General features: G+C 38.0%; 1 protein-coding gene, 1 long non-coding RNA gene and 1 pseudogene across 3 annotated transcripts; all 3 read left to right on the top strand.

Moving 5' to 3' along the window:
* Window positions 1-21,950: 21,950 nt before the first annotated feature.
* On the top strand, window positions 21,951-114,024 carry LRRC69 (leucine rich repeat containing 69). Its single transcript, XM_014788045.2, is given in 10 exon segments — window positions 21,951-22,264; window positions 43,229-43,355; window positions 46,857-46,929; window positions 52,437-52,632; window positions 60,467-60,541; window positions 64,341-64,352; window positions 91,711-91,812; window positions 96,509-96,688; window positions 113,556-113,577; window positions 113,580-114,024. Coding segments are annotated over 10 exon segments (1,095 nt in total). The 5' UTR covers window positions 21,951-22,042; the 3' UTR covers window positions 113,666-114,024.
* Window positions 43,291-46,896, top strand: LOC106801933 (MOB kinase activator 2 pseudogene; annotated as a pseudogene). Its single transcript, XR_015555986.1, has 2 exons — window positions 43,291-43,355; window positions 45,361-46,896. The product of XR_015555986.1 is annotated as an MOB kinase activator 2 pseudogene (transcript).
* LOC147914024 (uncharacterized) lies at window positions 76,086-78,513 on the top strand. Its single transcript, XR_015555987.1, has 3 exons — window positions 76,086-76,112; window positions 77,064-77,211; window positions 77,807-78,513. It is a non-coding gene; the product is annotated as an uncharacterized LOC147914024 (long non-coding RNA).
* Window positions 114,025-121,731: the final 7,707 nt, after the last annotated feature.

The following is a 121,731-nucleotide window of genomic DNA, read 5'->3' as shown; positions in this document are numbered from 1 at the left end:
TTGGCCAGTGTCCCAGGCTCCTCCCACTTGGCTGGTTAGACACCCTAGTTCATGCTGTTTCTTTCTAGTAACTACACACTTAGAGTTAGTTATTTGTATTTAGTTGTTTATTATTATTATTATTATTTTTCCCCAGTCTTTAAGTGCTTAGAAACAAAACCTTATTGACAACTATTATAATATCTAGCATATTGCCTGGCCTATATGTTAGGTGCTTAATAAATATTTGTTGGCAGTCTTAAGATCAATTGAGAGGATAGGATATGACTGAGGAGTTGTCGTTAGGGTAATGGACCATTAGCAGTAGTGGGAAGTATTGATTTAGAATTGTGTTTGCTCACAAAATGGCTGCTTTCTTTTTTTTAAAAATTTTTTGTTTATTGCAGTAACTGGTTTATAGCATTGTATAAATTTCAGGTGTACATCATTATACTTCTATTTCTGCATGGATTACATCATGTTCACCACCCAAATATTAATTACAACCCATCACCACACACATGTGCCGAATTATCCCTTTCGCCCTCCTCCCTCCCCCTTTCCCCTCTGGTAACCACCAATTCAATCTCTGTCTCTATGTGTTTGTTTATTGTTGTTGTTATCTACTACTTAATGAAGGAAATCATACTGTATTTGACCTTCTCCCTCTGACTTATTTCACTTTGCATAATACCCTCAATGTCCACCCATGTTGTCACAAATGGCTGGATTTCATCGTTTCTTATGGCTGAGTAGTATTCCATTGTGTATATATACCACATCTTCTTTATCCATTCATCCCTTGATGGGCATTTATGTTGCTTCCAAGTCTTGGCTATTGTGAATGACGCTGCAATGAACACAGGGGTGCATGTATATTTATGCATTGGTGTTTTCAAGTTCTTTGGATAAATACCCAGCAGTGGAATAGCTGGATCATGTGGTAGTTCTATCCTTGATTTTTTGAGGAATCTCCATACTGTTTTCCATAGTGGCTGCACCAGTTTGCACTCCCACCAGCAGTGTATGAGAGTTCCCTTCTCTCCACATCCTCTCCAACACATGTTGTTTCCTGTCTTGTTAATTATAGCCATTCTGACGGGCATGAGGTGATATCTCATTGTAGTTTTGATTTGCATTTCCCTGATAGTAAATGATTTTGAACATCTTTTCATGTGCCTGTTGGCCATCTGTATATCTTCTTTGGAGAAATGTCTGTTCAGGTCTTTTGCCCATTTTTTAATTGGGTTGTTAGTTTTTTTGTTGTTGAGATGCATCAGTTCTTTGTATATTTTGGAGATTAAGCCCTTATCAGATGTATGGTTTGCAAATATCTTCTCCCAATTGTTAGGTTGTCCTTTTGTTTTGTTGATGGTTTCCTTTGCTGTGCAGAAGCTTTTTAGTTTGATGTAGTCCCATTTGTTTATTTTTTCTATTGTTTCTCTTGCCTGGTCAGACATGGTGCTTGAAAATATGTTGCTAAGACTGATGTCGAAGAGCATACTGCCTGTGTTTTCTTCTAGAAGTTTCATAGTTTCCGGTCTTACATTCAAGTCTTTAATCCATTTTGAGTTAATTTTTGTGCATGGTGTAAGGTAAGGGTCTACTTTCATTTTTTTGCATGTGGCTATCCAGTTTTCCCAACACCATTTGTTGAAGAGACATTCTTTTCTCCATTGTATGTTCTTGGCTCCTTTGTCAAAGATTAGCTGTCCATAGATGTGTGGGTTTATTTCTGGGCTTTCGATTCTATTCCATTGATCTGTGTGTCTGTTTTTGTGCCAGTACCATGCTGTTTTGGTTACTATAGCTTTGTAGTATATTTTGAAATCAGGGAGTGTGATACCTCCAGCTTTGTTCTTTTTTCTCAGGATGCCTTTACTTATTTGGGGTCTTTTGTTGTTCCAAATAAATTTTAGGATTCTTTGTTCTATTTCTGTGAAAAATGTTGTAGGAACTTTGATAGGGATTGCATTGAATCTATAGATGGCTTTGGCAAGTATGGACATCTTAACTATGTTAATTCTTCCAATCTAAGAGCACGGAATATCTTTCCATTTCTTTGTGTCTTCTTCAATTTCTTTCAGCAGTGTTTTATGGTTTTCTGTGTACAGCTCTTTCACCTCTTTGGTTAAGTTTATTCCTAGGTATTTTATTCTTTTTGTTGCAATTGTAAATGGGATGGTATTCTTAATTTCTCTTTCTGCTACTTCGTTGTTAGTGTATAGAAATGCACCTGATTTTTGTATGTTGGTTTTGTATCCTGCAACTTTACCATATTCGTTTATTACTTCTAAAAGTTTTCTGGTATATTCTTTAGGGTTTTCTATATATAAAATCATGTCATCTGCAAATAGTGACAGTTTCACTTCTTCCTTTCCAATTTGGATCCCTTTTATTTCTTTCTCTTGCCTGATTGCTCTGGCTAGGACTTCCAGTACTATGTTAAATAGGAGTGGTGACAGTGGGCATCCTTGTCTGGTTCCTGTTCTTAGAGGGATAGCTTTCAGTTTTTCACCATTGAGGATGATATTAGCTGTGGGTTTGTCATATATGGTCTTTATTATGTTGAGGTACTTTCCTTCTATATCCATTTTATTCAGAGTTTTTTATTATAAATGGATGCTGTATCTTGTCACATGCTTTCTTTGCATCTGTTGAGATGATCATGTGATTTTTATTCTTCATTTTATTAGTGTGGTGTATCACGTTGATTGATTTGTGAATGTTAAACCATCCCTGCATACCTGGAATAAATCCCACTTGATCATGGTGTATAATCTTTTTAACATATTGTTGTATGTGATTTGCTAGTATTTTGTTGAGGATTTTTGCATCGATGTTCATCAGTGATATTGGCCTGTAATTTTCTTTTTTTGTGTTGTCCTTGTCTGGTTTTGGTATCACGGCAATGTCGGCTTCATAGAATGAGTTAGGGAGCTTCCCCCCCTCCTGAATTTTTTGGAAGAGTTTGAGAAGGATAGGTATTAAGTCTTCTTTGAATGTTTGGTAGAATTCACCAGGGAAGCCGTCTGGTCCTGGACTTTTATTTTTGGGGAGGTTTGTGATTACTGTTTCGATCTCCTTACTGGTGATTGGTCTATTCAAATTCTCTACTTCTTCTTGATCCAGTTTTGGAAGGTTGTATGAATCTAAGAATTTATCAATTTCTTCCAGATTGTCGAATTGGTTGGCATATAGCTTTTCATAGTATTCTCTTATAATCTTTTGTACTTCTGAGGTGTCTGTTGTAATTTCTCCTCTTTCATTTCTGATTTTACTTATTTGTGCCTTCTCTCTTTTTTTCTTGGTGAGTCTAGCTAAAGGTTTGTCAATTTTGTTTATCTTTTCAAAGAACCAGCTCTTGGTTTTATTAATTTTTTCTATTGTTTTTTTGGTCTCTATTTCATTTATTTCTGCTCTGATTTTTATTATTTCCCTTTTTCTACTGATTTTGGGCTTGGTTTGTTCTTCTTTTTCCAGTTCCTTTAGGTGCATTGTTAAATTGTTTATTTGAGATTTTTCTTGTTTGTTGAGATAGGCCTATATTGCTATAAACTTCCCTCTTAGAACTGCTTTTGCTGTATCCCATAAATTCTGGCATGTCGTATTTTCATTTTCATTTGTCTCCAGGTATTTTTTGATTTCTTCTTTGATTTCTTCATTGACCCAGTCGTTGTTCAGTAGCATTTTGTTTAATCTCCACGTATTTGTGGCTTTTCTGATTTTCTTCCTATAGTTGATTTCTAGTTTCATACCGTTGTGGTCAGAAAAGATGCTTGGTATTATTTCAATCTTCTTAAATTTATGGAGACTTGTTTTGTGGCCTAGTATGTGATCAATCCTGGAGAATGTTCCATGTGCGTTTGAAAAGAACATGTATTCTTCGGTTTTTGGATGGAATGCTCTGTATATATCTACTAGGTCCATCTGTTCTTAAGGCCAATGTTTCCTTATTGATCTTCTGTTTGGATGATCTATCCATTGGTGTAAGTGGAGTGTTAAAGTCCCCTACTATTATTGTGTTACTGTCTCTTTCTGTTTTTATGTCTGTTAATAATTGCTTTATATATTTAGGTGCACCTACATTGGGTGCGTAGATATTTACAAGCATTATATCCTCTTGTTGAGTTGTTTCCTTGATCATTATGTAATGACCTTCTTTGTCTCTTTTTACAGTTTTTGTTTTAAAGTCTATTTTGTCTGACATGAGTACTGCTACCCCAGCTTTCTTTTCATTGCCATTTGCATGGAGTATCTTTTTCCATTCCTTCCCTTTCAGTTTGTGAGTGTCTTTAGGTCTGAAGTGTATCTCTTGTATGCAGCATATATATGGGTCTTGTTTTTTTATCCGGTCAGCCACCCTATGCCTTTTAATTGGAGGATTTAGTCCATTGACATTCAAAGTAGCTATTGATAAGTATGTACTTACTGCCATTTTTAAACTTTTTTTTTCTCAGTGTTTTAGTAGTCCTTCTCTGTTCCTTCCTTCTTCTATACAGAATTGATGGTCTCTTTAGTTTGACCTCTGTCTGAAAGCTCTACTCTTTAACTCCCCTCCTCCCTCCTTTTATGTTTTTGATATCATATCTAACCTCTTTTTTGTGCATTTGTATCCATTTCCCTCTTATCATGGAAATAGATAATTTTTCCTATTTGTGGTCTTCTCTTTTCCCCTTAAATCAGTCCCTTTAACATTTCTTGTAATACTGGTTTCTTGGTGACAAACTCCTTTAATTTTTGCTTGTCTGGGAAATTTTTGATTCTCCATTTTGAATGATAACCTTGCTGGGTAGAGTATTCTTGGCTGTAAGTTTTTTCCTTTTAGCACTTTAAATATATCGTGCCACTCTCTTCTAGCCTGTAAGGTTTCTGCTGAGAAGTCAGCTGATAGCCTTATGGGGTTTCCTTTGTATGTAACTTGACTTTCTCTTGCGGCTTTTAGGATTCTCTCTTTATCTTTAATTCTGGACATTTTGCTTATGATGTGTCTTGGTGTGGGCCTCTTTGGGTTTATCTTGTTTGGGGCTCTCTGTGCTTCCTGTACCTGGATGTTCCTTAGGTTAGGGAAGTTTTCATCTATTATTTCTTGAAATAGATTCTCTGCCCCTTTCTCTCGCTCTTCTCCTTCTGGGACACCTATAACACGGATGTTAGTGCGCTTGATGTTGTCCCAGAGGTCCCTTAGACTCTGTCCTCACTCTTTTTAATTCTTTTCTCTTTTACCTGTTCAGCTTGGGTAATTTCTTCTAGTCTTTCATCCAGCTCACAGATCCGTTCATCTGTATCCTCTACTCTGCTTTTGAGTCCCTCTAGTGAGTTTTTCATTTCCAGTATTCTATTCTTTATTTCTGATTGGTTCTTTTTTATATCTTCCATTTCTTTGTTGACATTCTCACTGAGTTCATCTATTCTTCTCCCCAGATCAGTGAGCATCCTTAACACTCTTTGTTTGAACTCTCTGTCAGGTAGGTTGCTCATTTCTGTTTCACTTAGTTCCTTTTCTGGGGTTTTGTCCTGTTCCCTTACCTGGAATGTATTCCTTTGCCTCCTCATTTTGGCTCTTTCCGTGTGCTTGTGACTACGTATTAGGTAGGTCAGCTAAGTCTCCTGCTCTTGGATAGGTGACCTTATGTAAGTGATGGCTTGGGAGGCCTGCTGTGTGCTTCCCTCAGTTCTCAATGTTCCAGGGGTGACCCTTATGTGGGCTACGTGTGTCCTTCTGTTGTGGCCTGTTTGCTCTCCCAGTAGGCGCCCGGGGAGGCTGAGTTATGCTCCTGGCCAGCTGTTGTAATGCTCAGCTGCTTGTAGTTGTTGTGGGCCCTTCAGTCTCTTTATGAGGTGTGGGGAGCCCCAGCACAGTTGGCTGCAAGTTCTAATACCACATTTGTGTTGCAGTATTTGTTTTAAGTGAGTAGGCCCCCAGCGTGGCAGGTTGTTAGGCTCAGGGCCTTACAATTGCTGTAAGATCTCTTGTCAGCTCTCTGAGGATTGCAGCTGGGTGGGGCTGGCCTCAGGCACAGGAGCACCCAATTGTTTCAGGCTTTGGAAGGTGGGGCAAACGCCCTATGTGGGTCTTTGAGAAGCACAAGTCTTCTGCAGCTGACAAGCCCTGCTGCCCACAGGTCCACACACACAGTCAACACAGTCCTGCCCCGTGTGCACGCCCCGACCTCCCCAAGCAGACCCAGTCTCTGCACGGCGGGTGCCCCACACACTCCGCCACCACCCCACACTCTCCACCCGCTCCTTGTGCATACCCTGCCTCGCTACAGTTGGCTCAGTTGCCAGGCTGCGAGAATCCAGTCACAATCTATGCAGGCCCACAAGTTGCCTGAGGGCTTGTTGCTGGGTGGGGCCAGTCTCTAGGGTGGGCTGCCTGCCCTGGCTGAGCTGGATTAAATCGGTGCTCTAGGGCCGGCCCTGTGGCTTAGCGGTTAAGTGCGTGTGCTTTGCTGCTGGCGGCCTGGGTTCGGATCCCGGGTACGCACCAACACACCACTTCTCTGGCCATGCTGAGGCTGCGTCCCACATACAGCAACTAGAAGAATGTGCAGCTATGACATACAACTATCTACTGGGGCTTTGGGGGGAAAAAGTAAATAAATAAAATCTTTAAAAAAAAAAAAAAAATCGGTGCTCTAGCGGGTGGGGCAGACCCTGGGCTAACAGGCCCCAGGGAAAACTCCAATGGCGTCTGTGTCAGCACGCCCACACCAGGCCACAACAATGGCCGCCGCCAATCTCCCAGTCCCTGGAGAGGTCTCACCTCTCACCGAGATGCTCTCAGGGCCTATCAGGTGAGTCTCTTTTCACCAAAGCACTGTGCACCTTTCTTTCTGGTGATTTTAGGATGCTTTCTGGAATGGGTGAGTTTGCACGAGGGCCCTTTAAGAGCCGGTTTTAATATCTTTGTGAGCCAGCTTTTCTGGGGGTGCTCCCCAATGTTTTAGTAGCAGGCAAAGGCTCGATTGTGCTGGGTCCACAAAACGCCCACAGCGGGGGCGCTCCCGGCTCAGGACCCCGCGCCTCCAGGGAGGCTGCTTACCTGTGAGCTGCTCCCGGGGGCTGTGAAGCTGGCGGCTTGTGAAGGCGGCGTTTTTCCTCTCCAGAAGGGAGTCTCTGCCTCTTCCACCTCACTTAGGATTGTCCGTTGTTGCAGGAGTTCCTCTCATCCAGTTTTCAGTTCTGTCTCAGGGGTAATTTTCCACAAGTAGTTGTAAATTGGCTGTGTCCACGGGAGGAGGTGAGTTCAGAGTCTGCCTACGCCGCCATCTTGACTTCTCTCCTCTGCTTTCTAATTTACCTTGCCCTTGGATGAATTCTTGTCTTTTGGTCAATTGAAGGGAGGAATGGAACCCAAGAGAACTTTCTTTTTTCTTCTAATAGTGTGTTATAGTTAATTTACTTCATCTGTCAATTAGGACAGTCTGATTTTAATGACTCTACGAAATGTAAGGGTCCTCTAAAATAAATGTGCAGACCAAAGAAAATAAAATACTGGAAAAACTTTGTTAATATACTGACAAGGAAGAAGTTTATAATTGTCTAATTTCAGTATAATCAGGATTACCAGTATGCCTTACTGAAACAAATTACTGCCTTTCTACAAGGCTGCTGAATTTATCAATTCTCTGAACAAGGATGACTTACAATCTTTCTCCTGAGTTTTCCTACCTATGTCACCCTTGTCTTGATAAAAGGAAAAGTCCTATTTATTGTTTATAATCTTAACCAATAAAATATCAACATGGGGTTTAATAAGAACTACAATACATGAGTTTGATGAGCAAAGATAAATACCTCATGGGGCTGGCCCAGTGGCATACCCGTTAAGTGCATGTGCTCTGCTGCGGTGGCCCGGGGTTCACAGGTTCAGATCCCAGGCGCAGACTGAAGCACTGCTTGTCAAGCCATGCTGTGGCGGTGTCCCCATATAAAGTAGACGAAGATGGGCACAGATGTTAGCCTAGGGCCGATCTTCCTCAGCAAAAAAGAGGGAGATTGGCAATGGATGTTAGCTCAGGGCTGGTCTTGCTCACCAAAAAAAAAAAAAAAAAAAATAGTAATAATAATGACCTCATTTTAAAAAGTAAATTGCTGTTTTTGAATCCGGCATTTTTTCGCCCCCTGAAATCAGAAAGGCTTTATATACCTACATCAGAGTTTCTCAGCAATTACACAATTGACATTTTGAGCAGGAATTCTTTGTAGTGCTGTCCTGTGCATTATAAGATGTTTGGTAGCATTCAGCTAAGTGCCAGTAACATGCCCCTCTAGAGATGTGAGGAAAAAAATGTCTCTGAACATTGCCAAATGTCTCCTTGGGGATAAAATTCCCTCTAGTTGAGAATCACTTACTAAATCATAAGTTTTATTGCTAATGAGGTTGGAAAGTTCTAAGGAAAACATTGGGCACAGAGTTATTCATCTGTTTTTCGTAACAACTGCCTAATGCCAGACTGTACATGAACCCCCTTTGAAAAGCTCTGTGGACCTTAACTTCTTTTTTCCCTTCTCTCTTCATATTGTATCCTGACCTGCTGAGATGTGTTAGTTTGGCTTTTAGACCACTGGTGGTAGCAATCAGGATAGACCAGGTTATGCTGTGGTAATAACTCAAAAATCTTGGTGGCTTGTACCAACAAAGGAACATTTCTTGTATGTGCCACATTTTGCAAGTTGTCTGGGAGCTCTTTTCTGTACACTCTGGTACCCAAGCAATTGGAGTTGTCACCATCTTAAAACTTTTCTAGGAGTATTCTGGAGAGTCTCACTCTAGCAAATAAATTCTGTGGTTCAGAAGAAACACATCTCATTTCCATTCACTGACTGGAATTAGTTCTATGGCCTTACCCAAACAGTAAAGTGCCCAGAGGTGCAGCCCACCATGAGTCCTGAAGGGAGGGAGCTGAGTATTTGGTGAACATCATTAAGGATTTTCACATATACTGGAAATACTGGCATTTGAGATCAGACCTGCATTCAAATCTTGACCTTGGCACTCAATAACTATTTAAGCTGTACGATATGTTTAACTTTTCAGAGCTCCAAATTGCTTGTTATAAAATAGAAATAATAATATTTACCTGGTAGTAGAACTCTAAAAATAAATAGGAAAGTTTAGATAATGCATCTAGTATTTTAGCATATGCTATGTAATTTATGGTAAATATGAAAATAATTATTATTTTGCTGGTTTTGGGGACCAATATGTTGCCTGGAAGAGAGGCAGACTCATGATGGAAAGGGTATTGATTTCTTTTGGAAAAGTAGGATTGTCAGGGTGGTTCACAAAGCAGAGCCTTGAGATGCTGGAATGAGGGAAAATTTCACTGTTGCCTTTGGTATTCAGCATGGATTTTTAGAGGAATTTTTAGTAGCGTTTAGGCCATTATGAGACCGAGGAAGTATCTGAGTTAATAAAGTAAAAATTCTAATAGTATTTCTGTTTTCTTCCTATCTGCTATCTCAAAGTTTGACATTTACATTCTATTTGGAATTGAGCTGTCAAGATTCTTGATCAACATACAATTTGTCAGGTTCAGTTATGATATTCCTAAATGAATTGTTAAACTTTTTTGATATTATGGGTGAAATAACGTGAATTAAAAAAGCCCCTCTACGGGGCCGGCCCAGTGGCGTAGCAGTTAAGTGCTCGTGCTCTGCTGTGGCAGCCCAGGGTTCACAGGTTTGGATCACGGGTGCGCACCGACACACTGCTTGTCAAGCCATGCTGTGGCAGCGTCCCATATAAAGTGGAGGAAGATGGGTATGGGTGTTAGCCCAGGGCCAGTCTTCCTCAGCAAAAAAAAAAAAAAAAAAGGATTGGCGACAGATGTTAGGGGCTAATCTTCCACACACACACACACACACAAAAGAAAGAAAACACCTTTACAAAGCTCCACGAAGAACATTCAAGTGCTTTTTGGAAATACAGTCATGCATTGCTTAATAACAGGGATACGTTCTGAGAAATGCATTGTTAGGCAGTTTCGTCATTGGGCAAACAGAGCGTACTGAAGGGGAACAAAATTTGCCACCCCAAAATGTGTCTCTTTAACATGAGAATTATTTTAGGCTAATTATTTTTAAGAAACAAAAAACTCAGAAAGTTTACACAATGTTATAAGCTGATTATGACCTCAACAAAATAATTCAAATGCAAAAAAAAAAAAAACCCAAAAACAAAAAACTCAGAAAATTTTTCTTGTTACCTGCCCCTTAACTGCCTTAAAGGAATTCAGATAAAAAGACTTATCTCAGGGAGCAAGCTATCGCCTTAGCATAACTTGAACCAGGTGGTCGACAGGGAGGAAGGAAGCCTGTTTGTTGGGCTCCCCTCTGTGGTCTTCTGTTTCTGTGTGGCCGCTTGTTTTCCAAACATCTGCTCCTTTTCACCTACCTGTGAATTGCCTTCCTTCCCTTTGAAGTCCCACTCCTGACATCTTTTGTTTTTAGCTGAGGATGGCTTTTAAGGTGGTGGCTTCAGCCATTTTGATGAGTTACTCAGTGTTCCTGGGTTTCTCAGATGTATACATGTTATTAAACTTTTGTTTGTTTTTCTCCTGTTAATCTTTCTCATGTCAATTTAATTATTAGACCAGCCAGAAGAACCTAGAAAGTTAAAGGAAAATTTCTTCCTCCTCCACAGTCCTTACACAAACCTACATAGTACAGCCTGCTACACACCTAGGCTCTGCAGTACTAACCTATGGGACCACTGGAGCACATGCCGTCCGTTGTTGACAGAACGTCATTATGCAACACATGACTGAGTTTTGGGTATGTTGTGATATATTTACAAAGCTTTTTAAATTGTTGCTGAAGATTGACACCATTTGCACATGGAGCTATTTATTTAACCTTGTGTTTTTAAGATACATCTATGTGTTCTTCAACCCACAACAGTCTGGGTTTAGCCTCCACCACTCCACTGAAAGTGCTTCTAAAAGCAGTCCCAGTAACCACTCAGCTGTCTTTATCTTACTGGGAATCTCTGCTGCATTTTACACTGTAGACTGCTCGCTCCTTGAAATTCTCTCTTACTTTTCGCAACGCTACTCTTTGCCAGTTCTTCCTCCCCAGGCCTTGTTCTGGGCTGTGCCTCTTCCTCGGACTGTCTTTCAGGATGTTATCCTTGACCCTCTTTTTCTCACACTACACCAGAGCTTCCAAACTGGTGGGCTGAAAGTGGCCCAGAAATGTATTTTGTTTGGCTTGTGTAGTGATTTAAAGAAAAAAAAAAAAAAGTAAATTATTTGGTAGCATTTAAGAACTGGGAGATTTCACTTAAAATCCATATTTCCAGCTTCTGAAAAAAATTAGAAGAACTGTCAACACTGGGCCAGGATTTCCTCAGGGCAGCACTCAGCTAGGGCTGCTAGTGGCTGCAGCCTTCAGACAGGGCATGCGATCGTTTGCATCCCCACCTGGTCTGCTAACTTCTATTTCCTGTCTCAGGCAAGAATGCCCAGTTCCCAAGCCAGAATCCTGCTTGGCATTATCTTACATCCCTCCCCTTTATGTTGTCCTTTTTGCTTCTTTTCTCCCATCCTTAATTAGACATGCTAGTTGTTTGGTATCTTATTGTGCTCGGTTTATCTCACTGTTCTAATCTATTCATTTCTACTTTTTATCTTAATTGGTTATTTCTGTTTTCTGTGTTTAATTTTTGGTAGAAGCGTCCTAAAAATATGTATATGTATTTGTGTGTGTTTTTAAGTTGAGTTTGAGAGGTTCATCCAACCTAGTGATAATCAAATGCTGGTCTGTAAACATACCATTGGCAAAATAAGAAAATTTAGTATAAGATAGTGAGTTTTTCATACAGCACATTTATTCAGTTTAAGGAAATTTATTTATAGGTTATATTCTTTTAGCAAAGGGGTTTAAAATGTCCTTTCTTTTATAAAATTATGATGGTAGTAGATAAAAATTTTTTAAGTGACATTACTTGGCAAAATTTAGAGTTTCTAACTCTGTTTCTCACAAATTGCTTCATGTTTTAAAGTCTGAATCACTTTAAATATCTCTGACCTCGTAACGAACATCAGAATTCTTTGTAGAACATCTCCGACAGACCCTCCCCCAACCCCTCATTTGACCCCCTTTAATGAGAGTGCACTCAGGTCTCTAAGGAATAAGTTGAAGTGGTGATGGAAGAAGAGGGTAGTGGAGCACAGGCGGCAGCAGGGAGACAGGGCCTGGGCACAGTAGGCACATGTCAGCACCTTATGTCAGGCTCAAGAGTAGTGCTTGCACACTTGAGATTTGTTAACAAAAAGGTGGAGGGCTTGATTTAAATGCTTATGTGAGGTTGTACAAAAGCAAGCAGCTACCTTTTACTGAGCGTTTACTGTGTGCCAAGCATCTGCTAACTGCTTTACATGTGTGGGCTCCTTAGTCCTCACAGAAGGGAGCGGTTGGCATTTTCATCCCTGTTTTATAGATAATGGGAACGAGATCTGATGAGGTTGAGAAGGAATAACTTGCTAAGCCACACAGCTGGTAAGTGGCAAGGCTGACCCTAGAAGACAGACCTTTGAGAATCCAAAACCCCAAACATTCCATTTCCATATTTAAAAAGAAAATGAACTAAGAGAAACCCAATATCCTTCTTTATCACAGGAGAGAGAATTTCTACAGTAGATTTTTGGGACAATGAAGCGTCTGCTTATTTTTGATAATGTTTACCCCAAGTCTCACATCACGTTTTAATCACAAAATAAGCTTGTCAAAACAAATCAAATAAGTGCATTGGTGTCTGCCATCACCTGTATTTATGAACTCCTGTTTTTCATGCATTTTTGCAGCTTTCAAAATCCTTTAATTTGTCATAGGGGCCCCTGTCATAGTAGGAATTAGCAAGGTTCTTTTGTATTATAGAGTTAAGAAATGGAATAAGCCCTCTCTGTGTTTAAGGTCTTTGAGACTCTAGGATGCTATATATTTTAGCATTCTTACAGCACTTCATACTTCTAAAGTAGTTTGTAATCATTAGTTAGATATTTCCCACACAATCTCAGTGGAATAGATTGGTATTCTTTTTTGTTTTTCTACTGATGAGAAGAGAGATATAGCCAGTTTGACGATTTGCTTAAGTTTCCATGTAAGTCAATAGCTCCGCCTGGATTAACATTCAATTTAAGGTTCTTAGTCTTGTGCTGAGTTCACAGGATGATTTTGTCTCAAAAAATTCATGATCCTTCAATCTTCCTGACAAATGGATTGATTTCTGGTTGCTGGGAAAGTTCTGGATGCAGGCATTCCACGAGGCTCACCCGTACAGCAGAGAGCTCAGCAACCCTTTCAGCTGGGCACCTGTAGGGAGTGTGTTTAAGATGCAGGTCAGAACTCAGAAGTTTGAGATAGCAAACCCCATCTCCTTTTCTACATTTCTCTTCCTAGGTTTCTAATGTCTTCCTAAGCCTAGGCCTGTGCCACAGCCTTACCCTGCCAAATACTACCCAACTCTCATTTCTCCACTTTACATCCTAAATTGTGGTTCACCCTATCTAATGTACCCATGAGATCAGGTTCTAGTTACAATCTTACCCACATCATACCCTATCATTTCCTCTCTATCCCTTCTTCATGCTTACCTGGGATAGTACAGAAGCCTCATAATGCTGTCCCTGCCTTCAGTCTCACTCCCTTAAACTCTCCCTTCCTTCATGGTGCTAAAATGAACTGCCAGAAATGCAAATCTGACTACTCTTCCTAACCTAAACTTTCCAGTGGTCCCCATTCCTATAGGATGAAGTCCACTCTCATTATGGCATTTATGGGGGGTCCTTCATGACTGGTCCTATGTACCTCTCCATCATCATCTCCCATCACTACTTTCTTTAGACTCACGTGCTAGAATTATTTATATTCCCCGTGGCCCCATGTATTTCATGCCTGTGAACCATTTTTTCACCCTCCTTTTATTTAAATAATTACCCCCCTCACATTTATTTCATCAACTGATTAATTCTTTTTAAACCATTATGACTGGCCTCAGCAGTCAACAGCAGGAAATCTTCCTTGAACCATCAAATCAGGTTCTTTGCCACTTTGTGTACTTATTTAAATTAACGTTTATGTATTGAAATGTTGGCTTCATGAAAGAAGTGACCTAATCTAGCCTGTTCATTGCTGTGTCCCCAGTGCCTCAATGCTGTAATGGTGCCCAACATGTAATGAGCACTTAAAAAATATCTGATTGTTGTGGGGTCTCTTTTCACCATCAAATGAATTAAAAGTTTGATTCTGAACCATTTTTATAACCACATTTTCTCTTGTAGCATCATATCACAGCACAGCAGTGTACAACAACTTTGGGATAAAAGGCAACTGGTAAACTGTCCAAAACAAGGTTTCAACTAACACCTCCTACTGATTTACTCCACCCATACATATCCCAAATAAAAATTTTTATCAAAAACATGAAATAGATCCACTGCTTATTTTAAGCATATTAAAAAGGAAACATTGGAACATTTCTATTTGTCTATTTTATACAAAAAGGCCACACAATGTTACACCTTATTCAGATTGCAATTAGTGTGATTATGAATCAGTGTTCTCTACCATTACTCAATTATTAAAAATTAGAAATTCCTATAGCAGTATTCACTATAACTTTATACTATGAGAGACAAAAACTATCAGTTACTGCTGTGGGAGATCAAGATTTGGCCACCCTGAAACATACCTCTTTACCTTGATTGTTTTCTCTGACGGACATTTGACCTCCCCCACTAACTGCCTAAAGAATTTGACATAGAAGATCTGTTCCAGGAAGGAGTTACTATCTGATGGCTGTAATATAATGTAAAATAGATGTTACAATAGAAAAGGCACCAACAAGCCCATCTTATCAGAAGTTCTGTCTCTCTGGCCACATTCTCTACATGGCCCTGCAAGGAGTTGCCAGACAAACATTTTCATTTATAAGGGAAATCTCCATTTGTAAAGGTATCTCCCTCTCTGTATTGGGAAGAGGGGGGATGACCTCATTTCTAGAAACTTATCAATGTGGAAGGTGAGGCCTTAAATCTGCATAATAACCTTACTCTTGTTTACTGTGCTTTAGTGGTAATCTCCTGTAACTGACTCCCTCACCCCCAACATCCTCCTTTGTCTTTAGCTGAAGATGGTATTTAAGACAAGAATCTCTGCTATTGTGTTGAGAAACTCAGTGTTCCTGGTTTCTCCCATGCATGCATGTTATTAAGCTTGGTATTATTTTCTCCTGGTAACCTGTCTTGTTAATTATTTGGCCAGCCATAAGAAGCTTAAGGGACAGGGCAGAGGGGGATTCTCCCTCTTTCCTTACACTGCAAAAAAAATTAAAGTGGTATTTCAAAGCAAGCAAAGTCAGTACCATCACAGATATTTAAAAAAAACATTTTAACAAGAGTTTGATAAATTCCATCTTCTGATCCAAAATATACATGTATCAAATCATTATGTTGTACATCTTAAACTAATACAGTGTTATATGTCAATTATATCTCAATAAAACTGGAAAAAAATATTTGGTGAATGAATGACCTGTTTACATTTCTAACTTCCCTCTGGACTCTAAGCTCCTTGAGGGCAATGACTATGACTTATTCATATTTGTATACTAAGCATCTTGGACAGTGCCTGACAAATAGTCACTCAATGTTTTTAACTTCTGTGATCTCCACATTTCTTTTTTCCTGTATTTCATGAACATCAATTTATGCTACTGATGGACTTTATATAAGGTGCTCATTTAAGACAACACCTAGGCTTAAATTGTCAATTTAATTTAATGAACATTTACTTAATGCCTGCTCTATGCCAAGCATGCTGTTAGAGATTACAGTTCAAACGTGTAGCAAGGGAGAAGTATGAGAAGAACAGTAATACGAAGTATTAAATGCTAAACTGGAGTTTGTATAAAGTCCTCTTGAAACATAGATATGGAAGCAATTAATTCTGCTTGGAGGGAAGGTCACAGTTCAAGGAAAGTGATAGAGGAAATATTTGAGCAGGTTCTTCAAAAGATTAGGAACAGAATTAGGCAGGGAGACAGGTGGAAAGGCATATAGGCAAAATGAACAGCATAAGCAAAGGAGTAAAGGTACTCGATGCTGCTGAGGCACAGCAAGTCGTCGCCTAAAGGTAGAATACAGAGTTTGAGAAAGGAAATGACGTGTGATGAAGCTGGGGCTAGACTGATGAGTTTTGAGTCCCAACTCAAGTATAGAAATTTTAACTTATACGCAATGAGAGGCCATTAAAAGATTTTATTTGGAGTTGCAGATTTATTGTAGGAAGATGACTGATGACAGTGATAATGAACATAATGGTAGAGTGGCAGAGTATATAGTGGAAGCAGGCCGAGGTACAGGTGGAGATGATGAGACTTTGGACTACGATAGTAGCAGTGGAAAGAAGTAGACAGGTGTGAAGGGTGGTGGTGTGGTAGATTTGTACTGAATCAATTTAGCTAAGCTCAGACCACATCTCAATCCTCTTCCCTGCATAGTTTCAGGTCGGTCCTGGCCTTAAAAGACATTTTTCTTAAAATTTAGAAGGCACAAGTGAAGTGGCAGCTTGGAAAGTCGGTGTGGAGGCATCAAGTGTTAATACCACGCATACTGTTGCTGATCTGCTGGCTCCCTTCATCAGCGTGAGTCAGCAGTTGAGCCTGCAGCTTCTCCCACTGCTGCCAGATCTTCTCCTTCAGCATCTCTGAATCCTGAGGCAGGCACAACAGCAGACACAAAAGCAACAGCTCTACTTAGATGGCTTAACGAGCTCCCACAATTACTTATGGTCAAAGTCTATAGGACTCCTAGTTGGTCTTCTCGGATTGAACCCTGATAATTTGCTACTATAACAAAATAGCTAACCCATATAACAGGTTTAGGAATTGGGCCTCAGGCCCTGTAAGTTACAAGGGCCATGAAAAGACTGTTAGCAGGAGCCTGATGTTACTCCAGGAGGCTGTTGGTGAGGGTATAAAGGAATATGAGGAAAATGTTATTGGAAACTGGAAGAAAGGTGACTCCTGTTACATAGTAGTCGAAAGTTTAGTAATGCTGCCAACAGCATTAACATGGAAGATAAGAAGTATATCTCATCAACTGGATGATCTACCTAAAGAGATTTCTAGACAGAGTGTTGAAGGTGCTATGGGGATTATTCTAGCTGCCTATAGTGAGAGACAGAGGAGAAAGGCAAACAAGAGGAAGGATTATTAAATATAAATGAGCCATAAATTTTGGGTTTGAAAAATATAAGTTTCTCATTCCGAGCCTCTTCTGACAGTAAATAATGCTAAAATTAAGAAATGAGTTCCAGACAGAGAGCACATCCGGGGAACTGTCAGGAAAATGAAGTCTAAAGATGAAGCCGAAGGCATGATTGTAAAAACCCTTTGTTAAGACCTCAGGAAGATTAAAGATGCTTTCTTAATGATGGATGAGAGAGCTTCTAGAGTTCTTAAGGCTATTGTCCCGCAGTAGTTTCACATGGGAACCCAGAATAGAGAAAGGCTATCCTAAAGAGATTTTGCGTGTGGCTTTTGTCTGATGGAGTGAATTATAAACTGTTTCAAGAGGAACCCACAAAGTTTTTAAAAGGATTTTATCAGTTTGGATTGAAAGGGACAGTATAAAATGAAAAGATGAACCCTCATACACTGCTGGTAGAAATGTAAACTGATGCAGCCATTTTGGAAAACAGTCTGGCAGTTTCTCAAAGGTTAAAGATAGAGGTACCATGTGACCCAGCAATTCCTCTCCTCGATATATATGCAAGAGGAAATGAAAACATTTCCACACACAAAATTGTATGCAAATATTCAGAGCATTATTCGTAATGGCCAAAAAGGAGAAACCACCTAAATGTCCATCAACTGATAAATGGATAAATAAAATGTATACCCATACAACGGAATTTTTAGGCACTTATAAAAAGGAATCAAGTACTGGTACATGCTATAACATGGATGAACTTTGAAAACATTATGCTAAGTGAAAGAATACAGTCAAAAAGACCACTTATTGTATGATCTCATCTATATTAAATGTCCAGAAAAAGCAAATCTATTGAGATAGAAAGGGGATTAGTGGTGGCTTTTGGCTAGAATGAATGAGAGGAATGAGAGGGTGATTGCTAAAGGATGCAGAGTTTCTTTTTGGAGTGATGAGTGTTTTGAAATTGATTGTGGTGATGGTTGTACAAGTTGGTGAATATACTTACACCATTGAATTGTACACATTATTTTTATTTATTTATTTTTTAAAATTATTTATTTATTTATTTTTTTCCTCCAAAGCCCCAATAGATAGTTGTATGTCATAGCTGCACAGCCCTCCAGCTGCTGCATGTGGGACACGGCCCCAGCATGGCCAGAGAAGTGGTGCGTCGGTCTGCGCCTGGGAGCCGAACCCGGGCCGCCAGCAGCAGAGTGCACGCACTTAACCGCCAAGCCACAGGGCCGTCCCGAATTGTACACTTTAAATGAGTGAACTTTATGGTACGTGAATTATAACTCAATAAAGTTGTTAGCAAAAAAGAAAAAATGAAAAGTGGCCTTTGGATTCTTGAACTTCTATGGATAGGAAGCAGTCTGAGAAAACTGCTTAGCACACATGGGTTATGTTTTATGAAAAAGGAAAGATAATTCTAGAGCCCAGAGAGGGGAACCAAGAGCCAGTCCCAGGCAGTAGGACTAAACTCTAGTCAAGGAACTGCAACATGTACCCAATTAGGTTCCAGAATTACTATGAGCCAGTGGCTGCTTTGTGCCTCTAATTTTTCCTTTTTTTTTTTTTTGAGTGGACTGTCTATTGCCTGTCCTATGTTTCACCCATTCTTATATTCTGGATATGTGGGGACAGATAACTTGTCTCTTTAGCTTATAGGTCTCAGATCAAGATGAACTGTACTTGAGCTGGATTCAAGGAATTGCCCCTGAGGAGATACATCTACCTTTGCACCTCATTTAGATGACAAGATCTTGGGATCTGATGCTCCAAATAGATGAAACTTTTGGGGAGTGGGGCTCTTGGGAGAGAGTGTCTCTATTTTGTGTGTTGGAGGAGTGTAAATAACTCATGGTCAAAGGGTGGACTGTGGTGGGTTTTAAGACATGTCCACTTACTATTAAGAGGTGGAGTTTAATTCCTTTTCCTGTAAATGTGGGCTGGCCTCAGTGACTTGCTTCTAATGAATAGAATGTGGCAGAAGTGATGCTGCATGACTTGTGAAGCTAGGTCATGAAAGTGATATAGCTTCCACTCTGCTTTCTGTCTTGAGATGCTCAGGGTTAGAACAAAGCCACCATATTGGGAGGAAGCCCAAGCCACATTGGAGAGGCTACATGTAGGTGTTCTGCTTGATTGCCCTAAGGTTCCAGCCAACAACCAGCACCTATCACTAGACAGGGGTGAATGAGACTTTAGATGATTTAGATGAGCCCCAGCCTTTGAGCCACCCGAGCTGGTGCCAAGAGGAGCATTGACAAGCTGTCCCCACTAAGCCCCACCCAAACTGTAGATTTGCGAATAAAATAAACATTGTTTTAAGCCATTAGTTTTTGTAGCAGTTTGTTACCCAGCAATAGATAACTGGAACAGGCAATATTAATAGGACTGATTGCATGCTGGAAGTAAGAGAGGAAGAATCAGGAATGTTTACCAGATTATCTAGGTTAAGCAAATTAATAGAAAACAGTATGAGATTGTAGTGTCCTGTTTACCATTTAAAGCAGTAACAAATTGCCAGTGTTTGGATAGTGTCAGCTAGGGTGCTGGCCACACAGAGTTACTTTAGAGGAGATGAGTGTTCATGAGATTGTTTTTAAAAAACAAAGCCTTATAAACGTTCGTTTAGAAGGTAACAGCATGATTGTTCCTAGCAAACTATCAGAGTAAAAACGGAAAATAGCTTTGGATAAGATAAGGCAAAGAGCAGTGATTAAGAAGCTGAAAATGATTTTATCTATCATTCCAGCAACTGGAAGTCACTATTAATCAGCACTTCTTGTTTTACTGTTCTGATGATATTGATGTTCATTATAATACCCTCTATAAATTTAGTGATTCTTCTTGAGGGCTTTGGTGCCTGCTTTACCCTCTTACTGGAAAGGCTCTAGTCTCTAACAACACCCTCTCAGCAAGGCCATCTCTGGTCGTCTATTTAAAATTGCAAACTGCTCACTCCCACACTCCCTATTTTCCTCACCTGCTTAATTTTTTGCCTTAGCACCTAACACCATCTAACATACTAGATTTACTTATTTATCTTGATTAATTTTTTCCCGCTACTAGTTCATTGAGAAAGGGATTTTTGTCTTTCTAATTCACTTCTCTATCCCTGCTGCCTGGAACAGTGTGGAGCATGTAGTAGGTGCTCCTAAATATTTGTTAAATAAATGAATAAAGTGATTTCTGGATTATAAGGGAAGGATTGAATCATGTTCTGAATACTTTCAATGCAGAATGTACTTTGTAGTATTTAACTTTTTGGAAATAAGCAATCTAAATGTGGCATATATATATGTAACCCAGATGTCTCCAAGCCTCATAACTGGGCACAATGGGGTTCTAATAGTAATCAAATGTTACTGGCTTCAGCTCATGCCCCTTCCTCTTCTTTTTATCTTTGTCTTAATCTTTTATTTGGAAATTTTCAAATATACACAAAAAATAATGAGAATAGTATAGTGAACCTCTATGTACCCATTACTGAGCATACATAATTATCAATGTTTTGTTAATCTTGTTTGATCTGTTTCTTTCACCCATTTTCCCCCCCTGATTATTTTAAAGATTCAACATATTATGTAATTTCAACTGAAAATTTCAGATACATTTCTAAATGTTAAGTACATTTTTAAAAAACACTACCACCATGCCATTATCACACATAACAGAATTAGTCATTCCTGTCATCTAATATCCAGTCCATGATCAAATTTCCCCAATTGACTCCATGATATTTTTATTCAAATCAGGATCCAAACAAGGTCCACACATTGCATTTGCCTGTTATTTCTCTTAGGTCTCATCTATTTCATTACAGTTTCCCCTTCTTTTTATTAATGCTCTTGATTCGTTGGTTAAACCTTGTATCATTTGCCCTGTAGAATTTGTCGTGTTCTAGATTTGGCTGACTGCTTCTCTGACATGAATTTAGCTTGTTCTCTTGCTCTCATATTTTCTGTAAATGGTAGTTAGATCTAGAAGCATGATTAGATTCAGATTCAATATTTAGGCAAGAATATTTCATAGGCGGTCTGTGTACTTTTTATTGCATCACTTCATGAGACTTATAACATGTGATTGCTTCCATTTTAATGATGTTAAAATTGATTAGTTGCTTAAGTTATTAGCCTGATTTCTTAAGGTTCCTCACCAACCTCTCACTTAATGCTTTTAGCATCCAATTATGATCTTTGCAGGTCAATTATTTATTTCATTAGGCTTTGCAAAAAAGGGGATCTTTCTAAATCTAGTTTTCCTTCTTCATTTCTTAGCTTCAATTTTTCTATGAATAAGAACTTTATTAACTATTAGGTTACACTAAAATGCAGTTTGTACTGGAAAAGCAGAATAAATGCCTGATTTTTTTCCTTTATCAATTTTCAGACCAATGAGTTTGTTCTCTAACAAGTCCCAATGTAATCAATGATTTTCTTTTGTTTTTAAAATACCATTATGAATTCTTAGATTTTAAAGTATTTTAATGTGTTTCAGTTCACTCTAGGTTATTCATTCTTTCTGATCCTCAAATTTTCCCATTTTAGGACCAGTGGGAGCCCCTAGAAGGGGGCTTCTGTGTCCTTTTGACGTGATATCATTGGTTTTTGATAACTTCCATGTCTCTAGCTAAGATATCCTACGCTCATCTTGTACATTTACTGCCCCAAACCTGGAATCACCTATTACCCCTTTCCACTTTTTACACAGGAAACTGTCTTGTGCCTCCCACCTTCACCATGGTAGATCTCAGAATGTTTTTGTTTCCATGACACACTAATTCTGCAATTAGAAGTTCTAAAGATGCATCATAAGGAACTTAATCCCAAATGGTTACCTTCTCCCTTTTCTATTTCTCTTCCAAGCCCATGGCTGAAAGGTTGTTGGTAAGAGCATTGAAGGGTGGGAAAAGCACTAAGATTGTTACCCTGAATGGCAAGAAGATGACAAAGATGCCCTCCACATTAGAAAAACTGCCTGGCCTGAAGACTCTAGACCTTCAGAATAACCTAATCCCCAAAGTGTGCCCAGAGATAACCACCTTGACCCAGGTGAGGCACAGTATGTCTTTTTGGATTGAGGATGGAAAATAGGAAGAGAGAAAAGATGTGAGAGAACAATAAGGCTTCAATCTTTGGAGACGTAGCTCCTTGGAGATTTACTGTGGAGTGTTGTTGGAGAGGCATCAGAAGGCTTTCTCTCTTAGGGAATTACATATGGTAGGGAGAAGATGTTTCAACTTACTCGTGCTCTTTGGCCCACATCTGAAATCAGAGGATTGGGTCTCTGCCACACTCATCTTTCTGGAGGCTGTCATCTGGAAAGGGATTGGGAGCCTGGATCTGCTTATCTACCTTGGGGGCTCCATCTGGAAGTGGGTTTAAGGATCCCAGAGATGCTGTTCACCCTGGGAACTATCTTGAAGCTTTGGCATATGGAATGAAGGGACGATTTGGATGTAGAAAGGGGATTCTTTTTCAATTTCCTATAGCAGGCTGAACTTTGAAATGGAGTGTTGGCAGGGAATAAGAAGGAGGGGACGTTTATTTCTTCTGAAGTAGTCTTAAAAAGAAGGTTAGTGTTTTAAATAAAGAATACCCTTCTTAAAGAGCAACAATTGACAGGAATGAATCCCAGATGCTTGTGTTAAACATTTCTGCCGCACAATGTGCAACTCCAGCTGCTAAAAATCTTGAGGTTAGGAGAAAACAAGGGATATTAACTTTGCTGTTTTCTTTTTGCTTACTTCTAAACTGTCATCAGCACTGAAAGAACCTATAACCAGCTAAGTCATTGCAGTTAATGAGTTCAGAGTTACAAAAAGTCTCTATTTTCTTACCTTCACCTACCTCATTTCCTTTTAGATTTACAAAATTGTTTGAGCTAGTAATCTATGACCAAGTCTTTGCAAGAAATAGGATGATACTCACAAACTCACCCCTTTAATGGAGCTTCCAAAGTGCCTTGGTAGTTACAGAACAATACGGATTTGGGTTTTTCTGATGGGACAGAGGAGTTTCTGTGCAAAAGAATTTAGGATTTGACTGAGCCATGAGCTGATTCTCCTTCTCTGCTGTAATTTTTTTCCATTAAAGTAACACAGTGCATTGTTTTAAGAAAATCAAATACTACAAAAGGCTTATAATAAAAAGCACCTATCTTCTCTCCCAGTCCCCTCACCCACAATCTGGATCTCCATCTAGAACCACTTTTAACTCATCTTTTTTTCTTGATTTTTCCATTTTAGATATCACTCTTCTTCATCTTCCAAATATAATTATATTACTATGTATAGTTTCTTCATAGGTCTCTTCTAAACTTAATATTATTACGCCTTCGTTTCTTCTTTCGTCAACTACAGTTTCTGTTTACTCCCCACTTGGTAAGATGACAGCATTAGCATCTGTAAACCACTTTCAGCTCTCCTTCCCTCTTCCCATTCACAAATTCTAAACTTCTTACTTTTACAAGATGTATAGCATTTACCTTGTATTCAGTTATAACCATGATTAAATCTTTATTTTGTCTCTTGGAGAATTCTAAATCTAAAATGTATATTGTTAATTAGTAAATATTATTCAAACAAAGCAATTAATATACTATGATTATATTTTCTCCCATAAATACCATTTTTGTTCCTTTGGAGTTTCTTATCGCCTTTCATTTATTTTTGTGCTGTTTGCCTTAATCATGGCCTCATTTTATTCCAAACTTGATCATATTACATATGTTATCAAATGTGTTTTTTCCTTGAGTGACTTCCCTTAGGAGTATCCATCCTCCTGCCCCAATCTGAGCTGATTACTCTTTAGGTTTGCTGGATGTGGTCAGCCCAGCACATCCCTTTGTGGCTCTCCTGAATTGGACCCACTGTTTCCTGTAACTATATTTCCCTCTTTCTTGGTTTACCCACTTATTTTGTAGGCATAAGTCTTCAGATACCACCGTAGTCTGGGTATGTGGTAGTTAAATTTTTTGAACCCTTGCATATCTGATAACGTGTATATTCTTCCTTCCCATTTGATTAATTGTCGTTTAGTAAAAAACTACAGATTGTAAAATATATTTCCTTCGGAAAAAAGCCTGAGAGTCTGATGATCATTACTGTGTCGTCTTGTGGCTCCCCCATTACTTTCCTCCTCACTCTTCTTCTATTTAGGAGGGACCCTAAATTTTGACTTCTGTTTGCTCATCAAAATTTCCTTAAATAGGGAGTTGGCTCAGCTCGGCCCTCACCTTTAAAGAAGAAATCATACCTTTAAAAAAAAAATTGTTTTATTGAGGTCATAATGGTTTACAACATTGTGAAATTTCAGGTGTACATTGTTATTTGTCAGTCACCATATATATGTGTACCTTTACCCCTTATGCCCACCCCCCAACACCCTTCCCCTCTGGTAACCACTAATCTGTTCTCTTTGACCATGTGTTAGTTTACCTTCCACATATGAGTGAAATCATATGGTGTTTGTCTTTCTCTGTCTGGCTTATTTTGCTTAACATAATGCCCCCAAGGTCCATCCATGTTGTTGCAAATGGGACAGTTTTTTCTTTTTTTATGGCTAAGTAGTATATATATATACCACATACTCTTTATCCATTCACCAGTTGATGGGCACTTGGGTTGCTTCCACATCTTGGCTATTGTGAATAATGCTGCAATGAACATAGGGGTGCATATGTCTCTTTGAATTGTTGATTTCAAGTTCTTTGGATAAATACTCAGCTGGGATAGCTGGGTCGTGTGGTATTTCTATTTTTAATTTTTTGAGAAATCTCCATGTTGATTTCCATAGTGGCTGCATCAGTTTGCATTCCCACCAGCAGTGTATGAGGGTTCCCTTTTCTCCACATCCTCTCCAACATTAGTTATTTTTTGTCTTGGTAATTATAGCCATTCTGACCGGTGTAAGGTGATAGCTCGTTGTAGTTTTGATTTGCATTTCCCTAATAATTAGTGATGTTGAACATCTTTTCATATGTCTGTTGGCCATCTGTTATATCTTCTTTGGAAAAATGTCTCTTCGTATCCTCTGCCCATTTTTTGATCAGGTTGTTTGTTTTTTTGTTGTTGAGTTGTATGAGTTCTTGATATATTTTGGAGATTAACCCCTTGTCAGATGTATGATTTGCATATATTTTCTCCCAGTTTGTGGGTTTTCTTTTTGTTTTGTTCCTGGTTCCCTTTGCGTTGCAGAAGCTCTTTAGTCTGATGTAGTCCCATTTGTTTATTTTTTCTTTTGTTTCCCTTGCCTGAGTAGACATAGTATTCGAAAAGATGCTGCTAAGACTGATGACAATGAGTGTACTGCCTATATTTTCTTCTAGGAGTTTTATGGTTTTACCTTTTACCTTCAAGTCTTAAATCCATTTTGCGTTAATTTTTGTGTATGGTGTGAGATAATGGTCTACTTTCATTCTTTTGCATGAGGCTGTCCAGTTTTCCCAGCACCATTTATTGAAGAGACTTTCCTTTCTCCATTGTATGTTTTTGGCTCCTTTGTCGAAGATTAGCTGTCCATAGATGTGTGGTTTTATTTCTAGGCTTTCAATTCTGTTCCATTGATCTGTGTGTCTGTTTTTATACCACTACCATGCTGTTTTAATTATTAATGCTTTTGTAGTATATTTTGAAGTCAGGGATTGTGGTGCCCTCAGCTTTGTCCTTTTTTCTCAGGATTGCTTTAGCTATTTGGAGTCTTTTGTTCCCCCATATGAATTTTAGGATTCTTTGTTCTATTTCTGTGAAGAATGTCAATGGGATTTTGATTGGGATTGCAGTGAATCTGTAGATTGGTTTAGGTAATATGGACATTTTAACTATGTTTATTCTTCCAATCCATGTGCATGGGATGTCTTCCCATTTCTTTATGTCATCATCAATTTCTTTCAATAATGTCTTATAGTTTTCATTTTATAGGTCTTTCACTTCCTTGGTTAAATTTATTCCTAGATTTTTATTCTTTTTGTTGCGATTGTAAGTGAGATTGTATTCTTGAGTTCTCTTTTTGTTAGTTCCTTATTAGAGTATAGAAATGCAACTGATTTTGTACCCTGCAACTTTGCTGTAACTGTTGATTATTTCTAATAGTTTTCTGATTGATTCTTTAGGGTTTTCTATATATAGAATCATGTCGTGTGCAAACAGTGAGAGTTTCACTCCTTCCTTGCCAATTTGGACACCTTTTATTTCTTTTTCTTGCCTAATTGTTCTGGCCAAAACCTCCAGTACTATGTTGAATAAGAATGGCAAGAGTGGGCATCCTTGTCTTATTCCTGTCCTGAGAGGGATGGCTTTCGGTTTTTCCCCATTGAGTATGATGTTGGCTGTGGGTTTTGTCGTATATGGTCTTTATTATGTTGAGATACTTTGCTTCTATACCCATTTTATTGAGAGTTTTTATCATCAATGATGTTGGATCTTGTCAAATGCTTTCTCTGCCTCTACTGAGACGATCATGTGGTTTTTATTCCTCATTTTGTTAATGTGCTGTATCACATTGATTGATTTGTGGATGTTGAACTATCCCTGCATCCCTGGTATAAATCCCACCTGATCATGGTGTATGATCCTTTTAATATATAGTTGTATTTTGTTGAGGATTTTTACATCTATGTTCATCAGTGATATTGGCCTGTAATTTTCCTTCTTTGTGTTGTCCTTGTCTGGCTTTGGGATCAGGGTGATGTTGGCCTCATAGAATGAATTAGGAAGTGTTCCATCTTCTTCAATTTTTTGGAATAGTTTGAGAAGGATAGGTATTAAATCTTCTTTGAATGTTTCTCCATTCAGAATTCTTCTCTGGTAGAATTCTCCAGAGAAGCCATCTGGTTCTGGACTTTTATTTTTGGGGAGGTTTTTGATTACTCTTTCAATCTCTTTACTTGTGATTGGTCTATTCAGATTCTCTATTTCTTCTTGCTTCAGTTTTGGAAGGTTGTATGAGTCTAAGAATTTATCCATTTCTTCTAGATTGTCTAATTTGTTGGCATATAGTTTTTCATAGTATTCTCTTATAATCCTTTGTATTTCTGTGGTATCCGTTGTAATTTCTCCTCTTTCATTTCTAATTTTATTGATTTGAGCCTTCTCTCTTTTTTTCTTAGTGAGTCTGGCTAAGGGTTTGTCAATTTTGTTTATCTTCTCAAACAATCAGCTCTTTGTTTCATTGATTCTTTCTCCTGTTTTTTGGTTTCTATTTCATTTATTTCTGCCCTAATTTTTATTATTTCTGTCCTTCTGCTGACTTTGCTCTTTGTTTGTTCTTCTTTTTCTAGTTCTGTTAGGTGTCATTTAAGATTACTTATTTGACATTTTTCTTGTTTGTTAAGGTAGGCCTATATTGCTATGAATTTCCCTCTTAGGACTGCTTTTGCTGCATCCCATATGAGTTGGTATGATTTATTTTCATTTTCATTTCTCCAGATATTTTTTGATTTCTCCTTTAATTTCTTCATTGATCCATTGGTTGTTTAGTAGCATGCTGTTTAGTCTCCACATATTTGTCACTTTTCCAGCTTTTTTCTGTAGTTGATTTCTAGTTTCATAGCATTATGGTTGGAAAAGATGCTTGATGTGATTTCAATCCTGTTAAATTTATTGAAGCTTGCCTTGTTTCCCAACATATGGTCTATCTTTGAGAATGTTCCATGTGCACTTGAGAAGAATGTGTATTCTGCTGTTTTTGGATGGAGTGTTCTATACATATCTATTAAGTCCATTGGGTCTAGTTTTCCATTTAATTCCACTATTTCCTTGTTGACTTTCTGTCTGGGTGACCTATCTATTGATGTAAGTGGGGTGTTGAGGTCCCCTACTATTTTTGTGTTGCTGTTAATTTCTCCCTTTAGGTCTGTTAACAGTTGCTTTATGTACTTTGGTGCTCCTGTGTTTGGTGCATATATATATTTATACGTGTTATGTCCTCTTGGTGGAGTGTCCCTCTGATCATTATATATTCCCTCTCTTTGTGTCTCATTGCCTTTTTTATCTTGAAGTCTGCTTTGTCTGATGTAAGTATGGCAGCGCCTGCTTTCTTTTGTTTGCCATTTTCCTGGAGTATCGTCTTCCATCCCTTCACTCTGAGCCTGTGTTTGTCTTTAGAGCTGAGATGTGTTTCCTGGAGTCAGCATATTGTTGGGTCTTTTTTTTTAATCCATCCGGCCACTCTGTGCCTTTTGATTGGAGAATTCAATCCATTTACATTTAAAGTGATTATTGATATATGAAGGCTTCATACTGCCATTTTATATCTTGTTTTCCAGTTGTTCTATATTTCCCTTGTTTCTCCTCCCATGTATTTCCTACTACCATTTCAGTTTGGTGATTTTCCTACTACCATTTCAGTTTGGTGATTTTCCATTATTTATCATTTGCATCTCTGTTCTGATTTTTTGTTTAGTGGTTACTGTGAGGTTTGTATAAAAGATCTTGTAGATGAGATAGTCTATTTTCTGATAGCCTCTTATCTCCATTAGCCTAAACGGGTTCCATGCCTTTCCTCTTCTCATCTAAGTTATTGTTTTCACAACTTATTCCATTTTGTGTTGTGAGTTTATGATTAAAATGAAGTGATTATAGTTATTTTTGATGCTTTCATTCCCTTTATCTTTAATGTTATAATTGTTTGCTAACCTGTTCTGATAGAGAGCTGCAATTTTCTGATTTTTTGTGTCTATTTGTCTCCTTGCTCAATGTTTTGTAAACCTTTTCTTTTTTTTTCAGGAGGGCCTTCTTGATCATTTGTTGTAGGGGGGTGTCTTGTGGCAATGAACTCCCTCAGCTTTTGTTTATCTGGGAAAGCTTTTATTTCTGCATAGTATCTGAAGGATGGTTTTGCTGGATAGAGTATTCTTAGCTGAAAGTTTTTGTCTTTCTGTATTTTGAATATATCATTCCACTCTCTCCTAGCCTGTAAGATTTTGGCTGAGAAATCCACTGAAAGCCTGACAGGGGTTCCTTTGTAAGTTATTTTCTTCTGCCTTGCTGACCTTAATATTTTTTCTTCGTCATTGATTTTTGCCAGTTTTACTAATATATGCCTTGGAGAAGGTCTTTTTACACTGATGTAATTAGGAGTTCTATTAGCTTCATTTATGTCTAGTTCCAGCTCCTTGCCCAGGTTTGGGAAGTTCTCAGCTCTTATTTCTTTGAGCAAGCTTTCTGCTTCTTTCTCCCTCTCTTCTCCTTCTGGAATACCTATAATCCTTATGTTGCATTTCCTAATTGAGTCAGATATTTCTCAGAGAATTTCTTCATTTCTTTTTAGTCTTAGTTCTCTCTCCTCTTCCACCTGAAGCATTTTTATATTTCTGTCCTTTAAATTACTAATTCTGTCCTCCATAATGTCAGCTCTGTTTTTTTTTTTTTTTAGGATTCTAGATTGTTTTTTGTCTCATTCGTTGTGATCTTTATCTCCAGAATTTCTGTTTGGTTTTTTTAGAGTTTCAGTCTCTTTTGTGAAGAATTCCCTCTGCTTATTAATTTTATTCCTGAGTTCATTGAACTGTATTTCTGAGTTTTCTTGTAATTCATTGAGTTTCTTTATGATAACTATTTTGAATTCTCTATAATTTAGGTTGTAAATTTCTGTGACTTCAGGATTGGTTTCTGAACACTTGTCATTTTGCTACTGGTGTGGAGTGTTAACATATTTCTTCATGCTGTTTGATGAGGTGGATCTTTGCTGGTGCATAGTGGTAGTATCTGATGGCAGATTCCACCTGCCACCACTGGGGTGCAGAACCTGTGTTTTCTGAGCCCGCCATGTCCTCTGGCAGTTGTGCCCATCCATTGGAAGTTGTGCCTTTTGGCAGTTGTGCTGATAAGGCTCTTGGTGTCTGGCCACCACTGTTTCACACATGCAGGCAACTCTGGTGGGGATCTCCTGCCCTGGCTGACCAGCCAAGCTAGTGCACCAGGCGGGATGGGTTTGGAAGGGGCACTTTCTTTCCTGCCCATGCTCCTGCTCTGCACTCACTGGCAGCCTGCCTGGGCTGCTTTGCTTGGTAGGGGTGCCCTCGCGGTGACTGAGCCACCTCAGTGTGGAGTGTTCCCACAGGCTGAGAAGAAGCTCTGAGAGGGAAAGCATTCCCACAGAGGGATGCCTTTTCCCCCAACTCCTCTCAGAGTTGTGTGCCAGCCGCTGTGTCAGGTACTGCACCCTAGATCACTGCCACTGGGGAGGGAGAAGAGATCTGCTTACTTCCTTCCACTGCTTCTCAGGAGATCCAGTATCTCCACTTTCAGATGTATGAGTGCGTAGATCTCTCAGATGTCTATTGTGTTGTATGGATGTCCTCTGTTGGTCAATCAATGTCCTTTTCATTGTATCTTGGGGGAAGAGACCAAGGGAACACCTCACTCTGCCATGATGCTGATGTCACTCCCTCACATCTTACTTTTTTTTTTTTTTTTTTGGTGAGGAAGATCAGCCCTGAGCTAACATCCAATGCCAATCCTCCTCTTTTTGCTGAGGAAGATTGGCTCTGGGCTAACATCTGTGCCCATCTTCGTCTACTTTATATGGGATGCTGCCACAGCATGGCTTGACAAGCGGTGCATCAGTGCGCACCTGGGATCCAAACCCGCGAACCCTGGGCCACCAAGGCGGAGCATGTGCACTTAAGTGCTACACCACCGGGCCAGCCCCTTTCATGCCTTACTTTTAAAGAAGAATTCAACTGATTAGAAACCAGGCTTCTTGTGGCCTACCTTTAAAGTGCTTGACAAGTCAAATTTAGGCTAATGGCATTAATGGTTAGCTGTTCATGCACTATTAATTTTTTCCATGTAGAATCTGCAAGGTTGTGGAATTTTGATAAAATCTGTTTCCCCTTTATAATGGGAGTTCTAGAAGCAGCTCGAATAAAATGTGCTGGAAAACTTCAAAAGATGGATAGAGATTACTCACACAGTTCAGAAATAGTGCTCAGTCATTCTCACAGTAACTAATACAAAGGGCAGATGAAGGTTTCAGTAAAGAGAGAGCATAGAGAGCTGCAAAGAGCCCTGGATGACAGTTTGGAAGTCCTGGATACCTTAACTGGTTCAGCCACTTAGCAGCTAAATATAAGGCATTTACTCTCATTGGGCCTCAATTTTTGCCTTCATTTATTCAATCCACACATAAGTGTTGAGCACCATCTGTGTCTCAAGCACTAGGAACCGGTGATTCAGCAGTAAACAAAACAGATGAAAACCCCTGCCTTCATGGAACTTACATTTCAGTCAGAAGAGATGGAAGAAGCAAATAAGCAAAACAACAGAATGTGAGGTGGTGACTAGTGCTAGGGAGAGAAATAAAGCAGAGGAAGTGGGCAGGGCATGTTGTGCATTCAGCTGAAATGTGGATGAATGACTTCTGCTACAGAGTGTCCTTGTGGTCTTTATAACTTGGTGATATATATATCATAATTCAAAGATCATAATAATTCTAACAATTTTCTATAAAATCCCTACAAGTATTTTTCAAAAGTTAGTTTGAACTCTTTCTTGTGTTGCTACAGGTCATACCTTTCATTAATAATGATTGAAACTATCCCCCTCTACATTTCTTTTTGGTCTATATTGTGCTTGCTTTTTGGACTAGTCTTTCTTTTATCATTGTAGGAAGTCCAGTTTGCCCCAATATACTGATTTTTTGGTCACATTTTTCACAGAATGCACAGCATTAAAATAGTCACTATTTTTTAAGTTCTTAAAACAAAAATAATACTTTTAAATTTCTGTACTCAAAAAATGGTATCAAATAGAATAAAAATATCAACATTTATTGAGAGCCAGGCAAAATGCTAGGAAGTCTGTTCATTTTCAAGAAAGTTATTACCCTCATATTGTTAATAAAATTTAGGTTCAGGAAGAGGTTAAGTCACTCGTCAAGGTCATTCAACTAGTGAATACATCTACAAAGTGAGATCTCTTTTGTGGTTGCTTTTAGCTCTATTGTTTTATTGTTCTATACACTTAGTGTGAAATTTACCAGAGTGTGGTGTTCAATTTATAGCTCCTAAAAACAAAAACTGGGCTTCCTAAAGATGGCAGGTTTGAACACTACATGGATTGTCCCCATTTTCCATTTGTTTACATATTTATTCTTTTGATAAAGATTTACCATTCATCTTCTTGTGTCTATGCTGGTCCTGAGGATACAGGTGTGAATAAAACATGGTCCCTGTCTTCATGTTTTGGGGTTAAATTAAATGTTAATATATGTAAAGCTCAATGCCTGGCACATAGGAACTCTTCAACAAATTACAGTTGCTTTTATGATTAGTATTACCATTATGGTATAACTAGCAACAGTGATAAAATGGGAGGAAGTTCTTTAGAGACTACAGATCCTAACTCTTCTTTCTTTCTTTGCTAATTTGACTAATGTAAATCTGGATAATGTCAATCACTTCTAATGACATGAAAAAAAATTGTTTAATGTCCTATAATTTATTGTGAATACATTTGGTCTGTGACTAATGAAGTTCTATGATAGCAACAATTTTCAAAGAAATACGTTATAACTCTTGAGAGTGGAGACCTTGACCTTGTCTTGTCCCTAGTGCCTGATGCCTGGTAAGACATACAATGTTAATTGGAATGGAATGGAAGCCATTTTCAAAGTCCAGCTTAACCAAACATAGTGCCAGTCATGATTATGGCATCATCTAGGAACAAAAGTCCCTCACAGGTAAATCAGTCATAGTTTTAAAAGCCCCCCAAAAACAAATAGCCATCGTCTCTATTTGTGTGCAGCATTGTTGGCGTGCATCATAAGGTCCAGTGGCAGTGCAGCAATGTTTCCCTTAAGGGACTCACGTGTGTGGCTGCCTAGGACAAAGATGTGGTCTACCTTAGCATTTTATTTTACCATAAACAATTGACAGTAAATAATGCCAACTCTAAGCAGAGTTGGGTAGTTTGTAAATTTGTTATTGCGTCCCTAGTCTCTCCTTTTCATACACGTACTGCCCTTGATGACCTCTCACTCAATCAACTAACTTCCTGTCTCCCTCCCTCCCTCGTTCTGTTCCTGCCTTCCTTCCTTCTCCATTCCTCCATTCCTTCTTTCCTTCTTTCCTTCCTTATGTTCAACAAATAACTATGTGTGCCTGCAGTGGACTAGGCACTGTGCTAGATACTGGCAATATAAAAAGGAATAAAAACATCCATGTGTCCCTATTCTCAGGTTTAGTGGGGAAAGGTAATCAAATATACAAATAGCTGTAAAATTACAATTGTGAAAAGTGCTGTGAAGGAGAATTATATTGTGCTATGAGCATCTCTAGTCAGAGAAGTCAGAGAAGGTGACCCTGAGGAAGTGCAGTCAAGCTAAGATCTGAAGGATAAAAGTTATGCGGAGGAACACACGAGGGACAGCATATGCAAAGACTTCCCTATCTCTCCTTCCTTGGGTTCTGGGTCTCACTCTCTAAGCCTAGCAGAACAGAAAGGATCTGATGTCATTTGTACTGTTTGTCAGCATGAAGCCTGTCCTTTGTCCTGTTCCTATCACTGGAAATGTCTTCTTCCTCCATTAAGTAGGTAATACACCCTGTTTTCTAAGCCTGACTTTTCTATCAAAATGGGAATTCATTATCCTGCTTTATTGTATCCTGTCCTGGTACAGAGGTACCTCATGACTTCCTTCTTTCCATGCTCCTTTCAGTCCTCCTTTGCCTCTTCTTTGCCAAGGCCTGCACTAAGCCTCCTGCACCCCTACTAGAATTTCAGCTTCTTCCTCTAGCTGGCAGTCAGGTGTCTAGAAGAGGCCCAACTCTCTTCTCTCACTTGGCAGCTGGGTGATGTGGAACAACTCACATAATCTCTCTGTGCGTCACTTGACTCATCTGTAAAATGGGCTTCATCATTCTTAGCTCCTAAGGTTGCTGTCAGCATTACCTCGTATAGAATGTCTTACCTATACTGGTCACGCAGAAAATTTTAGCCCCTACCCTCACTCAAACATCCAAATGCTTAGTTCTTCCAAACACTTAAGGTTTTACATTTTAATTGAATGTCAGTTTTGTGTTGTAATTCCCCTTTTCTGATAATTTGGAATTCTTGTCCTTGCTTCTTATTTATTCTTTCCTTAAGAAGCTTCTGGGAGGATATTAAAAGGTCATGCTTTGTTAACACTTTTACTATGAATGCAAATCAGAGATTCCTTCTTATAGTGAGTGAGTAGGAACTACCAATTCCATGGCACTGGGTTTAACTTTGGGCTCTAAGGGGAGACTGCTTGGAGTTCTCAAGGATCTCTAGAGATTAGATGCCCTGCTGGGCCTTGGAACCTTCCCCTCTATTTCTAATGAAATTATAATTGTTTTGAGAAATCTGAAGTTATGTACTATGAAGTTACTGCAAAAATAAATAATGGTTTTGAAATTAGGAAAATTATTCAAATAAATTCTTTCAGAAACAGCTAGACTTAGAAGAAGCATTTGGTAATTGTACTGAATTGTGGCCTTAAAGATGCTACAGATTCCTAAAAAAAGGCATTTATAAGGATTAGCAGAGTGAGCCATAATGCTGCCCTCTCCCATACACCTTGGCCATACACATGCTAATTAAAAAATGGAAAAACCTTGTTATTCTTCTCTCATTAATTTGATTCAATTATTTTTATTAAATAGTTTACAGAACCCAATACTATATTATGTACTATTTAGGTATAGTGAATGGGAATATACACTGTCCTTAAGAAATTTAAGGATTAATATTTCAACCACTAGCTCAAACATATTTATACATGTTATAGGCAAATGATCTAACAGTTTGTTCCAAAATGGTATCATCAAACCATGATTTAGTTCAGAAAGACTTCCAGATAAAGGTGGACATTTGAGCTGTTTTTTTTTCTTTACACTTTAAAAAAAAAGTTTTTATCCAAGTTAGTCATGGATATCATTTAAAAAATCAAATAAGTAATTGAAAGATATAATAAATAGCATAAAATTTTATAGTTGTAATTAATAGCTACAAGCACAGCATAATTAAATGTTAGGAGAACTTGCCTGGTCCAAATTCTAGGCATACATATGATAGGCACTACATTGAATCAAATATAGGAATAGTGAGAATGAGCAGATGGCTAGAATAAAACATGCATGCATCCTAGTAGAAAGAAGTGAATCAAGCTGGGCAGACTGGAGCTGACTGAGCTCAATAGATACTTGATTTAAAAAAAAAAATAATGTGGAGCCATTATGAGTATTCCACAATTTGAACCATTAACTTATAGAAATGACCTAAGCAGGCAGCATTCAACTAATGTTTATTGAGCAACTATTATATTCCAGACATTGCTCTTTGAATGCTGGATGAATCACACAGAGACCCTGGTATTGCAAAATTTCCACCTTAATAGTAGAGGTAAAATATATACATGAATCAGTGTAATACAAAGCAGAAGATAATCATCGGCCATAGAAATTACCCAGCGCCATGCAAGTGCAAAAGGAGGATGGCCTTCTGGAGGGTGGGACGTGCCAAGAGGAAATGTTAAACACAGAAATCTGTTGTAATAATTGGAAAACCAAGGTATAGTGACAGTTTAGTAGAAACAGAATCCTGACACACATTACCACTGTAGAAACAATAAGAAAAAAATTTCCAGAAAAATTAACAAATTAGTAGAAAGCCTTTATTCTCTGGCCAACATTTCTCTCTTTCCTGAAAATGTTATTCAAAAGGGGCTGTGAATTTAGAAATCTTTGAAAAAATGAGTTAGAAATCATTAAGAAAACAGACAGATTTAAAATTTTAAAACCAAGTGGAAGTGTCAACATATATATGAAGCACCTAGTGCATTTCTAGCAATGTGTATGTTTCACATTTTGTCAACCGGTCTTCTCCTGGATCTAAAAGATTACAGCTAGCATTTCATAATATCTGCTATTTGCCAGGCACTTTGTTATATTGTCTTCCTTAAGATGGCCCTGAGAAGTAGATGCTAGTATCCCCCTTTTAAAAAAAAAAGGAAGACTTAGGAATTTGAATGACTTGCCTGAGATCACATACCTAGTACATTGCACAGCAGATGGTCTCCAAAGCCTGTGTTTTGCCTACTGCACAATACTGACTAAAGAGTGTGCAAACCAACAGAACAAGAATATTTAAAATGAGAATTCCATGTGTTGCATACAAGACAATTCCATTGTGTGTGTATATGTGTGTATCATGTGCATATATGTGCTTATATATGATCATTCTGAGCAATAGTAAATTCTTTTTAAAAATAGTCACACAGTACTGTAGACAGTGTAGCATAGAAGTTAGGAATATAGGTGATAGAGTGAAGCTATGTTATTTTGCCATAAATCATAGCCTGGACCTCAGATCCCTTTTCTGTAAAATTAGGGATATTCTGAGGTCCATATGAGGCAATGTACAAAGCTGCATAGCACAATGTTTGGCACATATTAAATTCTATTAAAAAGTTAGTCATTAGTATTGTCATTAAGAAATCGATCAGTACTTTTTCTTATCAAACTTCTTGTCCTCTTCTCTCCCACTTGTACAAAGATTGCTACACATTAAACCTAGATTCTATAATACAAAGGCCTCAGTGGACACTGATATCCAAGATGTAAGAGGAAACACACACATCTATTTAGAGACAGGCCACAGATAGATAAATTATAACTTAGAGGTATGAGTGTGCCAATGCCATCAAATAAATCAAATCAAATTTAGGAAGAGTTGGGATAGACAGATACTATTTTGGGCAAGTGTACGAAGATGTAGAAAAGGCTACAGGGAGATCAGAAACATTTAGGACATTGGGTAGAGAAATTCCTCATGGATTGCTTATTTGTGCAGCTGTTAATATATAATCTAGTAGGATTGGCTAAAGGGAATATAAATGATAACACATCCCTTTCTTTGGCCATGTAATGCTATAGGCAGGCAGTAATGAATTCTAGTATTAGGGTGATTGGTAATGGGATAGAGCTGAAAAATATACATCTAAAAGGAATTTTGAGAATAGGACTTGGTGACTGATTGAATTTAGGTGGAGAGAGAGAAAGAAGTCCTAGGCGATTCCAAAGTTTGGCCACCATAGGATTACAAGAATGGTGGGTGCATTAGCCAAAGTGGGGATGGGAAAAACAGATCTGGTTTGCCCATCGACGTTGTCCAGTTTTAGACTTTGAATTTAGAGTGAGAACATCACATCAACTTGAGATGTCTTTTGAGCCAAAACCAACAAGATGCAATTTTTAAGGGATAAGGGATAACTGTAAATTCCTACATTTAAGTTAAGAATTCAATTGCACAAGGCCAGGATGTGGGTTATCTCCTTGACTGTTAACTTAGGGGTTTTCGCTGGCCACAGACAAAATTAATTATATACCAACAACGTGCCCTACTGCTGAAAGAGTGCATGCCATGTTAGGCTGCATTAATAGGAGTGTAGTCATCTGCCCTAGGGAGATTCCATGGTCCCACTAGCATCTATGCTATGAGATCACATTTCCTGTCTCACCCTAGGCACCGTGTTTCCAGAAAGGGGTACTTACAAAAATTAGAGGGTGACCGGGATGGTGAGAGGTCTGGAAATTATGTCCTGAGGGAAAATGGTTAAGGAAGCATGAAATAAATTCAGAGTGATTATGATAGCAATCTTCAAAAATTTGAAAGATTGCTATATGGGAGAGAGGAGGGGGAATAAAACTATTTCTTATGATTGCTGTGGGAAGAATTGAGTAGAAGTTACAGAGAGCCTAAACATAAAAAAATATAAGAAAATACGTAAATAAAACTTCCTGACAAGATAAAGGAGCTACCCATTACTATGTTCATGAAAAAGATATATAATGCTCACTTGCATTTTATATGCTGCACTAGGTGACTTATAAATATTCTTTCTGATTGTAAGATGATATAATTCCCTGGGTCATGAGTCCATGAGAAACCGTTTAGTAGCAATGGTGTCTTTCAACCTATGGCAATATGCTAGTTTCCAAGGGACAGAAGAGTTACACTGAGAATCCCAACAGAACTTCACTGTAGATAATTATTGAAGTAATGTAAATTTTCAACTTATCGAGTAGTTGTCTTGTATATGACTAAAGCCTTCCCTCAGGAACCGCCCATAACCATAGAGAATGTTACTATCGAAATACTGTGTGTGCTCTTTCTGAATGCTTGCTACTTCTGAAACCCTATTAGTAAAACACCATTTGGAACAACCTTGTCAAGGCATTCCAAATAGCTCACCTCAAACATCACCTCCTCAGAAAGGTCTTCCCTAATGACCCAATCTGGCCCCAAGTTACTTTCCTTCTCATTATGCTGTTTTCTTTTCTTCATATGTAGCACTTAACACTAACAGAAATTATTTGTTTACTTATTTGTCGTCTGTCTCACTTCCCAACATTAGAGCACTATGAGAGTGGGATCTTGTGTGTCTTTTTCTCTCTAGCATTGAGAATAGTACCAGGCACATAATAACCATATAATAAATGTAACTGAACTAATGAAACATATAGGTTAGGTCTTGAGGTATTTCTCAAAGATAACTCAGTCCTTGCTATAGTATCTCTGGACCTTTCTGCATAATTTATGTGATCTAAGCTGAGGCTCTGACGTATCTGCCGTGGTGACAGAATATAACCACCTGGTCTTTAGGGTACCTTTATGAGTTTAAATGCGATCAATGAATCTTCTTTTAGTTATCCTATTCTTTCAAGAATAATCCCAGTTCCATTCACTTCATCTTAGTTTTAACTTTGAAATCCTTTAAAGGTTGAGGTTTTCAGTTGAAAGCTCTTCATCTTCTATTTGTCATATTCCTGGTTGTGGACCTCAGAATTTCACATGGTAGCCTTTTCTAGTCAAAGGGCCGTGTGGTTAAGTCAGAGAAAGTGTCTTTTCTTGGGTCATCTAAGTATTTTATATCATCTTCTTGGGAGCTAAGATGAATCAGAAAACCAACGGTGGCTGTCAACCACCCTATACGTTTCCCTAGATTGTTCTTCAAAGTTACCTTTCCTCAAACCTCTTACATCTCCTCTGCCCAGCAGATGACTTTTTTCATATTTGTTTCTATATTTCATTGAGAAAACAGACACTGTCAGTCAGGAACTCCCTCATCTTTCCATCACTTAATCCATCTGCTGCCTTGATCTGCACACACCTTCTCTACTTTCCTTCCTACCACCCCAATGAAGAGTCTCTACTCTTTCATTGTTTTTTTTTTTTTTTGCTGAGGAAGAGTCACCCTGAGCTAACATCCATTGCCAATCCTCCTCTTTTTACTTGAGGAAGATTCACCCTGACCTAACACCTGTGCCAATCTTCCTCTATTTTGTATGTGGGTCGCCACCATAGCATGACCACCAATGAGTGGTATAGGTCCATGCCTGGCAACTGAACCCGGGCTGCTGAAGCAGAGCTTGCCAAACTTAACCACTAGGCCACAAGGCCGGCCTGAAGAGTCTCTACTCTTATCTAAGGCCAGCACCCACTTGTACTTTGGGTCCTATTCTCTGTCATCTTCTGAAGGATTTTGATTCTGCAATTATCTCTCTCCTTATATAAGGCATCTTAATTTTAACATGGATAAAACTGAACTCTTGATTCCTTGTCTTTCCTCCAAACCTGCCCTGTCCCAGTTTTCCCCATCTCAGGTGTTCAAGTTCCAAAGCTTGATTCTATCCATGATTCTTCTCTTTCTCTTATATCTCACAACATTCTGCCTGTATATGCAAAGCATATCTCAAATCCATCCACGTCTTTCCACCTTTAACACCACCATTCTAGCCCAAGCCATCCTCACCTCTCACTTGGACTGTCTCTGTGTTTCATCTCTTGCTTCCTCTGAAGACTATTCTTTATACAGCTGCCAGAGTGCTCCTAAGATGCAAATCAAGTAATGCTACACATCTGCTCAAAACCCTGCACTCATTTCTCACTGCACTTAGAGTAAAACCCCCCTCCTTACCTTGGTTTACAAAACCATACATAGTCTGGCCCAAGAACACTTTTCCAACCTTACTTGTGCTGCGTTTTCCTCTACCCATTATGCTCAGCCATATCGGCCACATCTCTTGGCTCCTCAATGACACTAGGAATGTTCCTGCTTTGGGGTCTTTATTTTGGCTGTTTTCTCTTTCTTATTGTCACTCATCTCAGTTTAAATTTCAACTTCTAAGGCAAGCTTCCCTGATCAACCAATGACTATCTCCTCATTCTTTTAATTATCCACAGAGCACTTAATGCTGTCTGTTATTTTTCTTATTAATTTGTTCAGCCATTCATTCATTCGTTTTATTGTTGCTCTCTCACTGTTACTGTGTAGGTGCTTTTAGGGTAAAGATCTTACATGTCTTATTCACCTCTGTGTGTCCAGTGCCTAGAACTGATTGCTCATAGTAGGCAGACAAGGCATATTTTTAAATGAATGTTGACCCACCTGCTTTCTCATAGTGATGGTTATATGGGCAGTTTGGACTGCATTTTTTTACAATTTGTTTGTGGATATATTTCAATCAATCAACAGATCCCCACTTTATAGTCAAGCTTGATTGTACCCTGTGATTTCCCTTTGATATACCATGAAAACAAATTACTGTATTATCATCATATAGCTGGGCCATACCCTTAGATTCTGTAAAACACAAGGACAAAAATATAACTCATACATGAGAACTTACAGAATAACATGCTAAATGAGCGTTATACAGTGTGCACTCAGAAATGCCTTGAAAGCATTGAGGGTGTGGGAAATCACAAGCTCCGTTCTTTGTTACTTATTTGCTTTAAAATTATGTGTTACCATCTCTTTGTTGGAGGCAGTTCTCCATGAGTCTCTCATGCTTTTGCCTGTCTTGTAAGCAGAGTACTGCCTGCCTTTGTTCTGGACTAACTTTCAAGGATATTTATATAGCAGATAGCCTTGGAAATTAGAGGTAGTGTCTCCCTCTGGAGACAGGTTCAGGAGATTCAGGTTCTCTAAGCTCATGGTTCCTCTTTTGTAACACGACTCTCTCACATCCAGGTATCATCTGACTTTGCATTTTGCTAGTGCAAAAATGGCCATATCTTGGGCACTGCTGTTGCTGTGAGTAATAAACTATCCTTTGTGTCTTTCCCGGGGTCTCATGCTTTCTACCAGCATCTATGAAATGGTGGCAGGTTAACTGTCAGCTTGCACGTTGGGTAAAATCTCAGACCTTTCACAATTCCTGACGCTCGTGTATTCCTCAGTAGTATTCACAGAGATTTTGTTGGGGTCTCAGCACTGATCAACTGCTATGAATTTTTTACTAAAATTAGGCAAAAGAATGATATCTATCACCTTTTTGGAAAACAGACTTAAAATAGTCATGTGGTAGGCAAATAACGGTCCCTCAAAGATGCCCACATCCTAATCCCATAATTTGTAAATAGGTTACATGTCAAGGGGAATCAAGTGTACAGATGGAATTAAGGTTGATAGTCAGTGGACCTTGAGATGGGACGATTATCCTGGATTATCTGGGTGGGCCCAATGTAGTTATGAAGTTCTTTAAATGTAGAAGAGTGTCAGAGGGATGTGATTTGAGAGTCCACCAGCCATTGCTGGCTTTGAAGATGAAAGGAGGGGCCAAAAGCTAAGGGATGTGGGCAGCCTCTGGAAGCTGGAAAAGGCAAGGAAACAGATTCTCGGCTAGAATCTCCAGAAAGGAACATAGTCCTGCCAACACCTTGATTTTAGGTCAGTGAGACCCATTTCTGATATCCGTTCTCCAGAACTGTAAGATAATAAATTTTTGTTGTTTTAAGCCACTGAGGTTGTGGAAATTTGTTACAGCTGCAATAGGAAACTAATACAGTCACAGACTCTAGATTAAGTCTTTTCATTGGAATGACTACATGAATATATTTTAACTTCACCTTTACAGAAGAATAAGGTCTCCAAGATGGTAGATGTATTGTCCTTTGTTTATAGGACAAGGGCAATTCTCAGAGGAAAGTATGTGTGGAAGCAAAACCTTTTTCATGAATTCTAGGACAAGGAATTTCCTTGTAAATATATTTATGTCTATTTTATATTAATTTAAATCATTAAAATACATCCATACCAAATACCAGGGGATATTTAAACATAAATGTAACTTGTCTAAATTTTCTTCTTTATAATTTTTTTGTCTTATGTAAACTCATTAATTTGTAAAACCTCCTATGATACCTTTCTTTACCCTTTAATATTAAAATTCTGAAGTATGAATTTGGAAATGAAATCTGAATGGTAAATTATGTTTGGGAGTGAAAGAAAACACAATTTTTGTAGCTTGGAAGATACAACTGATTTCAAATCAAAGAAAAATACCATGTTTTAGAGAATAATCCTGTATCATTGATTTATTGGATCAAGGAGGATCTTTCTAATTCCTCTTATGTGTGGTCCTTCCTACATATAACCAATTTGTCATTAGTATAACAGGTACATGCAAGGCAGATGTCCTAACATACCATGTCAGTAGTTTCTCTTACAAACTTTGTGATCATACGGAATGATGGTAAAGCCCCTCCACGCGCACCCCGTTGGCTGTATCCGTGTAAATGGAGAGGTCTTACTGGCCTAAATGAAGCAGCTCATTTGGCAGTACTATAATAGGAAGACTTTAGATATTTGGCTATATTTCTGATTTCAGGAAATTAGCCCCTTTGCTGAATTTTTAACGGTTTTGAGTCCGTGGATCCATAATCTTGAGTTGCTCAAGTGAGTTGTGAATGGATCATTAATTGTGTTTTTAGATACTCTTGGAATGGTTTATAATACAATTTTAATGAAGGTAAGTGTTTTAATTGAAAATTAAATTGTGCTTTAATTAACATAAAGTGCTTGAACATGAAGCTCAAATGAACTTTATTTATAAAGATCATTTTAGGTATATGTGAAATAATTGTTAAAGATCATGTTCAAGTTTTCTTAGGTTACATCAGTTTCAGCAAAGGGGCTTAATCATTTCTTTTTTCTTATTTGAAGATGGATAATGTATGAGTCCATTAAATCTCTATGTGTTTGCAGTTGACCTCACTAAATGTGGGAAACAATCTTTTAGAAGAAGTTCCAGAAGAGATGAAATACCTTACATCCCTCAGGAAGCTCCATTTATTTGGAAATAGGATTCGTAGATTTGCAGCTGGTGTGTGTGGTAAGTTAATCAAAGAAGACCAACATTATAGGATCAAGCTAATCCTCTTATATTTAACAATTTGGAACTAAAGTGAAAAGGAATTTTACGTTTTAATCTTTTCTTGTTGGAGATGTTTACACACTACTCTTGAAATCAAGGAATTTTGGGGACAAGCCTTTTTTTCAACTATTGTATTATATATATCTTCACACATACACCTAAGACTATAAGTAAGCATTAGTGTTAGTGAGTTTTCCCCTTTTCAGTATCATTGTACGTTTAGACTCTTGAATATGGGGGCCCTTTCTCTATGCCAGAGAGAAAACTAGTTGACGATCAGATCAAGAAAAGCTCTCCACAGCTCTCCTTGTTCTTTATACTTTTTATTCTGTCTTGGAGACTAAGTCACAATCTTTGATCAAGATGGCTAAGTTTAAATCAATTGGAGGAGAATTTTAAAGGAAAGATGCAAGATCCAATAATTGGCATTCTTTTCTTTGTGTTTCCTTTAAATCTATAACTTCTCCATTCGCTATGAACCTCTTCCTATTTAATACAGGTAGAGTGGGCTTAAGGACAGAATGCATGACAGACATCCAGATGCTTTTTATAGCTTCATTAAGTCACGTAACACACTTCACCACTTTATGTGTCTGTTCCCAGTAGTAAAACTAGAACTATACTATAGAATTTATAAGGTTCTATGAACTTTTGAGGCATAGGTCCTATATATAATCACTGTCATCATCAAGCAGCATTTATTAAGGGTATTACTGCATGGGACACTAAATTAGGGATATATTTGGCAAATAGCACACAGACTCTGGTGCCATCTCTTTAAAATCTTAGATCATGTATTTTGGAGAAATATTTTTCCTCAAAACGAGAACTGTAACAAACACTTATTGATGCTTATGAACATTATTTATACAAAGCCACATATTCTGAGTTCAATTATATTTTACTTAGGAAGAAAACAGTTTACACATAAGAAAAAATTAAGGGCATGCAAACAAATAGACAACACTATTTTATTAACTATACTGAGTGGAAAAACTTGGGTAAAACCTGATGTATATAAATGATATTAAGCAACCTAATGCTAATTTAGATATCTATAAAGAAACAATTTTTTTCTTGTGTTGCCCTTAAATTTGAAGTTTACAAAATATACGTAATCTGTGTACAGTGCCCAAGAATGTCTTTAGTTTCTGCATTTCTTGATTTTGGGCTGTTGAACTTGGAAAATCCCATGTGATTGACATAAATCACATTCTATGTCAGCTCCTTATTATCCAAGCACAGCAATAGTTTGGTGTCAGGGAGTTGAGCACCGTACAGCATGTATTACATGACCCTGCCCCCCTGACCAGAGCAGACTGGACAAGGGCTAGATATGTGTCCCAAGCTGAGTCAGTCATATTTTCTTTCTTGGGGATTATGGTAGACTCTAAAACAGTTCAATTGATCTGAGCTAATTACACGAACTAAGACAGAGGTTGCAAAGTGGTGGCCCATGGGCTGAATCTGGCTCACAAATAGGTTGGTTCTGTTTTGTCTGGCCTTTTAGAAATTTGAATTTAGTGCAAAAATCTACAGATCAAGAGAGTTTATATAAAAGTCTGGATCTCTGGCTTTTATTTACTTATGTTACAAAAGAAAGATTAGGCAACACTGGAATCACATTCCTAGGTGACAGCAATTGTCAGGAGCTGGCTTAATGGCAGCTGCCCTGTCAGATAAAGCTAAGTGCTCTCCAGTTCAGCACACTCCTGCCAGGCCCACTGCTGTGTTCTGAGTTATCTTCTTGGTTCCTGCAGGCATTTCAGTTTGAGAACTCTTGTCTCCCCTGTCTGTGAACATTCAAACGCAGGAGTTGTGGGATGGCTATGAATATGTGGAAAATTAGAGATAATATATTCAAAAGAGAAGAAATGGGGAGTGGGGGGAGAGGGGGAAAGGGAGAATACCAATATGAAGGTGAGAGAAGCTGTAATGAGAAATGAAATTCTATGTTCTGCAGAGATACTGAGAGAGTATAATCTACCAGACTTGGAGAAGCTCTGGGGGAGACAGACTATTAGCCTGGAGCATGGTGTGGGTCTCCTTGGACATGACAACCTGGTTCAGTGGTTCAGAATAAGCATCAGAAGTCCAGGAGATGCAAGCATGAGCTTTCTGTAACTACCAAGAGCAGCCAAAGGGCTGTGTGTGTATGCATATATATATACATACACACACACATATATAAATGGCCCATACATATACATATGAGCCTATAATTACATAATATTATGTATCTATTATATGTGTGTGTATATAACTTCTGACTGCGCCGGCTGCGGGCCGTGCGTGTTGGGCGGCCGCGCGCACCCATGGACTGGCTCATGCGCAAGTCCAGAGCGACGCCCCACCGGGAGAAGCCTGCGGCGGCAAAGAAAACATGCCCAGAGCTGGAGGTCACCAATCGCCGACTTCCAGTTCAAGGAGCTGGTGGTGCTGCCCGGGGAGATGGACCTCACGGAGCGGCTGGCGAGCCACCCCGCGACGTTTTCCCACCATGTCCACCTGCAGTACAGCACCACCTCAGAATCCTGCCCAGGAGAGGCATGCCCCACGATGGCCGCGTGGGACACACGACAACTGGTACGCCGAGCGGGGGCAGAAGGGCAAGCGCGCAGAGCCCCAGTACGTCGACTTGGTCTTGAGCTTGGTGCAGAAGCTGGTGACCACCGAGGACCGGATCCCTAGAAGCACTGCCGAGGCTTCCCCAGCTCCTTGGAGTCTCTGGTGAAGATCCGCAAGTCCCTGTTCCCCGTGCTGCGGCACGGCTACTCGTCCCTCTTGAAGGAGACTCCGGCCCTGGAGCTGCACGGGCACCTGGACGCACTCTGCGTCCGCTTCGTCCTCTTCGCCAGAAAGTTCAAGCTGCGCGGCCCCAAAGAGGCCATGGCGACGGCCATCTCCCCGACGGGCTGTGCAGCGGCGGGGGCCCGGGGACCCAGAACACGTGAAGGAGAGGCGTGCTCCCCACCCCAGGCCGGCAGGACGGGCGCGTGTGCCGCGCGGGTGCGCGCACGTGCGGGGCGCTTGGCGGGAGTCTGGAGGCGACGCGTGTGGGCTCCGCTGACCCGGCAGGCCGGCCGCGGCCTTCTGTTGGACCGATGAGTGCCGCTTGTAAAGAAGAACGTTTGGACTTCGTTTATTTGCTCAGCAAACATTTATGGGTCTGACGTTCTGAGTTAAAAAAAAAATCTTGGGATCTACTTGGTGGTGAGCCTGGCTGTACCCTCTGTCCTTGGGCGCCTTGACTTAGCTTTGTAACTTTGTGATAAATTCCCTCTTTTTGCTGAAGCTAGTTTAAGAAGATATCTTAAACTGGTGTTGCTAGGTTGTACCAGCAACTCAGAAAGCCTTGGCCAAGGCAAGAAACCAGAAGGAAAACAAAGGTGTATAGAAAAGTGGCTAAAAATTATTTTCTAACAGATACCTAAAGTGACTAAAATTATTTTCTAACAGATGGCTTACAAAATTTGATCCTGCTTAATCTGAACAACAATCAGCTTACGTGGATTCCTCCAGAAATCAGCAGGTAATTTTGTTTATACTGAGACTTGGTTAAACACTCCCCATCCCCCCACCGCCCTCTGTTTTCCAGACCCTGGTCGTCTGGACACGTGATGCCTGGCCTCAAGGCCTGGTGGCATTTATGCACAGCAAGGGGGCGTCTGAAGGACTGAGGCAAGCCGCTGATTTTAAGCAGATGGTTCCTTCAACACTTGAGAGAAATGAGAAACAGCATGACTTGGTATCTAAGTGTAGAAGTGGGAGTTGAAACAAAGCTCTAAAGTTGATTGTGCTATTGATTTCCCAACTCTGGGGTTCTTAGAGCTTGCTCTGTTGCAGAACTGGGGACATTAAATTTTATTTTATATGAGTATTGTAAACCATTTTCAACTTGATGGAAAAGGTGATATAAAAGCAACGGATTTAAAACCGAGATGTCATTTTCATTTAAAAAAACTCCTAATTTTATTATCATTAACAACAACAAAATGCTGCTTCTCCTTATCCTGCGCAGCTGCACAGATGGGCTGCCGTTACTGAGCCTTTCTGGAGCCAGCTGAGGGCCTTGTCCTGCAGGCAAAACACCTTCTTGGGCTTTTGGTCCCACAGATGGAGAGAGAACCCTGCTGAGGTATCCTTTGGAGACTCTCTTATTGCCTGTTGAGTAGAAACAGATGTATTACAAGATAAGAGCATCCAGATTTTAAAGGAGGATACAAAACCGTGAACAGTCCTCATCAAAGGGCTTTCTGCAGCACCCACAGTTGATGCCAATTCACCTCTAGCCAATGTGTTATGTTTCCAAGGTAGATTTTTACAGAGAAAGTAATGTTTTAAGTCAGAGCAACTAGAAGAATTTTTGATGTGATCTAATTTCTGAAGAAGAGGAATATTTATAGCAATGCCAATGCCAATAGTCTGCTTGTTTTTTACTTATTCAGCGTTATCAGTTGATTTATGTACTGATGCTCTAATGAAAAGAGGACACCTTGGAAGATCTGGCGAACGAGGTTCGGGTCATATCTTTGCGCAACTAGCTTTGTGACCTTGGGCAAGTAATTTAAATTCCCTGGACCTTAGCTTTCTCCTCTGTAAAGGAAGAATTTTGAGTAGATGAAGTTGAAAATCCTTGTAGCTGTGCTCTTGACTCAACCCGATGAATAATGGACACGTTTACAAGAGCCTCTAAGCTCAGTTTAGTGCTTTCAAATAACAGAAGAATGAAAAGGCAACTCCCACAATAGTAATTCAGTGAGGAATCAGTTAATGATTATAACAGTGATTAATGAAGAAAATTCTCTGTCCCTTTCTCTACAGGAACTCCACACGTTTGTCCTCTTTCCACACTGGCTTGTCCTGCCTGCCTTGACCCTGTATACTCTCTGCAAATGCCTTTGCTCCCTATTTTACTGAGAAATTTGGGTTCCCGTAGTTCCGTTCTTTTCAGCCTCTTTATCTTGCCTTGGGTAGACCTCAAGGCTAAGCCTACTTCTTGCCTTTTCTCTCCTGCTCCCTCATTCTCTCTCCTTTCCTTCATAACCAGACTTCTCTAGAGGGCTCTCCATCTATTGCTTTTGTTTCCTACTTAACCCCTCAAAAGTCTCTTTTTCCCTCTCCATTCTACTGAATATCATTTTCAAAGGCTATTCATGCCTTTAGGAAACTAAATCTAATGGCCTTTTCTCTCTGCTGAATAAAAATTACATAAAAATTGTGTGTTCGTTTCAATGAGTTTTGACAATTGCACACACACCAGTAAGGCATTGAACATTTCCTTCAATCCACAAATTTCCTCATGCAGCCTTCCAGTGGATTCTTACCCCTTATAGGCAACCGCTATTCTGATTTCTATCTCTACAAATTGGTTTTACTTGCTCTAGAACTAAATCATGGAATCATACAGTATGTACTCTTTTGTATCTGTCTTTTTTTGCTCAGAATAATTTTCTTTTTGAGATTCTCCTTATTGTTGCATTTTTCAGTAGTTTATTGTTTTTTTTTTATCCTCAGTAGCATTTCATTGTGTGAATATGCCACAGATTATTTTCTCCTGTTTATGGACATCTGGGATATTTCCCATCTGGGGCTATTATGAATTAAGCTATTATAAACATTCTTTTACAAGCCTTTTTGTGAACATATGTTTAATTTATTTTTCATTTCAATTCCTGGGAGGAGAGTTGTAGAGTCATAGAGTAGGAGTGTAGGTGTATATAGTAATTTATAAGGAATTGCCAATAGTTTTGCAAAGTGGTTGTACCGTTTTACATTCCAGCAGTTTTTAAAATTTTAACGATTGTAGTGGGCGTGAAGTCACATCTCATTGTAGTTTTAGTTTGCATTTCCCTAATGTCTAATGATGTTGAGCACCTTTTCATGTTCTTATTCACCATTTATTTATCTTCTTTTGTGAAGTGTTTGTTTCAAGTATTTTTTTCCTTAAGAAAAACTGTGTCATTTTCTTTCTTAGAATTGAGTTGTAAGAATTCATTATGTATTCTGTATACAAGTGCTTTGACAAGTGTGTATATTGTAGATATTTTCTTCTAGTATGTGGCTTGCCTTTTTTTTTTTGGTGAGGAAGATGGGCCGTGAGCTAACACTTGTTGCCAATTTTCCTCTTTTTGCTTGAGGAAGAGTGGCCTTGAGCTAACATCTGTGCCCATCTTCCTCTGTTTTGTATGTGGGTCACCATCATAGCATGGCTTGATGAGTGGTGTAGGTCTGTGTCCAGGATCCAAACTCACGAACCTGGGCTGCCAAAGTAGAGCATGCTGACCTTAACTACTACGCCACTAGGCCGGCCCCTTTGGCTTGCCTTTTAATTTTCTTAATGGTACTTTTAGATGAACTGGAGTTTTTAACTTTGATGGGGGCCAATTATAAATATTTTTATTTTAAGGTTATTGCTTTCTGTGGCCCTCTTAAGAAATCTTTGCCTACCTCAAATTATCAAGATATTATCCTATATTTTTTTCTACAAGCTTTTTAGTTTCTGTTTTTGTATTTAAGTCTATGATTCATCTCAAATTGATGTTTGTGCTCGGTATGGAGTAATGGTCAAAGTTCATTTTTTCTCCATGTGTTTATCCAGTTGTTCTAGCACCATTTGTTGAAAGACTGTCTTTTCTTAATTGAATTGCCTTACACCTTTGTCAAAAATCAAATGACCACTTACGGGTAAGTATTTAGATTCTCCAGTCTGTTCCATTGATCTATTTTTGTATCATTTCTCCTGTACCTTTCTATCCTGGTTACTGTAGCTGTGTTGTGAGCTTTGAAATCAGATAATGTGAGTCCTTTGACTTTGGATTCTTTATAATAATTTTGGGCATTCTAGGTACTTTGAATTTCCATATAAATTTTAAAATTGATTTGTTAATTTTTAGATGAAAGAAACTGTTCAGATTTTTATTTGGACTGAGTTGAATCTATAGATCAATTTGGCAAGAATTGGCATCTTAGCGATATTGTTTTTTTCTATATATGAACAAGATATGTCTCTACTTTTATTCAGAGCTCCTTTAAATTTTCTCAGTTGTAATTTATAGTTTTCAATGTAGGGGTCTCTCATATCTTTTGTTAAATGTATTCTTAACTATTTTATGTGTTTTTTGGTATTACTGTAAATGGAGTTTTTAAAACTTATATTTTCCAATTTCTTGTGGCTATATAGAAATACAATAAATTTTTAAAATATTGAGTTTGTAGTCTGTGACCCTGCTTTCAGTTCCAGCAGGTTTGTTTATATTACCTTTCTTTAATACTTAAACTTTATTTTTTTACAGTATATTTTGCCACTTATTAATGTTTTATTTAATTTCTCTCAGCAATGCTTTTTACTTTCATTGTCTAGGTCTTACATAAAATTTTTTTTTTTTTGAAAAGACAGATCATTGTTATTTTCTTATATCTATTTTACACATTTTTTTTTTTTTTTTTTTTTTTTTTTTGCTGAAGAAGATTCACCCTGAGCTAACATCTGTTGCCGGTCTTCCTCTTTTCTTGCTTGAGGAAGATTGTCCCTGAGCTAACATCTGTGCCAGTCTTCCTCTATTTTGTATATGGGATGCCACCACAGCATGGCTTGATGAGCCGTGTGTAGGTCCACCACCAGGATCCAAACCCATGAACCCTGGACCGCTGAAGTGGAGCGTGCAAACTTAACCGCTACACCACCAGGCTGGGCCCACTCCAGTCTCCCTTTTTTAACTGTCTGAAAATGTCACCTCATTCTGTTATTACTTTACTTTCAACACGTTCAATGTTGAGGTCATTATGTATTTTCATTCTTAGCTTTGTAAGCAGGTACATCTGCTTTTGAATCTTGATGCTGTTACTTACCAGATGGGTAATTTGGGCAAGTTATTTGCTGCCTCCAATCTTATTTTCCTCATTTCTAAAATAAGGGTAATAATTCTAACCTCAGTTTTGTGCTTAATTAAATTAAATTTAATTAAGATTAAATTTAATACACAGGTACACAGTTGGTGCTCAATAGTACTAATTTCTTTCTGCTTCTTTATTCATAACACCCTCTCAGCTGATTATGTCCTCCTATTGCCCTAATTTTACAAATCCTATTATTCAGGGCTGAGTTCAAAATATTGATTCTTCCAAAAAGCTTGTGATAGACCTCAGGTACAATCTCGGCAATTATGGACACAAGTTTCCTTAATCTTTTTCTCCCCATCCAATGGCATTTTCTATCCTCATCTTATGGCTCTAATATCTCCTTCTAGACCATGATATACATAAGGGCAGAATGTGTGGCTGACTCATCTTTTCATATTCCACAGCAGCTACGTGGTTCTCACATTTATATAGGACAAGGTATGTCTTTGCAAATTATACATCCAATGAGGGGTGAATATCCAAAGTATATAAAGACTTATACAACTTAATATCAAAAATAACAAACATCAGAGTGAATCTTCCTCAAGCAAAAAGAGGAGAATTGGCAACAGATGTTATCTCAGGGCAAATCTTCCTTAGCAAAAAAACAAACAACTGATTAAAAATAGGCAGAGAACTTGAATAGACATTTTTCAAAAGAAGACATGTGGATGGCCACAGACACATGAAAAGATGCTCAAGATCACTAATCGTCAGGGATATATCTATACCTCTATCATCTATATCTGTATCTATACCTGTATCTCTGTATCCCTGTGTGTATATATATGTATGTATGTATATGTATGAGTCCTCCTTTGTCCTCTGGCTTCCTCTTCAATATGGCCAATGTATACATAAAAAGAATGAAAACAGAATTTTCTTTTTCTTAAATCTAGGTTTTGATTACATAAAATACTTTTAACATGAGCCATCTGATTATAAAATATCTTTAAAAGTAAAATTTCAACAGAGACTTTTTATGCTCAAATGATTCATAGTAGTTGTGAATATTTGATTTAAGTAAGGCTCAGATGAGCTACAAAAGATGACTTGACACTTAGCTTCTGCTAAGTGGTGTCTGTACAATGGACTTTCTTATTGTGAGTTTGTTCATATGCTGTGTCTATTTTTTAGATTAAGAAGTGTTACACGTTTGAGTATTAGTCATAACCAGCTAGCCAGCATTCCTAGAGAACTTTGTTTCCTTGAGAATCTTTCTGAGCTTCAGCTTAACTACAATCAGCTCATTTGCATACCTGAAGAGATTAAATTCCTGAAGAAGCTCCAGAAGCTTCTTCTGGTCAGGAACAACATTGAAGTTTTGCCAGAGGTAAGCAAAATGTGGAACCAATTTTTTTTGTTGTTGGGGAAGAACTCATTACAACATGGTGGGGAGTGGTTATAGAATATGTTTGGACATCCGAGTATAAGCCATCATTCGCTTTCCCTCTGATTAGATGTAGTCAGTTCTCGAATCCTTATGGTAGAAGAGGTTTATAACTTGGATTATTCCACATAGCTAGAGATACCAGATTTAGTAAATAAAAATATAGGGAGCTCACTTAAATTTGAGTTTCAGGTGAGTAACGCATACTTTTTTAGTATAAGTAAGTCCCAAATATTGCACAGGACATACTTATATGAAAAAAATTCATTATTTTTTTGAAATTTAAATTTAAGTGAGCCTCCTGTACTTTATCTGGCAACTTGATATACAGCACAAAATACAAGTACATTTTGGCTTTGGAATATGTGCTAGATATCTTCCATTTTTCCTCCATATCCACGCTCCATCCTTTTCCAACCTTCTCTGTGCCTGGGACACTGACCTGTATGGGCATCAATGAGCTCCTTTGTCCTCTGGCTTCCTCTTGGATATGGCCAGTGAGAGGCATGAGCAGGAGATGAAAGGGCAGGGGGAGATGGAGTATCAGATGGTATTCCCCAGGTACCCTCCCTGATAGGGTGCTGTGAGTTGCCTGCATCGCTCTCTGGAAGGCCACAGCTAGTGTTAGGTGGTCCTCATATGGACCATTGCTACCTCCCTTTGGCTCTTTAGGCCTAGCGTGGTAAAGAACTACCTGCTGTTGCTAGCTTTAGGGAACTTCGTGGATTTAGGGAACTACCTTTCTTGGTTTAGGGGACGTTATTGGTTTCCCTAAACCCTATCAAACTTTTATAAATAGTGACTTTATTAAACTCTCCTCAAATTTCCCAGTTTGAGAGTACTGTTTCCTTCTAGAAGCCTGCCAGTGGGTTTACCTTCCTTCTTTATGCAAATTAGAATTAACTTGATAGGAAGGAATGCATGTCATATAGTAAATTGAGGAATAAAAAAAGTAGCAGATCAATACAGTAGACATATAAATGAAAAATCCCTACTATTTCATTTTTTTCTCAAGAGGGTATTCCCTTTAAAAATTCTGTATACATTGTAATGTGATATGTGAAAATATACCAAGGTGTAGGCTGTAAATAGGTACATTTAAAAAATTTTATTCTTGAATTCTTTAAAAATCATAATATCTATGAACAAGAAAATATCTTGAAGTTACACAATAAATCTACTAAAAGTGCAATTTCTTTATTTGAAGGAAAAGCAATAATAGCAGCAACAGGATCATCGTCATGAAACATTATTTTATTTAGTGTTCATAACAGCTTTGTGACTTAGCTTTTCTTACCTATTTCTTATAATAGGGATTTATTATCCCTATTTTAGAATGTGGAAAAGATAAGTTATGTAAGTTAAACACAGTTTACAAAGGTCATAGAACGGGCTCAAATCCGTGTCTGTCTGCCTTAAAATTCTATACTTCAAATCATTACTCTTACTACAGTTTTATAAATCTCAAGAAGTTTAGATTTTTTAAAAAATTAAATGCTAATAAGTCCTTTCCTGAATTATCATGTAAAGAATTCCCGTGATCATTTATATCCTTGTATATTTAATATGATTTGGTCAATCATTGTTCTTTTTGGTCTGCATTATAAATGATAAGGCATTACAGAAAATATTTATTTTGATAGAGAACAGATTATTAATAATTTTCTAGTACATTATAAATTATATGTATGTTTGCACATGTGTATGAATGTATATTTTATACTTATATTTTATACTCCACTCCTAGTAGGTCATACACTTTATTTTACTTCTCTGAAGTAGTCTCGGGTATAGGCAAATAATCCATTGGGAAAAGAATGGACCAGGGACTTATAAAACGTGTTCTTTCTTTTTTTTGCTTTCTTTTTTCATCTAGCTTTGTTGAGGTATAATTAGTATATAAAAACTGCACATAATTAATGTATACAGTTTGGGAGTTTGGACATATGTGTACATTCATGTTACCATCACCACAATCAAGGTAATAAATATATCCATCACCTCCAAATATTTCATTGCCTCTTTGTGTGTGTGTGTGTGTGGTAAGAATACTTAACATGAGATCTACTCTTAAATTTTTAAGTGCACAATACTTTATTGTTAACTATAGGCACTATGTTGTACAGCAGATCTCTGAAACTTACTAATCTTGTATAACTGTAACTTTATACCCGTTGAAACTCTCCCCATCCCCTGGGAACCACCATTCTATTGTCTACTTCTATATTTTTGACAATTTTAGAGGCTTCATATAAAAGGAATCATGCAGTATTTGTCCTTCTGTGACTGACCAATTTCACTTAACATAATGTCTTCCAAAGTCATCCATTTTGTTGCAAATAGCAGAGTTTCTTTCTTTTTTGAGGGCTGAATAATATTACATTGTGTATATGTGTGTGCACATACATACATACCACAATTTCTTTATTCATTCATCCATCCATCGATGCATACCTGGATTGTTTCCATATCTTCCTTGTCTTGAACAATGCTGCAATGAGCATGACGGTGCAGATGTCTCTTGGAGATTCCTATGGATATATACCCAGAAGTGTGATTGCTGGATCATATGGTATTTATTTATTTATTTATTTTTTGGTATGTTTTTATTTTTAATTTTTTGAGGAACCGCCATACTGTTTTCCATAGTGGCTGTGCTAATTTACATTCCCACCAACAGTGCACAAGGGTTCGTTTTTCTCCACAACCTCACCAACACGTATCTCTTGTTTTTTTTATTTTTTTATTTAATTTTATTTATTTATTTATTTTCCCCCCGAAGCCCCAGTAGATAGTTGTATGTCATAGCTGCACATCCTTCTAGTTGCTGTATGTGGGACACGTCCTCAGCATGGCTGGAGAAGCGGTGCGTTGGTGCGCGCCAGGGATCCGAACCCGGGCCGCCAGCAGCGGAGCGCACGCACTTAACGGCTAAGACACCGGGCCGGCCCTCTTGTTTTTTTTATAAAGGCCTAACAGGTGTGAGGTGATGCCTCATTGTGGTTTTGATTTGCATTTTCCTGATAATTAGTGATATTTAACATCTTTTCATGTACCTGTTGGCCATTTGTATGTCTTCTTAGGAAAAATGTCTATGTTCTTTGCCCATTTTTTAATCAAGTTATTTATTTTTTACTATTGATTTGTGTGAATTCTTTATATATTTTGGATATTAACCCCTTATCAGATATATGGTTTGCAAATATTTCCTCCTATTCTGTAGATTACTTTTCATTTTGTTGATTTCCCTTTGCTGTGCAGAAGTTTAGTTTGATGTAGTCTCGCTTGTTTATTTTTGCTTTTGTTGTCATATCCAAAAAAGTCATTCCAAGATCAATGTCAAGGACCTTTTCCCCTTTGTTTTCTTCTAGTTATTTTGTGGTTTCACATCTTACATTTAAGTTTTTAATCCATTTTCAGTTTATTTTTGGGTATAGTGTAAGATAAGAGTCCAATTTCATTCTTTTGGATGTAAATATCCAGTTTTTTCAACAGCATTTATTGAAGAGACTAACTTTTCCTCACTGTGTATTCTTGGCACTCTAGTTGAACAACAGATGACCATATATGTGTAGGTTTATTTCAGGACTCATTATTCTTTCCATTGATCTATATGTCTGTTTTTATGTCACTACCATAATGTTTTTGATTTCCATAGCTTGGTAATATATTTTGAAATCAGGAACTGTGAAGCCTCCAGCTTTGTTCTTCTTGCTCACAATTGCTTCAGCTACTCAGGGTCTTTTATGGTTCTGTATAATTTTAGGGTTGTTTTTCCATTTAAAAATGCTTTGGATAGTATGGACATTTTATTGATAGTCTTCCAATCCATAAACGTGGGATATCTTTCTATTTATTTGTGTCTCCTTTAATTTCTTCATTAGTGTTTTATAGTTTTCAGTTTATAAGTCTTTCACTTCCTTGGTTAGGTTTATTCCTAAATATTTTATTCTTTTTGGTGCTAATGTAAATAGGATTGTTTACTTTTCATTTGTTTTGGTGAGGAAGTTTGTCCCTGAGCTAACATATGTTGCCAATCTTCCTCTTTTTGCTGAGGAAGATTGGCCCTGAGCTAACATCTGTGCCCATCTTCCTCTATTTAATGCGGGACGCCACCACAGCATGGCTTGATGAGTGGTGCGTAGGTCCGTGCCCAGGATCCGAAACTGCAAACCCCAGGCTGCTGAAACGGAGCGTGCAAACCAACCACTATGCCACCGAGCCGGCCCTAAATGTGACTGATTTTTGCATGTTGATTTTGTATGTTGCATCTTTACTGTATTGGTTTATTAGTTCTAACAGCTTTTTGGTGGAGTCTTTAGGACTTTCCCCATATAAGATCATGTCATCTCCAAACAGAGGATTTTGCTTCTTCCTTTCTGGTTTGGATGGCTTTTATTTCTTTTTCTTGCTTAATTGCTCTGCTAGGGCTTCTAGTACTGTGTGGAATAGACATGATGAGAGTGGCCATCCTTACCTTGTTCCTGATCTTAGAGGAAAAGCTTTCAGCTTTTACTGTTGAGTGTGATGTTAGCTGGGAAATGTATTCTTAAGACACAATTTTTGCCACTTTTATGGCAGTTGAGGTCATGAAAGGTTAATTTCTTTGGAACTGAGTTTGTTGATTGGTAAGCAGAAGAGTTAAAAGGGATAGTGTATGAAACATACTTTGATTTGTAGAGGGTAGGGTTCTATGTAATTGTAAGGGTGACATTCAGGAAATTGTGATTCAATAGGTAAAATGATATTGGAAAATTATAATTCATGGTACATATTTGAATCACACTACGTAAATGTAGACTGCTGGTACTTGCTGCTATAGAAATAAGGTAGCCAGATTTGTGGTAATTGCAGCAATATTTGGAGATTCCAGCAAAGAATTTCAGAATTCGTAAAGAAAGATACATAATTAGGATCTAAAATAAGAATGGTCAACATATGATCTAATGCATCATTTCCCAAAGTGTTCTCCAAAGAACACAGGCCATATGTATCCTCTGAGAAAATATATGGTCAGAGATGTGGTAACCCACTCTTGGAGCTTCACAAAACATTAGCATATTAAAAGTACTGAGAAGTCCTATGGTAAATAAAACTGTTTAACCTTGTTACTTAAAGTTTCTTGAATTTAATTTAGAATGCTTTTTCCATTTAATATATATTAATATCCCACAGAATATGCTTTGGGAAATATTGGGCTAAAAAAATTATTTAAAATTAAAAAAATGAAATTCATGTTTTCATTAGTTATAATGAATACTAGCCTCTAATTCAATGCCTACTATGTAGTTGGCATGAAGTGTATGGTTGTTTTATATAAAATCTGAACTTCTTAACACGGTATAGCAGGCATCTGTTGTTTTTATTTGCCCAGCATCCGTTTCTACTTCTTCTCATAATGGTATCATGATTTGGATTTGTGAAGTTCTCCTGCCCCACGTTTAGTCTGTGAGTTTGCTTAGTACTGACCTGACCCACTGGTCAGGCCAGATCTGGCCAATCAAAACATTCCATTAGACTAGGCATTGTGATTTGTTCAAGGATAGGCATATGACTTAAAGTAGGCCAAGGAGGACTTTGCTGGACTGATGGGAAATAAATGTATTCTTTGTGCTGGGGTTGCAAAATTGGAAGAATGTAAGTCCAGAACTGCTGGTGTCTATCTTGCCGTTCTTGGAGAGGGCATGACTTTAATGATGCAATCACAAAAGAAAGAGATATTATTATTGAGCACCTAGAACCAGCTATACACAATGCCAGGATTTTTTGTTTAAGTTCCCTGTTACCTCAGTCAGTTTACCTTTTTGGTAATTTGGGTTGGATTTCTGTTCACTTGCAACATAAAGAATCCCAGCTAATACATGTGGGGTTTGTAAAAGGCCTTTCCTACTCTGACCTCTTCCATCCTCAGTCCCTCTTGCTCACTCTGTGATATAGCCACACTAGACTTCTTACAGTTCTACCCCAAGCAGCTGTTTTCTCTTAATGGAACACTTTTTGTTCCAAAGAGCTCAAAGAACCTCAGCTTAAACTTCACTTCTTCCAGGAAGCTCTGTCTTACCTCCTAATATCAAATGTACCTTTTATTTTTCCCATATCACCTTATCCTCAACCTTTCATAACACTTATCATTCCCATAGCACAACTTTGTAATTGCCTATTTGTGAATTTTTAATCCTTCATTAAAAACCTGTGGGGAATATGCAGATGCAAAGACCAAAAAAGAAAAAAAAAAAGAACACCACCACAAACAACAACAGCAACAGCAACAACAGTCATGGTAGCAACTACAAACAAATGGAAAAGAAAGAATTAATGGCAACAGAAGTAATATTAAGTGTTTTGCAAATACAGCAGGAAGCCCTTCTATCTTAATATGTGAATACTGAGAGAACGTATTGATAGTCTGAAAATGTCTGTAGCTAACACAATACTAAGGAGAGTATCATACCAGTGGAAGGCTATGTGGGACTTAAGAAGAGGACCACGTGTATGGAAGATGGCAGATCCCACTTAGGAGACTTGCTGCCTAGCTATAGGGAGTGTGGACTGTCGACAGCCTCCAGCTGTTAGCTCTGTCAGGATCTGCTTCAGCTGCAGGGAGCCTCCTTTCTTGCTCAAGGTCACACTCTTCCTAGAGTGTCCCACATCCTCTGACCAAGCAAGGCAGGGATATAAAGACTCTATTTCTGCCTGGTGGAGAACAACTTGGATGGGCAATACCCATTCCAGAGTACCTCACCCAGTTGAACAAGGCTCTGTTGGATCTATATCCCACCTTGACTTCTCTATCTGCCCAATCCTGCTTCTTGACTCTGCCTTTTACAAGGATGGATCCCTAATAAACATTTAGCACCCCAAACTCCATCTCAGCATCTACTTAACGGAGAACCCAACCTGCGATAACATGCGATAGGATGGAGGAGGAAAAGACAATTGTTATGACTAAAGAGACATATCTCCCTAGGGAGAGGTTTAGACATCAAAATAAGAGTGACATTTCAGAAATATCTCTACAAGTGGTTGGAGCCATTTAATAAGTCATACCTTTAGTTTTCAATTTTTAAAAGTTTTTGGTGTTTCTAATTAAAAAAATATTCTACTAAACCTTTGCTTGCTAGGCGAAATATCAGAACCCAGATGCATCATAACAACCATGTGGATATCGTGCTAATGTACTGTCACATTGGGCATGTAGTTAGAGAGAGTAACAGATTTTATTTCCTCTATAAGGAAAGGGTTATGTTAACACACTGCTAAGCAAATGTGAAATAAATGCTGGTGGAATTGTCAATAGGGACAACTTTCCAGGATTACATCTGCTTTCTGTTTCTCAAACATTCTTTCTGTTTTAATGATAGTAATGTCTGCTGAGTGCTCACCATGTATTAGGCCCCGTAGTAAGCACTTTCTGATTAGTTACTCATTTAATTCATTCAACAACCATATGAAGTAGGGACTTCTATTAATATTTCCATTTTACAAATGGAGAAATTGAAGTACAGAGAGCTTAAGAAATTTTCTCATAGTTACACAGTAAGTGTTGGAAGTGAGATTTGAGCTTAGTAAGCCACCATTGTGTTGCCCTGGAGTGGTCAGAAGAAATGGCTAACTCAAAGAATCTGGCAATTCAGGACATTGGAGAGGATGCACTGAAGAATACATCAAGTAATTAGGAAAGATGGTCAACCCCATCAAGTCTGAACTTAAAAGAAATATTTACGGTTCTACATATTAGAGTTTAAAAACTCTCTTTCTCTTTTGTTTTCTGACACAGGGACTATGTGATCTTATAACCCTAAAAAGCCTAGACATAGCTGGAAATATTATTCAGATATCCCATCAAGAGTAAGTAGAATCAACTTCTATTGTAATTGAAAAATAATTTTATTTATGCTATTGGGATTAGAAAAATATGGGCAGCCAGTAAACCCTCTAGTAATTGGAACCTTGAACTATAACAAGTGACTCAAAGATTTGCTTTGTTCTAGAATTTCAGAACCTGTTCTCTCCCATTTCTTTCTTTCTGTTCTGTGCCTGCTGAACTTGTTTGAACTAAGTAAACTCTGATTGCTATCATAAATATTTTAATATATTAGTTATGGGTAAACATTTTTTATTACACACTGCTTTTGGGCACCTCAGACTTTGTGGAAATACTACTTTCTGGAGCATAAGTTTTTATCCCTTGTAATTAATCCAAGTGACACTTCTATTAGTTGTTTTTAACCCATAAACAATGAAAACTGGACTTATTTTTCCATTTGGAAGTGAATTTTGACTTTGCTTTATTTCAAATAAGTGAGAAGCAATTGGTCTTGGAAAGTTCTAACTTTTGGGAAAGAAATGGCAGTTTTTCATACTGCATTTTTATATCTGAGTGAACATGTTTCCACATGCAAGGAAATAATTAGAAGCTCATCAGTCCGGAAGGTATTCAATAAATAGTTGTTGATCCATGAATTACTTTTTCTGATTGTTCAACTGCAAACTGAAATCTTAGTCTTTTTTACCCCCTAGAGCAATATTTTTACACTGAAGATGACTCAAATATGAAAAATGTCTGTTTTAGAGAAAACATACAGTTTTCTTTATTGTATTAAAAATATGTAACATAAAATGTAACATTTTAATCATTTTTAAGTGTACAGTTCTTTGGCACTAAATAGATTGATGTTGTTGCACAACCATCATCACCATCTATCTCTAGAAGTTTTTCATCTTCTCCAGCTGAAACTCTGTTCCCATTAAACACTAACACCCCATCCTCCTTCCCTCCAGCTCCTGGCAGTCACCGTTCTGCTTTATGTCTCTATAAATTTGACTGCTCTAGGTGCCTCATGTTAGTAGAATCATACGATATTTGTCCTTTTGTGACTGGCTTATTTCACTTAGCATCATGTCTTCAAAGTTCATCTATGTTATAGCCTGTGTCAGAATTTCCTTCCTTTTTAAGGCTGAATAATATTCCATTGTACATATATGTCACATTTTGTTTAGTCTTTCATCTGTCAAGGGACACTGGGTTGCCTCCACATTTTGACTATTGAGAGTAATGCTGCTATGAACATGGCTGTACAAATACCAGTTCGAGTCCCTGCTTTCACTTCTTTTGGGTACATACCTAGAGGTGGAATTAGTGGGTTGTATGGTCATTGCATGTTTAATTTTTTACGGAATCACCAAAGCGTTTTCCAAAAATATATGCTTTTGAATGTTTAATAAGAATTGGATGTTGTTAATATTGACTGGTAAATGCTACAAGATTTTATTCATCCTACAGGCCTTAGTTCAGTTCTCTCTGCTCTGTGATGCCTTCCCTGAATCCCAAAGTAGCCTTCTGGTGCCACCTCTTCCATGGTACCAGTGTGGTTTGTACCACATAGTGGAGAAATTCTTTTCAAGTCTGCCTTGTCATTAGATTGGAGGCTTCCAAACAGATGGAATAGGGCCGGCCCTGTGGCTTAGGGGTTGAGTGCGCGCGCTTCGCTACTGGCGGCCCGGGTTTGGATCCTGGGTGCGCACCGACACACCGCTTCTCTGGCCATGCTGAGGCCACGTCCCACATACAGCAACTAGAAGGATGTGCAGCTATGACGTACAACTATCTACTGGGGCTTTGGGGGAAAAAAGGAGGAGGATTGGCAATAGATGTTAGCTCAGAGCCAGTCTTCCTCAGCAAAAAGAGGAGGATTAGCATGGATGTTAGCTCAGGGCTGATCTTCCTCACAAAACAAAACAAAACAAAGCAAAACAAAACAAAACAAAACAAAAACAAACAGAAGCAATACTCTTTCTCGCCTCTATACGCACATTGTCTTGAATTTCAATTCAATAAGTACTTGTTAACTGAGTAAATAATGTTCTTAAACTAAGTATTAACTTTAACAGTGTCATCAACTCACAGTTTCTTCTACAAATGATTCTGTACTTACAATTTGGATAAAACACGATTACTTAGGTCTCATTAATTTAGAGTAATTTTGACAGGACCTCAGTCAGTTTTGCCTGTGTTTGTAGCACCTATTTCAGAAGTTTCTGTCAAAACTCTGAAATAAGACATCCTGTGAACTCATTTCGGCTTTGGTCCAAGTGGTTAAAATAAATTTTCCACGTTTGATAGATGGAGCAACTAATGGGATAAATCATACACTTAGAGGATAAATGACTGACTCTAGGACATGCTATGATTATCAGTAAAATAGAGTAAGTTTCAAAGTAATGGTAGTGAACTTTTAAAACAATTAATCCATGCTTCTTAGGAGGCAGAATAGTATAGAAATGAAGAACATGGACTTTGGTGTCATATATACATAGATTTGATGTCTTAATTTCCCATTTACTAACTTTGTAATCTCAAACAAGATGCTGAACTTCTCTGAGTTGCTGTTTCCTCATCTGTAAAATTGGTATATTAATACCACTATCCTCATAAGGTTGTTAAGTAAGATAATGATTATAAAACATTTTGTACATAGTGTTCAAGGAATGGAAACTATTATGATTATATATTGTATATATAATCTATACCAGTAGTGAAATACTACTAGTAATATATAATTATAGCGATCGTCCACTGTCTACTGGCATTAATAGGAAGAATTAACCTTGTGAAGTACATATTTTAAAAACTTTCTTTTTATTATGAAAAATTTCAAACATACATACAGAGAGGAGAGATAAAGGAAACTCCATGTACCCATTACCTATGGTCTTAACTCAAAGATTTGAAAATGTATTCTACAGAAGTGTCTTGAAGTAGCTTATTTTACTACCTCACAGCTCTTCTATTTTTTTACAAAAAAGGTCTTTATTTGAGAATGTTTTGCTGTTTTATGACCTAAAACTTGGTGTGTTATTTGGAAAATGCAATTATTTCACAGTAGTGTATTTTTTTATTCACATGACTTTTGAATATTTGACATTGAATTTTCACCAAGATTTTAGTATAAGAGTGTACATTAAATGAAGAGCTGCAGTAAGATAATGAGACTATTATAATTATTTATTTATATGTGTTGAATCAGAAGAATTTCTGGATTATTTAATTATTAAGAAAGATGCTGTCATGATCACATAGTGAATTAGCTGTTTTAGAAATATATTCATTCTTTTATTACCATGTAGTCAGATCTAGTACATGGGAGGCTTTAGTTTTTTCCCTTATCTCTTTTTTTTCTTCCCTTGATTTAAACTTTTAAAAAAAATTTAAAAACTTGTATAAACTATACATTCTTAAAATTTCAAGCAACAGAGAAATACAGAATAATAATGAAAGTCTCCATTCCAGGACCTCTACATGTGTGTTTCTTAAAAAAAAGTCTGTTAAAGCATTTTTTTTTCACATTAAATACTGTATCTGGATTGGTTTTATTATATTTAATTTTCCAGTGTGATTTTTCTTTTTTTTTTTTTTAAAGATTTTATTTATTCATTTTTTCCCCCCAAAGCCCCAGCAGATAGTTGTATGTCATAGGTTCACATCCTTCTAGTTGCTGTACGTGGGACTCGGCCTCGCGCTGGACGGAGAAGTGGTGCCTTGGGGCGCGCCCGGGATCCGAACCCGGGCCGCCAGCATCAGAGTGCGCGCACTTAACCGCTAAGCCACGGAGCCGGCCCTGATTTTTCTTTTTAAAGACGTACCATCTAAGTATCCAAAAGGTGTCATTAGTAGTAGAAACATCAGTAGAGAGAAAGCAAAACTCTGGGGCTGGTTTCTTGATCTGATACATCACTGCACGATTTGAGCAAATTCTCAGTGCCTCAGATAAAAGTATTTGATATCCAATTCCTATCTAAGACATGTCAAAACTATTCATTTTAATAGTTTGCAAAGTGTCCTGTGCTTCTTGGATGAATAGGGGTTGTTAAGATTTATTTTAAGATAACTATTTTCTTTCCTTCCATTTAGCTGTCTTGTCTTCATATATTCTCTGTAAATAGCATTGTTCTGATTATAGAAGTAACTAATTTATTGTAGAAAATCTAGAAAATAAATAAGTATAGAAAGAGCAAAGTATAAGGTGGCTCTAAGTTTACCTCTCAGAGAGTGTTTACTGTTGGATTTTTTTCTTCCAGTGTCTCATTTTTATATGTTCACTTAAAAAACTAAAATTGAAAGTATAATGCGTAAAGAAATGTGTATCTTGCTTTTTCGCTTAACACTATATGTTGAGCACTTTCCTTAAATGAATATTCTTCAAATATGTGATTTTTAATGATTGAATATTCTTCCTTTTCTCTATCATATATTCACTTTTTCTTACATTTTTATTTCTTGCTGGAATTGGACTTGGATTTTGAGTGAACAAGCCTTTGGGGAAAAAGATGATCTGAAATAAAATGTGTTTTATTTGCATGTCTTTTTGGGAGAGTAATATTTCTGAAACAAGGCCTGTGGTGGACCATACGGAAACACTGCCAGTTGTTCAGACAGTGAAGAAACAGTGATCCTTGGTTTATAGGTTTCCTAGGACTGCCGTAATGAAGTACCACAAACTGGGCCTTAAAATAACATGTCTCTGTGTTCTTATAAGGACACCAGTTCTTGGATTAGGGCCCACTCTAATCCATTATGCCCTCATCTTAACTAATTACATCTGCAAAGACTCTGTTTCCCAATAAGGTCATGTTCTGACATTTTAGGTGGACATGAATTTTTTGGGGACACTATTCAACCCATTATACTTGGGTAGAACAATGAGTTTTAGTATTTCTATTTAGCACCTTTCTCTGTAATAGATATAACTCTTCTATGTGAGGCTTATATGACAATTTAATTCGACAAAAATTTATTAAGTACCTTCTCTGTGGCCAGGCTTTCTTCTACGTGTTGGGCATGAATATTTGAAGAATTCCTACCTTTAGGGAACTCTGGGAAGGCAAGTAAACACATGTGGATGTTGCCTTGTAGGAACTTTCGAATTTGTGTTTTAAGAAAGCTCTAGAAATTGAAGTGGGCCCTGGGGACATCATAAGAAAAAAATACAGAAATTTAAAATTAGAAAAATTAAAGATACTGGCATTAATTAGCTTGGAAAGAGAAGGGAGGCAGGTGATAATTTCATTGGTGAATTCAAAATATGTAGGGGGAAAAGTGGCGAGTTGCCTTCATAACTTTTGACGATAGAAAAATTACATTTTGTTGTTATTTGCTGCAGAAGGATTTTGGATTAATTTCTGGGAGGAAAGGATTACCAACCTCTCTCTAGATTGTAAAAGAAAGAATAGAAAACTCAGTCCCTGAAGTAGTTATGATTCAGCCCTTTCAACAAGGAGAAAAGTAAATTACTGAGTTTTTTGGTTCCCTTGAAATAATTTTTTTTGTATCTTTTAAGCAAAGATCTTCTTTCTGTGGATCCTCTTTCCCTCAGGAGCCCAGTTATTTTTCAAACTGCAATCATTTGAAGAAAAAGTTGACCTGACAAAAGTGAGAAAAAGTTTTAATGATCATCACCAGGGGGCATCATGACATTTATCTTTGATGTGAAGTTTATAACCAAATATCATGTATAAAACATTTTCAGACCTAACAGAAAACTTCATATTTCTGTAACACTCTTGGTGAGAATCCTTCATTAGCAACCTATAACCACCTAAACTATTATTACTGCTTTTCAGACTGAGAAATGGCATTAAAAGTTATCTTTCTGAAGCAGTTCTGTGCAATTATCTAGTCATTTGCAGATTTGCAAAGCCACTTTGCATGTTATCAAATATATTTGATATTGAATAGCCCTTTAAAGATGACAGATTTGGTATCATTATTCCTGTTTGGAGCTGAGGATATTGAGGCTCCAGAGAAGTAGAGCAACTCCACAGCAGTTGCCCTCAAACTTGAGTGTGCATCAGAATCCTCTGGATGGCTTGTTAAAATGCAGATGGCTGTGCCCCACCCCTAGAGTTTCTGATTCAGGAGGTTGGGAGTCCAAGGATTTGCATTTCTGTTAAGTTCTCAGGTGATGCTGCTAGTGCAAGTCTAGGGACCACACTTGGACTTATACTCAAGGTTTCTGGCTGCAAGCCCAGGTCCTGTATTAGAACTTTGCCTCTGAGAGAGGAAAGACCGAGGAATCTATTCTTTGTCTCAGGAGTGACAGGCAGGGACAGTCTCTGTTATTATACACAAATAAATAAGACATTTCTTTCATCTAACTGGGAATTTGGGTTCTGAGAATTTCCCTGTGTCCTTGAGTAAAATGATACTCAGGGAACATTCCTTGAACAATTCAATTCTTGTATACTCTGGAAAATACTTCACATAGAAACTGGGATTTTCATATGTGAACACAAGGAATGTTTATAAAGTTGGAAGCTGAGTTTTTATGTTACTTACTCCTCTTCAGCCACACTGTGGATGTACTTGGTGCATATATGCCATTGACATAACTTCTTAAACATTTATTCATCAGCCAATCTAAACATTGGAGAGATTTTAAGTATGTGACTTGAAACACTAGATTTTATTTTGGAGAAAGTTTGGCAAGGCCAAATCTTCACCATGTAACTTTTAATTCTTTTTGTGTTTTGTCTTTATAAAGGTGGTCATATTTGAAACTCAGGTTTAGCTGAAACATTTACAAGGACACATATAAAAATGACAACTTATGAGAAAGTGCCTTGCTGAGAGTAGATATTGAAGAAATATGCTTAAAAAGATGTAAGTCATAGCCAATGCTATATTTTCCACAGTTGGTGCTTGCTTTCACAGTTTCAAATTCATGATATTAACGTTCATTTGAATTTATGGTCTCCATAAATAGATTCTGTGTCAGAGTTAAGAATCTTAAGTAACGTGTGTAGGCACATAATGTTTTTATATGAAAAAAAAAAGAATACAAAGAGAAAAAGCCTCATGCAATGGTGGTGTCACGAGAAAAATTATGCTTGGACTGTTTTGGGCTGATTACAGCACCTACTCCACTTCATCAGTTCTCCCTTTTTCCTTCGAGAATTCTTCAGAGTAATCATAAATCAAATTTGAGAGCAGTGCAAGCACTTTCCCCTTTTACAGTATGAGAAACACAGGAGAGAAAAAAAATTTAAGCAACTTTCCCAGAAGCACAAATCATTTGAATGGCGAAGAGAGGATTTGAATCCACTGTTCCCAAACAAAAATTGCCTCTGTCTAGGTTAGCGATTTACCAGTTGTGTGACCTTGAGCACATAACTCAATTACTCTGTCTCATGTTTTTCCTCTGTAAGTTGGGGATATTAATAACACTTGTATCCTAACATTTTTGGGAAAATGTCTGACACAATAGTTGATGCTCAGCAAATACAGAATGAATAAATGATTAAATGCGATAGCGTATATAAATCCTTTACTAGTGCTTGGTGGGATAGATATTAAATGTTATTTTCTTTTCATTTCAAAGTTTGGTCTTAGCTATTTGCCATTCAGTCTGTCCCAAGTGAAGGGATGTCTTTGCGGGCTTTCAGAGCCGTGGGAACACCTGAATGATGCTAACGTGCAGCTCTCAGGGAGACCGCTGATGTGTAAGCACGGTGTGCAAGGCGAGTGCAGTCTGTGTTAGCAGCACCCTCTTCTTCCTGTTCGCCATGTGCTCTTTGCCTGAGTAGCTGTCGCAGGTTATTTTTCTCTGCAGACCCATTTAAATTCCTCTGGCCTACCTTGGTTAGGTGATAAAACAGAACCAATAAACTGTCACCTGAAAGTGGGTTCTTCTTTCCTGGGATCTTCACCTTTGATTCTCTGTTTATTCCTGTCTCATCCTTTCCCCCTGCCTCTTGGCTCACTTGGTTTCTGATTGTCACACTGGATTTCTCTGAAAATAAGAAAGACCCCTCATTACTACACTCCTTTTTTCTTAGACCCTTAACTTGTTGCCTACTACTTATCCTGATGTCCTCTTTTTTTTTTTTTTTTTTGGTGAGGAAAATTGGCCCTGAACTAACATCTGTGCCAATCTTCCTCTCTTTTGTATTTGGGACGCCAACCAGTGGCTTGATGAGCAGTGTGTAGGTCCGCACCTGGGATCCAAACCCACAAACCCTGGGCCACCAAAGCAGAGTGCACGGGCTTAACCACTATGCCACCAGGCCGGCCCCCTGATGTCCTTTTTCTCCTTGGATACGTTTAGTTTAAAATGGTTTCTCTATTGATAGCCAGTGCTGACTGATTTTGATCCAGCCAGTCTAAGCATATCTTGCTATGAGGTCCTTGGTTCCAGACACTTGCCTGACATCGAGCCTGGTGCAGACCCTGGCTCAGTGTCACTCTCGGCCCCATGTCTGTCTAGTTCATAAACCCTAAATATTTCGTAAGTGCTCCCAGTGTCTTTGTTGTTTTACTTTTTTGTGCTTAATACAAAATCAAGTGAAGAAAGCCATTTTATTTTTAAATGACTCATCATTTCCAAATGAGCTGACCTGTTCAGTAGAATAATTTCCATATATGAGCAGTTACGTATAAATATGTGCACATGTATACAAATATGTACACATATACATAGGGAGGCCATTAGCTTTGGATGAAGAGAAATATTTCTGTGAAATTGATTGAACACTTGGAGAACACTTGGTTATTTCAAATTTCAGCATGTCCATAATCAAAAATGTCCTTGAGTGGTCAAAAGCACAATACAGTTGTGGGAGAGGAACTTCTTGGGAAAATGAAATTGTGATGTTTACCTTGTATTAAAACTTCTATCAAAACTTTTGAAACCCTTTTGCAAGATAATTAGAAAATAGCATGCAAGTTTGAAAATGGTATGCAGGGAAGTGTCCGTATAGCTGTGGTCAAAGACATCTCCAAATGTCTCCACAATCTAGTGATTTGGTTTGAAGTATCCACTTTGCTCAAATATCCATGAGAAATTCCAGTTGTCTACCTCATCCCCTTTGCTTTTCTGCCCCTTTCGAATAGCAACATTAGAGATCTACTTTGTTCTTGTTGCCATATCTAGAGTTTATTTTCTGTCTCTGGTGAACGTTAAGGAGAACTGTACCCTATCCTTGAAGCTCGTTAAATGCCTCTCTAAAATTTGACCTTAATTTGAAAATAGTGTATTTTTCTTTGGTTGTCAGTGCTTCCTTCAGTGGCTCAGTTTATTAGGAGATACACATTTAAAACAACACTCAGTGACCTTTAAAAAAATGGGACACAAGCCAATGCTTGCCTAATGAAAACCTCTTGTGGGCTCTGAGGTTTTATGTAAGTGATGTAAGCTTAGCTAATGTAGAATTGGTGGGTTCCAGAACTTGACTAAATGCTTTGCCTGTCACTACTTTTATAAGAATGAGATCATATTTTCTGCTGTTTCTTATATGGGGAGTGGGCAAGGAGGAAGGTGTTGAATTATATGTGATTGCTTCTTTTGCCATTCTAATTCTAAAATTTCATGAGATAGACTTTTTTGAAAGGAAAAGCATAGAGAAAATTCATAACATATTACCCTGGATACAATGAGGGTTTTGTTAAAACTGGTTCAAAAATTGAGGGCTCAATTAAGTTAGGGGGTATAACTGTTTTTCTCTGTTTAGCTAAATTAAATAATCTGAGCTCTGCCTTTCTACTTCTGTATGTGCTCCTATCAGAATTAAAGACAGGCTGGTCCTGGATGCCTGTAAGTGCTGCAAAGGGCCCTGTTCCACGTGCTATGGTGGTTAGTGAACAGAGTTTAGTTATCACTAGTTACCCTTGAAAATTTTATTCTTCTAGCCAAGTAGCTAAAGAAAGTGATTCAGGAGATAAAAGGGATGCTGCTTATCTTCCAAATGGAGAGTCCAGAATTTAAGTAAGACCCGCCTCACTTGTTGGGAGGAAAGGAGGATAGGGTTATTTGCTGCTCATGCAGTCAGTGTCAGAGCTCCTAGCTTTTCTGCCTTGTGATAAAAGTGGAGTTTAGATGGTTTCAAAGTGAGAGTTAGTATTTTTCAAGGAGTAAACCTAATAAAAAATGAGAAAAATTTTAGAGGCTCTGATTGAAATCCAATAATGCAGCTCTTATGTAGCCTGTTTAAACATTGATTTTCATTTAGATGAGTTCTTTCTGCTCCCTCCTGCCCCCTGCCTAAGCTGTGTGAAGGCAGGGATTTTTGTCTCTGTTCACTAATCTATATTCCCAACCCCTAGAACAGTGCCTGTTGCAAAGTAGGCACCCAGTAAATGCTTGCTGAATGGACGGATGGGTGGATGGATGGATAGGTGGTTATGGACTTTACCTAACAAACATAACTGCTTTACTTTGCCTGAAAAATCGAAACTGACTTGTGAGAATTAATATCAAAAAAGTTGGTCAAATGTGATGGTTTTCAACCAGGGAAGATTTTGGCCTTCAGAGATATTTGTCAATATCTGGAGACATTTTTGGTTGTCACAGGTGAGGAGTTGTGGTGGTACTACTAGCATTTAGTGGGTAGAGGCCAGAGATCCTGATAACCATTCTATAATGCACAGGACAGTCCCCCAAAACAAAGTATTATCTGGTCTAGAATGTCAGTGTCATGATTGAGAAACTCCAGTTTTAGGGATTTACTATTTATTCCTCTGTTTTCCAGGCCATAATCCTTATAAAATATATCCTTATCAAATAGATTTTAGAGTGCATAAGAATCAGAGTGGTGCTTGTTAAAATTTTGATGTCTTGACCTCATGCCTATACATTCTGAGTTATGCCTAATAATGCTTTTTGCATTAAAGTTTGATTTTCTTCTGTTAATCTAGCTCTATCAGCTCTATTTTACTTGTGCTTGCAGGATATATAAATTTTAATTCCTTACTTTCAAGCTTTCTATATCCTTAGGCTTTAGACCTATTTCTTATAAACAGTATATGACTCTTAATTTTTAAAAATCCAATGTGATAATCTTCGTCTTTAAATTTGCAGCATGTAGTTCATCTAAATTTAATGTAATTGCTGATTTATTTGGGGATAAATCAACATCTTCCTATATATTTTTAATTTGTTTCACTTGTTCTGTGTTCCTATTTCTCGTTTCTTCCCTTCTTTTGAAATTATTGGGTATTTTTATGATTCCATTTTTAAGTCTTTGCAAGGAATTTTATAGCATTTTATTATTCTTTTAATTGACTGCCTTAAAAATTTTTAAAAATCCTGCTTGCTTCATGAAAATGTATTATTAATGGGTAGTTATATCTTCCTCTTAGACAATGCAAGAACTTTAGGACACTTTAAATCTATTTACCCACCTCCATTCTTACATATTTTGTGTGTATTAGAATTCTTTTTGTATTTTAAAATGTTTTGTTATTATTTACACAGATGGTGTTCATTTAGATTTATCTGCAGGTTTAACATTTTTGTCGTTATTTATTTTTTCCTGTAACTCCAGTCTTCCTTGTGGGATTTTTACTGGGTATAGAATTCTAAATTGGTAATATTATATTTTACTTCTTTCAAAATTTTAATCCACTGTCTTCTAGCTTCCATGTTGCTGTTGAGAGGTCTGCTGCCAGTTTTCAGTTATCTACTGAAATTTTTAAGCTTGGCTTTTATTTCCTGGAACATGTTAAGTATAGTTGTTTTAATGTCTGAATCTGATAAATCAAATATGGAGGAGTACTTTTGGGTTGATTTCTGTGGTCTGTTGTTTTTGCAGTTTCAGAGTTCTCCAGAGAGACACTGTTCAACCCAGTGTACCATCTTTTCTTCTTATGTGCTTGGTTATACAGGCATGTCTCATTTTATTGTGCTTCACTTCATTGTGCTTTGCACATATTGCATTTTTTACAAATTGAAGGTTTGTGACAACCTGCATCAAGCTATTCTATTGTCACCATTTTTCCAACAGCAGTTGCTCACTTTGTATCTCTATGTCACATTTTGGTAATTCTCACAATATTGCAAGCTTTTCCATTATTATTATATTTGTTATGGTGATCTGTAGTCAGTTATCGTTGATATTACTATTGTGATTGTTTTGGGGTGCCATGAACCATGCACCATATAAGATGGTGAACTTAATTGATCAATTTTGTGTGTGTTCTGATTGCTCCACTGTTTCCCTGTCTCTCTCCCTCTCTTCAGGCCTTCCCTATTCCCTGAGACACAACAATATTGAAATTAGGCCAATTAATAACCCTGCAATGGCCTCTGAGTGTTCAAGTGAAAGGAAGGGTCTTATATCTGTTACTTTTAATCAAAAGATAGAAATGATTAAACTTAGTGAGGAAGGCATGTCGAAAGCTGAGATACACCAAAAGCTAGGCCTCTTGCACCAGTTAGCCAAGTTATGAACGCAAAGGAAAAGTTCTTGAAGGAAATTAAAAGTGCTACTCCGGTGAACACACAAATGATAAGGAAGTGAAACAGCCTTATCGCTGATATGGAGAAAGTTTTAGTGGTCTGGATGGAAGATCAAACCAGCCACAACATTCCCTTAAGCCAAATCCTAATCCAGAGCAAGACCCTGACTTTCTTCAATTCTGTGAAGGCTGAGAGAGGTGAGGAAGCTGCAGAAGAAAAATTTGAAGCTAGCAGAGGTTGGTTCATGAGGTTTAAGGAAAGAAACCATCTCCGTAATGTAAAAGTACAAGGTGAAGCAGCCAGTGCTGATGTAGAAGCTGCAGTAAGTTCTCCAGAAGACCTAGCTAAGATCATTAATGAAAAGTGGCTACACTAAACAATAGATTTTTAGTGTAGACAAAACAGCCTTATATTGTAAGAAGATGCCATCTAGGACCTTCATAGCTAGAGAGGAGAAGTCAGTGCCTGGCTTCAAAGCTTCAAAGGACAGGCTGACTCTCTTGTTAGGGGCTGACGCAGCTGGTGACTTTAAGTTGAAGCCAATGCTCATTTACAATTCTGAAAATCCTAGGGCCCTTAAGAATTATGCTAAATCTACTCTGCCTGTGCTCTGTAAATGGAACAACAAAGCCTGGCTGACAGCACATCTGTTTACAACATGGTTTACTGAATATTTTAAGCCCACTGTTGAGACCTACTGCTCAGAAAAAAAAGATTCCTTTCAAAATATTACTGCTCATTGACAATGTACCTAGTCACTCAAGAGGTCTGATGGAGATGTGCAATGAGATTAATGTTTTCTTGCCTGCTGACACAGCATTCTTTCTGCAGCTCGTGGATCAAGGGGTAATTTTGACTTGATTTTCTTAAATCCTGCGATTTAAGAAAAACGTTTTGTAAGGCTATAGCTACCAGAGATAGTGATTCCGCTGATGGATCTGGGCAGAGTGAATTAAAAACCTTCTGGAAAGGGTTCACCATTCTAGATGCCATTAAGAACATTTGTGATTCATGGAAAGAGGTCAAAATATCAAAATCAACAGGAGTTTGGAAGAAGTTGATTCCAACTCTCGTAAATGACTTTGAGGGGTTCAAGACTTCAGTGGAGGAAGTAACTGCATATGTGGTGGAAATAGCAAGAGAACTAGAATTAGAAGTGGAGCCTGACTGAATTGCTGCAATCTCAATGATAAAACTTGAATGGCTTGAGGAATTGCTTCTTATGGGTAAACGAAGAAGTGGTTTCTTGAGATGGAATCTACTCCTTGTGAAGATGCTGTGAAGATTGTTGAAATAACAACAAAAAATTTAGAATATTACCTAAGCCTAGTTGATAAAGTAGCAGCAGGGTTTGAGAGGATTGACTCTACTGTGGGTAAAATGCTATCAAAAAGCATCGCATGCTGCAGAGAAATCATTCATGAAAGGAAGAGTCAATCGATGCAGCAAACTTGATTTTGTCTTATTTTAAGAACTTGCCACAGCCACCCCAACCTTCAGCTACCACCACTGTGATCAGTCAGCAGCCGTCAACACGGAGGCAGGACTCTCCACTGGCAAAAAGATTATGACTCACTGAAGGCTCAGATGATTGTTAGAATTTTTAAGCAATAAAGTACTTTTTAATTAAGATGTGTACATTGTTTTTTTAGACATAATTCTATTGCACACTTAATGGATACAGTATAGTATAAATGTAACTTTTATATGCATTGGGAAACCAAAAAATTCATATGACTTGCTTTATTGTGATATTCGCTTTATTGCAGTGGTCTTGGAACCGAACCTGCAATATCTCCAAGGTATGCCTGTATTTGATTATATCCTGGACATTGTATTTGAAAAGTTATTTTTGAAATGACTTTAGGCTCAGATGATGTAACTTCCTAGAGTGGTTTTTATTTGCTTTTGCCATGAAGAAGCAGTATGACATCACCTTAATCAGATGGAGACGTTAATATGTACCACTTTAGTTTCAATGCTAAAGAGTCACCTAGAAAATTCAAAGCTATGCTGCTATCTGTGTGGGGCTGGATAATTTCTGATTTACCCTTACTTCTGTGTGAAAAATCCCTTTCTGGTCTTAGCATGGTAAGAGTGGTTTTAAATGCGGGACTCATTTCTCTGGCTATCTGTCTGCTCCTAGATCTTGTCTTGGTTATTCCTGATGGTCTTATTAGCTCTTTGATGCCTTTAAGAAGATTTTAATATATTTTTATTTATATTGGGAGATTTTGTCTGAATTACCTTGTTTTCTATTACTGGAATTGGAAGTTTTTGATAGATTTCATTAAGGCACTGAGAAAACTTGATTGACTTCATTCTGAAAAACTCATTTACCTTCCTCAAAAACCAATACATTTCCTTTTCCTTAGTGAACATTCACCTCTGCTCTTTTCTGGGGCTCCTCTGCAGGTATCCAAGTTTGAAGTCGCAAAGCACTCTAACTGAGGCTCAAACTGTTGGGAGGGTCTCAAGAATCTTGTCTTTGATGTGAGAACTTACCTCTGTCTTGCTCCTGCCTCCTGCAGCTTCCGCTTTATTTGCTTGCTTGTGTATTATTTTCCTGCTCCATTGTCCTCCAGAGGACTCTGTTCCTCAGTCTTCCAAGACCACTCTAAGGTAAATCTGTTTAATAGCTGCATTACATTTCTATTATAGTTCTATTTCCTTTTTAATTTTAAAAGATCATTAAAATTATAGAAACCTTTAAATTTTCTTTTTGCCTTGAATGCCAAGAAATTCACAACAAAATTAAAGGATTACATTATTAATCTTTTATTAGATCTAAAGTATTAGAATCATTTTTTCTGTATTTTTGAACTCTAGTTTTATTGGCCTCAATTTATAAGTCTTCTATTATAAACCAGCTAAAGCTCTTGGAAGATAATTGAGAATATATTAAAATACATACCAAAACAAAAGTAAAAGCCGAAGCCCTGACTGAGAAGGTATCCCAAAAGACTCTCAAGGATCCCTGTATAAAATTGTAGGGCATTTCAGAACATTTTATTTGTAATCAGCAGTGAGGGTAGGAGGGAGGAGGATCAATTTTCTCATTATTTCTAGGATTTTTGTAAGATGAGGATCAAATAAATTGATGGAAAACTGCCTGCTACTCTATAACTTTGGCTTTCTCTTGCTTTTTCCTCTAGGTGCCCATATGCAAAAAATCACACAGCAGTGTGCAGAGTAGGTATAAGGGTGAAATAGGTACAGTTATTAGTGACAGTAAAGATGGAAGGTGCTAGAACATGATGGGGGTGGGGGGGAAATCACTTCTATGTCAAGAAGACAGCTACCCAGAGGTGTCAGGAAACTAGGCCCAGAAAGTAGTTCTCTTTTTTTTTTAAGAACCAGTGAAGCTTTCCTTTGGGAAATTCTGGCAAGAAAATTCCATGGACTGGAGCCTGAGGATTAGGAGAAGAACCATCAGGGATGGGCAAAGGCCGTCAGAGGAGGGATACTTGTTAGTCTCTGATATATTCAGGATTGCTAGTGAGAGTTTCCTTTACCTAGGTCACAGATGCTCGGTGGAAACAGTAATGTGCCAAGGGGGGATATGTAAAATTTAGTTTATAAAAACAAACAATGATAACTAATATTCTTTGAAAAGTATGCAGTTGGTTTTATGCTAAGCACTTTAGAAGCCTCATCTTATTTAATCGTCATTATAGCTCAATGAGCTAGGTACTATCACCATTCCTATTTTACAGATGCAAAAACTGAGGCTTTGGAAGAGATTAGGGTACCTTTGCCCAACACTATAGCAGAACTGAAATTCAAATCTAGATCACTTCAAAGCCAAAATAAACTTAATTACTAGTATTACTTTTAGAAATACACTATGCCAGGTTATCATATATTGTTCCTGTCTGTTTGTTAAGATTGTATGTTCTTTTAATTGTGATGGAAGGCATGGTGAGTTGAACTAGCCAGAGAGGACTGATCCCTGCACCCTCTTCCCTCTGCTGCCTGGCCCCCTGTGCTCCTATAGGCTCTAACTTACTTCAGAAAATTGAAGTCAAGCCTCCTGGAAATGTGTTCTTTAGGAAAACTGAAAACATAAGTTCATTTGAGATGAGGAGTTGATATTAGAATTGACTCTGAAAGCTCTCGCTGAAGTGGACTTTTTGTGCCTAGTAATTAGGAGGAACAATTGGCAGCATCTGGAGTCCCCTAAAGAAGGAGAAGAAGACAGGATACTGGGGTTGGAGAATTCTCAGGCGCTGTATCTGAGAGTCTGTTGCTGGCATTCCTGGATTAAAGGGGAACTTCAAAGAAATTGCAGGTGTGGCTTTCTAGAAGGATACGCTAGTGAGAGAGCAGAGCTGCACATCAAGGGAATAATTCCAAACAGAAGGTAGTGGGTTAGTAGAAGGCTTAGACATGAAGCTGTGCAGTGGATGTCAGGGACTGACTCACAGATGGGGAGACAGTCGGTGACACTGAGGAAAGCTGAGTGTGTCACTATGGGGAGACCGTGAGACTTTTCATAGTGTAGTTTTTTGTTTCAGAATATACAAATGTTGCTTACTTTCCATTTCTTATGCTTGCAAGTGGGGAGTTGGTGCTAATCTATTAAAATCTTTTGGTGGCTAGATGCTCACAGGTGTTTGGGTGGTTATCTGGACCCGAGACATTTTTCCATGCACATCTCTGTCTCAAGAATTACAACTGCACACACACAACTCTAATAAACACATGTAGTTAATAAGTATTCCATTTCTATGTAATATTAGATTTATTTTGATCTTTCTTTTTTCACATTAATGGAAAAAAGTATGATGGGTGAAAACAGCAGATAGACAGGGTCTGGAGTCAGACAAACCTGGGTTTGAATTCCAGCTCTGACACTTACGTTTGATTTCTTATGATTCCTGCAGATGACCGCCCATTGCAAGAGATCCCTAAGTTGGCCAGAGAAGAAGACAGGTTTTTCTTGGTGGATTTACAAGTTAGCTTTCCACGGGAAAGTGAGTGAGTCACGATTTTGGTAGTGACCTCTTCAGGTCCTAGTGGGATGAAGAGCAGCTGGTGTGCTGTCTCCATTGGAGGCAGTGTTGGGTAGTAGAAGACACACTAACTTTCCTGGGCTGTATGTGAATTCTCGTTTTGCAGCTTCCTAGTTGTGTGACTATGGGCAAGTTTTCTAAAGCCCTGAACTTCAGTTTCTTTATCTAAAAAAACAGGATAATAATACAAATGATACTGGCTACTGTGATAATTGACTGAGCTGGCAAATATAAATCACCAGAAACATAGCTAGTGTTTTATATATTACATTAGTCCTAATTCCCGTCTTTGCCTATCACCATCAAATCACAAGCATGTCCCCCCACCCCATACACACTCTTGCAAGTGGTGTGGGACTGCCACTGTGATGTCAAGGCCTTAGATAAGTTGTGCTAGAAGGTGTAATTATTGCTTCCTCTCCTGCTTTTTCCCTAGTTTATCTTTTGCATACCTTGGAGCCCCTGGGGCGATCTAACCCAGACTGTGAGAGAATGAACAGGAGAAGAGAGTTGGAGGAATAATAAATGGAAAAAATATAACCTATGAATACTTGATGAGTATTGTTGGAAATCTAATGTTAGCAACATATATTTTTTTAACTTTATAGCATGAAGAGGAATTACAGTTTATATTCCTGGATCAAAGATATACTCTGTAAAGCAAGAACAAAATAAAATAAAACAAACATGTAGCTTATGTTTAATATTAGAGTGGAAGCGGCCACTTTACAAAATTATTTTACAGCACTCTCATATAATTTTTATTCAGGTATTCACTGTTTTAGCGTACAAGTTCCACTGAATGTCCCTTGGGGAATAACAAGTAGAGTCAGTCCAGCACTAACTGTCCTCATATAAAAAGAACAAAGGGATTAATGCCTCCTCGGAGGAAGCCCAGGACTGCCAACCAGTGGTCTCTTTCAAAGAAGGTTCTGCCCCTGCCCATTTTCATAGACACAGAGCTGGTTATAAATTCTATTGTTTTCTTTCGCCACCTACTCCTGGTGATCTTGCCCGGTTTGTTTGCTGAATAGTCACAATTTTTGGTCACCGTTTTGCCACATCCCTGTTGAGCTTTGATCCGTGTTCACAGATTTAGAGATTTGAAAAGTGGAGAAAGCAAGAGGAGGGCACCATGCTGAAAACTCAGTGAGTTCCCCAGAAGCAGCAAAACAAGGACTGCTTCTAGGGAGAGAAGTCTGGAATGCTCATGTAAGTGTTCTCAGCATTAATGGAGACGAGGAAGTGGGATGGGAAATATCTGGTGGTTTGCTGGTAAATGCTTAGCAACCAGCTGTCTGGGGAGAAGAAAGCCCTGATTTGTGACATCTGCCAATTTCCATGGAGTAAATACTCCTACCCATGGCCTGTTTCAAGTTACCAACGTGATATCACTGAGAGCTACGCTGGAAATTGATGCTCATGACTGGTTCTCCTGAGCCCGTAGCAGTCAGCACACGAATGGCAGTAATGATGGCACCACTGACTGAGGTAGGGAGGATCTGGTATAGAATTTTAAGAGATAATATGTCTCTCTTTTGTGTCAGAGATTCTTAAAATATTAGCTTTGCCACTTATTAGCTGTCTAATCTTGGGCAGAGATCCTTAAATTCCCCGTCTCATTTCCTGATTCAGTAATGCATTTATTCAATATAAATTTGAATGTCTTTTGTATGCCAGGAACTGTTGTTCTAGGCATTCTGGACACAGAGGTGAATAAAAACAAACTCTTTACCCTCTTGGAGCTTATATTCTAGAGGGGAGGACAGATAATAAGCAAGTAAACCAAAAAAATATAATTTTTTGTAGTTTATGAAGAAAACACATAGGGCACTGTAAGCCCAGAAGGGAAGATTTTGTGTTTTGTACACTGCTCTGTCCTCAGTGCTTACATCATCGCAAAAGCAAATCAGAGTGTAAAGGAGGGGTCTGCATGTGATCAGAGAGACCTGAATGATGTAAAGGAACAAATGTGGTAGGCACTGTTGGGGAGCTGGTTGAAGCCCCCATCTCCGACCTTCTTCTCTTGAACTACTTCTGGAGGGGAGTGGCCAGGTGTCACAGTTCTGGCCAGAGACAAATAAGTGGGAATCTTTTGAGTGGGATTTCTAGGAAAACTTTTATTTTCCCAATGAAGTTGTTTAGACTTATCTGGTTTCCTCTAACCCCCTTTACCTCTTGCCCCTTGGCCTTTCCTTCTTTTTGTTGCCTGGACTTAATTGAGAATTAGCAGCCATTTTGAGACTGTAAAGTTACAAGCGAGAAGATAATATTATAATGCATGCTCTTAATATTATATTTAATTACTTTCTTATAATTAATGCATGTTTTTCATATTTTAAAGGACTCAGTAAGTAGTAAAGAATAGTTAAATATTTTGAGCCCCTAATTTGTGCTTTATAACAAGAGTCATAATAGTTTGTGATTCCAGAGCCGAAAGAAAACTATCTAAAATCTTGATGCTAATGTTAATAGCGATCAGTAGACACTTCTTCAAAGCTTCAAACACATATATGAAAGCAGACAGCAACACAATGCTTAGAAAAAAATCTAGCACTTTATAAAATATTATTCTTTTTGGTCTAGAAATTTCAATATAGAAGCAAGTTATTGAAGAGTCAGTTGGTAGAGTTTTCAAACACAAAGGAACATGTGTACATGCATGTGTGTACATGTGTATAATTAAAAAGAGAATAAAAATAGTGAATACTGAGGCTCTAAGCAACCTAACCAAGAGAGGGGGTATATGAAAAAAAGAATTAGGGTTTTATGTTCTTATAGATGAACAATGTTTCTCAACCCTTTTTTCATTGTTGTTCTCCTCCCCTCAGGAGCTTTTAGACCTCTTTTTTCCCCTAATAACCTTTCCCTCACCCCATTAAATTTCAGTACCAGAGGTATACTGTATATGTTTATATTGTTAGGTAGGATTGAATTTTGAGAGCCATGAACCATTGTAATAGCTAAGATTTTTTCACCTCCTCCATAAGCCAATTTTCACCTCCTTGGGAATGGTATGAGCTCCCACCCTCACTTTTGAAATGCATGAGCTGAACCAGCACAGAACTTGAAAAAATATTTCTTACAATCTTGCTTTTATACCTCATGGGCCAGATATGTGGGAGAGTTTTCAAACTTCTGAGAAAATCTTAGAATCAGCACAGATGTTGAGATAGCTTTCTTGAAATCCTTGAAATATTTTTAGCCCTGGGAAAATTGTATCCACTTTGGGAAGCTGTATTTTTGGTCTTTTAACCCAATATAGGAGGAGTCTATCCCCTATTGTTCCCATTCCCAAATTTGTCTTTTGAAAGTTTAAAGATTGGTAATCAGAATTAGGGAGACATAAGTTTCATCATTTCTGGAAAAACATTTTAAAATTTCTTTTCACTGTGGCTTATTTGGAAAACAGAGTTAAGTAAAAAGAAGAAAAGTGAAATTACCCGTAATCTGACCATGCCAGGGGGAAAAACCCACACCATTAAGATATTAGTTTATTTCTTTCCTATTTTCCTATTTTCTTTTTAAATCTGTGACTGTGTGTGTGTGTACATGCACATATAGGTATTTTTTCAAAAATGGAATAGTCACATATGTTAATATTAGTATTAGTCATACATACCTGTTTTATAACATGCCTTTTCATTTTTTATTGTAAACATTTCCCCATGGTTTAAAGTCTTTTCCTACATCACTATTTCTAATGGCTGCATCACATCGATATTGTATATATTTAAGCAGTCCCCTATTTTTTGAGGGTAGGATATTTCAAATTTCTTGACACAATAAAAAATCTTCAGTGAATGCTATTGTAGCTACTCTTTGTACATAGCATTAATTACTCCCTTAGGAAAGATTTCTTGAAGTGTAGTTGCTGAATCAAAGATATACGTGCTTTTACTGATTTGATAAATGTTGCCAAATTTTGCTTCAGAAAGCTTGTTTGATTCAACATTTCCTAGTACTAAAATTGGTTCTTATTCTTGCCTTATATAAGCAATATTTCACATATTTCTTTGAAGGTATTAATTATACTAATTATTTTAGAGTCTTGTCCTATTAGCTCTATTTCCTCTGGTATACATTCTTGCATCTATTATCTCTAACGGTGTTGGCACTCAATGATTATCAGGTAATTTCATTTTTAAACTTTCAGCTTATTTTTGATTTGGGACACTCAAGAGTCCCTGAAAGACTAGCAGCTGTCTTTGCAGTTCACTTTATGGGAGAAGAAAAAGTTCTTTCAGGAGCTTGCATTGGTCAATGAGAGTGTGGACATGGTTGAAATATTCCAGCAGGAATAATGCATTCTGACAGCTCCTCCCTCCCTGGTGTTGCCAGCCACTCAGGGCCCCATCTTACCTCTCTTTCTGCAAAGCACACTTCCACCAGGCTATAGGTGTGTGGAATTCAGGGAAAGGAAGTGTGGGGGTGGGAGGTAGAGTGTGGCCCTGGAGGTGAGAGTGGGTAGATGACTCCACAGTGTCTGCCTGCTTCTGAGAGAGGCCAGTTTCCTCCTGTCTGTTGTTCTGCTATCCCATTCTTCTCTGGAGGCCTCTATTACCTCTGTGTATTGGGTTCCCTCATTTCTTTGTGGGAATTCTTCCCTGGGCTTCCATATTCATCCTGGGTTGATGCTTCTTTCTTCACTTGATACTGTCTACACATAGTTTCTGTCCCTGTGAGAATTTCTCTTCCTGTTTTTAAGTGGCTGTTTATTTATTTATTTGGTGAGGAAGATTAGCCCTGAGCTAACATCTGTTGCCAGTCCTCCTCTTTTTGCTGAGGAAGATTGGCCCTGGGCTAACATCTGTGCCCATCTTCCTCTACTTTATATGTGGGACGCCTGCCACAGCATGGCTTGATAAGCAGTGCGTAGATCCGCGCCTGGGATCCAAACCCATGAACCCCGGGCTGCTGAAGCGGAGCACATGAACTTAACCTCTATGCTACCAGGCTGGCCCCTATTTATTATTTTTAAGGTATCTTTTTATCATTTCTAGGATTTGGCATGGGAGAGGGAGACTGCTAAATGTACTTAGTTTTACCATCTTGAAACTGGAAGTACTTGTGTCAATTTGCTAATACATTTGCAGCATGTGAAAGTGCCTTCACCCACGTCTGGTAGAGCTTAAATGAAGCAAAGTAATAAAAAAAGGAAGACAAAATATTGACTGATCCAAACAAGCTTTTTCTGTTGAGAGAAAAGCAATAAATATGATTTGCCTGCTTTAGACAACGGACTACATGTTGGCGAAGTACCTTATTTTTCTAGAATGCCTTAAAGTTTACCAAGTACTTGATACATTCCTCATTTGATCTTCACAATCCAGTGAGATGGATATTATTATATCTATTTATACATGAAGAACAGGTTCAGATTCTTTAAAAGACTGTACAGAGAGGTTGTTGGAAGAAATGGATTTGAACCCAGTACCCAGCCTTTAAGTCCACTGCTTTCTCTATTCTACTATTAAGTATAGATTAAGTTATATGAAAAGCTTAAAATAAAAGAATGTTTTGATTAAAATATCAATGACTTGAGGGAAGGCAAAGAAAAGCATTCAAGAATCCCTTGAAGCATTTTTATCTGATATGAATAAAGAAGAACAAAGATGTACAGAGTGGAATTAAAGGTGTTATGCCTTTGAGAGGCTTTATTTAAAGCCACATTGGTGCTCATGTGGAAACCAAGGCAGAAGCTACAAACTGACATCCTTTCTGCAGTTCCCATCATGAATCTGGCCACTCAGATTTTATTTTAATTTCCTGTCAGAATAAAAAAATGGAAGACAAAAGATCTCACAATTGGTTTTCAAACCATAAACAGCTTTCACAAAATCTTTGAATATCTTTCTTCTGGTTTACTGCTGTGAATTGTTGCCTGGTCTGAATAAATTTGAAAATGGAATTCTTCAATTTAAATTATAGACTATCCCAGGGCAGAGGTTGGGAAATTTGATTTCTTTGTTATTCCCTGAGAAAAGTGCCTTTTATATTTTGGTTCCTGCTCACTACTGTGTTTTTTCTGTAACCAGGTCTGTGAGATTTAGAAATATGGATGACAGAGTATCTCTAGGTATATGCTTTCCTTATCCAATGGAGAGGTAGTAATTATATAATTTGCTTTCAAAATCTGAAAAGAAGACTGTTTCTGAAGAGTGAGTGTCTAAGATTTGAAAGTCTCAGCTAGACTGAGAGAAGAAGAGAAGTAGATTTTTATGTTTTGCAAAGGAGGATTCATAGAAAAGCTCCCAAGAAGGTTAGTTGGAGCAATTCAGAGACATTGGAGAGAATTGTCTATCGGCTGAAGGTGGGGCAAGAGAATTCTAGGACATGTTGAAATTGATGTGAATGTTTTCTTTTGGTTCTTTGGTTGCAACATAAATGGAGTTTAATTAAAGTGACATAGGGAAGAGTAAGGAGACTCTCATGGGGATTCAGGCAGGATATTCAGTAAGACTGGGAAGAGCTTAGAGGTACTGGAGCAAGTGTGGTTCTCAGTCCAAGGAGCTTCTGCTTGAAGAGCTGCATTCAGCTTTCTCAGCTGCATGACCTGTTAGGTTATCACACTTGTTACACTACTAGTGTAATGTAGCTACAGTCCAAACGCTTGCTCTGCTTTTACCTTGTTTCTGCTCCTCTATAACTTCAATGTACACATAGCCCACTGTGGCCTCTCCAGCTCTTTGACATAATAGCTGTTCTATTTCAGCTTCCGGAACTAAATCGCAAATTATTTCCATGTTGCTTGGTTCAAATTCCCAAAAAAGTATGTGATTAGGCCAGCCTGTTAGACTCTAGATGATTGGACTGGGCCTGTGATTAGCTTTCTTTGGCTCAAGAGTCAAGCCCCTGTTCAAGTGTCCAAGTAGTAGAATCATACCATGTAAAATCTGTAGGTGGCAGGGTCCTCGGGTGGATGATTTCACTTAGAAGGTGGGGGTGGCGGAGCTTCAGTAGAGTAGGAAAAGTTTGGCAGTCCTAGAATATGTTTAATGGAGCTGAAATTCAAACAAGGCAATTTGACTCCCAAGTCTATCTTCCTAAACCCATACGTTTTATATTATATACTAAGCCCTGCAATAGGAATTGGGATACAGTGGTGTGGAAACCAGACAGGATCTCTGCTCTCCCAGAGCTGTAGTGTAGTGGGGAAACATGTTAATCAAATAATTAACACCATGAGTGTATAATTACAAACAGAAATCAGTACACTGAAAAAAAGGACCACTGGTCTATGAGCGAGAACAGGAGCCTGACTAAACAGGTAGGTTGAGGAAGGCTTCCTGGAGGAAGTGACATAAGCTGAGATCTGAAGAATGAATAGGGATCAATTAGGTGAAGGAGAAAGACATGTTCCAGACAGAGTGAACAGCATGTGGAAAGGCCCTGGTGTAGGAGTGAACATGGATGGTCAGGGAACTGAAAGGAATTCAGTGTGGCTGGAGCCCAGAGATTGGGTGGCAGGGGGCCACGCCAAGGATTTTGATCTCTATTTGAAGGATAACACGTCTCAAAGAGTTTTAGGTAGGGGGTGACATAATCAGATTTGTATTTTTAAAAGATCATTCTGTCTGAAGTGTGGAGGACACACTGGAAGGAGGCCAGAGGGAATGTGGCGGAGGGTGTCTTCTGGTAGACTTTTGCTGAAGCCAAGTAAGAAATGATGGTATAACTTGGTCTAAGGTGGTGGCAGTAGGGGTGGAAAGACCTGAACAGATTCAAGAGACATTTAAGAAGTAAATTTGGCAATGGTGATGGACTAGTAAGCTTTCTATGGGCTGAAATAGAAAATACTGGAAAAAGACCAATCTTACAAGGGCAGGTCACGAGTTCAATCTTGGACACGGTGAGTTTGACGTGTAATTGAGATGTCCAAGTGAAGATTTTCAGTAGGCAGTTGGCTGTAGGGTGTGGAACCAGAGTCATTAGCATAGAGGTTTCATTGAAGTTGTGGATGTGGGTAAAATTGCCTGGGGAAAAGAAAATAAAGTGAAAAGAGAATGTGCTAGCCTCTGGGGAGAACTATTTAGTGATTGGGCAAAGAATGATGAGCCAGCAAAGAAAACATAGTTATGTTGACCAGAGTAGAATTTCCAGCAACCACTAAGGGGCGTATTGGAAGTTGGTGGTGAATTTATTGGGATTCCTGTCTGCCCTGAGGTGCGACTCTGCAAACAGCACTTACTTGCTTGGGTTCAGAGACAGGGAAAGCTGATAGCAGGGATGACCCAGGGTTTGGTTTGCTAGACATAGGGAGTGAAAGGCAGAGGGCCAGAGGATTCAGGTATGTAATATAACTTACCATACATTTTTTTTTAATATAGGAAGGGATATTTTTTATCTTAAATAATTCTTAGAAACACATTTTGTGCATAAATATTTGCTCCCATTTCAAATATTTTTTGGACAAATTTCTATATGTAGAATTAACAAAGTAAGAATAACTTGCAGACTTTTTAATGACATTGCAAATTTGTTTACAAACAGATTGCCCTAATCTTGTTTGCACTGGGGCAATGGGTATTCTAAATTTTATTCTTTGCGTTTTGACAGGCAAAATTAATATATTCCCCAAATTCTTGGTTTTTGTTACTCTCTTTCAGCTGCTATGTGTCTTGAGTAATTTTCTTTGGTTAAGGTACATAGCTCATGCATATGAGAATGTCTTTCCATTGCCTTTGCACATTAATGAAAACTTGTCTTGTTATTGAATCCTTGGGTCATAAGTGTTTCCCCTCTCAAACTGCTAAACATAAGATGCCATTTTATTCTGAATTGTAATGGTATGGGCAAATCTGAGACCAGAGTGTTCCAAAAAGAGGGAAGCGCAAAGGCCCCGAGGTGAGGAATGCTTAGAAAGCAAGCAAATGTTGCCAGAGTGGAGAGAGAAATAGAGAAAGAGAGAGAGTGAATGCTAGGAGATGAGGTCAAACAGAAAGCACAAGGTCCAATTATGACAGAGTTCTGTAAGCCAGTGTGAGGACTTTGCATTTCATTTTGAGTGAAATGAGAACCGCTGGATGGTTTGAGCAAGGTAGTGACGTGATCTGATTTCCATTGTAAGGAAATCATACTGTTGGGGCTGCACCATACAGGGCGGAGTGGCAACAAAGGCCTCTTCAGCTGCTGGTCCTCAGGTAGTTCAAGGAGCACTCCACAATTCTGAATATGTATCTAGTTTATCATACATTTTCTTGAATTTCCCATCGGTCACAAATCTTACTCATGTTCCTTTTTAGAATTGTTAATTAATATATTTTTTTGGATGCCATAGCCCCCATGCTTAAAATCTTACCCTCCTCACAAGTCATCCTTTAGTTTATTTAGAAATTCCAATTCTTGCTAAAGGGTAACCCTGTGAGCTTTGAGATGGTCTGAAGAGTATGTGCTAAATTGCCATAGCCTACTTATTGGTTCTATTTTGGAGTCCATGTGAAATCTCAGCCTCCTTTCTTTCTGTTTACATTAAGAATGTTCTTGCTAAACCAGCCCCCTTCTGACCTCCCTCATTACTTTGGGCTAGTCTGAAGCAACAGACGGACTGGCTGAACTTATGCATTGTTCCTGGGGCATAGGTCTTTGTAGGAACAGTTATAACAATTGACCATGTTTGGAGAAGAAAGCCTTTGTAAATCTTGAGTGCCCAGGGAGAGATGTGTGTGCCTGGGGTTTCTGAGAAGACATTCATGTATTTATCAATTATTTATTGGGTACATCAGCTATGTACTAGGTCCTGAATTTAGAGCTTGCATTGTATAGTCACTTAAGATATAGTTCTTAAAGAGACCAAAGCCTGACAGACGAAAATAGACTTTCCAAAAATGATTCCCTCATAGTATTTATAGGTGGTATGATTAATTTATATATAAGGCTCAAGGAAGAGACATGGAAACATTTGGTAGAGGCTGGAGAAGCTTAGAGGGGTGATATTTTAGTCTTGAAGAGATGATCCAGGGGTGGGGTGAGTAGAAGGGCACAGCATGAGTAATAACTGTGAGATAAGACCCAGGCCTCTTGTGAGACCCCTAAACACCTCAGGATGCCTGGTATATAAGGGTGAGAGTGGGGCTAACCAGGATATATAGTTAGACAGGCCAAGGAGAGCCAAGTATGACACACTGTGGCTTTTGAACTTATCCTGTGGACAAAAGGAAGCCTTGTAAAGTTTTAAGCAAGGTTGTATTATGACTAGATTCTCATTTTTAAAAGACCACTTTGGCAGCAAAAGTGCACTGAGACCAATTAGAGTACTATTGCAATAATTTACATAAGGTGAGGGCCTCAATCAAGGCAGAGCGGGTTAGTGGCTGGGGCAAGGAGTAGGAGGAGATTGTGCAGAGGTGGTGAGGAAGTCAGTGGGATACAGTGATGGAAAGAAAGGATAGATTCCAGAAGTTTTAAGAAGGTAGAATTGATGGGACATGTCAGGAGATTTGATGTGGGTGATGAGGAAAAGGAAAGAGGAAAATTCGGGGGAAATATGAGTTCAGTTTTTGAATGTTAGAATTTATGGTGATTGTGGGACTTCCAGCTGGAGATGTTCAGTAGACAGCCAAATATTTGAGAGCATTACTTAGGAAGTTGTTTTGTAAAGATGTTTGATACAAACAACTTAGGTTCAAAGTTCCTTGAATCCTTGATTTAATGAGCTTTCCCGGTCTTCACTTCAGCAAACCATCTCCACAGTGATGTCTAGATCTTAAGACCATCTTCACCTGCTCTAAATTTGAAGAACTAAAGTCTAGTATGGCAGTTTGACCACTGGTTCTTCCTATCTTCCAGCTCCCTTATTACCTTATAGCCATATCTTTTCTTTTAGGTCACTGAGACTTCATGTCCCTCTGCTTTTTCTTTTACTCCTAGTCCGTCGAAACTTTGCACTATTTCTTTTTCTATGTAGTCTAGACCATCAAGGACCCTGTCCAAATCATTCATCTTTTAGTACATATGATAGCCTCATTCCCTTGATTTCTGACATATTCATTCTGCATTCTTTTTTAATTGATTTATTGATTTATAATATCGTATAAATTTCAGGTATACATCATTGTATTTCACCTTCCGTATATGTTCATTGAAGCATTATTCACAATAGCCAAGACTTGGAAACATTCCGCACATTCTTAATGTTAGCTCTGGGCTGTGGATGCTAAAGGGAAGCAAACCATGTATGGACAGGGACCACCACAAGTATGTGGATTCTAGTGGGTCCCTCAGCATCTCTGTATAATATTTTTGCTTGTCCTTGGCCATGTTCCTTTTCCAAAACCTATTGCATATTCCAAACTTTCACCACCTTCTTTACGCCTACCTCCACATTGACACCTTGCTTTACAACCCAGTTGGCAGGTGGTCTTATTCTCTACTTCAAAGACAAAATTGAAGGGATCATGTCTGATTCCTTCAATCATCCAATTCCACACCTTCAAACTTATCCATGCCTGCATCTATACCTCCTTTCTTCTGGCCACAGAGAAGAAGAAAATTCAAAGATGTTAATATTTAAAGGTGATTCTGTATTTTTCATCTGATCATTACTCTTTCAATTATTCCTTCTTTCTCTTCTACATTAATCTCTCTCTGTTTGCACTTACCTTCTGCATGCTCAAGTCTTCTTCATCTTAAAAAAATAAAAGCCCTCATTTGAACCTTCATTTCCCTCCAGCTGTCAATCACCTCTCCAGATAAGATGGGTCAGTGAATGTTTATGATCTTGTGCCTCTAAACCAGGGTTTTTCCAACTTCAATACTATTTGGGGCCTGATAGTTTCTTTGTTGTGGAGACTGTCCTGTGCATTATAGGATGTTGAGTGGCACTCCTAGTCTTTACTAATTAAATGCTGGTAATATTCCACATGCCCCCAGCTATGATAACCAAAAATGTCTGTAGACCCCTGTTGGGGGAGAGGAGCAAAATTGTTGTAGCTGAGATTAAACTCATAGCAGTGGTTGTTTGAGTAGACATGTGCAAAGAGGCTTTGAAAAGCTGTAACAACATTTTATTAGTAGAAGAGAATGTAGCTTATTATGCTACTGGAGTGATGACAATAGCAAAGACTATTCTTCTGTTGAGAAGCTAGGCTGACAAAAAACCCAGTAGTGCATATAGAGAGAGGGAATGAAAAATTGTTGCTCTGGAGAATGTTGAGAGTGGACACTGAGAGATTGTGTGACTTCAGGTGATTGAAACTTACCTGCTGCAAAACATATGCTAATTAATTAATTTCTTTTCATTAAGATAACTGCTTTCTGATATATTATGTAGTAAATTAGCAAGCTGGATAACTCATTACCATATATGATGGAAGCATAGTGACAGGTTTTACAGGAAGAGAAACATGACCCCTAAAGAGAAATGTATGCCCTTTGAACGATGGTCAAATTTGAAATGAGGTTCATATATGTTAATGATATTTATGTATACCAAGATGTTCAAGTTTGTATCAATTTTGAAAAAAAGGACTGTGAGTTTAGGTATAAATTATGGAATGTTATTCTTTAGGACAGAAAGGAAAAATGGTAGTTCCATTAAGCACAAGAAGTGCCCTTTTCATTTCAGCACACCCAGCACTGACTTGGGTCTACCATTGGATTCAGTTCTCTAGGTTGCTCCCTCTTGGTGGATAACGTAGGAAACTGAATTAAGAAAGTCAGAATGTCTGTTGTGAGAGCAGGAGACAAGGTGATTCCAAAGTGGCCTTAAGCTCTGTATTTTATTTTAAAATCTTGTCTATGTTGTAGAAGTTTCCTGAGACTTTTGAGACCTAATGACATGATGCCCTGAAAATATGTTTTAAATCAGTTATTTTTAATTTGTTGAGTGCTTGCTGTGTTTCAAACCCTGGGCTGAAATCAGGGAAATATCTCTAGTTCTTCTATAAATGTGAGATGCAGTGATGTAAGGGCGCCAGCTCCTCTTGGCTCACAAGAGCCCATTTTCCACCTGTCTTCTCAACTCTGGTGACTGGAGTCAGTGATGGTAGGAGTATTTACATCATGGAATCAAAACGCCCCACAAATCAGAGCTTTTTTTTTTTCTTTCCAGAGAACTGTTTTATCAGCATGCCACTGAAGATAGGTCTTATTTTCCCCATTTTACAGCTGAAACTAAGGCTCTGAGAAGTAACTTTCTAAATGAGTATAACTTTGAAAGCCACATGAGCCCTTAGGAGGCAAGGCATAATATTCATATAAGACAATTCCTTATTTTTCTACTCAAATGGCATACTCCAGTTGAATTTAGGTTTTCTTCGTGGAAGATTCAATATCCCGGTGAACCGTATGTTTTTCTTCTTTTTTATTTTCACTGTGTACGACAGGTTATAATGAGACGATTTTGATGTTCTTCTGTTTCTCACTGAACATAATGGGTCATAAGATACTCCTTGATACCTGGATTTTGGTGTATTTTAGAATGTTATTTTTCATCATACTTGGTTTTCTAACAAATATGTTATTTGCAAAATGTTCCCAGCATTTGATTACTTAACCCCTGTTCTAAATACTAACTAGTTCTATGATCCTGAATAAGTTTTCTTAGCTGCCCAGTATGGAGGATACCACCACTGACCGCTAAGGTCAGTGCCATTCATGCCAGCTTGAAGATTCTGGTTCTTCTAACAACTAGAGTATGCCCAGCTGTTAAAATTCTAATATGGAACATAAGTTCTAAATAAAGAAATTTGAGTCTAATTTTATTGAAAATGCAGCCTTAGAAGTGAAGTTTGTTATTTTGTCATGCAATGAAGTTTTCTTTTTTGTACCGAAAGTTTCAGAATCTGAAGCTGAGGGAACTCTACTGTGAGGAAAACCCGCTGTTGCTGAGGCAGCCAGTGAAGGCTGTAGGACAGGAGAACGTCTGGACTCTGCAGGTGAGGCTTGTCGTTCACGCAGGTCTTCAGACGAAAGCCACGGTCTGAGGTTCAAAGTTTTCTTGTAAAGCATCCTTGCCATGTCAGCCAATGATTAATGTAACCCTAGTCCATCAGCAATGTGGATATTAGACATAGTCTCTTTGACTTGCTTACAGGATCCAATGTAATCCTATCTGATCTCCAGAGTGACTAAATTCAGAGAAATGGAAACATTTTGTTGGATGAAAAGAAAAGAGAGGACTTTCTTTTCGCTTTAGCCTTCCAAGTATTTTTTCAGGATGTATTTGATTTGTTCTTAGCAGAGTCTTTGCATCTTCCATTGCGTTTTCACTTGTCCCCATTCCTAGTGGATGAATGTATATGATCCAGAAATCGTGTTCGTTTTAGTAAAACAAGTTGATGATATTAAAAGAAGGAATAAGAAAGCATATTAGAGGACTCTCTTTGTGTGTCCTTTGGTGATGGATGAGTTCAAGATGGCAGATCCACGTTTGAGTATGAGTCTCCATCATGAATTTGGACATCTCAGGTCCATTGAGGTCTATAGCTGAACTTGCAGAGTTGTCTTAAGACTTTCAGGAATTGCATAGGATTCAAGTTTCCTGGCTGCAGGAAACAACTAAGCTTGTTTAATAATTTACTTTGTTTTAAAATAACTTTTTCCGTTATTGCATAAGTGATATACATTTAATTACAGAAAACTAGAAAATTCAGGTGAGCAAAGAAGAAAATAAAAATTATAATACTATACTGATTTTAAAAAAAGTTTATTACAAAAGTAATACAAGCTCATTTAGAGAAATCAGAAAAAAGTAAGCTAAAAGAAGTTGATAAAAATACTCAAAAGTCTAGTACCCAGAGATATGACTACTATTCTCTCTGATATTTATTCTTCTAAAACTTTCTATGCATCTAGAATTATTTTTATTGAGAATAAGTTCAAATTTTACATACTATTAAGAGACTTGTTTTTTCACTCAAAAATATTGTGAGGATCTTTCAAATTAGTAAAAAAAAAATCAGTCTATGACGTCTTTTTTGATGAATACATAGTATTCATAGTTATATGATCACACCATAATATTTTTAACTACTTCTCTATGTTGGCTATTTAGATTATTAATAATTTTTTGGCTTTTTGGCCTTTATAAGCAACACTAGAGTGACCACCCTCATAACAAATTTCTCATGTTCATAATATCCCTATGAGTGAAATTGTTGGGCCAAGGAACTGGCATCTTTTAAAGTTTGATTAGCACTTTTCAAATTCCCTTCCAGAGAATCAATCTGTATTTCCACAAATAGTATTATTTTTTACTCTTGTGTGAAAAAAAACTTATTTGAAATTTAATTGTAAATGAATTAAAAAACTGCAGTATTTAATTTGTTTAATCTCTTATAAGCTATTTGTTCTCCTTGAATCAAGCATTTCAGAATAATAATAATAATACCTAACACTTATTAAGTTTACTAGGGGCAAGGCACTTTTGTAAGCACTTACCAGGAGTGAACTAATCTAGTCCTCCAATAATTCTAAAAAGGTAAGTACCATTGTTGTCCCCTTTTTATGGACAAATTGAGACCCAGAGAGATTAAACAACTTGTCTGAGTTCACAGAGCTAGTAAGTGTTGGGATGATAATGCCAACGTAAGCAATTGGGCTCCAGGTTTCATGCTGCAATGTTGCCTTGAAAGGAGCTGCCGGAGGTGAAGGAAAAGGAAAAGGGGTAGTCCCTGGTTGGAAGAGGTTCCAGTTAGTGGAGAGGCTGAATGAGCAGCTAGCCCAAGGTGGCAGTGGTCTTCCAGGGAGTTCTTGAAGGCAAGAAGGTTGCCCTGTGGCTGGGAGCAAGACACAGGGTGAGAGAGCACTATTTCTTCCTTCTCATTTTCAAAACTATAAGGAGTCAGGAGCACAAGGGTGTTTTGTTTGTTTTTTTTTTTTAAATATACATATATACCTAATAGAAGTAACAATTTTTACTATAAGTGATTGGGGTATTTATGAAAGTATCTCTAAGAATTTTTCTTAGAAAGGTGACTTAAATTGACTATACATTTTGTATTTGTACTTAAAGTAAAAGTCATTTCTACTGGACATTTGGTTAACATTACTGATTGAACTACTTGGGCTGTCAGAGAACTATAGGGCTTTGATCCAGGCTATGCCTTGGTAAAGATTTTTAAAAACTTTTCTTCACTTTGGAGATTTACAAACTAAAATTTAATGTTAAGAACTACATTATAACAAAATATTAGCCAGAAAATACTGCATCAGTAGATGAGAGGCTAAGAGTTTTACTTGTGTTATCTAATTTAATTTTCTGAACTCTACGTGATAGTGTTGGAAAAAATCCCTATTTTACAGATGAGGTCCCCAAGATCAGAGAAGTTAAGGACTTGTCCAAATAAAGTCACGCAGCTAATAAGTCATAGAGTCAGGATTTGCACCTATTTATCTAGCTGACTGTGACTTTGCTTACAAAGAGAACCTTTGCTCTTGATGCTTTGTTTAGTGCCTATCATGCACACAGCAACAGTTGATTATACAGTGGTTCCAAAGTTCAGCATTCCTTCTAAGGATTCATATTTTTTTATATTTTATAATTTTTAATGTTCATATAAATGTAATTTGTATATGGACAATTTTGTAATTCAAATTAAATTATCATATGTAAGGAAAAATAAAATAATACACTTCAAACTAATTTTAGTCTATGATAGATTAAACACAGGAATAATCTCTGACCTACATATAGTTAGCTAACAAATATTCTAACAAAATAGCATATAGACTATTCAAAAGGAACGATTTATTTACCCATAAGAGATTTCTTGACTTTTTAACACTGGAATTAGGCGATCATTAAGTTGTATATTCTCAAAAACTGCATTGCATGTATCTTTAAGAGGTGTCCTAAAAGATACCATTGGCAGGACCAATGGTATCTTACTTTATATATACTTGAATTTCCAAGTACTAACTTTATATTTCAATGGTATATGTTATTCTTCCAAGGTAACACATTGGCAGCAAGTAAGGGAAGAATATAAATAATGGGTAATGTAAGAATTGTCAAGAGACATACAGGTGCAACAAACATATTTGGTTCCAGAAATCATAAATGGAAAAAATGAACTGTATGAGTTGTGACCTATTTATAGGTTCCATTATTTCAGCAAATTCTTCTACCATCTGCTATTTTGGGGAGTCAATTCTTGTCTATTAGTTTCCTGCAGCTTTATAGTGAGACCCAACCAGTGAATTCTGGTAGCTAAAAATTTACCTCTAAACTCAATATTTCATTCAGAATCACAAGCTATGCTCTGTGTAAATAGTTAGAGAAAGGTCATCATAGACATTTAATTTAGGAGTCCTGGCAATATTAGTATGAAAGGGTAATTCTCTCAGAAAAGATGACCTCATTATGTAACCACCCAGGAAAAGGAGCTTAAGTGGGTAGGAGGGTATGCTGTTGAAGGATCAGACGTTTAAGGAACCCATGCTCAGGCTGTTTGCTGTATAAAGGCAGCTTTCCTAGATGCATATTAAGTGGAAGGGATAGAGTAGCAAGGAACACGGAGACAGCAATTATAGGATTTTGTTGTTATTTTTAAGATTTTAATTGGGGTGAATGAGTGAAAGATTATGTATGTATGTATGTATGTATTCCCAAGGATTTCTATCAGAGTCTGATGTGGATTATTTCAATATCACTGGGAAATCTTTCACTTTGGCCAGAAAAAAAATCCCATACACTATTAAAATTCCTGCAATGTTTGTGTAACATTTATACAGGACTTCCATGCTACTGGCACGAACAATGGGGGGCATTTAGTGGAGTAAATCAAATGTTTATTTTATTTACTTGGTCAGTGAAGACTTAATTTTATGCATTATATATATTTTTTTACTTTAAGATGATGATGTTGTTGATGGTCGTGGTGAAAGTCAGCTTATATCCTCACCACCCCTTTTATTATTTAATATTATAATATTATTATTACCTAAAGTAAGGTTTCTGGACATATCTATGTGGGTAGGTTTAATGCAGATTGAATTCAGAGATTTGGTTCATAGGAATCAGTGCCCTTTACCAGTATGGCTGTATTCAGGTGCTCATTGTAGTAGATGACTTAGACCAGTGCTTCTCAAACTTGAACATGCATGCGGATTACTCCGGGGAAACTTGTTAATTGCAGATTCTGATTCAGTAGGTCTGGAGTGCAACCAAGAGTGTGAATTTCTAAAAAGCCTCCAGGTGATGTAGATTCTGATGGTCCACAATCCACAGTTTAAGTAGTTAGGATTTAGACATTAGTAAATACGACAAGACTCAACTTTTGAGTCCAGTCTAAATATTTGTACAGTCCTTGCTTATTGTAATGAGAGGCACAAAATTTGAATGTAAACTTTATCCAATAATGTAAATTTATTATAACTTGGATTCCTGTATGTAAGAGACATAGAAACATTACAATAGAAATAACTTGCTTTTCTTATATTGTTGAAAACTAAATTTATTTACAATGTCTGTCATTGACAATATAATTCATTATATATACTATGGAAAATTAATTTAACAGAAACTGTGAGGAATAAGCCAAAAATATAAATTAGTTAAATGGGAATCAATGTAATGTAGATTAGTTATTTTGAAAATAATCTGAGGAACCATATTCTTTTTTAATCTAGGAAATAACATCAAGATTTATAATGAATCAGCTAGCAGAAAAGAATCTTTTCCTAATGCAAGCCATAGAATGGTACCCACAGGTCAGGAACATGATCTCTCAGGGAAGAAAATGTGCAATATGTGGAAAGTCCTTTTTAACAGTATGGCTGGAATGTGTTGAATTTGTTCCTCCATCAAAGGTAAATGGAGATTTTTCTGTGAATATGAACATAAGCCCTTCTTTCATTCTTTGTCCTTATGTAAATTAACCAATACTAACTAGATTTGTATCTAAGAATTGACTTCCATGATAGCAAAATGGGTTTTTTTCCATCTTTAATGAGATATAATTGACACATAGCATTGTGTAAGTTTAGGGTGTACAACTTGTTGATCTGATACATTTATGAGTTACAAAATGATTACCATCATAGTGTTAGCTACCACCTGCATCCCATCACATAGTTATCGTTTCTTTTTTTGTGGTGAGAACACTTAAGATCTACTCTCTTGGCAACATTCAAATATGTTATACAGTATTATTAGCTATAATCACCATACTGTACATTAGAGGCCCAAACTTGTTAATCTTATAAGTGGAAGTTTGTACCCTTTGACCAATATCTCCCCATTTCCTCCACCCCCTAGCCCCTGGTAACCACCACTTTACTGTTTCTCTGAGTTTGTCTTTTTCAGATTCCACATATAAGTGATATCACACAGTATCTGTCTTTCTCTGACTTATTTCACTCAGCATAATGCCCTCAAGGTCCATCCAAGTTGTCACGAATGGCAGGATGTCCTTCTTTCTCATGGCTGAATAATATACCGTGGAATATATTTTGTATGTATGTGTATATATATATATACACACACACACGCACACGCACACACACGCACACGCACACACACACACATCCCACATCTTCTTTATCCATTCATCTGTTGACGGACATTTAGGTTGTTTCCATATCTTGCCTATTGTGAATAATGCTTCAGTGAACGTGGGAGTTCAGATATCTCTTTGAGATTCCTATGGATATATACCCAGAAGTGTGATTGCTGGATCATATGGTAGTTCTAGTTTTAGTTTTTTGAGGAACCTTCATACTGTTTTCCACAGTGGCTGTACCAATTTATGTTCCCACCAGCAGTATATGAGGGTTCTCTTTTTCTCCATAACCTTACCAACATGTGTTATTTATTGTCTTTTTGATAATAGTCATTCTAACAGGTGTGAGGTGATCTTTTTGTGGTTTCTATTTGCATTTCCCTGATGACTAGTGACGCTGAGCACCTTTTCATGTACTTGATGTCCATTTGTATGTCTTTTTTGGAAAAATGTCTATTCAGTTTCCTTGCCCATTGTTTAATTGGGTTGTTAGTTTTTTTGCTATTGAGTTGTATGAGTTCTTCATATATTTTTGATGTTAATCCCTTATCAGATATATAATTTGCAAATATTTTCTCACATTCCATAGGTTGCCTTTTCATTTTAAGTTTTTTTTGCCGTGGAGAAGCTCTTTAGTTGGATGTAGTCCCATTTATTTATTTTTGCTTTTATTGCTTGTGCTTTTGCTGTTGTATCCAGGAAATCACTGCCAAGACCAATGTCAAGGAGCTTTTTTCCCCTATGTTTTCTTCCAGAATTTTACAGTTTCAGTTCTTAAATTTAAGTTTTTAATTTCGAGTTAATTTTTCTGAGTAGTGTAATATACGGGTCCAATTTCATTCTTCTGCATGTGGTTATCCAGTTTTCCCAATACCATTTATTGAAGAGACTATCCTTTCCCCATTGAGTATTCTTGGCTCCCTTGTCAAATATTAGCTGACTATATATGCTTGGGTTTATTTCTGGGCTCTCTATTTTGTTCCATTGGTCTATGTGTCTATTTTTATGCCAGTACCATACTGTTTTGATTACCATAGCTTTGTAGATAGTTTGAAATCAGGAAGTGTGATGCGTCCAGGTTTGTTCTTTTTTTCAGGATTGCTTTGGCTATTTGGGGTCTTTTGTGGCTCCATACAAATTTTATAATTGTTTTTTCTATTTCTGTGAAAAATGCCATTGGAATTTTGATAGGAATTGCATTGAATCTATAGACAGCTTTGGGTAATATGGACATTTTGACAATATTAATTCTTCTGATCCATGAACATGGGATTTCTTTCCATTTGTTTGTGTCTTCTTCAGTTTCTTTCAGCAAGGTCTTGTAGTTTTCAGCGTATAGACCTTTCACCTCCTTTGTTAGATTTATTCTTAAGAATTTTACTGTTTTTGATGCTCTGGTGAATGGGATTATTTTACTTCGTTTCAGATGTTTTGTTGTTAGTATATAGAAATGCAACTATATTTTCTGTATGTTGATTTTGCATCCTGCAGCTTTACTGAATTGGTTGATTAGTTCTTGCAGTTTTTTGGAGGAGCCCTTAGGATTTTCTATATATAAGATCATATCATCTGCAAACAAAGACAGTTTTGCTTCTTTCTTTTCTGTCTGGATGCCGTTTATTTCATTTTCTAGCCTGACTGCTCTGGCTAGGATTTCCAGTATTATGTTGAATAGGAGTGGTGTAGAGCTTGGCACAGTGCTTGGCACATATTTTATTTCTAAGAATGACTGATGAATCACAAGATCTGGATTTGAATACAAGCTCCTCTGTTTTATTAGGTTATTAATATATTACATCAAATGTATCATAGAGAAAAATCTGGCAGAGTCATTGCCAATGAGGGTTAATGTCCTCAAAGGTGAAATAATGATTGAGGAGATATTTGAAAGTCAAAACCAGCTAGACATTAAACACCGAGTGAAAATAGAGATCATCACTGGAAAAATGAAAACAGAAATGTATGTTGCTTCTCAAGATGGGAGTACATCTGTAATCTTGATCGCTTATGTAACTGTGATATTACGAGATTTATAAGAAATATATACATATTTGTGTTATGACCCAAGGGGGGTCATTTGCCCACCACAACACATGCCAATAGTCAAGAGGCAAGGTGGTAGGAGAGAAAGAGTTTTATTACAGCTTCCTAGCAAGGGGGAAGATGGCTGACTAATGTCCAAAAGAACCATCTTAAGGGGGCACACAGAATCTTCAAGCAATTATATAGGCCAGTGAGTTATAGGGGAAGGGGTTAGGAATATTGATGCCCCTGGTGTTGCAGACTGGAAGTTGCCACATCAGATCTTTCAGTTGTCGTGGATATCAGCATAGAATCTCTGTCCAGAGGCCATCACAATCCTAGGGTACTCAAAAGACAAAATTAATCATTTTATCACAGCTGGGAGGGGCCATAAAATCTACAGAGCCTGCATATCCCCTGGAGACAGGCCCTTAATTATCTAGGCTATGTGCAAACTAAAGCGTAGTTTCAAAGGGGCTGGTGAGTCAGGGTCATTCATAGTTCCAACATGGCTTTCTCCTGTAAGATGGCTTCCCTTAGGCTAACTTTTGACAGTGCCTATGTCAAGTAACTCAGCGGAGCTAACATTTGGTCATTCTGATGACCAAAATATATTTCTCAGATATATTTGGTCTTTATCCATTGTTCTTGGCTCACACCTCCCAAAACCTTAGGAATTTTCTGCGTGACAAGAGCAATGAGAGCATCTTTTGTTATAATATTTGGTCTCTTGTCCCCAGTTCCTGAAAACCTTCAGAGCCATAAAGATGTCTTTTCTTATGTTAATGAATTTACTTTTGGAAAGCACAGAAGGGTGAAGGCTGGTTGCCAGGAGAACCATGTATGTGATCAGATGATTGGAACTTTCAGTCCCATCCCCTGATTTCTGGGGAAGGGAGGGAGGCTTTAGGTTGAATCAGTCTCCAATGGCCAATGACTTAGTCAATCATAACTACATAATAAAGCCTCCATAAAAATCCAAAAGCACAGCTCGTTGGTCCTTTTTTTCAGAGAGCTTCCACGTTGGGAGCCAGGACTCTTCCACATGTCACCAGCCAGAACCCAAGCTCCGTGAGGACAGAAGCTACTTTGTTCAGGACCTCACCCTGTTTCTCTCTTCATCTGACTGTTGATTTGTATCCTTTAATGTCCTTTGTAATAAATTGGTAATCTAGTGAATAAACAGATTTTCTTGAGTTCTGTGAGCCATTCTAGCAAATTAATCAAACCCAAGGAGGGGGGCCTTGGGAACCTCTGATTTTTAGCCAGTTGGTCAGAAGTACAGGTAACAACTTGGACTTGGGATTGGCATCCTGAGTTGGAGAGAATCGTTGGAATCTCCAGTTTGTAGCCAGTTGATCAGAAGCACAGGTAACAACCTGGGCTTGCAACTGGCATCTGAAGTGGAGGGCAGGCTTGTGGGACTGAGCTCTTTGCTTGTGGAATCTGATTCTGTCTCTGGGTAGATAGTGTCACAATTGATTTGAATTCTGCGACATCCCTCTGGAGTCCGAGAACTGCTTGTTCGTGTGAGGAAGCGCCCCCCCCCCCCCACCTACACGTTGGAATTGGGTCCAGGAACCCTTTGCAGTAACCTATCTGTGAATTGTTCACATTTCCATCTGGAATGGATTGTTATATTCAAGAGACATTTTATGAGTATAACACATGTTGTATTACTTAGTAAAAGTTGCCAAACACTCTGCTGTTCACTGGCCATGACATGAACACCTTGGGCAAGTTGCCATGTTCATTTTTTCCCAGTGAAAGTCTTTCTTATAAAAGATGTCCTTGTTCTGATAGATTCCCTCTCAAAATCATCTGATGAGCTGCTAGTCTCATTTCAGTAAAGAAATTGCAACCTAATAATAGTAACCACAGCCAACATTTATTTGGTACTGAGTGTGTATCTGACATTGTGCTACGCATGTCACTTGTAATTCCTCAATTAATGTCCAAAATAACCACATGACACCTATGAGAAATTCAAGGTGCAGAGGAGTGAAGTAATTTGACCGCCTTCACGAAGCTGCTAGGTAAAGGCTCTGAGGAGGGAACCCATGTATGTGATTCCTTGCTCTTAACCAGACAAGCTGGCCCATCATTCCTAAGCTTTTCAATCCAGTATTCCTCATTTGCTTCAACTGAATTTAAAGCATTCATGTTAAAGAGCCTTATTCTGTCATCATTTATTTATCCACTCAAACTCATTAATTTTTTTCCTACTATGTGTCAGGTCCTTTACCAAGGGCTGGGAATACAGAGCTCCAGCTCTCCAGGAACTGACACATTCCCAGGAGAAGTGGTATAATAAGGTGATTGGAATCTGATAAATTAGGCTTGATGACTAGCCCTACTGCTTACCACCTGTGTCATCTTAGTTTTCTCTTTGAGGCTGAGTTTCCATCTGTAAAATTGCGATGGTAGTAGTGCCTATCTCCCAGGGCTGGGATGAGTGATACCTGAGGTCATGCATAGACCATGCTTAGCACAGCAGGTGCTTAAGAAAGGCAGTGCATAGGAGATGCTCAACAAGCAAGGCCCTCAGAAGAGAAAGAATGCTTACATTCTTGTTCTAAGTATTCTGATGGAGGAGTGCACAGGGTGCTGTGAGAACAAGGCATCGCAATTAGATGGGGACGTTCCCTGGCCTATCCCTGGGGCCCAGCACTTGGAGAATACATAATACACGTTAAAATTATTTCAATAGGCGTTGCTTGTAAATGGGCTTTGAATAAGAGAGAAGCATTAGAATAGATAAAGAAACAGTGGACAGAGGCATTTTAGGGAGGCAACTGCCTGTGCAGAGGTAACATGGTGCAAAGAAATTGCACACTGGGTACAGGGAACTCACTGAGTATGAGGTCTGGGAGATTAGGTTAGAGAGAGAAGCAGGTGTGAGATCAGGATGGCTCTTGTGTGTGAAGTTTGAACTTAATTTTGAGAGCTACTGTGTGCATTTGCTACAGCTGCCATAACAAAGTACCACAGACTGGGTGGCTCAAACAACAGAAATTTATTTTCTCACAATTCTGGAGGCTAGAAGTCCAAGACCAAGGTGTCAGAAGACTTGGTTTCTTCTGTGGTCTCTCTTCTTGGTAGTAGATGGCTGTCTTTTCCCTGTGTTTTCACATTGTCTCCCTTCTGTACACATCTGTGTCCAAATTTCCTCTTCGTATAAGCACACCAATCCTGTTGAATTAGTTGAATTAGTTAAAATGATGTCATTTTAACTTAGTTACCTGCTTTCAAGACCAATTCTCCAAATACAGTCCTGTTTGGAAGTTAGGACTTCAACATAAAACTTTGGAGGGCACATAAATCAGCCCATAACAGCTACTTACAGTTGTTGAAGCAGTGAAGTAGCAAGATGAGATTTTTTTTGACAAAGAGAGGTTGGAGCTGGTGATGCGGATTTAAGGATTGTTTATGTAAGTGTGGCCCTTGATGCCATGGGAATGAAGATTGCCCAAGGAGACTTACATAGTGAGGTGAGAAGACAAGAAGGATAGAACCCTTGAGGACAACAATATTAAAATGGTGGGCAAAAGCAGGAGTTAGCAAAGGAGAATGAGAAAATGCAATCAGGGAGGGAGTGGCAAAATCAGGTAGAATGGGCACAAATTTTCTAGCTATAATACACAGATATGCAAGAAGTGGGATTTTACTTTTTCTTCTGCTGAACTTATCTTCTATTTGGGCTCCCATCCTACAGGAAAACAATTCTAGTTAATTCCAGGTTTATGTGGTAATTTTAGGATGTTCTTGGTCATTTCAGATTTAATCTTGATCATTTAGATTTTTTTCCCCCTCCCTTTCTTCTTGTATTATACAACTTTTGGAGCTCTTAAGTAGTGTCAAGACATTAGGAAGTGGGAGCAATATGTTCTGCCAATGTCCTGTGTTCCATGTGGGCATCCTCTGAGGTATATGGTCATCCTTTCAAGACCTCAGATATGGTCCTATCTCCATGATGGTGTCTGCTGAGTCATCCACTTGCCATTAATCTCTGCTTATCCATCCATGCGCCTTGTGCCTTCTTGTTCTGACTTTCAAGTCCTTTTGGCCTGCTGGTCCACTTTCAGCCACTTCCATGCTATTCTCTGGGCGTGAGAAAATTTCTCTTACTCCAGTATGGGCTTAAGAATGAGCTGATTAAAGGTGCCAAATTGAGAGATTCAGGGCCGAGGAGAAAAAACTGGGCTGGAAAATGGGAGGAGGAAGGTGATATCCTTTGTGTTATTAAGTGAGAGGGCTGGAAGCAGGTTGCATTGATCCAAAGCCTGAATGGGAACACAGAAGTGAAACCATCAAGTCTTAACTAATCTCTACAAAATATAGAGGGTAAAAGGTAGGAAAGCAATAGGCTATTCCCTGGAGGGTGAGAAAGGCTTGAGGAAAGATTTTGACAATGGTGAAATATGTGCATGATTGTAGCCTGTGGAAGGAGCTAGTAGAGGATGAAACCTAAGATTAGTTTGTGTTGTATGCCAATTCAGGAAGAGTTTAGTGTTTTGATTATGTACTACCTACTTTAAGGACTTAATAGGGCTAGAATTTGGTGGCAACATGATGAGCTTCATCTGTTCCATCACCTTAAGGGATTGAGTAAGCCAAAAAGAGGAGATATGAAAGTTTTTAAACAACTAGAAAATGGATAGTGGTAGTGCTTTTCCACTTGCGAAATGATTTTTACATATTTTTTTCCTTCACTACCTTTAACGGGTACTTACTATATGCAAGGTACTGTGCTGGGCTATCAGAATCCAAAGACGAATAAGACACAGTTCATGGCATCAAGGAGATTACAGACCATTTATTAAAATACGATGATATAAGCATTATAATAAGGCATTAGACAGAACCAACAACTACTTAGGAGATGTCTTAGTCTGTTCAGGCTGCTGTAATGAAACACCACAGACTGGGTGGCTTATGAAAAACAGAAATTTATTTCTCACAGTTCTGGAGGCTGGAAATCCAAGATCAGGGTGCCATCATGGGCAGATGAAGGCCCTCTTTTGGGTCACAGACTTCTTGTTGTATGCTCACATGGCGGAAGATGCTAGGGAGCTCTGTGGGGTCTCTTTTATAAGGGGCCTAATCCCAACCATGAGGACTCTGCCCTCATGACCTAATCACCTCCCAAAGACCCCACCTCCTAACACCATCACGTTAATCTTGAGGATTTCAAAATATGAATTTTGGGGGAACACAAACATTCAGTTATAGCAGGAGGCTTAAGATAAACTTTCCTGAGGAGGTGACGTTTGAGTAACATGAGTCCCCAATCCTCATATTAATTTTGTAACTTGGTTTCATTGTCTCCATTCACAACCTTAGTAAGGCAACTAAGTAAGTTAAGTAGCTTGTTCATAAATCTCAAATCTATGAAATAACAGAATTAAGACTTTAGTTTCTGCCTCTGATACCAACTTCAGGTCTCTTTTTTCTGTGCTATAGCATGCACATTTTTATTTTGAGCCATAAGAGAAAGTGCAAATAAATTCATTGATTGATGGTGATACAATTATTTACAACAGCTTCCTTCATATATTTGAAAGACTGTCATGAGGAAGAGAGGTGAGGCTTTTCCTCTTTTGACCTGCAGAGTGGAACGTAGGACCACTGATATTCAGGACAGATAAATGGAAAAGTTTTCTTACAAGATTTTACACACATACACACACACACACACACACACACGCAGGTTAACATTAGTCATCACTGAAGAAACAATAGGAAGGAAGAAAGAACAGGAGAATAAAGAGATTTGGTATTTACATAATTTCATTTTAAAAATTAAAAGGGAAATAAGAATACATTTTTGTCAATTAAATATGTCTGAGTTGGTTATAAAAACAGCAACAGAGTGGCATAAGAATATAGCATGGGTTAAAAACATAATGGTTAAAACAATAAACCAGAGCCCTGGGTGTGAATCCTTACTAATGGCAGAAAATGTTCAAATATTGAAGAAAGACATGATCCCTCACATTGAAAAAACACCTTGAGTGCCATGCAGAATAAATAAGAACAAAACCATATCTAGACACATTTTGGTAAAACTGCATACTACCAAAGAGCAGCTATTAAGAGCTAAAGATAAAATTTTAAGAAAATAGATCACCTACAAAGAAATGACAATGGACTGAAAGCAGATGCCAGAAAAAAATGGCACATCATCAAAGCACTAAGAGAAAATAGCCCAAAATGTAGAATTATATGCCTAGATAAGTTAATAGGCAAAAGACATGGGAGTATCGGAAAATTATGAGAAGAAAAATTTTGAAAAGGAGACTTGTTTTGCTTTGCAACAACCATTGATTCTAACCTTATTAAAATAATTGAAAAAGTTAAGGAAGTAACATTTAGTAAGTAAATGACAGTGAAAAAAGTATGACAATGGAATTAGAATAAGAATTTAGTATGAATTTATAAATTATGCTAAATAAATTTAAGGATATTTAAAAATTGTTAAAAAAAAACAAAATTCGGATTGGAATGTACATTACCAGGTGCTTGGCAATTCAGACATTATTTTAATGGGGTTGTTTAGTTCCCTGTTTCTAGAGTGAAAACACGTGGAAAATACATGGAGCTGACCATCGGATTAACCACGCTGGTAAACAGTTACTTTTATATATCTTGAGGGTTTTATGCTGCTCTTCTGCTTACGTAGAGAGAGGTTACACAAAAACTAGTTTGCCTAGAAGCCTCCCTTTCCACTAAAAAAAAATTCAACTTCTTAAGTATCTTTTCAGGAACTAAATGTAGAGAATGCTGACATTTAGAGTAAACACTTTATCACGGAGGGAGAACCCATTTGATAATGCCAACATCTGGCTTCCCTGTTGTACGTCACAGAATGTTCTGTCTCTGATGGAGTTTGCAATCTGAAGACACAGTTGAAGGAGGGAGACACTTGATGACAAAGGGGTCTTTTTCTTGATAGAAAACAACTAGAAACAACCAGATATCCAATTGTAATTGCTTCTCTTCGGGAGAATGTGAAATTATGTCATGTTTACATTATGAAGTATTGAGATGAGGATTGGAAAAAAAGTTGATGAAAAATTTTACTCAATCTCAAATATCAACCTTTACCATAATTCATCCAGATGCTTTTGTCTTTTTCCAAATGTTATAGCTCTTGCCGTCTGAATTCAGTTAGTCCTTAGCAATTATAGAATTTTCAATAATTTCAATGTAATAGATATTTAAGTATTAACTACTAATGATATAAATATTTGAAACAGCAACAAAAATTAATCCTTTTTACTTACTACCAACTTGGGCCATATTTGAACTAGTGACTTAGAGGTAACCTAAATAGTCTCATAAAATCCTTTCCAAACACTTGAGTGTTCATGTGCCCAAGATACACATTTGATAGTTTTCATTTGGTGTAGTTGTGTTAGTTGAACTTAACATTTCCCCAGATTCCTTTAAAGTTGAAGAGTTTAGGGAGGGAACAGTTTGGAATATGAACTCCCAACCCTGTATTGAATGATGTAATGTAATTAAAACTACCCTCAAAAGAAATTAGATTGAGTAGGTTTCACTACAAATGAGTGAAAACACGGATCTACTTTATGAAAATAAATGAAAATTTGCAACCTTAATTCCTTTTTTATGACAAGCTGCCAGTAATGAAACATAAGATTACATTTAATAATTTTACTCATTACTTATAGAGCAAAATCTTACTTTGCAGTAAAAAGCTATTACTGTTTAGATACCACTGACATTCATTTATGAAACTGATCATTTCAGCCAGTCAACTGTGAGAATGAATGTAGGTTTTAAAACATTTATGCAGTGGTTAGTCAATTTAATGTACATTAGGCACTAAGAGGATCAGAAGGCATCACATTTCTAACTCTAATCAGTCATGAAAGTATTTATGGTTCAGAAAAATTGAAATGATATCAATGTTCCTTATTATTTTAATTCATAAAATAGAAAAACAGTTACAGTATAAATGAACTCACACACTGTGTCTTGATTACTTCTGCTCCTATGAGAACTCATTGAATTCTCTTTTCCCTTTAAAGAACTCTCCCTTTTGTTCTTAAACTGTTGTTAGAGTCACAGTTGTACTCGGTATCTATGATTTTTTTCTTCTCAAGAATCTTAAATTGTATTCAACTTCAGTACATTTATCTGCAGCTATGCGTCACCACAATGTTTGACCCTTCCACGTAAAATTCAAAGGACACTGATTATGCAGAGGTGGTGTTGGAGAGCAGGATCACTCTGTAGAGGAGAGAATGCTGCTTAGCTGGATGGGTGGCTGGAGCATGAACAGGGTTTTCTTGCTGGTTTCTGCCCTTACCACAGTCCAAACTTCCCTGAGGGTGGAAAGACCATATAATGTATCATCTAAGCCAAGATGATTTTGAGACTGAAAGTGGACATTAGTAATAGCTGGAAAAACAGAAGGAAACCAGGACTGTCCCGGGCAAATCTAATGTATGGCTATCCTTCCTAAATGGAGCAGTTAACTTTATTTTATTTTATTTTATTTTTTTTAAACTGCTTTAGCTTTTTATTTAATTTGGGAAAAATTTTAAATACATAATAGAGAAAAATATAACAAATGCATGCATACTTTCCAACCAAAATGAACAAATGTTAACATTTTGGGAGCAGTTAACTTTAGAGTAGTGCTTATTGCTGGTCCTTATCATTGCTGATACGGATTTGTCATTCTGAATGCTCATCTTGGATTTTTAAAATTATTTTGTCGCACCATAAATATTCGACAGGCTGCTTTAAGCAGGAAACTCTGGGTGCTAAGTACAATGCAAATAAGTAGGGGACCTGCTTTGTCCCAATGGTTTAAAGTCTAAGAGGTTAAACTCGGAAGAAGTAAAAGACACTAGCAATAAAAACTAGGTGTTAAATGAGTGGTAGAGACCATTTGCTTTTGGGCTTCAAAGTGGAGGGTGAAATCGGTATAGGTTGTCTGGCCTGGGAAGTGCCCAGAAAGATGCTGGAGCTTATACAGGTCCTTGACGTAGGTAGGATTCAGATACACGGAGAAGGAAGCAGAGAGGTTATTTTAGGAGAAGAGAATGATATGGAGGAGAATGAATCATGTTCATAGGGCAGTAAATCAATTAAGCTGATTTGTGGATTGGAGTGGGAGGAGGAGATATTATGAAAAAATTTGGGGTCAAATTCTATGGACTTATCAAAGGATAGAAGAAGGAGTTTGAACTTGATCCTGTTAGGAAATGGAGTCCTACTGAATGTTTGGGGACAAGTCAATGATATAAAGAAAGGTGAATTTTAGAAGGAATCATTTGGCAGTACTGTGCTGGGTTAATTGGAGGTTGAAGAGAAGAGAAACTAAAGAAAAGAAACCACCAGTTAGAGTGGTTACCTGGTGTGGGTATAAGGTATAGCAGTAGAAATGCAAGGAAAGGAAGCACCATGAAGTAGAAAGGACGACAGAACTTGTTGATTGATTGGATTTGGGAAACCTTAGAGTGGTCTGAAGGAGAAAATCAGAAAATTCCAGAGGGAGCTGATTTGGGAGGCAAGACCCCAAGCTTCATCTCAGACATATTGAGTTGCAAGTGATGCATGGATAATTCAAGTGAATATGTTTAGCCATCAATTGGAGACAGATCTGAACAGCAAAGCAATATACTTCTTCTGTGCATTATTTGAAACGTGTACTTTCCAACAACTGTTCATTCTTCCAAACAGTTCTGCAAATTATTATTAAACCATAATCAAAACTCTACATTGGTGAAAGAAACTGGGAAGCGTACTATGACTAATACTCATACAGAATTTAGTGAACTTAGATTCTAGTCCTGTCTCTGCCTTAAACTATGATGCCTAAGGTAAGTCACCTTCCTTCTCACTGTATCTGGACTAGTTTCCTCATCTGGACAATGAAGGGATTATACCACAATCTCTTCTAGCTCCAAAGTGCCTTGATTCTGTAAGGGAGAGAGTGGCTGTCATAGTCATGCTTTTTATGGTCCTGCTAATTTGGAACATGATACCAGTATTAGTTTTCTATTGCTGCTGTAACAAATTGCCATAAATGTGGTGTCTTAACAACGAAAATTTATTATCTTACAGGTTAGTAGGTCAGAAGTCCAACATGAGTCTTCCTAGCTGAAATCAAGGTGTCAGCGTGGCTGCATTCCTTTCTGGAGGCTCTAGGGGAGAATCTGTTTTCTTGCTCTTCCCAGCTTTTACAGGCTACCCACATTCATTGGCTCATCGTCCCTTCCTCCATCCTCAAAGCCAGCGTTGGCAGATCTAGTCCTTCTCACATCACATCCCTTGGACCTCTCTTCTGCCTCTCTCTTCCACTTTTAATGATCCTTGTAATGAAATTAGGTCCATGTGGATAAGCTAGCCCATCTCAAGATCCTTAACTTAGTCACACCTGCAAAGTCCCTTTTGCCATGTAAGTAATATACATATTTACAGGTTCCAGGGATTAGGATATGGACATCTTTGAGAGGCCACTATCCTACCTACCATGATACCTTTTCCCAAGAAAACAGGAAACCATCTTACTCTTTTTTCCTATTCTTTGTGCTTCATGTAATATTGAAACCTTATCCAAAGCTTTACTTGATACTGTGTGATATAAATATATATTTTGATAATTTTTGATTTCTCAAAGTTTAAAATATGGCAGTGATTGTCACCAAGCCATTTGTTGAGTGATTTTAAAAACAAGTCTCTCAATTCTACCATTAAACAAATATAGAACTTAGTAAACATGCATATTTAAACTTAAAGTGCAAAACTACTTTTCCCTAAAATAGGAAGAGGATATAATCATATGTTTATTTGCCTTAGGAAATAATGCATTTCACTGTAAATAGTAAAGAGGGAAAAATTAGACTTTAGTATAGCACTTTACATTTTAAAGCTTTTTGCTAAAAAGATATACTTTGAAAATGAAAGCATGTCTAATCATAGACCAACTCCTTTTCCTCTTTTTTGACTTTGGCTTGACAAAAAGGATCTTTCAATGTTTCAGTTTCTGTCTGTAAACGACGACCAAAGCAGTAATTATCTTTGACAGAGTTGTGAGGTTTTGTTAATTGAGGTTTGTGGAGAGATGTCCTCTATAAGCGGGTGTGTCATTATTCCTTTGTTACATGCTCATTCAAAAGCACATATGTCATACTGATAGAAACTATTGTGATGATGCCACAAATGGAAATAGAAATTTAAATGGACATCAAAAGGTAAGATATTGGAGACTTTCTTTTTTCATACAAACGTTACTGAGTCCAATGACTCTAGATGGAAAAGTTTGTTGTTGAGTTCATTTTTCTCAGTAAAATTTCCGGGAAACAATTCATAGCTCTGAGAAATATTATATCAGAAATAGTAGTTATTAAGCTAGAGAGTAATCACAAGCAAGGTTCCATATTCAATACAAAACTGATAATGGTCTTTGGTAAAATAAGCTCCTAAAAAGCTAAACAAAGCATTTTATTCTAATTAACTAAAAAATAATACCCCCAAGAAGGGAAAAGAGGGCCACAGATGCTTTGCATTCTTGCCTGCAACAAGAGCCAACCCAAACTCTGCCCATATAGTTTCTTAATGACACAAGGGAAATGGTAAAACCACAGTGGAAATAGAAAATACCTTTAATAGTTTCTAGTGTAAACTTTTCACCTCGTGGAGAAACTGGACAAAGCAAACTGGGTAACTGTATGGCCCCAATTGTTCCTTGTTTGTGTTTGTCTTTTTTCTGTAACATTCTCCTCTTGGTTCACGGCTCTACTCTTTCTCCTAGTTTCTTAAACAGGAGCTGATTGAAGTGTGTGTAGCATGGTTTATTTTGATAGCCTTTTAGTTCTAGATGAGAAATGTTAACAGTAGTAGGCAGGAATATAGCTGGTTGGATGAGAGGGCTGTCTACTATATGGAAATGGAAAAGACCTCATTTAGTTTTTGACTTTTGTCACTACTTCTTCAAGCACAATTTCAACACTTAGCCTCTATAATCCAATTAATAAATATGATCTCATATAGAGTAGATTTAAAATACTATACATAATGTGTCTATCATTAGAAAACCACTTATGAATACTTTTTACCCCTGGACTAATGCATTTATTGTTGATGTCCCATGATTCAACATTTTATGGTCTGTTTATTGTTTATACTGTATTGTTTCCCCAATACAATATGCACATTCTTGAATTTCTGCGCTCATAGTTCACCATTTCTGAATGTCCTTTCGTGTCCTCTTCAGGCAGCCACATCCTAGTCATCTTTCAAAACCCAGCTCACCATTTTCTTTTATTGTGAAATCTTGCTTAATATGTAGCCTATGGTGGTGTCTCCCTTCTCTGCACTCATATAGAACCTATCATTGGGTTGAGCCTTATGTTTCTAGTTATTTTTTGTGTTTGTGTCTTAACTTTCCAACTAGATGCTAAAAAGATTCTTAGAGGCAGGGGTTGTTTGTTTTGTATCTTTGCATCTTTGGCGTTTTTGCCTAAGGTGGTGTAGGTTTTAGGTTGCTTGTAATTTGTCAGAACTCTTGGTTGCAAGTTAAAGAAAACTAACTCACACACTAACTCAAGTAGTGAAGAAAGCCCAGGGATGAGTCTGGCTGAATATTTAGCCATGTTGGATCAGGTACCCAAATTTATCATCAGAAATCTGTCCTTCCCTATGTATTGTCTCTGCTTTCCTTTGTCTTAGTTTTGCTCTCAGGTAGGAGCTCCCTAACTTGTGCCCTCTGGCAGTAAAGAGAGAGCTTCCCTCTGCCAGTAGATCCAGGGAAAGCTCTGGGACTGATGCTTATTGGCTTTATTGGACTGTCTTGGGTCATGTCCTGGGCCTGAGTTATGTGGCTACGTCTTGAGCCAGCAAGTGGGATCAGTTGCCCTCTCCTTCCCATTGCATATGCACTGAAATCAGAGAAGAGGTGGTTCCCCAAAGGTAAAGATGGGCTTTTGTGCCAGCAGAATGGGAAATGGATGCTGGGCAGGCAAAAACGACATGCCCAGTGGAGGTTTCAGTAAATGTTTGCTGATTGATCAACTTCCTCTTAGGAAAGAAGTCATATTTGTAGAGATTCTGTACCATTTTCCACCTGCATCCAAAATATTTTATCATTAGAATAGTGTTGTGTATCCTCTGAGCACTTATTAGTCACTGTTGGAGGTGGATGTGAAGGTGATAATAACGTATGATTTTGGCTCCCCATTGATTTATCACCAGGGTTGGAAGGCTGTTATTCTCTCAAGGATGGATTAATAACTGTGCTTAGATGCTTGAACCTTTAAATGGGCCCTCAAAGTTCTTTTGTGGAAGAGTGAAGAAAACAGTAATGAAATCTCTCACTGTGGATTGTGATGGTGATGGCCCAATGTGTTCATGGTAAAACTAAGCGGCATTATCAACCAATTAAATTTCTGGTTGTGTGACTCTGTTTTGGATTCTCTCACTGAGAGCTGTGTTGACTTCAGAATTTGTTTATAAAGCATATAAATGGTAAGCTTTTGAGGTTGCCATTATTTCCCACATTAGTGGTCAGGACACGTACACTAAATTGGCTAACAGGGTTTTTGACTGCCCATTTTGTGCATTGAGAAGTAAGATCAAAGATATTTGAAGTACAAAAACTCAAGTCATGTATTGAACAATTTGCCTGAAACCCAGCCAGTGAAGATCTTAATGAACATTGTAGACAGTGAACAAAGAGTACTAGGAGATAAATTTCCTTGGGAAATGGATGCTGGACAGGCAAAGCCAAGATGTCCACTGGGGAGTCCAATAAATGTCTGCTGATTGATCAACTTAACATCCTTGTAGGCCAGAAGTCAGATTTGTGTGGATTCTACACCGTTTTTTTACCTTCATCCCAAACACTTTATGGCTAGACAATATGATAATATGTTTGGATAAAAGCCTAGATAATAATATTTTATCGTTTGAATTTTGTTTAGTGTTGAGTATACCTTTCTTAGCTAGTTAGGTTTGTTTATTTGTGTGTGGGAAAAGATCAAATCATGCATAAATAGAATAATGTATCCTTTAGAAATCAATGTTCTGGAATCTTTGATAAAGCTAATATTTATTTTATTCAAAAATATTTATTGAGCACTGCCTTAATTTTATTTTTAATCTTTACTTTTTAGAACTGGAAGATAAGCAGAAATCTACACTGGTACCTCTTCGAATATTAATTTGTTCTTACAAATGTTTTAATCAGCGTGGCCCTAACCTCTTTGGAATTGCTCAAGTGTAGAGTAGGTGAGAGGCTCATTTAGAGCCTCATACGACTTGTCCTGTCAGCTCTGCACACAGTCAAATTACGCCCTACTTATAATACCATGCTGTGTTTCTTCTGTTTATCAATACATTAAGCAAAGGACGAAAAATAATTTAATTGTAAAGATCCCAATTTAAGCCCTACAATCTACCTTCAGATTATTTGGACTCTAGGTGTGCTGTTTCTTCTTTGACTTAAAAACAAAATAAAAAATGGAAAAATAAAGATCTGTGTGGCAAGTGAGTGTTATTCTTTCCTGTCTTTTATGACCACCACCCTCCTTTTCTAGTATTAAGAGACTTTGATGGGGACAAGATTTACTTTATGAATTTTTGTAGTCGAAAGAGAATCACTTTTTAGTGATTTGCTAGTGACTCACTTTAGTGATTTGCTAAGACAGTTGTATGATTTCAGTTGTAACATGTAAGAGGCACTAACATCTTATTGTCTAAGATAAAACCTTCATTCCACTTAAAAATGGGTAGAAGATTGGAAACCCAGGCCTGGTCACTCCTAACATCACTTTGTTCCTGCTTTTAAGGTTTTAATTTTTTTGTTTCCCACAAGAGAAACTGACAGAAGCCAGGGCAGTAGTGTTGAAATGAGAATTTGGCTCATTTTCTCTGAAGGACAGCAGAAAAGTAGGGAAAGAAGTTATGAAAATATATGGTATAGTTTGCATAGACCAGTGGTTTTTGGAAGTGTGGTTCTGTCCAGCAGCATTCACATTGCTAGAGAACTTGTTAGAAATGCACATTATCTGGCCCCACCCCAGACCTTCTGAATCAGCAGCTGGGGAAGTGCGGCCCAGCAATTTGTGTTTTAACAAATCTTCCAGGTGATTTCGAAGCACACTTTCATTTGAGAACCACAGGGCTAGACTAAGACAAATTTGCCGTGGGTTCAGAAAAGCAAGAAATTTAATCATTTTATATTTAAACCCCACTAGAAATATATTTATTCATGTAACTGTTTGGTGGTCCTTCTGGTGGAAAGCTGAGTGGATTTTTGTCTTCCGTATTTTTTATTATCATGTTACTTTCTTTACTAGGCCTTTTGTTGGTTCACTTCAGGACATGCTCCTTTATGCGTCAGAGTTGCCTCTGGCATACCTGGGCAGCTAAATCAGTGGAGCACAGCTGAGAGGCCCTCAATTCCACAGAGTACAGGAGTCAGGCCCCACGGAGAGATGGGGCCTCAAGGTAACTTTCTCAAGGCTCCATTAACCAAGAATGCATTTTAAACAAAATAAAAAACAAAGTACAAATGAAAGTCAAAAGAGCTCATTAAAAACAAGTTACAGAAATAAACTGTGTGTTTATTGAGGGAAAACTGCTCAGAAAGTTGATTTTGATTAGGGAAATATTTCTATACAAACTGTGCTGTTGAAAAGAAGGTCTTGTTTACCATTTTAATCCCATGACCTCAGCCACAATTTATGTGCCATCTTGTTTCTGGGGAGAAAATTCTATCCATTCATTCATCTATTTATTCAACAAATATTTCAGGTACCCTTGAAGCTCAGGTGACATGAAAAGAGAATCTTGACTCTTTACCTCCACCTTTTCACCCCACTCTCTTCATATCTCAAGGTGCTGAGACCTGGTTTCTGCCCCACTATTCCAAAACTGGTCTTTCGGAAGTCATCAGTGACTTTGTACCAATCCACCTGCTCCTCATCTGGTTGGTCTTCCCTGCAAGTTTGGGCTCGATTGACCATTTTCTACCTCTTGGAACTATATGCCTTAGGTTCGTTCCTTATTTCTCTGATAGCCTATTCCCCATATCTTTAACTGAATTCTCTTCTGTACCTTCTTTCAAAAACAAGTGATTCTATGAGATTCTCTACTCAATCCCATTTTCTTCTTTCTTAGCCCTTTTTCTTTACCTGAAGGAACTCATCTACTCCCACCAGTTTTATTTAGCATCATTTATCACATCTGGGTGGGTAGCTCCTAAATCTCTTCTTTTTTTGGTGGTCTTTCTTCATTTATAACACGTTTCCAAGCTCCTCAATTTCAACATATCTAAAATAGGACAGATTCTCTTTTTCACAAATTGTTGTTTTCTCATCTATTCATGTATTATACAAATATTTATTGAGGGGCTGCTATCTGCTAGGCACTGTTCTCTGTTCTAAGGATATGGCAATGAACAAAACTGACAGGGCCTCTGCTCTCAGAAAGCTTACATTCTAATGGGGCAAGGGAGGCAAACAAGAAAAAAATAGACAAATAATATGGTGATATGTACTTTGAAGAGAAGTAAAATAGGATTCAGGAGATGGAGAATGATGGGAATACTTTTTATTTAGGGTGGTCTGGGCCTGAGAAGGTAATATTTGATCAGAGATCTGAAGCAAGTGAGAGAATGAGCTCTACGGATATAATGAATATGGATGTAATGAATAGGAATCAGTTGAGTGTTTACCAAAAGCTCACGAAGATGTTAGAAAGTACCAAATAACTGAACCTGTGCTAAAGAAAAATCATGACCCCGAGGTCAGGAAATTTAGTGTTGCTGAATGCGTGGTCATGCATGAAGTGTCACCATGGGAACCAGACTGGCGAAGGATGCATCTGCTTCTGCGCTGTGGGGGGCCCCCATGTTCCGAATCATTGGTTAATTAAATCAGAAATTTAATTAATCTTACTCCACATATACGTGGGTTTGTGTGTACATGTGAGTTTGTGGTCTCTTTTTGCCAATCTGTAATCCATCTGAAACACTTGTTGGAACCTGAAACATATTTTCTAACAATTACAACCAACCTTTATTCAGGTGAAACTGAAGCAACTGAAACATTAACTTTTTGTGAATTACTTGGATTCAATGTTTTTCATTTTTTGTCTCTTCTGTGGGTACTTTCTGAAATTTTTGTTGTTCACTCGCAATTGCCTCAGAAGGACATAAGAGTAAAAAAAACTCAAGTCTTTTACTTGTTATAAACTCTTATGATCTGTGTTGTGGGGAAGTAGTTTCAAACAGAATATATATTATTTTAGGATTATTAATGAATTTTATTTGTCCTCCGTTACTAATTTCTTCCCAGTCATTAATTCTGTTAATGAATTTTCATATGTCCCCAGTTACTATGAATAATTCAAGCATAAGCTCTGGTTATTTACATTTGTGTATCTCCTTTGTCTACACAATCCAAGATGGATTTTCTTCATTTAATTACTCAATATTTCTAACAACTTTTCAGAATGGTGTTAGTTGAATCCATTGGGTAAGGAAACAATAGATCTAGCTAAAGTACTGATGTTATTTTTTTATAATCAAAGCAATAAGCCATTAAAGATATTTGGTTTTTTTGACCTTTATGTTAAAAAACATTGTTTTCTTTACACTAACATATTTATTAATGGAGATTACTGAGAAAGTTTTAAATGAAGGTAAATTTAATTTTTTTCACCTGAAAAAGCTTCTAAAAACTCCAGAATAATACTTGGAACTCTCGTTGGCATTTCTTCATAAAGTCTCTCTTTGCATGTTCCTTGTGTAGGTTATTCTCCGGACTACAGCTGTGAGAAAATAAATGGCTGGAAGTCACTTGCACGTGCTAAAGAATTGTTTTGCTTCTTGGCTCAGAGAAGGTCCCTGGGCCGCTTAGTCTGCAAACCCACTGCCGGCACTTTGGGAGCCTTCTGCAGGCCACAGGGCTCCACATGAGTAGAGGTTTCTGATGTGCGGTTCAGAAGGGACTTTGAGACTCCTAGACCAGTCACGGCACACCAGGATTAATGAGGGGACTTTTAAATAATCCTCATCGTGCTACAGCGGGTGCCCTGAGGGCCAGAGCAGTCACCTGAGGTGGAAGGGAGTCCAGGACACGTGTCTTGTTTCTAGGTACAGGATTGAAGTGAGGGAAGATGGCTAATAAGGCAACACTATAAGCACAAGGGTCGGTGGTGGGTGAGTGGGCTACAAAAGCTGAAAGAGCAAGGCTGCTTTAGCAGGTGGGATGGGGAAAACAAAGGATCTACAATCTCATCAAGTCAGGCAATCCAAGGGCAGCTGAACGATTTGGCACAATCAAGGGCAAGTGTTTGGGCCTCGAGAGGTGAGGGGACCAGTCAGCATGAGCACAACCTCAAGGTGAGGGAACCAGTCAGTATTAAGCTCGGATCACAGCTCGCAGGCAGATAGCATGGGGCAGGCACTGGGCAGGGTGGGGTCTTCACAAGGGCCATCACATGGGAAATCTCTGCCTATTATTCCCTCAAATAAGTTGATAAAAATTTGGAGAGAGAAAAAAGGTGAGTGTATTGGAGGATGGGGAAGCTGGATGCAGGGGGAAAAGGATCATAAATAGCCACCACTCTCCTAGTAAAATTAGAAAAAGCTTCAGTCAGCTGAATTATAGCCAAAGCCTTTGATTTCTTTCCAGTGTAAATTGGGGGTTACATGTGCTTTATTATCTTTCCAAATAGAAGACAAAAAAGGGCGTTTAAAATGTTTTAAAACTTACCGTTTAAAATGTCTCAGTCAAAACTCACACATCTATGGACAGCTAATCTTTGACAAAGGAGCCAAGAACATACAATGGAGAAAGGAAAGTCTCTTCAACAAATGGTGTTGGGAAAACTGGGCAGCCACATGCAAAAAAATGAAAGTAGACTATTACCTTACACCATACACAAAAATTAACTCAAAATGGATTAAAGACTTGAATTAAGACCTGAAATTATGAAACTTCTAGAAGAAAACATAGGCAGTATGCTCTTCGACATCGGTCTTAGCAACATATTTTCAAGCACCATGTCTGACCGGGCAAGAGAAACAATAGAAAAAATAAACAAATGGGACTACATCCAACTAAAAAGCTTCTGCACAGCAAAGGAAACTATCAACAAAATGAAAAGACAACCTAACAATTGGGAGAAGATATTTGCAAACCATATACCTGATAAGGGGTTAATCTCCAAAATATGTAAAGAACTCACGCATCTCAACAACAAAAAACCTAACAACCCAATTAAAAATTGGGCAAAAGACATGAACAGATATTTCTCCAAAGAAGATATACAGCTGACCAACAGGCACATGAAAAGATGTCCAACATCATTAACTATCAGGGAAACGCAAATCAAAACTACAATGAGATATCACCTCATGCCCGTCAGAATGGCTATAATTAACAAGGCAGGAAACAACATGTGTTGGAGAGGATGTGGAGAGAAGGGAACTCTCATACACTGCTGGTGGGAATGCAAACTGGTGCAGCCACTATGGAAAACAGTATGGAGATTCCTCAAAAAATTAAGGATAGAACTACCATATGATCCAGCTATTCCACTGCTGGGTGTTTATCCAAAGAACGTGAAAACACCAATGCGTAAAGATACATGCACCCCTGTGTTCATTGCAGCGTTATTCACAATAGCCAAGACTTGGAAGCAACCTAAGTGCCCATCAAGGGACGAATGGATAAAGAAGCTGTGGTATATATACACAACGGAATACTACTCAGCCTTAAGAAACGATGAAATCCAGCCATTTGTGACAACATGGATAGACATTGAGGGTATTATGCAAAGTGAAATAAGTCAGAGGGAGAAGGTCAAATACCATATGATCTCACTCATTAAGTAGTAGATAATAACAACAATAAGCAAACACATAGAGACAGAGATTGGATTGGTGGCTACCAGAGAGGAAGGGGGGAGGGAGGAGGGTGAAAGGGATGATTAGGCACATGTGTGTGGTGATGGACTGTAATTAGTATTTGGGTGGTGAACATGAGAACATGATGTAATCCATGCAGAAATAGAAGTATAATGATGTACACCTGAAATTTATGCAATGTTATAAACCAATGTTACTACAATAAACAAACAAATAAATAAAATGTCTCAGTCAAATAAGTAATATTGGCTTGAAAGAAAAAAGTACTTCGGAGAATAAAATATCCACATTCCACTGAAAGATTTCTATTTTATGTTTATAATACAACAAATATTTCTTGATACTTCTGGTAGGGAAGATATTCTCTAAACCCAGGAATGGACAAGGACTTAGAGACCTTATATCCTCTTGCCATCTGATTTTTTATATATTTTGAAGTTTCAGACATCAGTGTATTTCCCTTCTAATATTTCAGCATGCATGTCGCTAACTAGAGTTCAATACTTGTTTCTCTTTTTTTCCTTCTGAGGTAAAATTTACATGCACATGTTTACATGCACAAATTTACATGACTTCTGCAAATGCATTCACAAACACTTATCAAGATATTACGAATATCCCAAGATATTTTCTCATGTCCCTTCTCCCTAGGATTTCCAGATTTCACAAATAAAAATGCAGAACACCCAGTTAAATTTGAATTTCAGGAAAACAATGAATACATTTTTGGTGTAATAATGTCTCAAATGTTGCATAGGATACACTTATGGTAAAAAAAAGTTCTTTGTTTATCTGAAATTCAAATTTAACTGGGAACCCTGTTTTTTATCTGGCAACCCTACTTTCTAGTAAATTCCTGCCTCATCCCCCAGCGGCAACCATTGTTCTGATTTTTTCCACCATAGATTTTGCCTGTTTTAGAATTTCATGTAAAAGGAATTGTACAATATGTATGCTTTTCTATAGGGCTTTATTCATTCATCACAAAGGTTTTGAGCCTCTTCCATATTGTTTATATATGTCATGAGTGTGTTCCTTTTTATTGCTGAATAGTATTCCTCAATAGAAGTGTAATACTGTTTGTTCATCCATTCTCCTCCTTGGGCTTTTTCCAGTTTCTCTCTATTATGAATAAGCTGCTATGAACCAGAGCATGCTTAGAAACATTCAATGGCTGCCAGTTAAGTTCTAGACAAAGTCCAAACTCCTTAACATGCCTCACAGGCACTGTGTAATTTAGCTTTTCTTACCTCTTCCCTGGTCTCACCTCTTGCCACTCTCTCGTAGGCTCCCTCCTCCCCAGCCATCTTCCTTTCAGTGCCTGACGCTTCCATGCTTCTCCCACCTTGTGCCTTTTATATACAGTTCCCTTCAATTGGAACACTGTTTCTTCCTGCTGGTGGTCTCACATTTTGCTCATGCTCCTCTACTTACCACAGTGTGACTGCAGGCAAGTTTGCTGACCTCTCCGGGCCTCTATCTGTAACCTTTCTGTGGCGTTCCTTTCTCAGGGGGTGATTATGAGAATCAACTTAACATATGGAAAGCACTTAGCCTGGCACCACTGTAAGTGTCCTGTCAATGTTTGTAATCCATCTTGTGGAGGACCTTGAATTTCTAGAAACTTATGCTTTATGGATACTGCATACTAAAGAACAGGGAATGATGGAAGGTAATAGCAGCAGAGTGGAAGGTGAATTAAGGAGGAACAAGCAAGCCAGAGGGAAAAAGACTAGATTGGAGTTTATAGTAATAGTCCACGTGAGTACACTCAATGGGAGTTGAGTTAATGGCAGTAGGAATTGAAAATGGGAGATAGATTCAGAAGATCTTTGTTTTAGAGACAGAACCAACTGACTGAATGTCAAAGAGCAAAGGAGAAGGTGGAGACGCAGATATCTCGGAGCCCTCTGTCCCGGATATCTGTAACAATGTTGGTGCCAAGTAGCAAGATAAGGACTTCAGGGAGAGGGACTGGATTTGGTAAAAAATGAGTTTGATTTTAGACATGATAAATTAAGCATGCTAACTGGACCTTAGTGAAAACATCCACCAGGCCATTGGAAAGGAAAATATAATCAAAGGCGTGGATTCTGATCAGGAGTGAATTATATCCTTGTATCGTCTGAGGACTGTGTTTTCAAGGAAACGAAAAGGTGATGCTTTTATTGTTGTCCTCCAAGTCTAAGTCCTCTTTTAGACTCACCTTGGATGGGACTCTAACAAGTAAACAGCTCTGTTCCTGCCACATTACGGTCTCGGGTAACAGTGATGGCAGGACATGTGGAGGAAGCTCTGTTAAGGGAAGAGGGCTCAAGGCACACAGGAGGAGCCTGTTTGAAGGTCAGAGGCAGCACCGTTTGAAGGGAACCACTTAATAAGCTCTGGCCGTGCCTGTGATGAAATGCCTT

This window comes from Ceratotherium simum, chromosome 23 (assembly GCF_057802395.1).
Source record: "Ceratotherium simum simum isolate JZ-2026a chromosome 23, ASM5780239v1, whole genome shotgun sequence".
NCBI classification, from domain to species: Eukaryota; Metazoa; Chordata; class Mammalia; order Perissodactyla; family Rhinocerotidae; genus Ceratotherium; species Ceratotherium simum.
This window is presented reverse-complemented; position numbering and strand designations above follow the sequence as displayed.